The sequence below is a fragment of the Myripristis murdjan genome, chromosome 6, assembly GCF_902150065.1.
Source record: "Myripristis murdjan chromosome 6, fMyrMur1.1, whole genome shotgun sequence".
NCBI classification, from domain to species: domain Eukaryota; kingdom Metazoa; phylum Chordata; class Actinopteri; order Holocentriformes; family Holocentridae; genus Myripristis; species Myripristis murdjan.
The window spans coordinates 25,132,878-25,274,072 of record NC_043985.1 but is presented as its reverse complement, the minus strand read 5'-3'; the positions used below and the strand labels follow the sequence as shown (position 1 = coordinate 25,274,072).

The 141,195-nt window shown below is 41.9% G+C and overlaps 4 protein-coding genes across 9 annotated transcripts; 2 read left to right on the top strand and 2 right to left on the bottom strand.

Annotated features, from left to right (window-relative positions):
* Positions 1–16,957: 16,957 nt before the first annotated feature.
* fjx1 (four-jointed box kinase 1) lies at positions 16,958–19,362 on the bottom strand. The gene has a single exon (XM_030054656.1). The coding sequence runs from the start codon at positions 18,965–18,967 to the stop codon at positions 17,675–17,677; it is 1,293 nt and encodes a 430-aa protein (XP_029910516.1). The 5' UTR covers positions 18,968–19,362; the 3' UTR covers positions 16,958–17,674.
* An 18,348-nt stretch (positions 19,363–37,710) lies between these two features.
* Positions 37,711–61,399, top strand: pamr1b (peptidase domain containing associated with muscle regeneration 1b). Its single transcript, XM_030052720.1, has 14 exons — positions 37,711–37,891; positions 45,418–45,594; positions 46,856–46,981; positions 47,533–47,647; positions 51,764–51,981; positions 52,861–52,968; positions 56,035–56,205; positions 56,712–56,903; positions 57,168–58,103; positions 58,222–58,398; positions 58,687–58,753; positions 59,096–59,325; positions 59,564–59,922; positions 60,343–61,399. Exons 1-14 carry the CDS (start codon positions 37,732–37,734, stop codon positions 60,916–60,918), a joined length of 3,612 nt encoding a protein of 1,203 aa, XP_029908580.1. The 5' UTR covers positions 37,711–37,731; the 3' UTR covers positions 60,919–61,399.
* A 6,676-nt stretch (positions 61,400–68,075) lies between these two features.
* On the top strand, positions 68,076–109,119 carry slc1a2b (solute carrier family 1 member 2b). 4 transcript variants are annotated; one of them, XM_030053335.1, is made up of 12 exons: positions 68,076–68,114; positions 74,047–74,093; positions 96,889–97,028; positions 99,018–99,170; positions 99,863–100,113; positions 100,615–100,762; positions 101,030–101,156; positions 101,516–101,749; positions 101,837–102,031; positions 104,836–104,970; positions 105,802–106,066; positions 107,917–108,067. In XM_030053335.1, the coding sequence occupies exons 2-12, from the start codon at positions 74,053–74,055 to the stop codon at positions 107,986–107,988; spliced, it is 1,761 nt and encodes a 586-aa protein (XP_029909195.1). In that variant the 5' UTR covers positions 68,076–68,114; positions 74,047–74,052; the 3' UTR covers positions 107,989–108,067. The 4 variants fall into 4 exon arrangements, with proteins under 4 accessions (XP_029909195.1, XP_029909198.1, XP_029909197.1 ...); XM_030053338.1 differs by having other exon boundaries at positions 68,079–68,114; positions 105,802–105,990; positions 107,917–109,119; XM_030053337.1 differs by lacking the exons at positions 68,076–68,114; positions 74,047–74,093 and adding an exon at positions 75,277–75,495 and having other exon boundaries at positions 107,917–107,988.
* A 6,107-nt stretch (positions 109,120–115,226) lies between these two features.
* Positions 115,227–132,835, bottom strand: LOC115361326 (CD44 antigen-like). 3 transcript variants are annotated; one of them, XM_030054745.1, is made up of 8 exons: positions 132,582–132,835; positions 123,192–123,357; positions 121,555–121,694; positions 121,300–121,365; positions 119,423–119,839; positions 117,817–117,903; positions 117,507–117,585; positions 115,227–117,317 (listed from the first exon to the last, which is right to left on the bottom strand). In XM_030054745.1, the coding sequence occupies exons 1-8, from the start codon at positions 132,646–132,648 to the stop codon at positions 117,104–117,106; spliced, it is 1,236 nt and encodes a 411-aa protein (XP_029910605.1). In that variant the 5' UTR covers positions 132,649–132,835; the 3' UTR covers positions 115,227–117,103. The 3 variants fall into 3 exon arrangements, with proteins under 3 accessions (XP_029910605.1, XP_029910602.1, XP_029910604.1); XM_030054742.1 differs by having other exon boundaries at positions 117,817–117,897; positions 132,582–132,733; XM_030054744.1 differs by having other exon boundaries at positions 119,438–119,839; positions 132,582–132,733.
* Positions 132,836–141,195: the final 8,360 nt, after the last annotated feature.

Genomic DNA, 141,195 nt, shown 5'->3' with positions numbered 1-141,195 from the left:
CATGCAATGCAGTTTATTACAATAAGCACTTGTTATGTGAGAACATAGAAAACAGGTTAGTAGTATAGAGAAAAATGTTACATGCAATAGGAATTAAAAAAATGAAATTACCTAAAATTAGCCGTATTTCCGAGGTATGTGGGCTGTGTTTATACAACTCGGAAAATATTTTCCAAGGGAGCTGGCAACACAATATTCAGCTCTCAGAAATACCAGCCAGTAGTGATGAAGGGGGAGGTTCTGGCAGACAAGCAGGGCAGACAGAAAACACTTACCTAATGCATCAGCTTTAACATTGTTTTATTGGCATGAGGTCACTCGTCTGTCTAGGGCAGAGACAAATGTCTTTCCGAGCAAGAACACCAATCTGTCTCAGAGCTACACCACTTTTTGGAGTGAGCTAGCAGGTCTTTCGCTCCATCTCTCTCTCTCTCTCTCTCTGTTATCTTTTCTTATTTTACTCCGTCTCTCAGCTCCTCCTTTGCCCTCTGGATCATTCTGTTGATGCTCTTTTCGACAACTCTCTGCACCTGTCATACTATTGCTGTGAATCTTAAAACAGAATCGATATGCTGCTTTGTGAGACTGTCTGTGGACTGCTGCTGCTGTGCTAGCTATGCTGTTTGGGGTGTGTTTGGTTGTGTGTGTGTCTGCGTGTGTGTTTATATGTGTGTCTGGAGCAGGGAACGAGAAGGACAGCTGTCATGACTCATCAGAGCAAGTGAGGAGAGAGGTACAGGTGAGGGAAGAAGCCAAAAAAAGAAGAAGAATTTGTTCTAGGAGAGGAGTATTTCCCAAAATCTCATCATGAGGGTGAGATCAAGATCTCAAGAGCAGATCTCCTATGAATGCACAAGTAATCCCACAGCACATATGGGCTCAACCTTTGAGGCAAAGCACCTTTATGTTGAAACATACAAGCTATTCCTGCGCATTTGTACTAAATGAAAACAGTAACCTATAAAGAAGACATCTTAAAAGCTAACAACAGAAAAGCAGGTAGTATTTATTATTAATGCATGCATCCATTCATTTCTATTCATTTGCTTATTCCTAGTCAGTGTTGGAGCGTGTCCCAGCATGCACTGGGGCAGAATGCAGGTTCATCACAGGGTATTTCCAGATTTCAGAAATGACTAAATCTTCATATTATGCAGACTGTGTTCAACAATAGCAGCCAAATATGCGGCGTTCGCATGGTAAAAATACAGCAGGTGAGACAAACACAAAGGAAAACAAAACAGGTGTTCTGGTAGTTTACATTTGTCAGTGATCTAAATGCATCTGTTGAGTTGCTATTTTTCCGAGCGCCTGAACAGAGCACAAAAGAGTTCCTGCTGCTGTGTTTTTCTAACCTAGCCGTATAATGTTTATATCTTAGAGCTGCAGCAATCCATTTTTACATGGTAACTGCAGCTTGTATTTCATATTCAATCGAATGTACTGTGGATCATAAATAGGTCCAGAATGCATAATCACATGTATCACAACACCAACTCATTACTGTCTGCTGCCAAAGGCGGTTCTGGCAAAATCTCTCTTTCTCCTTCTCCTCTTCCTCTTATCCAGCAGCGGAGAAATACCCTGAGTGCTCCCATATGAAAACACAACACCAGAGTTAGCGAGAGGGGAGGGAGACTGAGGAAAGTGCCACTTCACATAATGGTGGTCTGGTAAAATTGAGGTTGGATTTGAAAATTCTAAGTGTGTGTTTACAAGCGTGGGTGTGCATATGTGTTTTTCTGTCCTTGTGAGAACCGGAGCTTGAGATTCAGGAGTGAGGACGTTAAAGTGGAGCCAGGATGTTTTGGCTGGTCCTCGTATCTCTAAGAGACTTTTTAGGTTTAGGATTAGGATTTGGTTGGAGGGTTTAAAGCCAAAAATAGGATTCAAGTAAATTAGGAGTTAGGGTTTAGGGAATGAATGCAAGTACGGACTGTCTTCATTAGGACAGAGGGACAAATTTGTATGGATGTGTATGGGTATGTATTATCAAATTCTGACTTTATGAGCGATATAGCACCTCATAGACGATGGAATCACATCATTCACAATCTTCTGCTCTACCTCACTAAGGCTTCTGAGTCAGAGAAACACTTTATGGCTTTCTCCTCTGCTCCCTAGAAACACAGAATCGATATTGAGCCTTGGGCCGCAGCTTTCCATCAATAAGTCATTAGATCAATCATCCCACGAGAGTCCTACCTCATGTCTGTTTTTATAAGCCCAAGATTTACCTGGACTAGATTATAAGAAGCGGATAGAAATGAAAAAATGAACAGATGGTCAGAGCAAATATAAAAGTATATGTATCTAGCTGCTATTAAATAGATGTTTATTGTGGAAAATGCACAGCAATCATGACATGACTATATGTGTAGCAAAAAAAGACCAAAATCATTCTTTTTCATGCGCAATATCCATCATATTCTTTTTTTGCCACATCTTTACATAAGACCAATGGAGCAATCTGTCTTATGTGCATGTCTAGGAAATCTTGGCCATGGCAGGCTTTCCTCACACATTCAAATAGTATCTCATGTAAGCAGACAGACATGAAGAAGGAGGGAACATGCAAACACACAGAAGCAGAGACATAACTAAACCAGTGATGCAGCATCACCACCTTGGCTTGTGTTCCCGCATCATCCCACTGCCTTGCCCTGTTTGATCCAAACACTACTCTTATCAGCTTTCGACACACACTCCATCCCCACGGTAACCGTCTTACACCACTAGTCTGAGGGCAGTGGTGTGCAACCAGTAAGGAATGATGGCAATAAAGTTATTCAGAATCAAACATCCAGCTCAGCTTATATGATGACTTTGGATTCCCAGTGCACACTGTGCTTGTCTTAGACTTTTGTGATCAGTGTCTCTAAGTAATTAGGCTTTAGACACTGGCTGCAGACTTAGGCTTGCTCCCCTGAAGCAAATTGGAATCAGGTTGGTACTTAAGTACTGCTCCACATCAAGTGTATATATACATAATATACATAGTTTTAAGGCAATGGCCAGACGTGATTCCGTATCTCCAAACACGGTGAATTGTTGCCCATTGGAGTTTCAAAAAGCTTCAAAAGCATTCATGTTTAAGGCCCAGATTTCTCTTTAATATTTCTTTTTAAACATGTACTTAGCCAGGCAGCCAATGAGGCCCAGATGTACCTCATTAACCTCTCCATTTATATCAGTGAGCTTCAGTCCAGACTGGGAGAGAAGCTTATGGGTTTTTAGGCAGGAAGATGCATTTCCTGCATCTGCAAGCCTGGAAGCGCAGTCTACAAATAGACTGTTTTTCTCATCCCTGGAATGGGGCATCATTTAACCGATAAAGACCATTGGACCATTGGCCCACAGTGAGGATTTCTGGTGCCAGGGTCAGTGGTGGCGATTTTGTTGTTGCCTCCTGTTTGTTCAGTTACTGCCAAATTTAATATGGCCTGAACCAGCGAACTCTTCTCCAGACTCATCTGTGGTTCTTCTTCTTATTTAACCATAGTTCATCCTGAAGGCTGCACTGATTTTTTAAAACACATTCTGCTTTATAAAACAGTTAATCCAACCCTGATCCTGTTAATATCTGTTGAAAATAAACTGTTACCCTCTGCCTCTTCTGTCAGAGAAAGTAGACCGTGTCACAACACAATGGGAGATTTGTCTGTGACTGTCATGTCTTGGCATAAAGCAAGACATGGAGGTGCCCATTTTCGTGCTACTGCTGTGCTTCATCTATGGAAAACAAGTCTGTGCTTGGTACAAACTCTTGCTTTGCTGCACAGCAGCAAAGCAACAACTTAGATCTTTAGATCAAGAGCATCCACAACTTTGAAACTGGGGGCAAGTTTGTGCAAAGAGAACAAATATAAAGATGTGGCTGCAAACTGATGTTCTCATTAGATATGGTTTATATTAAAGAATGGCCTATGCATGCAAACACATCTAATAGTCTCACAGTCTTCTCAGGGCGCACATTAACAGACTGCAAATGGTCACGCATGCTTGGCCACAGCTGGACTGCTATCAGCGATGACATCATTACTGAGGACACAGAGCAGATCATTGGGTCTTTGTGACAATGACATCCAGTGTATCTCCCTGTGGTCCCTCTCAGCAGGCCCCTATGTGGGTTCTGGATCACAATGCTCCTCTGTGCCCCCTGACATATGGTGTCCTGGCACTGACATGGCCCTGGGCGACTACAAGGATGAATACCGATGCCAAAAGCCTTCAAACCTTGGCCCTACCAAATCCTCGGCTGGCATCCTGATGCTTGTCTGAAATTCAGCTTAGAAAATGCTGAAAGAGAAAGAGCTCTAAGATGTGTGTATATGTGTGTGTGTGTGTGTGTGTGTGTGTGTAATGAGATAGGAAAGAAAAAAATAAAGAAATACCACTGAATACTTAAAAAAAGCTGAAATGTGCCAACAGCACTATACACACTGTAAGTGGCTGCCAAACCAATCAGTCTTTGACACTTTTGAGTATGCTGGGAATGATTTATGTGCTTCTTCCCGCTTCTCATCTGGAAATGAAATAGGAAACACAGTCCCTAAAGAAACCTGACAACTGGTGTTTGAAGCAAAGTCCTTCTCACCACAATCCTTCATCATCTTTTCATGTTGAAGCAGACCTTCCACCTCAGTCCATTTCTGTCCTCTGATAAGAGTCTAGCATTGATTGACCTCAACATAATGCCACACCTGTCTGTCAAAAGGCAGCAGCGTAAGCCTTATTTCTTTCCCAGAGAGAAGAGATGGGGGCAAGGCTGCGTTTGCCACAATCACTGAGGTAATTATAGATTTGAAGGTAAAAAAGAGATTCACACATTGTTCACTCAAACAACTCTGCCCAAGGCCAACTAAATAGAGGAGAAGCCTTTGTGTGCATTGCTCTGCTGATGTGATTGATGGGACGGTTAGAAAGAGAAAGAGAGAGGGAGTGTGTGTTTGTGAAAGAGCAAGAGAGAGAGATGAGAAAAAGAGTGAGAGAAAGGGGAGAGCAGGTGAGAGGAGGATAGGAGAAGAGAATAGGTTTAGAGAGAAGGTGGGGTAATGTGGAAGAAGGAAGAATAAAACCGTGAGTGAAAGGATGAAGATTGAATTTCGTCTTCAGCGAGAAGAACACTGCCTGCAAGCAAACAAAAGGATGAAAGGATGACCTGCCGCCGTTCTCTGACTGACGCTTGGATGCCTTCCCTCATCCTCCTCACTGTTTTGCTGCAAGTCTCCCTTCCGTCAGTGTCCGATATCAAGTCTTAGAACAATTACTGAACTGCCAGAGGGTTGACATAGCGCAGAGTCAGCAAATAAAAGTGGATGACTACCTGTCACAGGGAGGAGAGAAAAGGGTGAAGGGAAAGGTACCGGATGGCAGAGGGAGGGAAAGAGAAAGAAAGAATAAATCATTATTAAAATGGAAATTTAATGAAAGTTAAGCCGCTTATTGATTTGGCTGACACTGTGACTGGGTGTGTTTTTGTGTATGTGTGTGTGTCCACTGTCTTTTAGGGAATACAAAACTACTCACAGAAAAAGCAGATTATAAGATTAAGAGATGTGCTTGTGGGAATTAAAAAAAAAAAACAGCTAAGTAATATTATTCTGGAAATCATCCCAAATTGAACATTTGTGTGGTGTGTGTATGTGGTGTCTTATTTTGGCATGCATTTCTGCATAATATACAGCGTCCTGGGATGTGACATGGCATAAGAGGGACTGCAGGGTTACTTCACAATGGGTTCACTTAGAGCAGCGAAATTAATCACTAAATCAGTAGATAGCTCGCTGGATTGATAATCAGCTCTGGGTGGGAAATAACCTGCAGAGCATCACAATGACTTTGCTTTTATCTCCTCGGCTTACAGAGTCACCTCCCCCGCGCAAGATTGCGTAGCAAAGACACCACGCAATCCCATGGGATTAAATTGTTTTTACATGAAACACGAGTAGCATCACAGTGGTGGAATTTGTAAACCATGGCACATATGAAATCGAGGCTTTGATGTCAAATATTTCAGGGCATATTCCAACTGCCTCTTTTGCTTCTCTCCTTTGCTTCAATCTCCCTTTCCCCTTCTCTTGTTCCTGCTGTGTGTTTAGAAATAGGATCATGCAAGTTGAAAATAGGAGTACTCAACAACACTCAACATATGGCAGCAGATGTGTGGCAGTATGTGAGAGGGGGGAGGGTAGAGAGAAAGAGAGGAGCATCAAAAAAAGGGAGAGAGAGAGAGAGAAAGAGAGAAAAAGCACGAGCGAGGGAAACAATGTGCCAGAGAAAATGGGGAATCGTTGGTACAGGGAGGGAGAGAAACAGCGGGAGGGAGATAAAGGGAAACAGAGAGAGAGTGATGGAGGGAAAGAAAGAGAGAGACAGGAGAATAGAGGGAGAGAGAAAGATGATAGAGGGAGAGAGAAGGGGTGAGAAATGGAGCGGAGTTTAGAGGCTCTCTAACACTTTGCACTCCCAGCACAGCAGATGCCACATTCTGTCTGGCACAGTGATCTGTGGGCCTGCTCTATTTATACCCTCACTGTGTCACTTCAGGGCCAGCGCAAAACACACACACACACACACATGCACGTAGACATACACACACATCTAGCATCAGGCTTGTGCAGCTCTCCTGCAATGCCTGAAATGAGGCAGGTTAGAGAACCTCTCTGCAAAGTGAGCTGATCGAAAACAATGTGAGGGCATGCGAGAATATAAATACGCAGGAATCTGAGGGCAAAAATAAATAAACAAATAAATAAAGGAAACAGTTATATATAAGAATGGATATCATATGTCGACCGGAGTGGTGTGGTGAAGTGTTGAAAGTTTAGGATGACAACATTGTTTTGAGGCTAACTCTCGGTGGGAGAGTCACAGAGGATAAACACACAAATTTTGCTTTTCATTAGTGCCTGGCTGGCTTTAGTTGGCAGTCTGGACCATGTGAAAAAGCAGAATGAACAAACAGTGGTCTGATTAAGCAGGGGGAGGGATGCAGCCTTTTGGGGCGCCCCGGCTACTGAGAATAACAGCATGAGTTACATCAGCTTTCCACCTTCACAACAAGCAGAGTTGGGAAACATGCAGGGAAGCAGAGAAACAGGCGAAAAAAAGAAAATCTAAGGGAGTGTTAAGATAGAATAGGAAAGGCAGAGGGGATAAGTAAAGAAAAGACAGAGAGAATAATTGTGCATTTAAAGCTGCTGTTGCTGCAAACACATTTCAGTGTTCCCTTCCATAAAAAAAAAGAGTGGGCGTAAATGGGGAAATAAAACAACTTTTCTAGCACTATAAAGATGTGAAAATCGTATATAAATCAGCATGGGGGCTTTATTTTGAGGTGGTTATTTCTACGTGGGTGGAACAATAGGCGGATAGCAACACTGCTTTAATTTATCAGGCAGCTGTGGACGAAAAGGGGTATCTTTCTCATGCTATGTGTGTAATCTCATTTCTGAAGCCATGTTGCATTGTTAAGAGCAGGCACCCCTGCATGTTAAATGGCCTTTGTTTGTAATCAATCAGCCCAAATGTTACAGAAGCAAAGCAGGGTTCATTACGCATCCGGCTCAGAGAAATGACACCGCTCCCCACATCCATCAACTTCACACACCACGGGCTTCTGCAATATAACACGGGCTGCTTGGAAATGGAGGGTGCACACGTACATACGCTAACACACACATACATAGACAGGCAGGCATGGGCATGCGCGAAGACATGCACAAACACTCTGGCTTATAACATTCTTTAGCAAAGTCGCATAAACAAATTTAAATAGCACAAGTGGAGGTGCCATTTGAGAGAAAGTTGAATGTCTTTTGCAGGTGCAATAAAAGAGCTTGGAGGCAGTCTGCGAAGTGTCACCTTTGATGTCACGAAAAACAACTGGCTAAATCCTGTGTGTGTGTGTGTGTGTGTGTGTGTGTGTGCATGTGTGTGTGTGTGTGTCTGTCTGTCTGTATGTGTGAGAGTAAGAGCAAACTAATCTTACTGCAGTTGGCTTCCCAGCAATATGACGCAAACTGCTGTCTGTGTCTCATCATTCAGGTTAAAAAAGAAATTAAAGACAAAAGAACTGTGTGTGAGTGAGTGCGCATGTGCTGGCGCCTGTATGTGAGTGTGTGTGTGTGTGTTTGTTTGTGTGTAAACGAATGAGTGAGCGCTCCAGCTGTCAGAGGCACAGAAGGGGAGAGAGAGCGCGCATATGCGTGCGGCGGGGAGCACAGAAGAGAACAACAACAAACGCTTCCTCCTCTTTGAAGTGGCCCCTATCACCTTCCCTCCCCCTCGCCCCTCTCCCTTCCACTGTCCGTCAGCGACTCATAAATCCAGTCTCTCATCTCACCAGAATGTCTCTGAAGTTCAGGAATGCCTACGTGGGATTTGAGGCCCAGTGAGTTATGAGAACACCTGGGAAGGGTGAAAGGGGGGACATGAAGGGGTGTGTGTTTGGGGAGACTTGGGGCGGGTTTGGGGGTACCTATGAAGGGCAAGTAGTTGACAGCCAACAAGGCTGATGGATTGGCTCCCCACTCACCCACACCCACTACTTTACTAGATGGGAGCAGGAGCATATAACCTGCATGTCCAGCAATAAAGTCAGATGGGAGAGGACTGCCGAGAAGATGGAGGTCAGCGGAGAGAGGGGCGTTTTTAAAAAGGATGAGGGTTATAAAAACACAACATGGCTGAGGTCATGGCCCAGCCTGGTTCTGTCGTTCTTGCACAGCGAGCTCACATTCCTCAAGCCTGCATGCTCCAGAGTCACCCATCTGGCTGCCTCTATCCCAGCAGGATCGCTACCGTACACTCCAGATGCATTTCTCTCCATGTGTGTCTTTGTGAAAGTAGAGGTTTGTTTTGATCCATGTACTGGACGTGTTTGCTTCCTCCTCTCTCTGTCTCTCTTTTTGTCTATTTAACCTCTTTTGTATGTGTGTATGCATTTTTTTCAATGGTTCAGAGGGGAGGTATGAGGATGACATGGTTGATGCTCCGGTAACAGCACTAAGACAAGCAGAGGAGGCAATATATAAGTCAATAGAAGCATAAATAAATCACATTTATTGCTGTATTTGTCCTTGTGGGAGATGTCTGTTTCCTGTCCAAGTGTATCCCATGGCCAGTCTCCATGCCTTTCCGTTTCCTGATGGAGGGAATAAATTTTGCCATTAACACAACTGACTCCTTTAGCTGATCTCAAGGATATATTTCAAGCCCCAAGTGTCCAATAAAATCCCCTCTTTTTCCTCTTTTGAAGAATAAATGATATTGAATAAATGAGGCGGTTTAAAAATCGAAGGGGGAGAGGAAAAGTGAAAGGAGGCAAAACAAGAGAAAATGCTGGATATTTCCCAGTGGTAGAGAGTGCTAAAATACAAAGGATTGTGGAACCTTAAAAAGATTTAGTTTCACTCTCAGTGGCATTGATTTTATGGAAGATGTCTTTGTAACTAGCCTGGATGATTACCCCTCCACCCCCACCCACCTTCCTCCCCCACCCCACAATCAATCAATGCACACAGGATCTCACAATGGCAATATTTGCACAGGCCAAATAGATGTGGGGAATTAGAATGAAAGAGAGAGAGAGAGGGGCAAGGAAGGGAATTACTGGAAGAGGGTGAGACAGAAAAGAGGGAGAGACAGAGCAAAATGAAGAGCGAGAGACCTTATAAAACTGAGACTAGGACAGCAGCCGCCGCATTAAGTCTAAGCCTTCTGTTTTGGCAGATTTCAACCTTGTTGATTCCCAAAGTGATATGGCTCTCCGAATTTCCTGTAACCCCCCCTTGCCTGTCAAGTGCTCTATTTTATTGAGAGGATATTGAATCCTCTCACATTCACCACTGCAGTTCACTTGCCAAAGCACATGTGTGCTATGCAAAGTATAGACTGAAAACACAAAAGGTTTGCTGCTTGAATTGTCATTCATTGTGGAAGGAAGTGTACCGCTGCACCCTGTATTGTTTCCCCTATGGTTTAGGTAATGTGAGGGTTTCATGAAGTGTTTAAGCCAGACAGTGTGCCGCGCCCTGCAGTTGTCTCATGCTATAATTGCTGTAGCTGCTAGCGTGGGAGGCCTCAGTGTCTCAGAACTCTGGTTTGAGGTGATTCAGGTGTGAAAGGAATGTCTTAGGGAGACGGTACAATGTGAAGTGTAAATAACCTATAATAAATTATCTACTATAAAAGAAAACTAAAAATGATACCTGCATCTCAATTTTTCATAACCCTCCATTGTTAATGTTTAAGCTATCATAAATCCGGACTCACAATTCATGGAGTCTCATAACTTCTTGACAGTGTTAGACAAATGTGTCCAGCCTGTCTGGCCTAGACATACGGCACACCCCATGAAACAATAATGGTCCCATCAGCTGTGGAGGCTAATTTATTGCACTACATTTGTTGGTGGTGCTGCTATCACAAAGCCACACAGCAGAGTCGTCATAAATAGTATAGTTTTATCAAAAAAAAAAAAAAAAAAACAACTCCTGCAGCAGATTTGTGGAGGTCATACATGCAGACAAAATAATAACCCCATAGACTGTCTTTGCAAAGATGGGAAAACATTACTGAGTGACTACAGCATTTAAATTTTTGATTTCTTGAAGAATATGCATACCCAAAGGGAACTTTTTTCCTCTCCCTTTCGACTATTCAAGGTGGCAGTAAAATCAAATTAAACTGTTTTCCAGGAGAGATGAGATGCACAGCTCCTGAGATTGTCTGGCTCACAGTGTTACCAAGATTTAAAATTTTGAAGATATCATGAGGTACAACGGCCATAAAACCACAATTTCTGCATTGCCTGAACCTTTTGTGTCTTATATCTGGCAGTCTCATCTCACCTTCACCAAGGCATGTTCAGGCTTGTTCGAAAGACAATGATACTGCAGCCTCAGCCATAACCCCTTCAGTGTTTGTCTCCAGTGAGCTGATCCCTCCTCTTTCCTGTGGAAAGAAGCCAACGCCTGGACACAACCCAAAATGACTGCCCATCTCTATACCCGTCTTCATCACTGCATGCCTGAATTCCTTCCTCTCATATCTACACTCCTGTCTACCTATCTACTTAACTGATTGACTGACTGCCATCTTCTCACAGTGAGCTTTAATCATTGCAATGTAACACTATACCATTATGGAATGAGGCAAGCTGGAGCATTTGTAAGGTACAACAGCCTAGCACGGTGGCACAAAGCCCAATTTACATAGAAATGACCAAATTACAGAGCACCAGCACAGCCAATAGATGCTATCATTCAAAATGACTACTGTAAGTAACCACACACCGGCCTCCAATCGGGTGCAGCCTCCAGCCAACACTAACATTCAGAGAACTAGTGGTCAGCTATAAGGAAGGAATGTGCTGTTTCAGCAGTGTGGAAGGTATTTTGTCATCAAGTGTCACATGTCCTCTTGCCCTTCTGTGTATCGATTCTTTCTGCACTACAGGCACTGAGAGGGCGAAGCCCTCATGACACAGTCACAACACAGTGAACATAAACAAAACCTGAAACTCCACTTACACATACATCTCCCAATATGAACAACAGCTATGTATTTCCACACTTTGGAGCCCAAGCAAGATTTGATAAATGCCAAATTGGTACTGATACACACACACACACACACACACACACACACACACACACACACACACATACATATATGAGACATTAAGATCTGGGTCTCTTAGTGGTTAAGCCTTTGCAGATATCTTTCCAGATTTATAAAGGTCATCACCTCAACTTGTTAGGCAAACATAACCATAAGTCCAAGCAGCCAATTTGGACCAATCAGATCTTTGTCTGGCATGGGGAGTGAATCATAACCTCTTTTCACAACATTTGCATAGAAATATCTTAATTAAGGCCGCAGGCTTAGTCAGGTGCAGGTGGCGATGAATAAGACTCATTGAACAGCCAAATGATAGATTATCTCTCCATGAATGCGATATGTCATTTTCTCCAGCAAAAGACAGAAAAAAACAGTCATTTCCATAAGCATACTAATTCACATTTACATAGAGATGAAGCCTGATGCAAATGAGTGAAACGCCATGTACTTGAAACAAGTCCCCTGGCTGCATTGAGGCATCAACAGGCAGCAGCCAGAGGAATATCAAAACCCATCAAGCATGCCAATCAAAAGCTATGTGAGGTTTCAGTTAAAGTAGGGAAGATAAAGTGGAAATTGTTGAAGACAATAAGGCCCCAACAAGAGAGCTAATGTCATGGCTGGCTAATTTCAAAATGAGATAAATAAAACAAGTTGTTAAAGCATGTGATATAATCTCAGAGCAAGGCGCATGTTTCATTGTTTGTCTTTTACTAACTTTTCACTTACTGGGCTGGCAAGACAAACCTTGGAGGTAAAGTCTTTCATCCAAGAGACGCTGGATGAGGAGAGGGCCGTCATTTTACAGTTGCTGCAAATTAAAACAACAAATAAAGCTGACAAGCCGAGTAAATGTAGCAGTGAACATATTGTCTTTATAATGAAAAATACAGATGTTGTGTAGGTATTAAATTAAGTGACTGCTGCAACGTTCTGCAGGCTATAGTCTGACATTTCTCTTTATACCACAAATAATTGCCAGGCTTTATACTCTTGACTTCTCTAGACTCTTGTCAATGTAGACACAGAGCTATAGAGACAAAGCATAACAAATAGGATGGAATCAAGTGGTGAAATTAATTAGGATTTATTTTTCTGTACGCTATGACTGGCATGAAGCAAATCGTATTAAGGAAAAATAGATGGAAACTAAATCAAGGCTGAACAATTCTTATTTCAAAAACGGCATAATGGATTATATGCAAATCTACATCTCTATTTGTGCATATAATATAGGCAGTATTAGTGCTCTAAATCTATTTAAAAAAAAGATTATAGCTTGTAAATCTATAAATAAAGGGAAAGATGAACATATTATAAAATTTCTTTTGCTGTCTATCCAACGTAAATCTGTCAACAGAAACCACAGCGAAGACACTGACTGGTAGCCTCAAGTCATGACTGAGTGAAAAAATGAACTAGCACAATGGGAGTGGCGGGTTTTTCGCTATGGGAGAGGACAACCAGGATATAATCTCATCCATAATCTGAGAGCACTGCCGCCCTCTGAGAGTGGACAACAGCTGGAGAGATGTATTACCGTTTCTCCTGTGCATGATTTACTCTGACAGAGTGCTACAAAAAAAATAAATAATTCCACACTCAAGTCACTTGGCTGAGCATTGATGGGTAGCAGGGTTTAGGGAATCTCTTTGAGAAAGGAGACCTCTTTCATGGATTTTTACATCATCACACATTATTCACATTAACACTATCTATCTGTATCTTGCACAGACTGTTTTCCCCCTGTTTCTTTTTATCTCACACATCTCCCTCCTCCAAAATCTCACCATCTCATTCGAACAAATCTGTCTTCCTTATTTTGTCATTTCATCTCCCCCTCCCTCCTTTATTTATTTAACATTCACGCTCACTATCACACATATAAATTTAAAATCAAAGCCATATGGCGGTGATGAACAAGACTAGATGTAATGCCTTCAAGCATGTGTATTTCAAAATATTAAACTGGCAGTATGCTAAACCCAAGGGCAACGTGTGGTGCTGTGCCTATAGCCCTGCCCTGAAAAAAAAAGCAATTTCATATAGCCCCTAACCCACACCAAAAGATACGCTCTTGCTGAGAAAATATCCCATTCTAAAAACAGCACAATGGAGCTCTTACATAGTGCATTCGAGTCAAGAGAACTTTAGATTTGGTTTGCAAATTGAATTGGACAAAGACCCACAAGCTGAGATGGAAAAAAAACCAAAAAAAAAACAGAGGAGCCACTATGTGTACAAAAACAAATCTTCCTTCTCAGAGCAGACATACTGTAAATGCAGCCCTCCAGTCCCCTGTCTGTGTTACTCATTACTTTGTGCTTTGCATGAGCGGCCTCGGAAAGAATACCCAAAGGCCCTGACCTTATGCCTGCATCCCTGGTTTGGACTAACCCGGGCTTTCTGCCAGCTTTCCTGGCACAGCACAGCGTGGACCTCCAGCCCTTGCACTCCCCCAGCACCCCTGGTCCTTGTCCCAGCCCCCCAGTTGCCCTTCATGGCCTGTGCCCACTCAGCTGTGACTAAGTGACTCTCCCCCTAGTATGTGCTGCGTTTCATAATGAAATCACTCAGTCATGCGCAGGAAGTCCCCTGCACTGCGCAGCCATGAAAGAATGCCAGCTATGTCCGACCACTCACACATGGCTAGTCCCACTGAGAGAGGAACACACCAAGTCGGCTACTCCCCTGAGTAACAGCAAAAGACTTGGTTGTTACTCGTTATTAATGTCTTTGGTCTTTTATATTTTCAAATCATGCAAATTAGATGAATTTAATTAAGCATCTGCTTTGTATTATGAAAGAGCTGCAACTAAAATTTTGATCGTCTTTGTCAGTTTTCGATGATGACATTTTGTCTGTGTTGCTTTTGGATGATGACATTCAAGTCAGAGTTAATTAATGGCACTGGTGTTAAAATGTTACAGCAATGTCAATGTGCTTTTAATATGACCAAGTGATAATCTCTATTTCCAAAAAAAAAAAAAAATAAAGGAATATAATCTCTGGTGCCTTTTGAAAGAACAGGTTTCAAAAATGTGTCAGTATGTGTGGAAATCTTTGCCACTGACAACAGAGTTTATATACACAGCTGTGCCTCCTTTCACTTGCAAGACTCTGGTCTGCTTGGGAATGAGTGTGTGTGTGTGTGTGTGTGTGTGTGTGTGTGTGTGTGTGTGTGTGTGTGTGTGTGTGTGCACTGTGCATTTTTGTGTCCATGGAGATCCACCCTCAGCTCCTCTGGAATGTGTACAATGTGTACAAGAAGGGGAGACTTGGTTTGCTTACCTGGGGTCTGTGCTGAGGCCCGCTGTGTGACTCCCTGAGCCTGTGTTCCAGCGCACTAACATATATAACAAGCACATCTGGAGCGAACCCATTGGTCAACCACAAAACATGCAGCTGTGAATGGCTAGCTGACATATTGGATAATAAGATGCTGCACAGGTTCTGTCAGTGACCGATGAGAAGTTGTGGTAATAAGACTGTGTCACACAGCTGAATGCAGGAAGGTTTTGTCTGCTTTAGGGTGAACGGTGGAGGGATGACGAAAGGGATAAGTTTGTGCGGTGCGCTGACACAAGCCAGAAAGGGAAAAGTAAGAGCGAAACATGTGTGAACAGTTAAAGGGTGGTTCAGCAGCCTCTTTGATATCCACCACCAGTGTTATTAGAGCTGGCATGGTCCCCAGTAAAATAAAAACAACTGATTTCTGGTGCAATAGAATCTACAAAAAAAGGAATTAAGAAAATGAAACTTTCGTTTTCCATTTACCTAAGAAAAGAAGACAGATGCACCGCAGGGAGGGAAGCATGTGGGAGAAGGATGTGGGGAAGGGAAATGGTGCGAAGGAGGAAAGGAGGGGCGAGAGTCTGGTTTAGACATGCAGACCTCAGCTTAGCATTGTTTTTAATCCCTGGTGTCTGCAGCCTGCCATAAATCTCTCTGGGGTGTTGAGCAGCGACAGACATGCCCTAGAGCAAGACGCCCAGCTGCAAGCAAGCACCGTCCTTGCATACGCGCACACACACATACACAACCAGCCCACACCTAGCAACTAGCACATTAATGTGACCTGCTTTTCTCTATACGACAGTCAGCACACATATTGATCCCAAGTTCCCTATTACAGCTGCAGCAGGCAGTTAGTCTGGAAAAAGCCTCTAGCTCCAGCTGCTTAAAGCTCGGCTGCGTCTCTGCCACTAATCGCTACCTAACAGGGAGAAACACAGATCGATGGCACTGACACACGTACTGTAAGCAACTGGCCTCTGTTTCTGTTGACAGGCACGGTAAGAACACATTAGCACCCAAACATCTGAAAGAGAAGCTCTCATCCGCCACGCCCGCGCTCTCCACCTGCCTGCTTGGCACCATGTAGCAGTGCAAATTATACCAAAGTGCCCTGGAGTTTACCATCAACAAAAGGAGTGAAAGGAACCAGATGAGATGCATGATAGGAGAAGGGCTGGAAAGAATTAGACCTTCAAAAGTTTTATCACTCACAGCCCCTCTGATGTTCTCCTACATTTAGATCCAGCAGATCAGCCACAGCGCTGGGCTCACAGTGGAACTAATGAGGAAAAGATGCTTCCTTCCAAGTGGGTGAAATTAAATGAGCACTGCAGTGACGCGAAGTGACAGTCTAGGCAATAACACAACTGACCCTTGGGGAGCATACACTTTACACACTGCTTTTAAATTCCTTTCACAGATATAAATTGGGCCCTTTGAGAAACCATAAACAAGGCTCTCCTGTGAGAGTAAAGTTACCAGAACCTGTGGGCTTGGCTGCTCAGCAGTCCATGTACCCATGTAGTGAGGCTTCTTGCTTACCAGCCTTACAGACTGCAAATCAGCTATCCAAGGTTACCTTAGTGAAATGGCTGACAGATTTAGTGTATCTGAATATGTTGTAACCTGTCCAGTTGCTCTGAATAGAGCTACCTTGGCAGTCTGGCCTTCATTAAAATCAGACAAGAATGAAAAACCTACAGGTTTAGTAACATTTCCAAGGATGTCAAATATTGTCACTTTTCTCCTTACACTGATAATTTGGAGTGAGATTAAGGGGATTAGAGATTCCTGTTGTAGCATGTCCCTGATTGACAGAATGGCTCTTGGGTAACAGGGTGCCAGTGTGAGGCATTTCTCAAGCACAATGGAAGCTCTGTTGGACAGTACAAAATTAAAAAAAGTAAAGAAAGAAAGAAAGAAACCTGGGAACTGCAAACATACCAGGGAAATGTTTGACACACCACTGCAAGTAAGTGAAAAGATACTGAATTTAAAAAAGGGGGGAAAAAAACACATGGCTAGACAACAGTTAACTTAAATTACAATATATTTATCAAAAAAAGACAGGAAGATTTGGAATGTTACAAAGCACATTAAATTAGTGGAGCATCAAATTTCCAAAACTGGTTGGCAGACACAATATTTACAACGTACTTACAACATGTACAATGGATATGTTACACTTATGACATTAAGGCTGAATATACAATCAAAACACAATTACATGATCACAGGTGCTTGCTATGACGATTGTGCAAACCACTTTCTATAAAAAAGTGAGACAGATATGTGCCAACGTGTGAAAGAAATAGAGTATTCAAGAGTCAACAACATGTTAAGGCTTAAGAGTTTACCATTAGAATGACTGAACACAGGGCAAGAAGCCAATGCTTATATGACAGGCTGTGTTATGATGCCCAAATCATCAATATACTCTTCATATTTATTTCTAGTTAGCACATCAGTGGCATGTCAGTGACGACAGGATGAATACACTGATGTAATCACTCCTCTCTGTGAGGCATACAGTGGAAATACCCTATGACCTTCTCTGCAGTGAGCTTATAAACACAGGCCTATCAAATTGTGTATAAAGTAGGCAACGCATTTTATTCACAAGAGGTAGTTCAGCTGGATATTCAAGACAGTTTTGTGTAATGCGCATCACTTTAGCACAGGTGTGCCAATCGCATTTGCAGAGCTCACAACGCTGCAGAGAACCTGTTACAGGAATAATACTGAATGTTCACAGCTGGCCGTACTTTCCTTTGCAATGCAATATGTGTTTGTATAATCTGTCTATTCTGTCCTGGAGAACACCGGAGTGCTCGTCTGAGAGAAATCCTAATTCCGAAGACAAAGGCTCGCTTTCTCTGTAGAGCTCCAGCAGCCTTATCCTGGAGTTTCTGCGCCTGTGCAGCTCCACCACGCGCTGCGTGGTCCTTTTCCTGAACACACACACCGAGCTCAGCACTGTATTGTGGTACTTCTCCCACATATTCAGCACCCGGAACCCATGCACAAGTCCGGCCTCGTTGTCTATAAAGACGAGGTCGCCGCGGGGTGTTTTGAGGAGGTTGTTGGTGTCCCTCTCCATTACGCGCGAATCCCACTGCAGACTGAACAGATTGCTGACGAGCCTGTCGAAATTTGCAGTCAGAAAGTCCAACATGATCAGGTCGGTCCACTGCATTAGCTCCAGCAGCTCCCCCGTCGTCCTGTTCCACAGCCCCTCAAGCAGAGGATGCAGCCCGTTGCTCTCCTGTCTGAGCGGCGCAGGTGTGACCACCCCAGTGAGGTTGGAGACCCACTCAGTAAGAGACACCACGGCTCGTTCACTCCACTGTAGACTGTCTATTCTCCTTCTCACAGACGCCCATTGTTCACTGTCAACGTTCAGCTGGGCCAGTATAAGAGGCGGCAGGTTTGTGATGCCTAGCAGACTAGCAAGGTAATACGTCAAAGTTTCTCCTTGCACTTGATCCGCGTTTATCCCGTAACGCACACAAGCTTTGGTCCCGTCCGCAAAAGTAGCGAGCTGGTTGGATATCCTGCCGCATCCAGGCTCCAGCTGCACTATCCGGTGTCCCCGGGCTCTCTCTCGCCATGCCCGGGCATATTCCTCCGTGAAGCCGACAGGGAGGAGATCTTCCAGCCATTCACCCCAAAATATCCCATCCTCCACGGGGGAGCCTAACTTGACCGGGCCCTCCCGCTGTGCTGACCTCTTGTTATCCACATTCATATGGTAATCTCGACTTCCTACAGAGACAGCTTGATCTCGCTCACCAGTGAGGTTGTGAACCTCAAATCTGCCGCGCAAGTGCGGTCTTTGTGCCGCTGGGACGGCGAGTAAAGCCCGGAAAGTTTTGGCAGAGAGGTCCGTGGATACACCGGGGTGAAAAGACTCCGTCCCTGATAGCGGGACGCTCCGTTTGTGTCGCTCCAATCGGGTGTCCAGTGTACTCCAGATGTAAAAAACACAAGAGCAGGCGCTCAGAATGAGCAGCGCAAGTAAGTTTGCTGAAACAGCCCTCATGATGAAGATGATCGGTCACTCTTGCCCTTGTAGACCCAGAACGGTCTCGCAGATTTTAATATTATAAAGAACTCACCCACGTGCCTTCAATCCACAATTTATCCGGGGCGATTATGAATTGTGCGCCCCGTGTCCCGTACAACCCCAAACCCCCCCGGCTTACAGGCGGACTGCTTGGATCACAGGAGGAGGGTCCCTTAAGCAGCATGAATCTCATCTCCCCTCCCGTTCAGATGCCCTGAAATAATCCTCCTCTGTCGATAGTAGAGAGAACATTTCATATCATCGCATCGAACAGTCTTTCAGTTGCTCCCCATCATACCCGCTTCATGGGAGCTTTCTCTCTCTCGCCGTGTGCGGCTCCCAATTCCCGTCTCCCTTTCTCCCTCCACCGGCTGCTGGGTGAGTTTGATTTGTGTGTGTCGGCTCACAGAGAGACACTAGGCGGTAAAACACGTGACTCCAGCCCCGAGATGGTGGGCGGATCGTGGGAAGGAGGGTTCATAGCGGAGCGGAGCAAGTGCACCGTTCCGTGCTGTGTGTGTGTGTGTGTGTGTGTGTGTGTGTGTGTGTGTGTGTGTGTGTGTGTGTGTGTGTGTGTGTGTGAGAGAGAGAGAGAGAGAGAGAGAGAGAGAGAGAGGGGAGAGAGAGAGAGAGAGAGAGAGAGAGAGAGAGAGAACAAGGGGCATTATGATAATTGATACCTAGAGCAAAACTACTTTGGAAAATAATGTAACAATTTTAAACAAATTATATTTGGTGCGTGTGTGAGTGTGGAGCGGAATAACCGCGTCAATTAGGCTGTAGCAGCGATGATGAACCCGGTCTGCTTTCATTATTTATTTGTGAGACAGGCGTTCTTAGTCCGAGAAATTCTATTTTATGTCCCCGGTGCGTGGTATACATTATAGTGGATTACAGTGTAGTAATGTAGCCTAATTTGTATGAGGGTAGGGTCCATTAGAGGATTAAAGATATTCATAATTTCTTGACTTTTTATTTAGTCGAGGCTCTACTAGACATGTAAAATATACCTACATTCAGATATTCCAACAGTTAAATAACTTAAAGAAACTGCCTCTACTAACTGGATGGTTAGGCTGCAACATTGTCCTGACCCAGCTTTATTGACAGTTTTAATGTACCCAGTCAATCTCTGTAATGATTTAAGTTCAAAGTCCTGCACAGTTTATCCCATAGGCTACTGCATAAATTACATTTTACGGAGTTCAGAATATTTTTAATGATCTGTCAAAATATCTAAAACCTTGCCAAAACATTTTGTTATTACCCAAAAAATATATCTTGAATAAATGCATGGATGTTAGACATTTATGCCACAAATACATGCTTTACGTATTTTTGAAAACTGATTTTCCTTCAGTGTCTTTTTAATCAGTTTGTATTCATAAAGGCAAGTTCAGGGTTTGATCATTTTCCTAAAATAATGGGCAAGGGTATGTCAGTTTTTGATTGTGTCATGCTTTTGCCGGGCTTTTGTGAGACTAAATCACACACACACACACACACACACACACACACACTACAAACAAACATCTCTGCTATTAAATTACTCTTCTGCCGCATCCCCCACACTCCTTGTAATTCAAGTCATGTTTTTGCACTCTGTATCCTGAACCTTAAGTTTCCTAATCAAATTAATTGGGTCAGTTTTATAGCAACATGCTGGCATGCTAAATTCCCTGAGTCTAAACAACACAGCCCCAGACAAGAATACTCAATTACCCTCACTGAAACATCCAGACGTCCAGTAACATGTGGTGCTTTAAATGCCTGGAGCCCTCAAACTGTTAGAAATAATATCCTCTTGCTCATATTATTACATGGGATGGGAATGGAGGGACTTTGAACCGAACAAAATACAATTATTGCTGTGTATCCAATTACCATCTGATCGTATGACTGTAGAAATGGGTGAAAGATTAGTTCTTGTAAGGCATGTGACAGTGTTCTGGTGTGGTTTTATTGGTGATGTAAGCTTCACCTCCTCTCTAGAAGCTGGCTTAAGTCATCAAATAAAGATTTTGTTCAGTTTCTATCTAGCGTTTGATTCTGCAATGCAGATTAGAGGGAAAGGAAAACCCTCAAGTTGTGCTAGAATAGATTAGCATTTACAAGTGCTAGAATCTCAAGAAATGGTTCGTATGTTGATGCACATAATCTTGAGCGTCTGTTTTTGCAGTGTGGTGGGGAAAAGAGTGGGTCCTTTAGGAGGTGCGTTGTCGTTTTTTCTAATCCACTGAACAGGGCTGTGCAAAACAAATTATTTATGAATTGCACTCTGCAATTTTCTATTTTAGAGAAATTCAGATGGACCGGTTATGGAACTAAGTAGGAGTAATGAACACATAACACAAACTGGAAATACGAAATAGACTTTCAAATTGTCTAATTTTTCAGTCAATTTGCACGTTTAGTTTGTATATCAGCATGTCGGGGTTGTTTCTCTGCTTGCTGCACACTGGTTGAATTTTCACTCCGATTTTCTTGTTAGCATATAGGCTTAACTGCTACTGATTCCCTGCTTCACCTTGGACTGGTTGTTGATTCTCTGTCAATTTCAGTTTGAATTTAGCAGCAAGGCTTCGGTCTTCCAGGGTTCAGACATGGAAAATGAAGGAGGCTTTTAAGTGCTGTGTTGGAATTCTGTCTGATGGCTGGCTGTCTGCTGTTTAGGAGCGTGGAATAACTGTATTTACTGACTCTGTCTCCAGAAGCATGCACTGCGGTGTCCCTTTCCCTGAGCACAAGTGTGGGCATGTTCAGATATCAAACCTATCTGTTTCTTGCCATGTGCTATCTGCAGGTCAGCATGCATGCCTCTCAGCCCCCGCCTGCTGCATTCCTCCCTCTGCTTTCCCCCTAAAAGCCCACAGCAGTCCCAGGAGAGCCATACACACAGGGCAAGCTTCTCCCCACCAGTCATGGCTGTCTGTGGTCAGTGTTGCAGTGACACAGGAGAGCCTGGACCGTTTGTCATTCTGTCCACAACGACATGGTATCCTGACTCTGGCCGTCTGACTAGGCCACAGCTGTGAGATGATCCTGGCTTCTCTGTGTGGTGCCTGTCTGCCACTGTGAGATGGACAGAGGGAGGACCAGAGGCATCAAGCAAAGTGGACAGAGGAGGAGAAAGTGCAGCAGGCTGCTGTCACTTTCCTCCCAGTCTAAGGTTAGCTCATGCTGAGCAATAACTCATAGGTCCCTTGACACTTTGCAGCACTCTGTTTCCTGGACTGAATAATGAATGTGCAGGCCTTCCATTAATGTTGAAAGCTGCGATCATTTCATGGGGCTTGACAATTACTCATGCTCAGGGATTCAGGGACAGGGTGGGGGGAGATCCACTGGAATTAATGTGCTCTCTCCTGGTGAACTGTCTGTGTTTGATGAAGGTATATATGCATGTATGCATGTGTATATTCTCTGGATATAAGTGGTTGTATGCGTTATAGCCTACACATGCGTGGGTTCTAAAACAGAAAGTGAATAGAGCTGGGAAAAAAAGAAGACAGTGGATGGTTTGATTTAGTTTTCAAATTGTGAATATTTATGGAGACTAAACTGTCAATACCTGCCTTGAATCTAGGAACCAAGATATTGCCATCAGCTCAAGAAACCATACATGTCTCTCTCTCTCTCTACTCAAAATGATAGAATCAAGCTGTGGTATTAGTTGCAGCAGAACCAAGGATGTATCCTTAAAATAAAGTCTCTAAAAAGCAGCATAGTCAAAATAAGACGTATCCCTTAACTACTGGAGACATGGAGTCATGGAGGGTATTATGAGGCCACGCTTGGGAGGCGATGATGAGCTGTCAACACTTATCTCAAGTATTGCAAAGTTTTGGAATTGTGCATTAATTGCACAAAACAGACCTTGTTGTCATTTCTGGGTTTTGTATGAGGAATACAGTGGGGTGCTTTATATTATATTGAAAGTAAGATGTTATGTGGTTTAATTTTGAACCACAGCTCTTCTGAGATGATGAGCACTCTCCCTCCTGGTTTTATCTGGATAGAAACTCCAGGAGGCAGCAGGCAGAAACAAGCAGCCTGTGCAGAATGAAGCAGACGCTGCTGCTTGAGCGAGAGATCCGCTGCACTGCTGGGACCTGAGCATGGCACACAGCCACCAAAGTGCTGCCTTCTCCACCATTCACTGCGGCTTCATTAGCTTGCCTTTGCCAATTTCCTGAGCCCTGTTAGTCCTCGCTGATAAGCAGGCCCAAGGTTTTCAGAAATGATTGGTCAGTAGCTGTTCGCCAGTGAATGAGCTATTGTTAATGAATGCTAAATTACCCTGTCCACTATGGAGGAATAGAGAGAGAGAGAGAGAGAGAGAGAGAGAAAGACTGCGTTTTTTGATATACTGTATGCCTCATCTCCATCTGGTTTCCATGCAGCTGCAGTTGAAGGGGGACTTCTGTTAGGCAGCCCGCTCAACCAGCAAAACAGTGAGTGCTGTGCAATGGAGACCCTCTTTTAGGGGGAAATCGGGAGGAGAGGAGGGAGATGTACTGTCTAGTCACTCAGTTAAAGAATCAGTGTCCAATCTCCTAGATTACACCCCCTGACCTGCCACACCAAATCCACTTTTAAGTAAGTCAACAATTGAATTTTTTTACTTTCCCCTCTACTAACTGGCTTATTGACTCAAGTGTGCTCAGTGCCTTGTGGGAAGGCTTCTCTTTAAATTGGCTAAAGGGATAGCTTAAGAACATCTGATCATTATTAGACAAGTCAGAGGCACAAAGCCTTGCTTTATTTTTTGCGGATGAAATGCACCATGAGAAATGGTCTTGCCCCGGCTCTTTTACGGGGTCACATGGTCAGTTAAGATTAGAGATGGCGATTGAATGTTCTCTTAATGTTTCAGCTGAACGTTTACTCCGCTCGGCAGGAGCTGTAACGGCCTGAAGTTTAACAGGCGAATAGCGTGAAATGCGCGCTCGCATTATATCACTTTGGAATGATTGTATGTGTGAGGGAGGAGGGCTGTGCTTTACATAACCTCTCTCAACCCTACCCAGTACCACCCACCCCCACCACATCATACCAGGTCTTTCAAACCAACCGGCCCACCAACCGCTAATGAAATGTGTTCAGCATTTTCAGCATATGACCCCAGCCTACATGGATAGTGCTTAGCTGGGGACAGCATGTATCCAGATGTGCATATTATACCTCTCTACATGATTTATTTGAACTTAATCTCCAGATAAACGTAGCATACAAAGCTCTCTCTCTCTCTCTCTCTCTCTCTCTCTCTCTCTCTCTCTCTCTCTCTCTCTCTCTCTCTCTCGATCACTCTGTTTTGTGTTGAAAGCAGTATGCTCTCAGAAATAGTACATTGTGCTTAAATACTAGGTTCTAGTGATGCTGGATTTTTTTTTTTTTAAATATTGCTACTCCTCAGTGCACAATAAAGCTAGTAGGAAGAATATGATAGATTGTGGGAAAAAGTTATTTTTATGTCAAAAGGGAGTTCCAGGGCAGGATTAATATTACATTCATTTGTTCTATGTGGCCTAAACACAAGCTGATTAATATGTAATGAGGGAATAGGTGTAATATAGGGTGATGCATTTTAATGCAAGCAAAAAATGGTTACTAAAGATGTTCATTTATAGGTCTAAGCGATGACTTGTTATTCAGGTCCATTCTCGACTGTGTGAGGCGTCAATGTTTTCAAACTGAAAGATCTATATTTTAAATTTTCCATGTCAGACAACATAATGAAAATGTTTTTTTTTTATTGCTAGATTTAAGAGTCAAACTCTGAGCTATTTGTCAATACCAGGATTAAAACCAGTGCCCCCATGTGAAATTACACCAAATTAAGCAAGTTAAATTACAAGTATGGCTGAGTGAGGACTCTATCTTTGTATCGCACGGTGCTTTGTGTGTTTTGTTTATTTGTTAGTTTGTTATTACCCTCTGACCAACACAATCAATTATTGTAGCTGCCTGTCCCAGCTAAAAAAGTGAGCTGGACATTTGTTATATGGCAAATAAAATCTGAAAGCATCTCACAGTAGCTATGGATTGTAAAGTGAGTGGTCATTATCATTCATAGCAATTTCGTTGATAATGATAAAACCATACATGCATCACACCTAAGACATTTCTGGTCAGTACAAAACAAACAAAAAAATCATCCAGCCGCATCCAAAAACACTATTTTTATTTTGACCCTAAAATCGAAGTCGGAATGTTTTCTTTTTCCACCTCCGGGGAGAGGCCAGAATCCTGAGCACAACAATGACCCTTTGGCATTTTGACCCTCCTGCCCCCCTCTACCAACAAGGCCAGCGGTGTTGATGGGACCCTGGTGGGGCGAGGGTAAACAAATGAGCCATATGGGAAAGACGTTCTCTCAAACAGCCAGGCAACGGTTGAAAAACAGCAAAACAACAAAATCCAACTTTTTTTTTAGATTACCTGGAGCAAGTTTTGTCACAATTTGCCACACCATGTGGACGTTTGAGTTAGGGAAGTCTTGTTAACTGTAAAGAAAAAGTGCATCTAGATTCCATTCATACTTGCCTGTTTTTATAAAACCTGTTTTGTGTGCACGAAGCACTGCATCGAAATCAGGAGTAATCCCTTAACTCTTATCTCAGAATCTTTTTTTTTTTTAATTTGCCTGAACTATGCTGTACAAATCACAACATCCTCCACGTCTTTCCGTGCCTAAAATTAGCATAAACATAAAACACAGGCTTGCCCATCATTTAGCCCAGCTAGAGAGAAGACTCAACGCTTCTGGCCATTTGATATCAGCTTTATTTCACTGAAAGCCGGCTATAAAATGGAGACCTGATCGATCCTGATGGCCTTGTGAAAAGTGCTTTTCCTTGCCTTGATGTAGAGTGTATTTTAGTTTGCCGGTGCTTCACTGATGTCGGGAATCTCTAATGTGGTGCATAGAACCTCAGCACTGATAGATTTGTGTCCCCGGGGACAGGTTTGTATCACTGTTGGCTGTCAGTGCATACATTATGCCATTTAAGCAAGAATGATCACCACTATTAACAACAAAGGAGGCCCAATTGAATAATTTAAAGTAGGGGGTAGTGGTAGCAGCCCATTACTGATAGAAAAAGAGTAGAAAAATGATCAAACAGCCAGCTCCAGCCCAGTCGGAGGGATATAAATAATGTAATGAAATCAGAGTGATCAGTTATGGTGCCCTGTTCCCGTTCACTGCCTACTACTTTCATTCCTTTCCTGGAGTGTCTAGCTGTGGACAATCCTGATTACACTTTCCTGCTTACAATGGTAAATCAATACGTTCCATTACAGATGGAAATGGAAATAGTGGGATGTATTTCATAAGAAATCATGGAAAGCATTATGGTGGGGTCCCTTGATCTGTAGAGATTTGTGGGATCTAGCTGAAACCTTAGAAGAGAATGAGCGTGACATATTTCTTCTACATTAGACCTGTTTATAGCTCTGAGAAAACTACTTTGGATTCATCTCATGCTTCCCTTGAAAGTGCTTTATGGATTTATAGGCTCTGGCTCCCTCTAGAGGAAGTAAGTATTGGAAAACAGGATATACAACAGCCAGCAGGGGAAATGACTTTCCCTTGCTGGCTGTAATATGTTTTGGAACATAAAAAGCTGTGACCTTTTCCATTCCCTTGGAAATTTAGTTTTAATTCACTTATTCACAACTTGTAGAAGTTTGTTTGACATAAACTATTTTCTGGTCCTGTTTAAATAGACATGATATTGCTGAGGACTGATGGCACTCTTTAATTAATATTTATTTGACAGCTTTACTGATAAAGTCCAGCCTTTGAAATAAGTTTCCATCTTGTTCCCAGAAAAAGTTGCTCTGCTATAGCTCTGCTATGTCTCTGTTCTTGGTTTTCAATTACTGTATTTTTTTTTTTTTTTTAAATTTTTGTCTGTTTGAAGGTTTGTATTTAATGAACATTTTGAAAGATTATTCTTAAGTGATTAATTGTTACTGTGCATTTTCCACAGCAACAGATTTATACCCACAGTTATACATCACCATGAGTCAATATTGAGTCAGTATAGTTTTATCTCTTGGACAATTCACAGTTCTTGCAGGAAATATGTTTCTACATGCTGCAGGCTTGTACTCTCATGCAGTCCGGAATATCTTGACTGCTCATATTGCAGAAAGGGCCACAATATCACCCTCAAATAATACTAATGATAAGAAGGAGAACAAGAACAAGAAAACAATCCCTCCTACCCATATGGGTGGTGTATGTATCTCAATCTTCAGTCTCCCACCAGAGATCTGGGAGTTTGAGACTTCTGCACAGCATCTTAGCTCTTCCTTGAACTATGCTCTTCTGGACCGAGAGCTCAGTTGTTACTGGAATCTGCTGGAGCCATTCTCCCAGCTTGGGGGTCATTGTCCTGAGTGTTTCTGTCAACACTGGCCCCACTTTGACCTTTATGTGTCATATGTCCTCCATTCCTCTTTCACTTCCTGGTACTTCTCCAGCTTCTCATGTTCCTTCTTCATGTTGTTGTCACTGAGAACCACTACATCTATCACAACTGATGCTTTCCCGTCTTTGTCTATTACCCTTTGATTTTTTTTTTCTCTTTGTTACCCTTATTAGCAATTTATATAAAGTTTATTTTAGAGAGGAAAGGACATTTTCTGCTCCAGTTTCAATAGGCTTACCGCCATATTGCTGAGGACTGATTGCAGTCTTTAATTAATATTAGTTGACAGTTTACTGATAAAGTCCAGCCTTTGAATTAAGCTTCTATCTTGTTTCCAAAAAGCTTTTGATGACTCTGTGCTCTCAGTTTTGAATTTAATTTGTAGAATTTCTCTTTTTCTTTTTTTTTCTTTTTTTTTTTTTTTTTGGTGTCCAGTTGGTTGGCCGGTGCTTGATTATCCGTCCTCACCTGAAAGTCCCACAAGCTCTTCGCTCTCAACCACCTGAACAATGTTCCCGTACACGGGCTCCTCAACCTGGTTGTCCTGCACAGTGTTTGCTATTCCCATTTACATCTTACACCCTGTTACTCTGTGCTGAAATTTGCCATAGGCCTCTCTTTGGGAAATCTTTGGCTCTATTGACCTGGTCCTGAGAGGCTGCTCTTCAGCTGCAATGATTACAGCCTGTTGTCCTCTAGCCCAAGATTTCCCAATGTCAGTGACTTCTGTAATCTGATGGTGGTACTTTCCACAGAGGGGCTTGGATTTACATGACACATTCTATTTGCACTCTTCAGATATTCTCTTAGTAGTTCGTCCTTTGGAACTCGTGGTCAGGTGGTCCTGTGGATGCTTTTCATTCAGGATGGTGGCCTTGATGCTCATTACCACTTACGTCTTTGCATGTAATTTCTATCTTGGTTTCCAATCTTAGTCTCCAAGGAGGACACTATTTATGGCTTTGTCTTTCTGCTCTTGTAGTCGAACATCTTTAGGATCACTGCTGCTGTGGTGTACACAAGCTGGGATATTCTGCAGTGCTGCACTGAAATCTGTTAGCCGGCTGTCCAATGGCAGCGTCTTACTGAGCCTAGACAGTCTTGTTTGGAGAGTGTCAGTAGCTAGTTTGCTCATGATCATTATTCTCATGTCAACAGCTGTGCAATGTAAGGAGTCTGGAATAGGGGGTGGGTGTAGCATCACATTCCTCTGTTGGTGCACATTATACATCTGGTATTTATTGGACATCATCTTGGCATTGACACTCTCTTTCTAATGCACCAGTCTTCAGTTGTGACAACGGCTTCTTTCTTTGGCTATGTCTGAATGTCCCCTCCCATTAGGATCGCTGTTGTCGTAGCATTCGGCTCAGTGCTGGGAGGATGATAGATTTTGGGCTTGTTCAGTTGCTCTAAATGTGGACATTTGTCCAGGCTTTGAAGCAGTCACATTGTTTAGACTACAGTATATGCACTATGGTGTATTATAACTGCTGCATATGATGTAGGAGGTCAAAGGTTGGTATGAGCACTGCATGTTGTCACAGTCATCTAAGCGTAAATTTTCCCTGTAAATTAGAAGCAGCAACAGACCTTAAGTTATCTGAGGGATTTATCAGTTACTTGATATCATGGGTTGTAATAGTTCTGTCAGATGTGTTCAGTTATGAAATAGATGTTTTGATCTGAGATCAGATTATTGCTTAAGCGTATGGTCATATGATCTGAGCAGTGATCCTAGGTCAGTGATCCTATTTTTGAATCTTGAGTGATTTGGCCCAGGAATTTAAACGTTCCTGTTTTCGCTCTGGCAAGTCTGGGATGGGAGGAATAAATCTTGGACAGGGAAAAGGATTGTGTAAATTAACTTTATTTTGAAGAAATAGTGAATTCAAGTGCAGTGCCAATAATGGTGTCAACATTTCAGTTCAACGGGATTTTCTCTCTCTCTCTCTCTCTCTCTCTCTCTCTCTCTCTCTCTCTCTCTCTCTCTCTCTCTCTCTCTCCCTCCCTCCCTCCCTCCCTTTCTCTTTATCTGATCAAGGAAAACAACCCTTCAGCTCCAAAACAATTCCAAAGAAGTGTGCTGTAGGCCACCCAAGACCGTAATCTTGGAAAATAGGTCCATTGCAGTCTTATCTACCTGTTTCTAAAAGTGTGCAAAAGCATTTTAAAATCTGAGCGTGGTGGCATCCAACTGCAGCTTATATGAAAGAAATAATGAAAGAAATAAAATCTGTGAGCTTAAAAAAAAAACATTTGTATAGAATTCAAACAACTGAAACAGTCCCAGAATTCAGAGGAGGGAAAACAAAAGTGAAACAGAAATACTGTTCTGAGGGAGGAAAACTGAAAAACAAACAGGAGGCAAAATGTCTCCAAAATATCCCTCCTCTGTTGAAACTAAAATATTCATAGCGTCATGAGAACTGAGAATCTCAGGTATCACCATTACCTCCCTGTGATGTATTTTCCATAAACAGTTGAGTGAGTGAAAGCAAAGACAGCTAACAGACAAAAGTAAACCAAGGTCAAATTCTAAAGAATACTGAGAAGACTACAGCAATAAAAACTGCTTTTGCGTCATTATCCAGAAGGTAGATGAAATGTCCACCAACAAATGTTCACCACAAACAAATTGACCCAGATCATGACATCCAAGTGGTTTTGGGTGCATCAAACCACCTATTTACTAAGCATAGCCCACGCATGTTCCTTAGTTGCCTTGTGGTCAGGCCCTTTGACTCACAGGGATAAGCAACAGTTAAGGTAGTTCCACTCTGAGCCACAAGAGGCCGCTCTACTCATGTTATCTCTCTTTTCTTTGAACTTGAGCTTTTAAAACACTATTTATGACTTAAGTTGATTATTTTAGACTAACATGAGCTATTGAATACAGACTACACCCAACTGATTCAATGTTATTTGCCTTCAAATGCCTTCTTTTAGGTTTGAGGGGAGAGGGGTAAGACAGATCAAGAAAGAAACAAAGAAAGAAAGACAGAAGGCAGTGTACACTGGGCACTGATATGTTGGGTAGAAATACTTGATATTCCATGTGTCTACATGCACACAGTATTTTAGATAATAGCAGAATAACAGAATTAATATTGTTTTCAAGGTAAGCTGCTTAAATGCATTGATCTGTGTCACTCTCACATTCCCTGTGTGTGTAATCAACACAATGCTCTGAACATGTGAGCTCCGGACAGTGAAACAAACACAGGAAATAGGATGAAGTGTTTACATGTTTGTGAATTTTATCCTCACACCGGAACATCGCTGTTTCTTAAAATCAGGATAACAGCTCATAATGAGGATTTTGTTTACATGCTCCAGGTCATAAACAAACAAACAAGCCAAAAAAAAATTGCAAGTAATTGCAGCTTTTTGGACTGTAGTGACTCATTCATTACATTTGTGACTCTGAAGGCAAAACAATGGCAAGTTTCCACTCACTTACGCCCATTTCACCATAACTTGTAAATGTGCATGACCTCAATATCTGACATATCTTTTTTCCCTGTGCCATATCCCATTTAATTGCACTGAGGCATGCCACATCATCAGCCTTAATATTTGGCACAGCACAAAAGGATACCACCCCAGATCCAATGTTATTGTGATGGCTGCGGAGCAACTAACCCTCCCTCAAACCAAGCCCAAAATTTATGTGAATATAAATACACACAAACAGATCAAGTATCAGGTGGGTGTAGAGCTCTGTATCCACACCCTGCATGCTAACATCCTGCACAATGAGCGTGATCTCTCTCTTGTTTGTTTTCCATGTTCAGCCTCATTAAGAGGCTCTGTTCTGCAAAACTACGGGTTGCTCCTATGAAGTGTTCCACGCCTCACCTTAAATGGGTCTTCTGACATTGAAAACACACTGAGATCATTGGCCCCTGCCTGGAGACTCCTCAGGAGGTTATAACCAATAGAAACCAATAACAAAACACAGCCCAGAGACCAAAAACTGGTCTCCTGCAGCAGAGCTGGGGAACAGAAGGAGAGCAGAGGTGATGTGCTGTAAAAGCGTTGGGTTTCTCTTAATGGAGTTTGGGTGGCTGTTTTCCGCTTGAAATCAGTAGCTTAGCAGTTCCAATTCCGTTTTCTCACACTGACCTCACTCTCTCACCCTCCCTCTCTCGCTTTCTCTCACATCCCTTACATCTGACCAAACTGTTTCCACCATAATGGCACAGTCTTGGTGCTGCACTGGATACAGAGGAAGGGAGGGAGGGGAAATAAAGATGTGCAAGACAGAAAGTTAGTTGCCATGGTGAACCAAAACAAACTAAGTGTGAACATTTGTCTGGTACATTGCCCATGACTGTTTTCCAGAACATGACATGGGTCACCCATAAATATAAACAGTAAACAAGGATGCAGGGAAGGGAGAGTAATTCAATAAACTTTTTTTTTTTTCCCCCTGTCCAGATAGGACCATGGGACACTGCGTGCTATGTCAGAGACCCAGCGACTCCCCATTGGAACCTGTGGCCAGGAAAATGGAAAGTCTCCTCCTTCCTCCTGCATACCATACTTTTCCTCTGTGTCTCCTTCCACCTCTTTCTAAGGTTTCCATTGCAAGACTGATTTCTTTTTTCTCCCAGTATGTTATTTGTCTTCTATTCAGCAGACCTGCCATTGGAGGAATTCCCAGTGCTACTGCTACCAACTTTGCCCCCCCCTTCTCCTTTGACCGTTTGCTTGTCAAAGGCTTAATTAATGTTATTTGCTTCCTCATTACCATATTTATGCTCTGCACACCTATTGAGCCTTTCCCCTTTAGTCGATGACCTTGTTCCCCTTATTTATATAGGTACAGTTCCCTTCTTTCCAGCCTGAGGAACAGCTTTGTGGTTGGAGTGCATTGGGTTCATTTTGTGCGCTTGAAGATGCATATTGTATGTTAAACTATCTAGAAACACATGTGCAATACTTCATTGAAAGTTTCTTTTTGTCAGTAGTCAAGAAGCTCATTTGCGCCTTTTTTGTTTGTTTTCAGAGTGAGCTTTTTGGAGCCACACACACACACACACACACACAGAGACATAAGACCCAGCTTCACACCTTACAACTTGAGTTTGGTCTTCCTATGAACTTAGACAGTCTAGACTAGATATGTTATGATGAACAGATCCCTCCGAAAGCTCTGAGGAAAGCAACTATGGCAGCTGTTATGCTGACTCCAGACTGTTTTCATGATGTCATGCAGACCTACATGAGACAGATCTTGGAGCTGGTCCACTGACCCTGAAAGGGATGGTGGCTTTCTGCATACAAAGTCAGTCTCCAGTTTACATTCAGTTGGGAAATTCTTGGGTTTGTTGATGATCTGACAGATTAGGGGCTTGGTTTTGCGGGTTGAGCTTTTGTAAGGAGCTGATTTTATTCACAAATGTAGATTAATCTGTGCAAGGTCGTAGAAACAGCATGCAATATATTTGTTTGTTTTCAAAGAGCTCTTCCATTGTTCCTCTATTGGATTCTGGATTTTTTTTTTTTTTTTGGGACTTTTTTCTTACCCGCTATGAGGGTTCAGGTCAGGGGTGTCGATTTGTTTCCTGTTAGCTGTGGGTTTGTACAGCCCTTTGAGACTGTAAGTGATTAAGGGCTGTAAAAAAGCTTCTTTTATGTTATATTTTTGTTCTCTGGAAAATGAGCATTTGCAGATTTCTCATAGGCAAGAGATTGATTGAAATTATCCTTAGTCATGCAAGGGCCACCATGGAAACCTGGGACTTGAAGTTCTTTACTATTACTCAGTGTTGTGCAAGTTACTGCCAATTAGTAATCAGTCACAGTGAGTTATTTCCCTCAAAAGTAACTGAATTACTTTACCAATTACTACTTAGAAAAGTAACTAGTTACTTGGGAAAGTATCTTTGCGTTACTTTTAAATGTCTGCTTCAATTCTCTTATCAATGCACACATTGCATTGATAAGGTTGCATGTCTTCAAAAGCATACCTAGCAATCAGTCTGTTTAGTTGTGCCAGACTTACAGACTGTGCAGATTAATTCTTGGGTTAAACATCAAGCCTTGGCTGTTGGGATGGAGTGGCGCCTCCCTGGTCAGTGGAGGTGCTATAAGTGTTTTGTTTTACTAGGTGCTTCAGAAGATTAGAATTAATATTGGTCTGTGGGATGTGGGTAAAGTTCTCACACTTGCACATAGACAATAGAATCACCACTATAGGTGTGTCCTTGATCCTGAGGAGGAGAAAATAATGTCCATATTTCCAGGACAGAGAGCCCACATCGCCTGAACTGTTGGCCATTGTGTGCAGGCTAATGCTGACTGATTTATTCACTTGTACATGGTGCCGCCGTAAGGTTGGGTGACATTAAATCATGAGCCAGAAAATCCAGGGAATAGGCTTCATTTGCATGCTATCGACAAAAGTTATAGCAGCGCTCATCTCTATTCTCTTCCAGGGAACAGGCCTTAAATTCACTCGCACTACTCACAATATTCCTGATCAGAGCTTCTCAGAAGGTTCACATTAGACTCAAAATGTGACTACATGAAATAGAAACAGGCTGGACCATATAGCTTGTTCCTGTACACTCATATGGAACAGTTCACACTCCATGTTCAGTATTCATGGGTGTGAGGTTTGCCAGGTCTGTGTGTATATGTGCTTGTACATTTGGGTGTGTGTATGTGTATGTGTATGTGCGTGGTTGTGTGTGTGTGTGTGTGTTCTCAGATATGTGTTCCATATCCCTAACATCCTATCTATAGATGCCCTTGAGCGTGCTATAATAATCTTTACTATAATATGGTCCTGTGCTGTGGCAATCTCCTGCAGATGGACCTTTTGCTGTGGTATTGCCGCGTGTGTAATGGGATGTGAAATCCAAGTCTTTGTCGTCTCCAGCCAGGGCAGCCATTGCTGCATAGCTTCACTGGGTGGAGGCTCAGGAGGAAAGATTTAGAGCTTCATACAAAGTAATGTGGAAAGATTTGCCCTGATATATAGATTGGGATAAATTAAAACCAGGCTGGGCAAAGTGGGGTTGACTCTTACAAAATACAAAATAGAGTGGTATCCATGAGCCAAAATGAATTTTATAATTTCCGATTAGATTAGTGGTGCTTGAATGTAATGCACCTTACAAGCAGAGAGAATGCTTTGAAGTATCTGGCATTTGGGTTTCAGCATTAATATGATATGTAACCTGAGAGGCACTGCATCTCACTTGATCTATATGACAGGCATGCATGTATATGAGAAGTTGAAATGAGAATGCAAGGATGTGAGCTTTCTATGTAAGAGTTCATTGATTAATGCACATGTGGCCAAATTTTCTCCTTCTTTGTCATCGCACTTGTTTAATGTTTTTGTCCATCTTACCGCTCTGGCTGCCTCCTTCTTGCAACCTGCCTCTGTGTAATAAAGGAAAATTACAAGTGAGAAAAAGGTAGAGACTAAATCCTGCTGCTCTCTAGGGACAGATGATTATGCATAAACACAGGAGCTGGGCACAGAGAGTAGTTAGCTTGATGAGGGTTCGTAAAAAATGAGCTCTCTTTAGAAGTGGGATGTTCCCTGATGGGTGCAGCACATAAATGAGAGCAGACCTGGCACCCAGTTTGACAGCATCCTGCATTACCACGTTACTTAACAGCACCTTGACATGGCACTGTGCTCCTGGCAACGGCTGTAGCCAGATTTGCGAAAAAGCCAGTACAAGAATCTGTCTCACCTGTGGAGCAGACAGCCCAATTTCCATCCAGCGGATCCAGCAGTGATAGAGTGAAGCCATTAGTTGTTAAAAAAAAAAAAAAAGATTCCAGTTTGAGCACCTTGTTTACTCCGTGTCCACTGTGTAACCATAGAAATGGAATGAAAGTTATGCCATGATTAGATTCCTTGATATTAAAACCACATGGCTCCATAGCCAGACACCTTCATCTTGTCTGACCCCGTGAGGACCTGTGACCTGAAGCACAGCAGTTTAGCAGGTGGAATCAATCACACCACTGTCTTGTACTGTACTAACTTTTACAGACAATCTCTAAAGTAAGGAATCGCTTAAATCTTCTGCATTGTAGCCACTGACTTGTCAACATCACTTACCCAAAAAACAGTGCACTTCTCCCTGCCTGTGAACTAGTGTACTACAGCTCTGAAGGCAATTTGTTGCGCCCCTGCTGTACCACTTCCTTCATCTACTTGGTAATGAGATTTTATTGTGCATTTTGGATAGGGGGTTGGGGGGCCCATTCTCTTCGGCGAACAGCACCCACTGCGGCGCTAACCAAAAAGCCTCTATAATAAGCCTCAGAAAGCTTAGCTACATCTCGCAGGAGCCTGATCTGTGGGCCATGGGAACTTTTTACCTACAGGAGCGGCTCTGCTCTAAATGAAAATGATGGATAAATGGTGGTTGAGGGAATCAGCAGCCTCCTGTTTGTCATGCGCGGCAGACAAAATTACAGTGTGGCCATTTACAGTGTTATAAAGCAGGCAAAACAAAAAGACTACTGCAATAAAAAGTCAAGAGAGTTATGCATTATACACACCAAAAGTGACACTGATCGTTAGACATTAGTTGCCTCCTGGAGTGTTTATTGACCACCAGCATTCAGAGTCTTTATCGATAACTGCAAGTGGGGAAAAAAAAAAAAAAAACACGACAACAAAATCCACAACACTAAAACCATATTATTTTCTGAGTCGAGTCTCTCTAGTTTTTCTGATGTGGGTCGGAAAAGTTAACAAGTTACATCCTTACTAATGACAGGGGGTAGCCTGTTTTGGTGGCTGACTACCTAGCAACACATGCAGTAGCAGTACTAAAAGCAGATGTCACACCAAAGTGAAATAATGTAACCAAGCGGAAACAGTTTGAAATGTTTACCCAAATGTATGTACTTTGAAAGCTACATAGGGAGATGTCTATATTATATGACAACACCACTGACAGAGCCGCTGTATGTTCCTTCCTGTGGTTTGAGACGGTGTGCAGCCCCGGGCCTCTCGGAGAAGACTAAGCACATGTCCACATCAACCCCGAAAGCCCTGGGTTTGACATAATAAACCATTAAGCATCTGGACAAACAGCAGAGAGGTGGTGAAAGGCCGATAGAAAGCAGGGTGAGGCAGACAATATTTCTTTTACTCCCTCCTCCTTCTCTTTCTTGATTTTTGCTTTTTCTCACTCCCTCCGTCCCTATCATGTTCCCTCCATTCCTCCGTTTTCTTCAGTACTCTTGCCTTTTTCGGGTTTCAGTCTTTTTCATTATCTATCTCTCACACATAAATAATAACACACACTCACACACACACACACACATACACTGGAACAGTGCTAATGCGCTCCTTGGTCTAAATCCTAAATCCTGCTGTTTTTGGAACTTTCCAGGGATATTTGATTCTTTTATCTAAATCTTTTGATCTGTGTCCTCTGTTAGCTGTTGCTTGCTGTCTGGACTCCCAGTGTGCAATGAACAATAAGTGAATTAATTCCAGTACTGCATCCAGTCGAAATAAAACACTCAGGGGATCACAGGAAATTTGAACTGGTGGGGTGGGGAGTGTGTGTGCGTGTGTGTGTATGTGTGTGTGTGTGTGTGTGTGTGTCCATATTAACGACAATGTTTTCACTGGTTTGATTTTGTGACATCACAGTTGCAATCAATAGTAAACCCACTTAAACTTATTTTACCTACTTTTTTCACACATGGATTAGAAATTACCTTACTAGTTTTTTAGGCTGACATTTTTTTTTTTTTTTTTTGCATTCATAGTGTATAACCTAAACTCATAACTCAGGTGTGGAAATATTATCACCACAGTGAGGAAGGCATGTGGTCCAATACATACACTTTTATTGCTGTAAATGTTTTGAAACCAGAGTAGATAAGTTATGTGCTTCCTTACATTGTGTGTGTTTGTGTGTGTGTATGTGTGTGTGTGTGTGTGTGTGTGTAGAGCCGTGTGAGACGATAATGAGTTAAGCAAAAAAAGTTTGGAGCCTGCATTCATTCAAGAGCAGTGACGTCGCCCATCAAGCGGAGCGAGGGGAGTTTTTGGGAGACCACTCCAAGTGGAACTCCATGCGAGACTGTAACCTGAAGCCAAAGAGAAGTCAGAGAGGGAGAAAGAGTGAGAGAGACTGAGGAAGAAACAGACGGAGAGAGAGAGACAGAGAGAGAGGGAGAGAGAGAGAGAGAGAGAGAGAGAGAGAGAGATGGAAGGAGGGGGAGGGCAGGACTGAAGGGGAGAGAGAAGGTGATGTCAGCTGAGTTCAGAAAGTAAACAGAGTTCCAGACTGCAGCATGCTGTCTGCGGGACGGGGACTGCAGCTGGGGCGAGCCCATGGGGGCACCCACACACTCCCCTGTACCGGCACCCGTATCCCTGGGAAGGAGGGCTGGCTCCTCTTCGTCTCCCTTTTCATCCTCATCTCGCTGCCCCAAGGGACAGCCTGGCCCTACGGTAAGAGACTGGCAAGCCATAAGTCTCTACCCTTTACTGCTCTTCTTTTTCCTCCCTGTCTTTATCTCTATCTTTCTCACAGCCTCTCGGTCTGTGCCCTTTGTTCTCAAAAAGCTGGCATCAGCACTCTCTCAATCCCCTCTTTCTCCTCCTCTTCTTTAAGAGCAGAAAAGCATTTAGGGAGACTTGTAAAAGATGACCTATAGGGAGTGATGTAAGATAGACCTTTTTTTAAAGGGGGAGCTAAGGAAAACAGTGCAACAGAGCTTGTGCTGCACTAGAGTTTACAGCTGTTGTTTTTACATGCAAAGTGGGGATTTGCTGTGTATTGGGTCACTTTTGTGTCCAATTAAAACGGTATGTGTGATCATCATTGTTCTTCCTACTCAGTACAGTCATTCTGTGTACGTGATAAATTGGGAGATTGTTCTGAAGAACTCTATGATCATCTGTTGAAGAAAAAAAAAAACAAAACATTGCAACACACACATTCCTAGAGCCCTGATAGCAATGTAGAGCCTTGGCAGTCAGTAACTATTGTGCGAGTCTCTTTAAAGTGTTAAAGATTGTTGTGGGTGAGTTTGTCTCTGAGATCATCTCTGCCTGTTTACCCTGGGTGACCACTTGAACTGCTGCAGGAAGACATGAGTCATGTTTGAGTCAATCGTGTTGTTCATGGTAATGTGTATACCATACACACTGTCTCCAAGGCTTTTATCCAAACCTCTGCCCTGTAGCTGACTCCTCACACTCTCTGGAAGTGCATATAAATATCACGCAGGAAAAGAATCCCTTCGGTTTGCAATGCTGGCGAAGGAGAAGACACAAACACATATTTATAAGGGCCAGGGAGAGTACAACTGTGTTAAATTGCGACGATTAAGACTGTGCCCTTTGGCAAACAGCACTCTGGCAGATTTGGGTACTTTATCGTGTGGTTTGCTGAGTCAGATTTAGCGCTATTTGTTTCATAATCTTGTGTATAATCAGCTGATGACAGACGATTTTCTGTTGAGCAACACATAAGAGGGATGACAGTGATTGCTTTTTTTTTTTTTTTAAAGGGGTACTTGTGCATGTCTATGTCTGAATGTGTGTGTTTTTGGATGACATTGATTGGGTCTTTTTTTTTTTTCTTCAAAGGGAAGCAGAGGTACTTGTGCATGTGTTTATGTCTGGATGTGTGTGTTTTGGTGTCTCTACCTGAAAGAGACCCCCTTGAGGATTGTGTGATCTATGCAAAGCCGCAACATTCTTTCCTGTTTCGGCTCATCCACCCTCTGAATCCTGACATGTCCCCCGTTCATCCAACACATTTCCTTCTGTCCAGTTAGTGATTGGTCTCCTCATGCTGTGTTTAGCTAAGTTCCACAGGGAGGTGATCGGGGTTACTGGGTAGTTAGCAATAGGAAACAAAGTCCAACGTTAGGAGAAGCGTGCACAGAGCAGTAAAACATGAATAAGAAAGAAATATATATCATTAGGGACAAGAGAAGTTTGGCAGGGGTGTTTTGTTAAATCAAAAAGAAGCCCATGACTATTTGGAAAAATAATGTCTCATATTAAGGGGAAGAGTTCATTCCAATTTCAGTGGCCAAATGCTGAAAACAAATGTGCATATCTCAGGCTCCTGTTTGACCTACATTCTAGCATGTGTACATACCATTTCACCAAACTGGATAATAGAGTGATAGGGTATTTCGTTTGGTTTGTGGTTTCCTAGGGAAGGGTTATTTAAAACAATGTACAGGATGCTCACTGAGCTCTGTATGATTGGGATCATGCTGCATACAGATACGTAATGCCGACAGAGCTCCTCTGGGAGTTTCCTGTTCCACGACAGCTAAATCACTCCGGCCTCAAAATATCAGACAGCTGCTGTGGGCAGTGAGCAAAAGGAATGACACACTCGCACATACATGTGCGCGCGCACACACACACACACACACACACACACACACACACAGCAGCTATAAAGTCAACTATTTTTCCATGCTACGTCAGTGTCAAATAAGCACCATTTGCTGTGGGGAAACATTTGATTCAGTAGCAGACGTAATTCGCCATTCCATTTCTAGTACCTTTTTCCTGACACAATTTCTCAATTTCTTGCACTGTACAAAGTGTCACGATTGCTTCACCGAGATTTAAACTCAGTTTTCAACAAGAACCTGCCGTATACAGAGATGCATGTTTAACAGTGGTGACAGAGCTGCAAAGACAGAATTAATCTCTAATGCAGTATTAGGTAAGCGTATTGAGCTCATCTCAAACTCCCCATCTTCACTCTAAGCTCCTCTTAAACTCTCTGTATTGTCTGTGGATGTCTAGCTTCATTGGGTGTTGAAAATACCTTAGCTGTGGCTGTGAGCTTGATGCATAGCGAGACAGACAGATACATTCGCTCATGCTGATTAGATAATGTTTCTGAGCAGCAAGGGAGGAAGAGAATCTATAAAATAAAAGGTTTCAGTGGCAGAGACAGTGGTATGCATGGCTGTATTTCTGATAATATTTGGATAGGAAATAAGAGCTCAATAATAAAATCTGAGACCCTGAAGGCAGCTTGTATCTACAAATGCAAGCCTGGGCACAAGTCAGTGCTGATGCAAAACTGCAGATGCTGACCTTGAGGTTTTTTTTGTTTCTTTTTTCTTTTTCTTTTTTTTTTTTTTTTTTTTTTTACTCCAATGGATACAGATGATTCCGGGAATGGCCAACATTTTGTTCATTTTGGAGCTGAGATGGTCTTATGGGTAAAGTTATGATGCCCTTAGGGGTCAAACCAAGCACCTGCAGAAATATTTTGAATCTGTTTGTGAACACACTTGTATGTGTGCATGCAAGTGCATACACCATGTGCATGTATCTGTGATTAAATGCCCACATGCAAAGCATTCCTAACACAGAATAGATATATGAAGAGAGAAAAGATTCAGCAGAGAAAAACAAAATGCCAAATGAAAGGTTTGTGATCTGTCCTTTGCGGAGGTCAGTGTTTGCTGGCCGTCCTATGTGAGCAGCAGAGTAGTGCTCCAGCGGGGTGGTAAGGTCACACACAGAAACACAGAAATCACCTGATCCCTGGAGGAAAGTGGATGAAATTCCATGGCCGATTCTCCGCTCCCAGTAATAATGATATCTGTCTCTGGATCCACATCAAAGGTGTGCAGCAGAGGCAGGCAGGCTAACAACCTCACTGTGAGGCTTGTGATGAGGTGGGAGTGCCGTGAGAAATAAGGGGGTCCCCACCAGGCGACGAGGTGTCTGTAGAGATGCCTGGATTATTGCTATTTTCATTTCTATGGCTTCTTGACATTCGTGTCAAGAAGTACATTTAGGAGTACAACATCTGGAATGGAAAAAGCAGATACCAATTACATAAGACCAAAAAAGCCAAACAACCCACACAAAGATCCGCACGCTCAGCTGCAGGAGGAAAAAAATAGCATTTGTGATCTGCTGATACATGATGTGTCTATGGCTTAATGCCAGCGGGCTTCTCACACAAAGGGTAGTTACTATGGATGTGTTGGGGAAAATGGACAGACTTGACCACAAATACCAAGACATTTTTGTCAGACCATGTCAGAGGATGATCATGCTAAGCCTAACCATGGATCACAACACCAAAGCAAATGTTGAGCAGACTCTAACAAGTGTCAAAATCAGCAGAGTTTGTGATTAGTTACAGGTGAACCAGAGCACAAGATCAGATTAAGAATGCAGAAAACAAAACAGCTACTCACTGCCTTTGGTGCAATTTGCATGCCTAAGGAGCAGAAGTTAATGATGAATGATAATTGGAGTGAGATTTGCACGGCTCTGCTATTTCCCCCACACTCTCAATTAAATGTTCTCCATCTTGGTATTTGTATGGGTATTTGTGCCAACAACTAATTTCAGAGGAAATACCATTGCTAACCAAGAGTTCAAAGAGTTCAGACATACAGTACACAAACACATATGCATAAGTGCTTGCGTGCTTGCTCGCTCACTCACTGGTAGGCCTACCCTTGCACACGTGTGCTTCCACACCTGTTCAAACTTTCCTGAACAGTTAAGTTGTAAAGTCACACTCAAAATTACTATCTAGTCTGTAGTAATCTGCAGGTGTTGACCTGGATGTTTCACACATGTATGTTTATAAGGTGCTGAGCTTATCTCCGTTTTGAATACGTTCCGGCCACAAAGCACAAGCCAAACCACAGTTTCTGCAGAAATGATCTTCCTCAGTGTGGCAAATCAGTAAACAGTTATTAAGGAGAGGAGGCAGTAGTCAAGCGATTAGAAAAAAAAATGCATTCCAGCCAACACTGAGGAGAAACTTCAGAGTCACGCTGTAGAGAAAACATAACAATCTTATCAGCAGAGCTGGAGTTCAACAAACTGAATCCATTCATAGTATGTAAACACAGAAAACTGTTTGTTTCCCTATAGGAGAAGAGCATTAGATACAGAACAGAGGGATGACAAATAAAATACACCTGTGGAAACCGTGAAATAATCCTATCATAAATAGGAGCAAGGCAATAATCTTCTATAGGAATGTGCTGAGGGCGGCTTCAACCACATGAGACCGTATCTCTGCCACAGAGTAAGACACAGAATGGCAATCAATGTAATGGCATTACCAGGCCAGCTCATAAAGTCCTTTGACCCTTTTATGTTTACGTCCTATAAATCAGGTCCTGCAGTAACTCAGGCCAGCTTCCTATGCAAGCTCAGCAAGGAAGCAGTAAAGCTGTCCCATAAGAAGAGAAGATGGGGTCAGCACCTCTCAATCCCCAAGTGGCAGTCATCACACCTCTCCATCCCCAAACACTCCTCAAGAGAATTTTAAGTATTGTTTGTATCCTGCAATATTGTTTATTGCACGGTACTCCAAAAGGTTAAAAGGTTATACCAAGCCTCTGTCTTATGTAATACCCATCTTATTGTAATTATAACAATGACAGACTTATGTAGCTTATTAACAGACTTATGCATTTTAATGTAGGTGAGTGAAAGCAGATGGGAGTTTGAATGGACTCCTGGTGCACAGTCACTGAAGAAACGCAGACTACTGCAATCAATGGTTAAAAAACAGTTTAAAAAAAAAAAAGAAGAAGTTAAAAGCTTCCATACATCTTGTGCTCCAAATCCTTGTTTGTTTGTTTTTTTGTCAAATCCCAGAGCCATACTCTAGCCTTATTGGTATGCAAATACTGCTGATTATATAGAAGTATGCATTGAGAAATTCTGTTAAGGTCAGCATTCCCAGATTTGACTGGAACAAAGGATGGCAAACAAAAGATGTTTCTTGTTGTGGAATGAACAAATACTCAGTGCCATTGTTCTGACTTTCTCTCTCCCTCTCTCTCTCTCTCTCTCTCTCTTTCTCTCTCTCTCTCTCTCTCTTTCTCTCTCTCTCTCTCTCTCTCTCTCTCTCTCTCTCTCTCTGTCTGTGTCCTTTTTCTCTTAACATACAGTCCAACAGGCCATGCCCATGCCAAGCATGTTTGTGGTACTCACAATTGGTGAAAGAAAATCCACAAAAATGACAATATGAGCAGAAAATATGACCTCGTTTTTTTTTAGTCACAGAGAGGCAGACAACACAGGACAAAAGAAGAACATAAGAACATATGAAAAAAAAGTGAACAGTGATTGAAACAAGGCTGAAGGATTTTATGTCTACATGTTTTCTCACCACATAAAACCACTAGTGGGGTTCAGTGTGACACATGGACATGGTACAATGGTGATGGGTGATGATGGGTGGTTTGGTGGTTACACCCCCACCAAGCCATAGCCCAGAGGTCCATCACACATCACGGCAATGATGGACAGAAGGAGCGGGGAGGCTCTGAATATACATGTGAGGTTCAGCCATCATTCTGATCGAGCCCGGCGCTTAAATGAGCAAAGCAATAAATCAGCAAAAAAGAACAAGCTGTCATATTCCAAAACAAACAATATATTGCCAAATGACTGCAGCAGCTTTGTAAAGTATAGTGTTGCCATGATGAAAACTGTCCTCAAATAGCACCCATAAATTTGACCTAATGGCAATTGCACAGGTTACTTTGTGTGTGATCCATGTTAAAGTATGTGACATACTTCAGTCCTCTGACGTACTTCTTCAGGCGAGGAGCGGGATAGTTAAGGAGAAGGCCAGATTGTGGCTGGAGTGAAATACAATTTATGATTTCATTAATGTCAGGGGGCAGGGGGAATGTGTCATAGCATTCCAAGACATCTGTACTTCTCCTCTCCAGCTGACTGTCCACTAACAGCCTCTAAGAGATTAATCATGTATGGGTCCGGGCCTTCTTGTGTCAGCATGCCGTTATATAAATATGTAGAAGCATGCTGAGTCGCAAAAATATATAAAAGCACATGGATGTGTGCATATAGCCACGTGCATATTTAAGCCCCTCTTTTTGGCACAGAGAGGTGGACGGCACAAGACAAAATGATAGCATAGCAGGTCTACTGTGCTACCACATAAAACCACTACATGTACATGTGTAGAAATTGTTTCACAAAACATAAGCATAACACTTATGGGCTACATAAAACAATACAAACAGCAACTAAGAAACTAGGGAATAAAAGCAATTTGTATGTGTTCTTACAAGTTCGAGGGAGTATAAATGATTGGGGATGAGGGATGGATAAAGGGAGAGGGAGAGTTATCGTCATTGTTGGGGTCGGAGGAGGGTATGTGTAAAATGCTGCAATGGTATTGTGCCAAGTTTAAAGTGTAGCTTCTGTAAGTTGTCTCCCTCCACATCTGCCACAGGAGAATTTCCACTTGTCTCTGTTTCAGCTCTTAAATCCACAGTTACATAATCATGACCACTCAGACTGAAAAAAGGTCCTTGAATTGCTGCTTTCCAGGCCAATTAAACTTGGATTTTTTGTGTAAAAACTTAACTGAGGAGGGGAAGGTCAGTGTTTGCACTGACATGTATAAACCACTGTCAGATTAACAATCTGATCCTGTTTTCCATGACAATTACTTGACCATTGTGGTATGCAGCCATTACTGAGCTTATGATGTCTGATGTAGCACAGTATGAAGAAAACACATGGCTGAATGGACAGGTAGGGTAAACTACTAAGGGATATAGAGTTCCCTAAACAGAAGGTATCAACCATATGGCAGTGGAAATAACCAGACACTCACAGGGAGACTCACTTAGCACCAGTCAGACAAGGGCATGCAGCATGGATAAACACAGTCTTGTCATGAACACTTTCCACTGTTCAGGCTTTTGCTGACCATAACTCACACCAACTCACATTTTCCCACAGGCGCAACTGTTATATTTAAGATTTTTCTTTTTCTTTTTCTTTTTCTTTTTTTTTTTTTAAATCCACGCAATGCTTGACTAATCCTCCACTCTTTTGTACACACAGTTTTTCCCAGTTGAGACCAATCAAACCCACATTTTTACAGGCATGGTTAAATAAACAACATTTGCCTTTGTATTGGTTTCAGTGATCTGCTGCTCACCCCGAATTTTCATCTTGCTCAGACTACAGGTATTTGTACAATCACTGCCCCGGCCCAGAGTGGAATGTGATGTGCAGGGGCTGCTGCGAGTATGATGTCATCCGCTGTAAATGCCCGCTCCAGGGCACTCCTGTGGGCTACGCCGTGCCCTGCTGCCGCAATGCCATCAACGAGTGTGACCCCTGCATTATCCATCCAGGTAGGCCTACCACATCAATCAGTCAAATACACAATCGCTCCACGTCAGATATGGGAACAAGCAGTATTTTTAGATTGGCCCACCCCTATAATTAGCAGTCTTTGAATATGAATAGGCCCATTTGATGATGTCTTGGAAACTGCATTTCCTTGGCTGGATTTGAAAGTTATAAAGTATGAATCTGTTAATCATAGTCAGCCCATATCCATTATTTCCATCTTTGAATCTGTTCTCTCTCACATGTCTGCCATGCACGGTGCTGCCTATCATCTACACAGCTGTTTGCGGTGCAGCATGCCAAACTGTCTGATAGGGAGATTTAAAATAACCTCTTGTGTCTTAATGTCTGATCTAATATGTTATGTGTCTTGGCCAACTTCGCATTGGCTTCTCCTCTTGAATTACTCAATAAAAGAGAAAAAGATCACAGTTGGAGCTTTGATTCATGAATGAAATGTGTGTAGGATTTCTACTCACAGATGTACACATAATGTCAGTGTACATGAGGGTGTATGGGGATGTCTGCACATGTTGTCACAAGCTCACACAATCAAAATTATCCCCCATTCTCACGTTTCCTTATCATGTTATCTTCCCTGACACTACCCAATCATGGAAGCATGTCATGTTTTCTTCTTCACAGCTCTCACATGCACATGTTTTTGTTTTATAGAAAAAAAAAACAGCTGTTCATAATCAAATGGATGCCTGTACATCACGCTTTTTCTGTAAAACACACAAAAATGTGCTTGTTATAGCCCTGAGTATACCCATAAACCACCCCGTATACATCTATAGCACATTTGTTTTTTACAGCCATACCTGCAATCAGGTCATACAACGCCCCTTCACTCTTGACTGCCCTTTAAAAGCCCACAGACGGAGCGACACTGAATTGAAAATCCATCTTTCCAAAAAAGCAGTTTGGAGAGTTTTCTTCACATTTCTATTTCAGGAAGCAGCTATGTGTTTATGTGTTCTTTTTTAGTGGAAAAGGATCTTGATGAGTTTAGCAGAGCTGATGTAAAGGAAACATGGTAGGGGTCTCGGTGAAGGTGGGTGATCGGGTTCAAGCTGTTTGAGGATACTGTTGCCAGTTTGGAGAAAGAATCACGTTCCCCTCGAAAGGTTTAAATGTCCACTTCAATCCTCATTCTGTTTATTCTGTCTGTCTGACCTGTGCCTCTTCGTCTGCTTCTGTTTCTGTCTCTGTCTCTTTCCACCCCATCCCCCCACACCCACCTTGCTCTTTTTCATTCAGGCTGCAGTATATTTGAAAACTGTAAGCGCTGCAACAACGGGACATGGGGCCCCAGGGATGACTTCTTCATCAATGGCAAATATTGCGCTGAGTGTCGGCCCGGCTGGTCTGGTGGAGACTGCATGAGTGAGTAGTCTCATGCTCCCAGTTAACGGATCCTGCATGTTTTTACTATTAATAAAATATTATATCCATACAGAATGTCTTCTTTTTTCTGCTGATCTGTCTTCATGTGGGACACTTATGCCAGCTTGGAAGGCAATCAAATAGTCAAATGCCCAGGAGGCTTTCCATATCTGCAGCTGAAATAACAAATCAGTCAACATCCAGGAATGCTATAATATGTAACATTTGCATAGTGACTACAAGTGTCTCAATATCCAAATCGACTGCCGTGGGGCACAAGAAACAGACATGTTATTAAGAGCCAAAGTGTTGCATGCCTTTGTTGGCCTTGTGCCTATAGGGTTTATGTTTCCTTATGTGTGTTTAGCGTAAAGAGGCGTTTTTTTCCATGTTGACATTTTACAGTGGCTTGGGCAAACTACATGTAATTGCTTTTGGCATCAGTGTTTAAGTCAAGCGGTTGCACATAGATACTTGAAAGAGTAATCCAAAAATAATTGGCAGCTGTTTGTATTTAAATCTGGACGCTGTTCCCGTGTGTCTTTTTTCAGAGTGTGGAGGGGTGATTCGTAAACGGCAGGGTCACTTGGTGTTGGAGAGTTACCCCACCAATGCCCGGTGTGAGTGGACCATACAGGTGGACCGCCCCTTTACCATAGACTTCAGGTAAAATTATAAGACCGCTGCCTTTATTATTGTCCTGTCATTTACCTGCCCTATATCATCACTGAGCAAATGTCAAAGGTGAGAGATAACTTAATTTGTCAGTGATTAGTTTATTTTGTAATGGGTAAGTCTGCAGGTCAGTAGACTTTCTCTTCTGGTAGCTGGTACATCCACACAAAAATGCACCACATACCGTATTTCACCAATTAATCGCCAGGCCGCAAATAGCTGCCTGGTTCTTTTAAATGCCGGGGGTCTGCACCCATTTTGCGTATTAAACACCCACCCGAATAACCGCCATGGCGATTATTTGCATTATACTGAAGTAAACCCAAAATAAGGCTATTCACCTTATTTTTGCAGAAGTAAACAGTTAGCCTCACAATAACTGTGCGGCACTTCCGTTTTCTGTCAAAATAAGAGAGCTAGCTAACGTTAGAAAAAAGGGTGCGCTGTAATCTTAAATCGACCAACTAATTCTTATTTTGACAGAAAACGGAAGTGTCAGAGGGAACGACTCGCAGCGCGAGTGGCTTGCACTATGTTTGTATGGACAGATATGTTTACCTTATGCCTTACAGTACTTTTGAACTAAAAATATGTTGGACAGTAACTGTCATCACAATAATGGCCTGGTGCAGGTCAGTGTAAAAATAAATAAAGGCCTGTAGCGAATAGCCGCCTGGTTCTTTTAAACGCCTGGGGTCCAAGTTGATTTTGCGTATTAAACGCCTGGGCTATTAATTGGGGAAATACGGTAGTACATTTATTGGAAATGTCACATAAAAAAAAAAAAAAACAATATAATCATACAAGAGAGCATGCAAACACAATAAAATTATGAGCATCATTTGTATCTGAAGGGGACAAGTGTTTTTTTAATCTATTAATGTTTTTTGGCATTGATTTTCATAAAATTGGAACAAGCCTTTAAGGTACACCTGAGTCCATTCAGTGGCACACCAACTCAGTGTGAGCTTATTGATTTAGAGTGAATAAAAATGAGAGCTATTTTATGGGGAAAAATAATTGTATTGGCTTACATCTACAAAAACGTGCTTGTGTCTGCTGCAAACTGTAAAGAATACAGGAAATATTTCTACCAGTATGGCTCAAGTTGCCACAGTTTCATCTTGCATGACAGGATCAGTGCTTGGGATCTTCATTGTCCATCTGTAATAGTTATTAATGGCTGGCCCACTTAAGTCAAATTTCCACTCAGTTTGTGTGTCAGGGACTGAAGGCAAGCTAGAGTCTACACCAGTTTGGAAACCACAATTCCCTATTTTCAGGAAAGTTATTACTTTTCAGTCCTATGATAACTTTCAACTTCTATCATTTTCTCCATTACACATAAACCTTTTTTACAGTCAGCCTATTTTGCAGAGCTTTAGCAACACAGATGCTGCATACAGTTGGAGTCACCACACACTATAATGGATTATCCTGCACGAAGAAGATATTTAATGATTACAAGTTGTTTTTTTTTCTCTCCACACCGTATAAAGCTCTACTTTGAACTTCACAGTCATGACGAACTGTGATGTACGTCGACAGCCAGGTGCAAGCCATGCTGTGATGGCAAACGTCAATATGGACATGATTAATTGCCTCCAAATGTATGTAGCAGTGAATGTCACATTTTTTTTTTTTATGTCCTTTACACCATAAACGCTTCAGAGAGCCCTAAATTAAATAGAGCTGCTGTGCTCACATATGGACTAAAAGATTCTGGACTGAGCCTCTGGAGAATTTCTGGCACCACTTTCCTGACCGTATTTATTTCTTTCTCCTTTCACTCTTCTGGATAACTGCAGGGATGGCCCTTGCTATGTACGCAAATCACAGACAATATATTTACGGAACTGCAACCTACATTACTTTTGCAGGGCTTTTCGGGAGCTTCCACAGACTACATTTAGCACAATATGTGAGGGTTCTTTGAAAGAGGATAAAACTAGTAAACTTGGTCTCATGCCAAGTACTTCATAAGCCCTTCAATGATAGACCAATGAAATTAAATTTATCAGTGCTGAGGTGAGACAGGTAGAATCCTTTGTCTTTTTTTTTTTTTTTTTTTATACTTCATTCTGTAGAAGCCCAGACTTCAAATTCCCATCCTGTGGTTGTCCTTATCCAGCTGGCAGACCTCTTAAAGTCACACTCTACCACTAAACCAAACAACACATGAATTTAAGGAGTATATAAATTTATCTCAACAGTTATTATACCCACTTTAATTCTCGTTAAAACATGCCTCAAAACCACACTTCCTGAATGACCTGAGTGTATTAAAAGATGCTGAGAATGTTTTGGAAATGCTGGCACATGGCTGTGAGATTTCACACCATAACAAACAGCAGTCATACCGTTTGTTTTGGAAATAATGATATACAATCAACACCTTTTTATTAGAAAAACAAGTTTATGCACGGTGGATATTCAAATATTTTATGGGCAATTTACAGTGTTTGATAAGAAATGAAGAGATTTTTACTGGCGAGGATGATACTATTTATCAGCATGACTGATAACCTGCCAATGCAGTGCATAACTTCCGAATGCAGATGAAGAACAGATGAACTTTCCATGACGACTGGCCAAACATGGGGCATGGCCCATCAAAAAAGGCATGAAACTTCCAAGAGATTCATGCAACATGATAAAACTTGGTGGAAAGCTTGGTCATGGGGCAAAGAAGACACAATTAAACTTTCATGCCAATTGGCCAAAAAGGCCACAAAAGGCTGCATAACTCCAGCAACAGAAATACTAAAGAAATACCTAATTCAACCACACACACATAACTGTTTGATGTTTAAATTTATTAAACAAAAACAAAAAGAGAGCCATCTTTGTTGTTAAAAATGTCATAAATGTAATGTCATTTATATGATCAACTGTTCAATGGGCACAGCATGAATGTTAGTTATAAATTACCTTTTTATTATGGGATTACATATGTTTTTAAAGAAGTTTCTCAGTTGCCATGGCTGCAAAACCAAATATTGACTTTTGGCAGCTGTTGCTTGACGTGCATTAATTGTGTTCTTGTCACTGCCAAGCATCTGTTATGACAATACTACATCTCAAATATGTCATCGTGGCTCATCTAAATGTTAATATGTCACCATGGCTCATATAAAATTATTATTAACTGCAAACTGAAACAACTCTCTGTTGTATATGAATACTTGTCATATTTTTTCTGTTTTTTTTTTTTTTTTTGATTGGTCACCAAAAACAACCAAAAAAAAAAAAAAAAAAAATACAAGAATAAAGTGGATTACATGGCTATATATTTCCACTAACCTTTTTTACACTTAACAAAAACACATAAACATAAAGGTAACACTTTAATCTCCTTAATACGAGGGAAAAGGGGACACACACTCCACACCACTACTGAAAGAAGTGCGTCATTGAAAAATAGGGCAAATCACTTGTTGCAGCTGCTAACACATTCAGTAGTTTTGATTACTGCTCATTACGTGTTTTCTGGCTACAAATGAAAGTGTCTAGGAGTACGGCGATGCCAACTACTGTGGCACTGCCAGGAAACCCAACTGTGCCTTCGCAGTCCAGGAAAACTTTGGTTATACCAGAAAGACAGGAGTTACAACATTGTACAGTGGCACATTTAGTCGGTTTACTTCATTTGGTTCAGTTCCTATTCAATTTGAGTCCAGGCCCAGTGAGAATATTTTAAACTGTTTGATGTGGAAAATATAAAATCCCCGACTGTAATGGGAAGGTTCTTTGTTTTTTTTGGGATGAAATGAATTGAGGTGTGTTTGGATATGAGTGTGAAAGGCGATAGAGATGGTGATAGATGCAATTTGTAAGTGGAAAACAGGTGCAATTGGCAGTTAGGTGCATGGCAGGAACTTTGCCATTCATCACCCTTTGATTCAATTGGTTAAGGCAAGTATAGTGTTATTGATTGGGGAAACTATTCATAAGAATGCTCTATTCCCTTCTGTAGCTGCTGTCATCTGCTATTGTGCATTTAATTTGAACATCAGCTAACTTGAACACCACTAAGTTATCCTAGTGGCATTGTCCAAGGCGGTGCGCACTTGTTGGACACATTTTGTTTTTTGTTTCCATTATTAGGTTCATGATGCTGAGCCTGGAATTTGATCACTCTTGTCGCTATGACTACGTGGAAGTCCGCGATGGCGACAGCATCAACTCACGTGTTATTGGCCGCTTCTGTGGAAACAACCGACCAGCCCCAATTCAGAGCACGGGGAACACCCTGCACGTTCTCTTTGTGTCTGATGGTTACAAGAACTTTGACGGTTTCTTTGCCACTTTCCAGGAGAGCTCAGGTGAGTCAAGTGCCAGTGGCAACTGTGTGTGTGTGTGTGTGTGTGTGTGTGTGTGTGTGTTTTAAACAAACCATGAGTTACCACAAAAAACAAGAACAAAACAACTGCTGTACACATGATTTCAGTCAAGTCAACTCACGTATAGGAAATGTATTCATTAACGATGAAGCATTACAGTTGGCTTGAATTTGGTGCACTAGATCTGCTTTTATGTTAGCTTTTGAACACATTTATGTTCAGAAATCGCTGCTGCATACACATATTTTGAAGGGATAAATGCAATCCTACCCCCTAGAACATGAATACAGATGTAAACAGGCGGAGTGGGGGAGGAGGAGGGTTAAAACGATGCTGTAAAGCATGAGAAGCAGCGGCAGGGCAGCTAGACAAGCAACCTGTCGAGGTAAGCTGACATTTCTCTCAAAGGGCGTTGAATGTAGGGAGAGAGATGATGCTTGGTTAACTATGAAAAGTGCGCCAGTCAGGCGACCAATCAGCTGATGCTATCTGGGGAGAGTTTCCTGACTGAACTAGCCCTGCTCATAATATTGAAATACAGTTGCTATGCACTCACATACACACACACACACACACACACACACACACACACACACACACACACACACACACACACACACACACACACACACTTTACCAGTGGTAACAGCAGGTCCAGTAAAAATAAACAAAGACTTGCTGTGCGGAAATATCCCCACAGAATTTGCAGTGGTATATGGAAATGGCATTCATATGGTTTCAGCTTTCAGCATGAATCTTGTGGTGAACCTCATGCACTATAGAACCAGTTGTTTATGCATACAGGATGTATCGGTGTGTTGCTTAACGTAAGCTTCTGTTTTTATACTCATATCTTTACAGCATGCAGCTCCTCTCCTTGCCTGCATGATGGGACCTGTATCTTGGATACCTCTTACACCTATCACTGTGCCTGTCTGGCTGGCTATACAGGCAAGAGGTGTGAAAACGGTGAGTCTTTGTGATTTATGGCTAAAAAGCCTCTATAGTAAGACCATACTGGTACATGAGGCTGATATTTCACAAGAAACTGAAAGTGGAGAGGGGAAAGAGGTCTTCCAGTTAAGTCACTGGGCAAAAACAACAGTAGCTTTTGTGAAAACATTGCGTAAGGCAGTTTGCTGATTGTGAACCGCATAAGACATTTGAAGAAACCAAGTCTTAGAATTGACTTGGTAATGTTGCGATAGCGATCAGGTACAGCTAATGTGCAACAACAACAAACCCATCCAAAGTCAATGGTGCCTTTGACCTTTCAGCTTAAGTTTTTTGGCTGTTGTTTCCTAAAGGCAGACAGTGATTCACTGTCACAAGGGAGAGATCTGTGGTTTGGACTGGTTTCAGGCCAGCTGCCTTCCCTTTCTTTGGTCAGTCTCATCTATGGCTGTGGCCAATCAGCTGTTAAGGAAATATGTGTTAAGTATCAGCAGATGGGTTGCAAATTGCAGTGACCACCTAACAGATAAAGCTGCATGAAATTAAACAGCACGGATCCACCTATTGCACGGCTTTGGAATAAATGAGGTGAGTGGTAAAGAAGGAGAAGGAAGGAATGTGGGGGGAACTGTAGAAAAATGAGGCCACAATAGAAATATCAAGAGAGAGAGGCAAAAATATTTATTTGATTTTACTGTGTCAAGGACCCACTCTATATCACACTCAAGTTTCCCTAAAGTTGGGGAACTTGGGGGTGATATAAGGTGATATTTTCCATCACCACACTGCCAGAACCACCTCACCATGTGGGGTAACGCTCCCTCAGGGTGTGGTTAGAGTGACTTTGGCCCACAAGGGCTCTTATTTATGGGCGTCTGGATGTGGACCTGTGTTTTTTATGCCCCTTACACCTTCTTTAAGACCCCGCAAAAACAGACTTCCTAAGAGCCCCACTTGCGTTTTTTTCTGGTGGTCTCATTTTCAGGGCTAAATTTGAGTCTATAAAACTAATGGTGAAATAATCCCACTTCTATAACATGAGCCAGCTTTTCCACTGGAGTAGACGCCCATAAAATGCACAAGTTTCATTCCACACACTACGTATTCATCTGTATTCCCACAAGGAATTCTCAGCTGCTCATTTAACAGAAGACTGTTGGGATAACGTTCATGTCCCTAATGTGTGTAAATGTATAGTCTACACTTCTTCTCAGGGTCAGCTGCATCAGGTAAATTTTGGATCTCCAGTTATCATCATTAATTGCAATCATGCACTAAAACTCATTCTGCGTGAGAGAGAGAACTTGACATGTTATTGTAAGAATTCACGGTAGGAAATCATCTCTCTCTCTCTCTCTCTCTCTCTCTCTCTCTCTCTCTCACTCTTTCTCATACACACATGCTCTCTTGGCCCCTGTCTTTCTGCTTGGCTATTTCATCTTATTTAAATGTAGTTTTCAAAGAAGTGACAAGAGGAAATGGTGATTTACGTATGCGTCGTTATTCATAACATCCTCTGTTAGCATTCCTCCCTAATGCAGACCCAACTCATTATTTGGAGAGGGATTTTTTTGGAGAAAAGATGGATAGATTCTGACACGGGAGATGAGAGGACAGGAACAGCCTGTCATTTCAACACCTCACAACAATGCCCACTGAACCTCAGGGCGTTTTAACGTTTTTCCATGTTATTCAAAGAAGGTCAAGCACAGTTTATTTTTCCACGTTTGGATGTCCAAAAGCATTCTCCATCCCATAAGGGACTGGAGGCTCGAAATGCTCTAAGGCTAAAAGACAGTGATTATAGGGAGGGTTCCCTGGTTTGGAGCTGTAAAACCACAGCCAAAGCATTTCAAGGATCTGACCCAATTTAAAGTCAACAACACAGCAAACCTCCTGAGGGACAGTCTCACAGCAAGTGGTGTAATAGTGTGATCACTGTAGTAGGAATGCAGTGTGTGTGTGTGGGTGTATGTGTGTTCAACTGCAGCTTATTTTAATATAAACACAAATTAAAAAGTAAAAAAAAAGGGTAATTTTCAGTGCATGTGGGAGAAAAGCCTAGATGGCTTATTTGGAGTCCTCCCCTTATTTTAACCACTTAAAAGAAAAAGGCATCATTACTCATCATAATAAAAGACACAAAACACAACACAAGCAGTATAAGTGTCTACAAGAAACAAGCAAGCATGGAAAAGAAATTAGAGAAAATAAAAATCCAGAGAGTGTAAATACACACAGGAAACAAAATGCATCCCTGCATACGCTTAGTTCAAGCTGAAATTAGATTAGATTTTATTTTATTTTCACTGCGTTTTCAAAACTGGTAAAGAACTTCATGGTCATTTTTAGTGAATTCCATAATAATGGACCTCTCAAACCATTAGATATTGTACATAAACACTTTATACTCAATCAGTCCAAATGAAAGCAGCAAAACTGAGATGCAAGAAATAGCACATGCATGAAAATGGCTGAAGAGCAGAGTTATATTATATTTGCTGTATTTATGAAATGAATTGTGGTATTTTGCTGGTGGTTAGTATCTGAGGAATTACACACAGTATTCCACACTCTCAACTCTCTGCTACCCACTTCATAAAATGCAGTTTTATAGTAGTGGAAAACTCAAGTATGACTAAAGCTGTTTTACTGCGGGCATTCTATTTCTTCCTCATTTACGAGCCACGTGTTAATGTCTCATTGTGAACTGTTCACACTTACCATGTAGGGTGAAATTATCCATTAATGAGTCTGTAAGATAGGGTGTAATTTTAAAGCTCTGGGATGTCTCAAATGCCAGTTACAATACAGAATTACGAGATTGGAGGCTGTGAATTTCCCGGGCTACCTGTCTGACCTGCAAACATCAGACGGCATTGAGGGTCATGTATGATCTGTTTGTGTGGTCTTTTATTACCATGGAGGTGTATTGGACTGCTGCTTGAGAAATGCAGTGGATGCCTCCTAAACTCCCATGAATCTCTATTTTGATATTCCAGCTTTTTTTTTTTTTTGAAGAGAACAAACAAAATCACAAGTTTTCATACCTGAACTTTGCATGTGTGTGTTTCCACTCAGTGGTGGGATGCCGCAGGCCTCCAGTGCCCACCCATGGCTCCACCAAGGGTCTGTTTCATGACTCAGGGGCACGCATCACTTTCCACTGTGACCTTGGGTTTCAGCTGCGGGGGTTTCGCACTGCCGTCTGCCTGAAAGATGGCACTTGGAGTGCTCCAGCCCCAAAGTGTGGTAAGAGAATGATGTCAACACTATTTCTGCCAAATTATTAAAAAAATGATTTTGAGATTAGGGAAGTGTGGACATATAAAAGGGTGGATACATTCCAAAACAATGTTGTTCGCCTTTTTTTTTTTTTTTTTTTTTTTTTTTTAATTATAATGATTTAGGCTTTTTAGTCTTCTAAACATTAGCCGAGTTCAAAAAGCTTGACATTTTGGCAAACAGATGTTTGTTCAGTTTATTGTACAGTACTGGGATATGTTCAAAAGATTAAAAGGAATAAAAAGATAAAAGACTAACAAAATTGTTTTGGAGTGCGTCCACCTTTTTATATGTTTGGACTGATGCATTGGATTTGCACCAAGTTTGCTTCTTTCCTATTTAATAGGGCGTTTTAACACCATACTACTGAGAAGTTTTTCCTACAGCAGGGACACCCTTTTTTAATTTGTGAAGTGTGGAAAAGGGCACAACCTCAGCCTCTACAAGCCTGCATTGTTTTGTCTCCTCTCCAGTGCCAATGGAGAGGTTCTGTGCCCTCCCACCCAAGCCAGCACATGGGGACCACTTCTTGGTTTACGGCCCCAATGATGTCCTCATTGCTCTGCAGTACCTGTGTTACTGGCCCTATAAACTCAGTGGGAGCTCCCAGAGAGCCTGTCTCGCCAACAACACCTGGAGTGGGACTCCTCCAACCTGCACCAAAGGTCAGGCCCAGTGGCTGGAACAATGAGAATTAGAGTTTAATGGATAAGTTCAGTGCCAACAGTGTACAACATTAAGCTCATTTTGCCTTTTTTTTTTTTTTTTACAATAACATCATGCTTTGTGACACTTCAGCATAATATATTAACATACTGAGTCACAGAAAATTAGTTCATCTCCTAGACTCGTTCAGCATGACTAATCAAGTTTGAACAAACAGATTTACAATTCATTAATGATCTTTTTTTTATGTCTTTTATTCCCAGTGAATAACACACTTGATGCAGCAGAGAAGGACAAGGACAAGGCAAAAGAGACAGAAAGCGGCAAAGAAGCTGATACAGACAGTGACAAAGATATCAGCAAAAGCAAAGATAAAAGCCAAGAGAAAACAACAGGCGAAAAAGAAAGTGTGGGTGGGGAAGATATAGAGGCTGGGCACAAGAATACAACAGTAGTAGGCAGCAAAGATAAATATAATGATACTATCTGGGACAAAACTCTGGTTGAGGGTAAGGATAAAACAAGCATAGAGGAAAAAAGCACTGGGTCAGAAAAACCCACTGGAGGTAGCAAAGATAAAGTGGATAGAAAAGACACAGACAACAGCCTAAATACGGTTGAGAAGAAAGACACCGAGGTAGTAAAGCCACTCGAGGGAACAGCAGAAAAAGATGACAGGCCAGACACAAAGATAGGCAATGAGGAAACTCGAGAAATAGGAAAGACAACAGATATCACAGAAATAGTTGTGATAAAAGACAAGGGACAAGAAGAGAAAGAGCGAAAGGAGGAGCAGGTGGATAAAGAAAGAGATCCAGACAAAGTTGGCCCAAATGACACCAAGCTGAGGACAGTCACGTCCGAGCAAGAGAACACGCTGCAGATATTTGAAGTGAAAACGACAGAGAACAACACAGCTACATTTGATAACAATGACATCGAGAGGGAAAATAATACAGTGGTGTCGCCGGAGCTGCCGAAGGAAACCGTTCCCACCAGAGGAAACATCACACAGTATACCTTGTACAGAGCAGGGGGTGGGGAAGATGGGAAGCCAGTGGAAAAAACAAATATTCAAGATGTATTTGAAAGCAAACAGGGGGAAAAAGAAGAAGACAAGGTGGGAGAGGATTCTGCTGAAAAAGCAAAAGAGGAGGAAGAAACCGAAAAGGAGAAAGAAGTCAACCAAAGTATTATCGGTGAGAAACTCATATCTCCACAAAGATTTGTATATATTGTGGAAATGCATGCTTGAATGAGCAGTAGCCCACCTTTTCCATGGCCTTCACCCTCATCCACTCTCTGCTCCTCTTCCAGAGAAGAGCTGCCCCCCTCTCCCTCGCCTCTACCATGGCTATCACCAGCTGTTGCCTGGGGTGGAGCCTGAGACAGTGGAGTTTATCTGCAACCACTCCTATGCCCTCAGTGGTGATGCCCGCCGTATGTGCCAGCCAGATGGCACCTGGAGTGGCAAACAACCCCTGTGTGTGAGAGGTACTACAATCTGTTTTTGCCTTTTTAAGATCACTTAAGTGCTTTGTACAACTGTGGCTGTTGGTCAGTTGTTTGGGGGATTTGCCTGTCAAAGGTATAAATTTATGTGGGTATAAGATGTTCTGCTGATTACAACATGGATGAATATATGGCACCGCTGTCAGTTTAGTCAGCATGCCCAGCAGCCCATGGTCCAATTAGCTGTATTCAAATCACAGCAGCTGGCTCACAGCAGGTGTTAATGGGATTCTGGTGTGTGGATGTGTTTGTGTGTGTGTGTGCTTGCAGCATGTCGGGAACCCAAAGTGTCAGAGCTAGTTAGACAGAGAGTCCTGCCTCCACAGGCTCCACCCAGGTATGTTTAACAGTGCCCAAATCAGCATTATGTTACACAATGAACCTTATCGCTGACATAAAATGCCTGACATATGAAAGTGTAGCATATATCACTTTTATTATATTTTGAAGCTATAGCCGTGCATCATCAACACACTTTTACATAAGCGAGGCTTAACTATAGATCACACATGCATAAAAGTAAGCACTTTCGCTATATCACACATAAACCTAGATGGATTTAATGGCACAATACTTTAAAAGCAATAGCTTGCATGCCATCCAGTGCACTTTTCTGCAGAACTTACTCGCTCTAAGAGGTATGTATGTGGATTCTTCTCTTCTCCTCCCCCCCTCTCAGGAAGACCCCAGTGCACAAGTTTTACTCTTCTATGCTGGGCCAACAGATCCAGCCTGGCGGTCCAACTAAAGCCCCCCCAGTGCTTTCCCAGCTGCCTCAGGGCTTCCACCACCTCTACACACACATCGAGTATGAGTGTGCGTCTCCATATTACCATCACTCTGGCAGTGCTCGCCGAACATGTTTGAAGACTGGGAAATGGAGCGGGCGTCATGTCTCCTGTTCACCTGGTGAGGGCAGCAGACGACCACAAATTTCTGACCACAGGAAACATGCGCCGCACTCAGACTGCACTCACATAGACAGACGCACACATAGACATTCACAGCCAGCCAACCAGACAGATACAAATGTGTTGACTCAATCTCATGTCTTAGAATTTGTCCCTGTCCCTGCTTTTACCTCCTCCCTTTTCAACCCTTGTCTTCCCCACTCGGTCCTGTCCTCCTGTCATCTCCTGTTTGGCAGTGTGTGGGAAGCATCCGACCTTTGACCCAGAGAGGCCGGGAGAGGCTCACTGGCCTTGGCTGGCAGCCATCTACCGCCGTTCCACCAATGGAGCTGGGACCATGGTGACCAAGGCAGACAGCCAGAAACAGTCCCTGAAGAAAGGTGGTGGAGCGGGAACTGGCATCCATGATCAGGCCTCGGACTGGCAGCTGGTGTGCAGTGGGGCTCTGGTGAACCAGAGGAGTGTAGTGGTAGCTGCCCACTGTGTGACAGAGCTGGGAAAGGTGTACCCTCTGGATGCAGCTAAGATCAAGGTGGTGGTGGGGAAGAAGTACCGTGATGACCACAGAGAATCCAAAGGCCTTCAGCACCTCAGGGTAAGATATTGGTGCTCTCCCTTCTATATTTAATCTTAGTTCATTCATTGCCAATGTGTATTCCATACAAATTCCTTACTCAACACTCCATACAATTTTTCCTAACCATGATTAACACAATTTGTATTTCACAACACCCATTTTAAATAAAGTGCTAAGCAAGGTTCATCCATTTCTCCATCGCTGTTGCTTGGAGAAAAGGAAAGCCTGCATTGCAACACCTTTCGTCCTTTCACCCTGTGACTGGGTTTGCTTGATTTCTTCTCCTTTTCTCATTTCAATAACTACTTTTTTATTTCATGTTTGCTCATTGTTTAAATTCAGTGACTCATATCCATTCTTGTGCGGCATCTTTTTGTTCTCTCTCTCTCTTGCAAATCATGACTTCCCTCTTTCTGAGTCACTGTCTTTGTCCTTTAGGTGGCCTCCATTGCAGTTCACCACAACTACGACCCCTTGATTCTTGACTCAGACCTGGCCGTGATCAAGCTGCTGGACAAAGCACGGATTGGGGATCGAGTCCTGCCCCTCTGCCTCTCTGGCTCTCAGGGAAGAGAGGTGAAAACTAAGCAAGGGTTTGTTACGGGCTGGTCCCCTCTACCTGACCCAAGTTTAGGTGCTGATGAGCAGGCAAGGGTTGGGGTTGTGCAACTTGCTGACGTGGTGCCATGCGAGCAGCAGTATGCTCGAAATGGCGTGCCGGTCAGTGTTACGGACAACATGCTTTGTGCCAGCCAGAAGCCTGACTACGGTCCATCTAACATCTGTCCTTCTGACACAGGGGGTATCCTTATCCTCCCTCCCTTGGCCACAGATCAAGCCAGTAACAACCAGAACCCCTCTTTCAGCCCTGTTGAGGGTGAAAGCACAGGGCTGTGGAGACTCCTGGGACTAGTGAGCTTTGGCTATGATCAGGGAGAGTGTGATCCTGACCTCTACACAGTATACACACATGTTGCCAACTTCAAAGACTGGATAGAGAGCAACATGAAATAGAGACCTACTGTCTGACTCACCCTGTGTTCCTCCTCTGCTTCTAAAATATGTTATTTCCATCACACCTTACTGTCCTGTTTTCTTACCTCTGAAAATCTTTCAATCTTTACTCTGTTTATCCTCTCGTCTCTTTCTCTCCCCCCTCCTCCCATCTTTCTCTGCTGTACAAAAGAAGTTTTCTTACAAAAAGCAGAAGCAACACTGGACAGCACAGTACTCTAACTGAAGGTGGGTGCTAACACAATAGGTGTGTTGAACATCGATCTCTTATCAGGTGACTTCAGTGGTTCAGGTCTTTAAACCTGGGGTTACAGACTTGAAAATGACCAGAGAACTATCAAAACCCATCTTCCTTTGGGTGATGATGGTTTGCATTGTACTCATTGGTATGTATATATGATGTAATGTACTGATTTATTATCTATTCATATAAGAGATGTACATATTGTATTGAATGACAGAATGTTTTTAATTAAAGAAAACATGGGTGTGTGTAAAGGTTGGTGTGTGAAGTGTGATTTTTTTTTCATGATATTGTTTGACTGAGATAAATTAATAAATGAAGCTGAAATGAAGAAGAAATTCCTGATATTTGCTGTGTAAATAAAGCTTAGAATTGGCCTGAACTGTGGTGCAAATGCATCCGGATCAGAGCAGCACAGTTGCAATCACCATTTTGACCACCATTTCTGAGCACATTATTCACAGATCAGTTCCCTCTTCAGTGCACAAATTAAATCAACTACTTCCATTTTGAACCTCCTCCATTATTCAAAAATGGGTTTGCACAGATGAATAAGTTGCATCTTGTGCTGAACTCCACAAGGGGGCAATAAGTAAACACATTATTACTATTATTATACAGTATGCTAAGAACTCCTTCATAAGCGAAGTGCAGTTTTAAGTCCTACTCTTCACAGTAGAAGGCACACAGCTAGCCATAGGTTACTTTACAGCTGTGACTATGTCAAGGGAAAAAAAAAAAAAAAGTTTTACTTAATGATTCTGTTAACAACCTCAACAGTGTTACCAAAGCACTTTGGTTTCAACATGTAGACTTTTCAAAGTCAAAATACAGCAGTTTCACCGTTTCAATTCATGCACACCCCCAGCCCATTTGAGCACATATAAATCTTCAGCAGACTTGTTAGATAAAGCGTCTTATGAGCAGAGCCAAGCTCAAACTTTAAGCCAGTGAACCAAACCTCCAGGCCTATAAGAGCTCTATCTCCCCGTATCTGTTTATCAGCAGGCTTCTCTGTACATCTCATTATTCAGACCGAAAAAGCAGCATTTACATGACAATGAATGAATGATAATAAGATAATGAAGAATTCATTCTCCCGCAGATGACCAATTCTATTAGTCTTTACTACCATGAATTTATAGCTTCTTTAGTTATGCACCTGATTCATGTAGCTCTAATACGTATGCCCAAATAGAAAGTGAGATGAAGTAATGCAGTCTCTTCTAATATATAATATAAAATAAATGCATCATTTAGAGACAGGTGTTTTACATTAATTATGTAATTGCTGACTGTAAAAGCAGAAAGTACTTGAGACACTGAAAAAATAATGGAGGGTCCCAGTGAAATTAAATTGAAGGTCTTCTCAGTGAAGCAGGAGGAAGAGCTATCACTGATTTAAGTTGGATCTTAAAAGAAGTAAAAGAGAGATCGAGCACGACAGAGGTAGAGATCAAAGCAAAGACTAAGTCACTATAATGATGCATTATATTTGAACTGTGTGTGTGTGTGTGTGTGTGTATCTGCATGTGTGAATGCATTAACCATTTCTGTGGTTGCATATAGATTGCTCCATAACATCTTTTTTCCTCTCGTTAGAGCACAGGCGTACACAAAATAAATAAATAAATACAAATGGGTGCAGTATATGGACAAAGTATTCCATGTTGAATTCTTGAAGATCACCCATACTGCGTGGCCATTATTAATTTATCTTTCCATCACTGGCTTATTGGTGGTCATCCTTTGAAACTTCTACTAGATTATAAACCTAGCAGGGAGTTAAAGGGATGATGCATATATTCTTTCTTCGATCCCTCTCTGTTTTAATAGAGGCAAAAAGATGTTTAGCCATTTAGATTTTTTTTTTCTTACTAATAAAAATGCTGCCTTGGCGACTAAACTCCTACAGTGCGGTTTTTCCACTACATAAGAACAACATCTATGAAAGACTTTCTGTCCTTCTTCCACCTATTTACTGGACTTGAACAAGAGCTTAGTTTAATCCCAAGTTTCCCAGAGGACAGTTCTGTCCACTCTGGCTGGGAGAAGGGCTGTTCTCAGGCCCTGGTTAGCTCATAGGGCATCATCAATAGTGAAATGGGCAACACTTAACAAAAACCTGACTCGCCTGGGAACAAAGATCTAACCCTGAGTAAAGTACCTGAACAATAAAGAAAAATGCCACCATAAAAGCTTCGTGGATAACACTGGAGTGGCGGAGGGGCAAAATACTTAACACCTACACAAAATGTCTAGCCCAGCTTCCCATCCAGTTATTCTGGAAAACCCTGGAGCGCTGTGAATGTTCTCAGACCCGCATGTCTTTTGAAACAGTGTGGGGAGAAGATCCACTTGGACAAAATGAAATCTTGTTGTCCTTCCTGTCGCCACAGCAGTGTGGGACTGCTGCTCTGAGGCACTGAGGACATTTGACTGCATCCGCTGAGACTGAGAAATTTACATTTAAATTCGCAGGTGTTTTCCGGCTTTTTTACTGCCCTCTCTTAATATCTTTGTCCCATTTTCCACCCATCGTGCCACTCCTTCACACCCATTCATCTCTCAGCCCCATCTGCCCCGTGATATGATCCACTAAATACACCAAATACAACAGGGGTGTTATTCAGTCATTACCTGACATATGTAGCCCATATAAAATAGCAGGCAGTCATTCACATACTTCTTCGCACCCCTGAATACACAGCACACACGAAACAAAATCACAGCACAGTGCCGCTCTGGGCTGTGGCCTCATCCATATGCAGGCCCATCATTGTGTCGCACAGGCAGAGGTGTTGCAATGTGATTTATTGCAGCTCTGATTATTTGACTCCTACAGCAGCAGAAAGCCTGTAATGAAATCGAGTTACTGCTACTGAGCTGAAGGAGAAAGACACAGAGAGAGAGAGAGGCATGGAGGGCATGGAAGCTCTCGGATACACAGAGTAAGAAGTGAGAGGTAAGAGACACCTCACACTGCGGACCAATAACACACTGTGTTTAGCTGTCTGCTGTCACCATTTCACCACCACCATTGCAAATCTTTCAAAGATAAAAGGCTAAGCATGCTGTTCAATACGACGTTAACCCTCTCCCCCAAAGAACCTCCCCGTCTCCCTGGGGCTTTTTCTAGGGACTCCCCAGCTTTATTACCCTCTAGCTTTACAGTGACAAACTTATAGGTCCTCCAATTGCTCCTGTGAGGCCATCACCACTACCCCGAGCCCATTAGGCCTTGGGTTAATGTACCTTTCATTACTCGGTCAGGTGCACAATTCATGCAGGCTTGTATTATGGCTTCTTCCCAACGCTTCCTATTAAACATGCAAAACCATGACTAAATATAGGGGGAAAATCTTCACAAATATGAAAAATAATGTGACTTAAATATTACTTGTATGGTTTTTTTTTTTTTTTTTTTTTTTTTTTTTTTTTTTTTAACATTTTTGGCTCTTTACCAAAAACAGCCTAGTTTATTTCCTTGTATTGCTTGCTCAGTCTTCACGGCTTATCTGGTTTCCCAGTTTCTTTTTCTTTTTTTTTTTTTTTTTTAATTTGTGATATATCTGTTTTGTGATGTCTGTTATTCCATGTGTAGCACATCAAATTGTATTTGCTTATAGCTGTGATGTTTTGGCCCTATATGCCCTTAGTTCTCTACTATATACAAGCATTCATAGTTTTTTATTCAGGAACATGGTGAGAAAGTTACAGCATGCTATGCAAAACAACCAACTGGCTTATCCAGTTGTGCAGGGTGCTCAGATTTTATGCAACTCTGTTTGGCAGAATTGTTTAAATGTTGTACAGTTTGAAACAGCCTTAGCCCTTAAATATTTTACATCTGACATGCCACAAATCATAGCTTGAATGAGGTATGTGTGCTGTAGACGATGTGATGATCTGCACAGGACAGAGTTGGAATGTTCCAGGGATGAGTCTGAAAACTACAAATGTCTCAAAAAAAAAAAAAAAAAAAAAAAAAAAAAAAAAAAGGCTCACATGTGTGGAAAGAAAAGACCCAAAACAAAGCAAAACTAAAAATGTCTTCTTCTGTATACCCGATAAAATGTGTCCTTGGGTTTCTGCCACATCTATATTGTATGTATGTACAGTATGTATGTATAGGGCTTAGTAAGTGTCCTTCTGTATGTTTTAATATGAACCCCAGGAAGAGTTTTACACACACACACACACACACACACACACACACACACACACACACACACACACAGACAGACAGACAGACAGACAGACAGACAGACAGATAGATAGATAGATAATAAAATATTATAGATCAGTGGTTCAGTATTTGAAAAATTCACTGTATTTGGGAGAGCAGGGCATCCAGTGCACAGGCAAACAGTGGGGGAAAGATAAACTAAGACTACAAAAAGATTTAGCCTGGAGCCCCTCCAACACTTCACAGCTGGTCCTCCGAGCAATGGAAAAGGAAACAAAAAGCAAAACCTGAACTTCTGGTTCTGTAAAGTCCAGGGTTAAAGACAGTGCCAGGTTCACCCTTGACAATCAAAAAGGGTTGTTAGACACTCAATGCATACAGGGGGGGGAAAAAAAACCAAGAAAACCTGAGTTGAAGAGGGATCAAAGAAGGACCCCCCACTGGTACAGCTGAACATGCAATATGTGCTAGGACAAAACAGTGGAATGGATAGTGATGTGGACAATATCATAAGAAACAGATGAGACAAAAAGAAACACAATGCTGCATAAGGCCATACTTGACACAAACACCCACAGGCCCATGGCCAACACCTGTCCACAGTCCGGTAGAGACACAGCATCAGAGATGGAGTTTGAGCAGCACCTGAGTCCACTACCTGATAAATCACAGACCTGGAGGTGGGACTATGAAGCAAGAGCAGCTAGAGGAGCATACACAGCTGCACGTCCAGGCAGATATATACAGCCACTTCCACACATACAGATATCAAACAGAAAATGAGTCGACATGGATCAACCTGGAGACACCTCTACACTGGATTCTCAATGGTGCATTCATATGTTAAGACTGTCTAGGCTAAGGTATTAGGAGAAAATGTGTCTTTAAATAATATGCAGGGTTTTAGTCTGGATTTTAGGGTTTCTATAGAATTTGCTTCCTTATTTACAAGTGCCAGTTGGTTCCAGCAATACGGAGCTTGGTAGGAGAACAGATCTGCTGCTTGACTTTTATTTTGTTTTATGCCAGTGACAGCATGGTCACCAACACCTTGTGTCTGATCTGTGAACAACAGTGTGATCTATGTTTGTACTTACATTTGAAATTTCTAAACCTTTATATTACATTCTTATTGCATATTTTTGAGTCTCCATGGTTTTCAACTAAAATATCCTTCAGTGATTTGCGTTGCTGCAGGTCCCATGAATAAATTCGTCTGTTCTTTAATTTCATGTAATGTTGCATACTGACTGTTACTAGTTTTCATGCATACAAAGATATGGTGTGACTTTGCCTGCCCTCTCTCTCTTAATGGATACATGTATAGGCAATCACAGGCTTTATTACAGTTTTTTTCATTCGCTTTTTCCAGTATAATGAAACTGGGATCCACTTTGTCGTCATCTTCACCTCCAAACCACAGCAGAAGTTTTCTTTTGCAAATGTGTTCATACCTTTTCATTGGATTCACACATTTTTCAGGCTCTTTTGCACAACACTTCTCACATGTGTCATTTACATGGCCCTGACTCCATTGACTTCACTGTGGTAGTCAAAAGCAAAACATCTGCTCACAGCTGATAGAAATGACCTGCATCACTGTGAAATCACTAGTGCACCTGCATCACTACCCGTTCCACAAATCACCATTCACCAATCAGTCAGTTTGCACCTACAAAAAAGGGGCCTATAAATTGTATTCTGTATTTTTTTTCTCAACTCCTTTGAGTTTTTCTGTGTAATACTGTATGTGACTTACTGTATTTCAGTTTTTCCCATCAATACAGTATAATTTCACTTCAAAGTCTTTCTGAGTTTGGATGCAATTCTTTATTGTAAGTTCACATTTGAATGTGTAGCACACAGGAGAACCTTGTTCACACTGACAGCTGTATTTTGTATTCTGCTGTCAGCTGTGTTACAGTACAGTAAAGCTGATAGAAGAATTCTACTCATTTGGGCAGAAGTTGAGTTGTTTGAGGGAAATATTGGATTTTGCTACTTGCTTTAAAATATGTAACTATGTAAATTGTCAAAAATATGACTGCAATACACACAGGAAAAAAGTAAGGTTGAACCTGCTCAGACTAAAAAAGGTGTGTTGCATTTTGGTGTTGAGTATGAAGTGAGTGAGTGGCTGGATTATGTCGCTTGACTGCGAGTTGTATTGGGCGGTGACAAAATGTGCTTTTGCTGCATGTTGCTGCAAATGTTTTGTCATGGTAAGAGCCTTTTGCAAACAAAATGTGTTATTTTGGGAAGTGCACCTCTCATTAGGCCTATGGATTAACTGTTTTGATACCAGCATTTCTGAGTTGACAAAGGAGGTAAAGCGATTGAAAAAAACTGTAGTTTGTTCACTATAAATAGACAGTGTGAGCTTGAAATGGTGAGGTTATAGTCTCCCACTCCTCTTCAGCTGGCAGCCCTACAGCTTTTCTTAGCAGAATGTGCAACAGGTATAGCCTACAGTTCTTTACACACTTTGTATAACACATTTTTTCGACAGGCTTCGTAGAAACTCTTACACCACCCCACACCAGAACACACCACCTCCACAGCGAACAAATACCATGTGACTTTACTGTCTGTCCTGTAGAGTCACAATCCTTGTCTTGTCAAAACAATCTTTTCAGCAAGGCACTTCAAAGAAACAACTGAGTCATTCAGCTGGTCAAACGAGCAGCGATCGGGAGCTCATCCACATCCACAGCTCATCCACTGATCAGTGATCAGCCATTGGAGACGATTATTGCCAGCAGAGTAAGAGTATTTTTCTTGCTTCTTAGTTTTAGGTCATTATTTGATCAGTCATTACAATTTCAGGAGAAAGTTTAGGAAATGTAACATCTGCATATGGAGATTTACAGCATTGCAGCAGGATCATGTTGTTGTATCACATTTCTTAGCTGCTGATAGAAGAGTCTGTACACTCCCCATACTGCCTTACTGTCGAGAAGAGGTATAGCAGCCCCAGCACAGCCAAAATCCAGATCTCATGCATTGTGGTGGTTCTTTCATCCTTTGTTAGAGATCAGTCATGTTGCCTCACATTTTCATGAAAAAAACATTGATTGATATAACAGATATCACAAAAAAAAAGAAAGAAAAAAGAAAATGAACAGATATCAAGCTGGAATAGCGACACAAGTTTATTTACTTTAACATCAAATGATATTTGATGGAGATTCACCTGTAAAATGCATTAACACTGCATAAACAAAAATATACTTCAGGTCTGGAACAAACAACTGGAATAAAACACAAACAGCACAAATTTTCAACACCATCGTTGTTGCATTGCGTTGACGCTGTGACCTTTCAAACAAACTATTCAGCTATGGAGCTCAATACTCAAAATAACAAAATCCTGTTTCTTCTTATTAAATGATTAAATGATGCATTTTTGGATGCTAATTGTAAACAGCACTTATGGTTATATCTGTCTAATCCTGCAAATCTGTAAGGGTTGACATTTCTTTTAAGCCTGCATATACCAGTAGTATATTCTTCAGCCCTTAAAATGCCTGTTAGTATGCTGGAGGGCTGACGTTTTTGGCCATTTTCTGTTCAGCTCTCCCTGGTAGCTGTTTGTTTATGGGGTGGTGACCTGTTAAAGTGCTGGGGGGGAAAAAAATCCACGAATGTAAGGGAGGAGCAGAGCTGAGTGACTGTTCTGCGAGCTGGCCTCTCTTTCACAGTTACTGTTTTCTCCCACTTGATCGCCACTGCCTGACAGCTCATCATATAGCCCAGGTATTTTACTTCCCTCAGGCAGTGGCAGCACTTTGATGACTGGAGTTTCAAGCCATACCTCTGAAATCACTCCGAATTTTGCCTAAGGACTAGGAGGTGACTGTCAGGACATAGAAAAAACCAACAATGCGATCGAAAAAGATTTGCAGAAAAGTCAATCATCAGCTTGTGCGCCTACCACCCAATGGCATGCTGCTTTAACCCTTATCTGCATTCCTCTTTTGCAAACTGTCACTGATGAAAAATTTGACTTGTTGCACAATTTTTACGCACTGAAGGAAGGAGACTCTTTTCATGCCGATCTCTGTCATCTCTTTCATCAACTGAAATAATGAAAGTTTGCATAATATGCAATGTGGCCTTGAACATGACAATTTTTTATCTTGATGTGACCTGTATAACTGACTCTCACTGAGTTATCTCTACTAACTATGTACACAACCATGCTATTGGATATGGCATTTAAGGTTACATATTCAAGAACAGAGTGCTTGCTCTTCCTCACGGTCAGGCTGCAGTTGCATATCCCCTTATCTCTGAGCTAAACCTTTGGGGCTCTAGTTTCCCGGCGCAGCGCAGGGTGGCGCAGTGAGGCAAACCCCCCGCAGAGCTAGTTTCGAGCAGCGCAACGCAAGGCATGCTCAGTTTGCTAGTTTGGCAGACTGAGGTGCGCTGAGATGGGAGTGGCGGCACAGCAGGGGAAGGTGTTGACAGATTCAGCTTTGGTGCCGTGACAGTTTCGTGCTACAAGGCTTCGCCGAGGTGTGCTCATCTGAAACCACGTATACTTTCAGCGCAGGCTGAGCATAGCCGGTGTAGTGGAAGTTTGGCTGACCGGTGCGCAGTGCGCACACACCACAAAAACCTCACAGGCAGGTTTCCAGAATGTCAGGCGCATTAACAATGCAATAAATACCGACAAAAAACACTATTCAATGCTACTATCTCAATCAGCACATAAATTTATCTCCATATCGACTGTCCCGTCACATCTGATGTCAGATCAAAGGAGATTGGCACCGTTTGGCATGTGTAATGGAAACCCAACCTGATCACCTGTCAGTCAAACAATGTGTCCAGTACGGTGATGTCTTTTTTCCAGTCATGATGTCTGGCGCTGCTCATGTTAACTACCCAGTTCTTCTTCCATATATATATAAATATTCCACACAAATCGAAAATATAAAATGCATCAGTTCCTTGCCAGACACTGGGCGTTTAGAACAGCGAATGTAAAAGCTTTCATGAACTGGATTTTGTTTTAATCTCTAGTGTGTTGTTGCATCAGTAAGTGATGGAGTCGAAAGTGGCAAAACAAACATGTATTTATATGAATATGGAAAGGATTATCCTTTGAGGTAAAAACATTCATGAAAAATGGCAGCTTCACAGTTAAATTTATATTTGCTCGTAAAAATCAATAACTTTAACAGACGGTGATAGAGCTGGAAAAAGAGAGATGCGAGGCAGGTAGGTAATGGAAAGACGGGAATGAGGAAGACGAATGTAAGGATAGATGCATGGATGGATGGATGGGTGGATAGATGGATGGCAGGTATCTCTAGCAACATTCCAGCAGCCAAGACTGGCCTCATTGTCCTGAGTGTGTGCTGCTGCTGCTCTCTTCCTCCATGTCAATTGTGCAAACATTCATTACGCCATCGCGCAGCGCATTTTAAAGGCGAGGACAGGGGCTCAATTGATTGGCTTAAAGTGAATCGCCTGTGTCAAACCCACTCCACGCCTACTCTCCTCCCTTCCGCCGGTAGGAGGGAGTACCACCTGGCCACACCCAGTTGGCGCCCCCGCCTCGCCCGGTTTTAGGGCACCTTGGCCACCAGGGGCCCCCCAAAACCGCATGAAATGTCCCTTGAAATTTTTGATACAATATATCATAATGGTAATCATTCAGAAACGCACTGTTAATGTGAAAGCAACACTATGTAACATTTTTGCCTTAAAATAACAGCTTCAACATCGTTTTAATGCTACATTGATGTGATGAGCAGAGTGGTGCCTCTGCCAGGGCCACGTGGTGATGTAACACTTTAAGGCACGACGTCACCAGCAGCAACTGTGTCCAGCTAGCTGTTCTCAGGACAAAAATTATAGCAGAGTCCAAGAAATCTGAAGGAAACACTGATGGAGGAAACAAGGAAGCTAAAAAGACAGAGTGAGCGAGCAAGAGGCCAGACTGGAGTAAATGTTGGACTAGATTTTAGTCTTTGGGGAGAGCTTTGCAAAGTCAGAGGCTGCAAGACGCCGAGCTTGCATCCCTACTGTTGGACTGATCGGTGATATTAACTGGCTGTCTGTGTCTGTATGTTGTGGCAGTTGCTTTATATTTGGCTGTTTTAGCAAAGTTGTTTTTGATCATAAAGGAAAAACCAGCGAAACGACAACTTTGCCAACACAGCCAAACATGGAGAAGCATGCCATGCAAAGCCAAGCACTCTGAGTTGCTCGGTGTTCGGCTGTGTGGGCAAAGTTATCGACTTTTTAGGTTTTGTTCATAAACCAAGTCGCCCCATTTTGACACAGGACTTTAGTTGACTAGCTGTCCTTTGTCTGTTAGTACCTCTCACCAGGTGTGAACAGCATGCTGTCTCTGGTTCAGGTTACCTAAGGTAAGCATGCAAACAGTACTGTTCTGAATTGTGTGTGTGTGTGATGCTTATGCAAACTTTGACTGCTGCACAGGAATAAAAAAGCCTGAGCATGGATTTTTACTTCAAAACATAAGTCACCAGGAAAAAAACAAACAAACTTAGTATCAAGTCCAAGAACTGGAGGAGACAAAGGACTACAGCTCCACATACAAGGGCCGATGTGGCTCAAATGAAAGAATATAACCTTATGAGACCCCTGCTGTTACATATTATGTAATCACAAATCAACCAGCCTATATTTTGATGTTTGACTTTTGAAATACTTTTGCATATTTTGACCAAATTATACATGTATTAGTTTTGTCTAGTTGGATTTGTGTCAGTAATGTCCATATGTGAATAAAAACATGCCTCTAGATTTTCTCTCAGCTAAATATCAGCTTTGTGGTTAGTTTTGATTCCATGTGATGACACTGTTTGTCATTTGAGAGGATTCAGAGAAGGTCTGTAGACACAACATGCAAGAAGAAAGGAATGTCACAGCACTTCTGTGGTTTGAGAGAGTTACATCTGATATGGCGAGCTGTTTTTGCCTGTTTTCTCATGTAAAATCTGTCCTCCTCTGCAGGCGAGCAGCACCACTGAGCCTCCTGTCCCTGCTGTGGCTGTTTCAACCTCATTTTTTTTTTCTGAACCATTTGCACATCTGCAGATAGTTTTCAGGAATAATTGTCCAGCTTTATATTTTATTCTTGAACTGTTATTGTTGTCTTATTACAACTTCCTCGGTTCATTTTATGTCATTATTAAGTTATTTAATATTGTCTCTTTACATTGTTTTTTACTTAAAAAGGAAACTGTTTATCTAAGCGATTTGATTTTAATAGGTAACTATTGCTCTGCACTGTTGCACATTGCAAATTTTCTAAACCAACATAAATTAAAGCGGTTAACTTGTTTACAGTAAATGCGTTGTGTGCTAGTTTATTTTGTTACTTTTCAATAAAGCACATTCAGTATGCCACTTGCTGTATAACTTTGAATATTATAGTGCAAATGAACATAAGAGCACTCTTGTGAGTTTGCTGCCTTTTCAGATTAAAAGTTACAGATAGGTTAAAACTGGTATGATTTAAGCAACACGGGAACATCTAATAAACCTGATAATGGCTGTGTTAGATTTACAGCAGGCTTGTGAATGATCAAGCATCGACAATAGTCAGTAGTACTGGTGGCATCGCTGGGCCCCCAAATCAGATTCTGCTCAGGGTCCCGTGAAGGCTTGAGCCAGCTCTGTCTGCACATTCATGCATGACAGGAATTTAAAAAGTCTTACTTTTAAAGAGTAACTGACCCCCAAACCAAACCTCTGTGAAGTCTGACACCTCATGGTGAAAAGTGGGGTGCCTACAGGTGATGTCACCGCATGTTGCACTCTTGGGATTTACTTACTCTTTAATAACAAAATGTGTATTTTAATGTATTAGTTTCAATCTTTTGATCATAAATCAATCAATCAATCAATCAATCAATCAACCACAGTAGTTCAGGTGACTTTTTTACCCACTGTATTTTCTCTTATTTATTTTATTGTATTTTGTATTATTTGATTTCATCTGCTGCTTTTATGTCATGTGTTTTATCTTGTTTTATGTTACGTTTTTATTTGCTGTTTTATTTGCCAGTGTCTTTTTACTAACTTCTTAATGACTTGCAAACTCTATTCTATTCTATTCTATTCTATTCTATTCTATTCTATTGTGCCTGTCCTCCTGCCAGTTGAAACACTTACCAAGTTTACATGTCCACATAGCATAGCTGTTTTTTTTTTTTTTTTTTTTTTTAAGTCAAGCAGTCAGTCCAAAAGACACCACTACTTATCCCAAGTCTTCACTCAAGCCATTATGTTTGAGAGCATTCCCACTTGTGTTCCTCACATGTGTGTGTTCACAGTCTGCTTGATTTAAAAAAGCAATATCATTTTGTACAGATGAAAAACTGGAAATACAAAAACATGGCTTAAAGGTGCAAGGAGGTAACATTTGTACTGGTCCACTGGGTCAAACCTTTACTTGGTATCTGATGAAAGTCTCCCGACATGATGCGGTAACAACACTATTTAAATGAAGCCACTCAAAGGGTGTGTTACACTGTTGGGTAACTTTCAGGTGCAATGTTTTATATGAATAAAAGGAGTAAAGTGGAAATGAGTAAATCAGCAATGCTTTGTGTAGCATGCTCATTTCACATACTCTGAGTTTAAACAAACAAACAAACAAACAAACAAACAAACAAACAATTACAAATTCAAAATCTGTGTTTCCTTGTAGAGTGCAATGGAGATAGAGCAAGACCCCGAATATGTCTCCCTTTTTGGGTAAGTACTCAAACAACTTATAAGAATAAAATGTTGCAGTTTTGCCAGTAGCCAATGAGGTGGAGCCTGCCATAACGTCACGTGACTCTTGTCGTTCTTGCATGGTCAAATTCTAGCTAATTCACACCAGCCTTCACCTCACCTTCCCCCAATCGCAGCAGTTTTCACTTGTTTCATACTACATCACCAAACTTGGGAACATGGCATTTCAACATATCTTTGATTTGCAGAAATGTTAATGCCCTGCAGAAAGGTCTAAATATGTTGGCTTGAATGTTGAATGAGAAACCTTCTGATGCAGGTTTCTCATTCATGTCTTCAAGACAGGATATAGTGATTGAACATATATTGAAAATGGAATACCAATCAGATCTCATATCTCATTGAAAGGACAGATGTATCCATAGCCTTTGTTATTTTGATAACACCTGAAACTTTTGAACTATAGTTTGAAAACATCCCACAAATAAATAAATAAATTCTGATGAGGAAATACTTAGCCTCTCTCTCTCTCTCTCTCTCTCTCTCTCGAGATAGATAGATAGATAGATAGATAGATAGATAGATAGATAGATAGACAGACAGATAGATAGATAGATAGATAGATAGATAGATAGATAGATAGATAGAAGTTCATTTTAACAGAAAATGACTTTGTCCTCGAGAGTCCCGTCTGTCTCCAGGGCTGTGAATGTGTGAATAATACTTGTGACACAATGATTTCTTATCTCAAAGCTTCCCAGCTTCCCATCTGCACTCTTTTTAGAACAAATTTACAAACATAAAATAGTGCATTACTCCTTAAGAGAGCAGATAATGGGAAAGAACTTCACTCGCTCTGATATCAACTCGTGATTTGAAATCCATAACAGAGCAGACCTACGTGATTTGTGCATAATTTTGCAGCGTACGCTACACTTTTTATCATCTTTACTAGGCAATTAGATGAGCCTGGGTAGTCTCTGCTCCTTACATAAAAAGGCTAAGTTTGCGCCCATCACTGCATCTCTGCTTATGAGTAGGCTGGAGGTGGCTACAATACGGGAGTTTACTAAAAAAAAAAAAAAAATGACCAGCTTGTGTGCGTTCGTGTGTGTAGGCTGTGTGTAATTGGCATTCCCATGCAGAAGAGACAAAAAGGGAGGAAACGGGAGGAGGGGGTGGGGGAGTAAAGCGCGGAGGAGCGAGGTGAGGCAGAGCTCATTCAGTGGGATTGTTGAGCTGCGGAGCTCCTCGGATTTTACTAAGAGAAAATCCCCTCTGTTTGGTGGCTGAGGCGCTCCTGTCCTGGACCGCTGAGTGCTCTGCAGCTCGGTGTGGCTGACCCTCTCTGAAGCAGATGCGACAAGACCCAACAAGGGGACAGCACCAAAAACTTAGTTCACCGTGGTTTTCGACAAAGGTGAGATGCTGGTTTGTTGTAGATTTACATCATACGCGCACATCAAATATTGATAAGAAGAATAATACTAAGAGATAACTCACGCAATCAGAAAGATATATTTTAAAAGTCAGGCTGTTAAGCTTGGATGTAATTAGGGGTTTGGCCTCACAAGAACAGAGTACCATAATAATCAGAAATAAGTGAAATGAAATCAGTTGTTTTAATACACAAATCATCTGCAGATGCGCGGGTTCGTGTTGTAATTCTTGTAAAAACTATCAGCTTGAAGGCGCGGACCTCATGTATATATGCTTCGACCTTTTTTTTTTTTTTTTTTTGCTTTTTGTCTGTTCTTTGCCCGTAGATTGAGACACAAAAGTGACAACCTGCTGTTAAAGTCCTGGAGCGCAGACCATCAACAAGGTTGCGCTGCGCGTTGTGTTCCACGCGTGAACCAAAAAGCTGCATCTCGCTCCTCACATCTTCCTTTTAGGCTTGGCAAATTCTAAATTCAGAAACGCATGAAAAGCAAATAGCCATTGACTTAATTTGCTCTCGATAAATGACTCAAGTTCACATGTGAGCTTGGGGCTAATTAAAGTAGGTTTCTAATTAACACCAGTTGTAAGTAACAACTTTTCGGGCAATACAGGCCCTAGTCAAAGGTCTCTCTTCTTGATTTTCCTCCATCCCGTCCCAGCATTTGGATGCAGGTTATCCTAAGAGCAGCTCTGTGAAAACGGCGCCCTGAGGCTCCGCTTCCTTGAGCCAGGCGCGCAGCCCCTCCACTCTGAGCCACTGTGCTCTCAAAGGAAAGAAAGTTGCTTTGACGTGACGCTCTGCATATCGGTTAACTTTATACCAGTGCACTTCCTCTCTGAAACAAAGGTAACAAAAGGTGGATTTTAAAGTCTATGTGATTTCTTGGTAAGTTGATGGAGTATAATAAATCATGGGGAGACTCCTGAACAGGTGCGCCCGCTGGTAAACAGTCTCAGTGTGCTTCTGTGCAGATTTAAAATTGCACGGTCAACAACCACAAGCTGCACAGTTCGCCAAGACTTCTCTAGATATGTTTTTAGGTATTATGATCTGCTGACAGCTGCATATGGCACTAGTTTACAGCCTATTATGGATTATAGTAAGTTTTTGAATCTTGCTGTGGGAAAGAATAGCTGCTTTGTGAATTGCAGTGATGTTTAGGCTGCAGTTATTTGGCCATTCCTCAGAAAGGTCCATTTTGAAATTAACCTGCAAAAGCATTAAAACGCATTGTGGATTTTTCCAGAGGTTAATGAGCGCTGTTTCGTCCTCACCTGACTTAAGTGAGACATCTTGTCTTGGCCCAAAATGACAAATTGCGTTTTCAAAGGATAGAAACTGAACGCTGATTACCTTGCTATCGCCACCCACCTCTTGAGCCAATCACTGCAGCCGCTTCCCCGTTTCACGTTAACGCGTACACACACACTCAAGCACGCAACACACACACACACACACACACACACACACACTACCAGTAGCACCATCAGTGTCACCATGGTAACCAATTCTCATGGCACCCACAGTTGATTGCCTTCACATTACTCTTGGATTGTCATTTGAAAACATGTAAAGGGTGTGTTTGAGGATGCTTCTGTCAACAGCATCATGACAGCCAAAACCCGTAGAGGAGGCAGTGCTGTCAATAATTCTGACCTCCAGAGCAGAAATGAGTGTAGATGTTAGATTTTTCAGTGGACATGTTATCTTCCACTGGTTGTCTTGGTGAGGGGAACTGGCTGGGGTGTGTGTATTGTGTCCCAGGGATGGGATCTGATGAGGCCCTGGCCTTCAGTGTAATTGGTGGTAGAATCCGTAAAGGAAAGTGTCCATGCAGCTAATGCGTTTTGTCCTTTTCCCAGCGGCTGCTCTCCAGACTACTGTACTGTGGCATTTGCTGCCTTACATGTACAAATGCACAGCAAACACTGACGGCAGGCTCATGCTCAAAGGCACAATGAGTCATCTCATGTATGTGCATGTCTTGAATCTGGCTGCGGGTTGATTTTTCAGAGGTATAAGCGAGGATATTCGTATATCGTGTGAAGGGTTGCAATGCAGCCATAACAACCACATCAGTGGCATTCTGTTGAGGCACATTGTGCGCATATTTTGTTTAGAGTGCAGTAATCTCTGTAAATGGATTCTATATAAATATAGACTCTGTAGGCGAGGGACAAGATTTTGGTATCAGAAGCATTCTGGTTTCCATTTTTGTTTCTATTGTAGTTGGAGTAGGTGTCGTTTGCATATGAGTGATTTCATGAAGGTAAACAGAAAGAAAGAAGTGGAATGCATTGGTGGAAATGTCGTGAAGACCTAGAACACCTACAAAAAGTATCAGTGTTCGTGTGGAGAGATGTTCCACTCATGTAATAAAAGAAGTAGAAATAGAAACGATTTCTGGCTTGTTTCTGGCTACACTGGAAAACTCAGAAAATTGGCCCTCACCCCCACAAGCTAAATCATCCTTCAGACAATATCCAATGGGCTCTGAGATTGAAATTACAACACTGTCAGTATTATACTGAATTTAGTCTTTTATTCATATAACAAAATTCTTTAAATCATTCATCACAATGCATTCTTACTTACATTTGTCAGAAAATCACAGATAATTATTTGTAGTGTCTTCATGTTTTCCATACACTTATCCAAACTAAAGGCATTGAGTTGATTTTTTTTTTTTTTTTTACTTGATTTTCCTGTCTCACACACACACACACACACACACTCTCTCTCTCTCTCTCACACACACACACACAAACAAACACACACACACACACACACACACATACATACAGTCTTGTTACCCTGGAGTGTTGCTGATCTGGTGCTGGAAGTGGAGCGAATCAAAACCATATTTCTCAGAATCTATTATCTTAACCATCTGTGAAGACATGTTAGTTTAATTAGGGTAGACATCACTCAGGGTAGTCAGGGCAGAGAATGTGTATGTTTGGATGTATGCTTGTGTGTGTGTGTGTGTACTTATGTATGCCTGTGTGTTTAATAGGCCCTGTTACTGGGAGGGGCTCACACATGGGGGAGGGTAGCTGTTGAGATAAGCAAGCCAGGGGTAAGGAATGTGGAAACCAAGTAGCTGCTCATAACAATCAATATGCATAGTAACTGGTTTGTAATTGATTGTGCTTAAGGCTATCAGCTACTGCCTGATTCAATCAAAACTTTACCAATCTATTGTAAGATTTTTTTTTTGATTGAAAAGAGGCCAGCATTGGTTGAGACTAATTAAGAGCACTATCCAGTGGATGGATTTCTGTGGGATACTTATGGATGTTTGGGAATAGCAGACCAGATGGTAGATGAGAGCTCACCACTAAACAAACATGATGTGATGAAATGAAAAGTGCATTGATGGTGCAGAGCCAGTTTCAACATTAATTGAACAGCCGTCATTCAGCCATCCATATATATATATATATATATATATATATATATATATATATATATATATATATCATAGAATTCAGTGATATCTTGTTTTCAAGGCAGATATTAATATTTTTATGTAAAGTCTGGCGATAGAGAGGCCAATCTGGCGTATTCCAGATAGTGCTGGCTTATTTTCCTCTACCCCTTCACAGTGTTGTGCAATGCTCCATAATGTTCCTTGATACAGTTTTTTGTCTGCATAGAATAACAAAACCTTATTATAATGTGGGCAAGTGAAACACTTTAGCTTCTGCCAGACAAGCAGATATTTTCCACACTGTCAGAAGTGTGAGATAGACTGAGTGAGCTAGTGTGCGAGAGCGAGGTGCATGGAACAGACAGTAATATGTAGTTTAGAGGTATTTGGTTGACAAGAGATAAATGGTGAGATGGAGAGAGTGAGCAGACTAGATAATGGGGTAGTGTCTCTCGCCGGGCATTTTGCTGTGAATTGAGAGCTCTCCTGAGGTAAAAGGGCCATGCAAGCAGCCTTGAACGTGGAACATATGTTACCTGTCTGTGGCTGGCCTAGTCAAACCTCCCCACGCTCTGCTGCCTCAGTAGGCTGCAGGAAGAGCGAGCCACAAAAAAGATGAAGAGGGGAAGTGAGAGACGGGAGGTGGGGAACAGGCTGGGAAAAGTGGAGAACATGAAAGAAAAGGAAGAGAAAGGGACAGTCGAACTGGATAAAAGAGAGAGAAGAGGAACAAAGTCAAAGAGACACCAGAATATTGCAGGGAGAGATCCACAGAGTTGTGTGCATGTGTGTGTGTGTGTGTGTGTGTGTGTGTGTGTGTGTGTGTGTGGATATTTATGCCTCGCATGTGTAAGCGTGGGCTGTGACCATGAGTGTATCTGAGTATGGAAACACACATCCACATGCACGTGTACGCACGCACATGCACACAAACACACGCATGCATGCATGTGTATGTGGATGTGTGTCTCCATTCATAGAGCTCCTCTGTGGTCTCGCTGGCAGTCTGTGGCATCTAGTGCTTGAGTAATCCTCCTGGGAACACACTGAAGCTGCCAAAGTGCCATCCAGCTCTTCTTTTCACTCTTTACCACCCTCTTGCTCATCTATCTCTGTCTTTCTTTTTCTCGCTCTCTCAATACTTCTCTTCGCCTTCCCTTAGCCATTCCTTTCATTTCAGCTCCCTCTAATTGCCTTAATATCTTCCACTTTTATTTGTTTCTGCCCCCGCAACTTTCCTGTCTTGCATTGCCTGTCCCTTGCTTTCCAGCCTTTCTAGTTCTCGCTTTGCAAATCATCTCCTCCTCAACACTGTATTCTTGGTGTGAATCTGCCTAATGTGAGGGATTCATGCTCTCTCTCCTTTTTTTTTTTTTTTTTTTTGCTCTTATAGTCCTGTCTATAGATTCAATGTTTCAGTTCTCAGAGAGCTGGATAGAGTGAGGCCTTTCCCATGGGTTGACCAAACAAAGAGCCTGGCTCCCTTCATTTCTGTATGACTGCACAGGAACAGAAACACAGGCATTCACCAGCTTGTCTGCTGTTGGGCAGCAAAACGATAGATCTGCCCCTGGCCATGGTGAAGGCATTTCTGCTCTTTAGCTGTCAGATAGCAACGATCATTAAACTACTCATATATTCTCTGTTGTTGTGTGCGGGGAGGAAGAAAACACGGTAACCCCTTGCGTAGGTCCATGTCTGTTTATCACTTCATGGCATTTTGAAACTGAGACAACAAAGCTCCAGGGAGCTGCGTTTCAAGTGACAGCTCGTTTGTAAATGGTGCTTGTAGAAAAGATGAATGGCATTGTAAACAACTCAGAAATATCTTGTATGTGGTCTGAGTGTGGTTCTGGATGCTGTGGAAGTTTTATTTCCACTCTTGGGGAAGTAAAACCTCTTTTTTGGGTAGGAGCAAAATACACTGTAGATAAAGCCAGCTATACACAGCTCTGACATGATGAAACTTGACTGAATGCAGGTGTGTGTTACTTTATTTTCATGCTTTACATGAATGCTACATGAAGTCCAGATATAAATTGATTAATTAGAATTCCTTTACATTTGTTGTAAGGGAATGTTTCAATGTTTGAAGTGATTCTTACTCGAGGAAAGTATTTGTATGCACAGCAAGGGTTAGTGTTGCACGGTTGTGACCAGCACATGTGAGAACTTTTGGTTTGGTCCCATGTGTAGGTTAAAGGTCAAGCACCTGTGTTTACTGATGGCTCACTTACTGAAGTCCACATAGTGAAGAAATGTCCAGCACATCAATGTCGTCCAAGTTTTCACATCTGGGTCAGTTGTGACCTGCTCCAGTGTAAATTTTAATCAAATGGTTTTGCTATTTATTTTTAGTTTGTCTCCAATTCTGCAGATTCTCATTGTGTTAGTTTACACTGCCGATGCACTGTAAGCTGGACGTTAGCATTTACATACTGGGGGTGGGCGTCAGAGAGGGGCTTTGGTCTGTATTTACTGCAGTAGAGTGGAGGCCTCAGCCCACCCACCCCTTCGCCACTGCGCTGTCCTCCTCTCCTGACACCCCAAAACTACCCACCATCCCCTTGGCACCTGCTCCATTGGAATTCAGGTCAGCAGGGGGAGTCACGAAAGGGCTCTCAGAATGATTGGTGAAGGGGGGGGTTTGGGTGGGGAGGGCAGGAAGGGTGGGGGTCTCCTTTTGTTTTTTCTCTTGGCACCAAGGACCATGCCACCGAGAACAATCGCCCATTGTGCGGCAACAAAGGAATCATAATTAAACCGCATTTAGAAAATCATTATAAAACAAATGGAAGAGCTCATCTGAACAATTGTCCCAAGATGCGGGCTGACAGCTTCACACTGGTCATCAGATGGACCTAGCATTGGATTTCACCATTGCCTTGTGAACCTCACACCTTCACACATACCAACAAGCTGTACTGTATTTTTTTATGCTCAGCTGTAAATATTAGTATTTGATTCAGAGTGTACTGTAAATTTAAATCAAGTCTTAAATCAAGCCATAACATTGTATTTTAGAGTTTTTTTTACAACACTGTAAATGAGAATATCAAAGATCAGATTTTTTTTACTAATACAATCTATGCAAAACATAGTAAACCAAAAAACAATCTTCCAGTGCACACCAGGATACTAGGATTGACAAGTGTTTTATTAATAGATTACATTAAATCCGAGAAACGTGTTTTGCATGTTGCTTTTTCAGATTCGCTCTGTGCTTAATTGGCATCAGGTGCTGAGAATACAGCAGGTTCACATTCATACAGCATCTCATTTTCCAATACAAATCCACCTCAAAAAATCAATAACAATAGGCAGCAGCATTTTTAATTCGACCGTACTTAATTACATTTGAATCTACATTTCCACAAGATTAACTTCCATGAGATAATGAGACACATTTCATGTCAGAATACAAAAGACATAATCAGACTGTCTCATCTCTACTGCTACACAGGATGAGTAGATACTGCATACATAGAAAATGCATACATTGATACCATAAATATTGTTCATAGAGTACAAAATGAACTTTGTGGTAACAAGGTGCATATCAAAGAAATATTAGGAAAAAGCAGCAAAAAGAGGATACCATACAAAATACATATCCCCCAAGTTTCATTCAGGAGGAGGAGGTGAATACAGTTACAGAGTAGATATTAAATAAACCTGTCTTAATAAGGGAAGAGGGGGAAAAGTGTTGTGCCAGGAGGTGTTTATGTGGCTCAACTTTTCCCTACATATGAGGTCACCTTTAGACACAGAGAGACAATGTAGGGTAAACACAAGTTACAGAAATGGACTGAAGTCTCATTCAACCCATGTGGCTCCACAGAGTTGAGAGTACATATCCTTTTTACTTGAAATGTACAGGAGGAGTCGTCCTCATTACTTTTAATAACAGTCTTGTCGTGAGTAAAGCTTTGTAAGACCATTTCATTTTGTGGAAAATTATAGGATCAGAAAACAGGAAAAGAGAGGAAGAGGATGAACAGAAAAAGATTGGATTATACGAGGAGTTGGATCAGGAATTTTCCATTTGGTGAAAAATTCCATACAGATGTGGCTAGATATAATTTCTGCTTTTGATCCTCTCATTAACTGTGGTCTAAGCTTACGGGCAACATTAAAAAACAGATGGCCGTTGCCCACTTCACCCACTGCCTCTCCCCATCTCTCCCCACCGCCTCTTCCTTTGCCCCTTTTTACTATTTCACAAATCCTCAATTTAGTGCGTAATGGGCCTCCGAGGCAGGTTTGTGTGCTTCTTTGTTCAGCTCTGGGGGATCGGCCGGCATTAATGTTCCTCTTGAGTATGTAAATAGCCCGAGCTGTGGGAGCGCGGAGCAGAGCTGCCACTTGTCCGCTTAATCGCAGTGAGCTCCATCACTTTCAGACATTTTGGGAGCCAAAAGGAGGCATGCATGAGAACTTCAGCACCAAATACAATGCCCACACTCTGAGGAGTAACCTCAGCACCCATGTCCACCTCCCTCTCCTTCCGGAATAAACCCCTTTCCTCTCTCTCTTTACCCTCACCCCTTATACCCCACCGCTTTTTCCCTCCTTACCCCAAGACTCCCAGTGCCCCTCACCCCTCCTACTCCACGATTCCCTGACCAATCCTGCCTCTGCTTGTGTGCTGCTCCCCATCCCTCAGCCTATCCCAACCCAACCAGCCCAGCTGATAGACCATACAGCCTAGTTTTGTTTGCCTCACCCACTTGTCCAGCAGAACACACAACAATCCCCTTCATTGCCTGTTTGTCAGCCCCCTTTTCAGAACTAAAAGAGGAGAAAGAGAGGTGGGGGGAGGCGGGGGTTTACAAAAACAAAAACGAAGGAAACAATTAACTAGCCCCTCCTCCCCATGAACCCTGTGCTAGCGGTTTCCCAGCTCTAGATTCTGTGAACTAACTTGGAGGCCTTTAAAGTGGCCCATTATTCTAGTAGGGGTGGCGTGTTCCAAGAGCGGCTTGCCTCAATGGCTGATGAACACAGAGGGGGTTTTGTTAGAGCTTTTTTGGCTCACCACATTATGCACTGGTTAATTAGGAGCTGCATCTATCTATCTATCTATCTATCTATCTATCTATCTATCTATCTATCTATCTATCCATATTTATCTGGTCTGCATGGCTGTGTCCTAGCTAGAGTTAATACACTGGTCTGTCTCACTCTCACTGTCTCTCTGTCAACTGTAGATATATTATTTGACTTGAAATGTATGCATGAAGCTGTTTCTTTATTGTATCATAATTGCAATGTAATCTGCTGGTTTGCTTGTAGTTATCTAAGAAAACAGCACACAGTAGGTTCACCTTGAGATGCATCTTAAAAAAAGAAGAAAATAGCTAATTATTGGGTTACCGTCGGCGGATTTTCACTTAGAATATTTAATTCACTTAAATACGTTACACAACACAGAAATCCCGCTGTAAAGATGTGTATTGATAGCACAGGGAATCCTAGCTCTTCTTGTAGTTCGGGGATTACTGTGGACTGGCGGATTTCAGGGAATTTCTGTTTTGTGCCTTAAATCTTGACTGAAGGGTTTTACCATCCTCTAAGCAGGCTAAGATGAGCATGCTTTGGGGATTTGGTCATGAGTGGGATCAAACAGGAAAAATGGGTTGAAAATGCATTTGCCCAGAGGTTCTATAGGCAAGCTGTCATCATTTGGCTGTGGAAAGAGCCTCAGCCAGTGAGCCCATTCTCAATGGCATTCCAGTGCTGCGTGCGACTGAAGAAATATTTACATAGTTTGACAAAGTATGCAGCGAATAATGACGTGGAAAGAAAAACAATGAACTGAGGACCAGCAGTGGTTCCCCTGTGGCCCTTTTCACAGGGAACAGCAGTCAGCCATAGGCAGTGTTCAATTTTCATTTCCACACTAAGTAAGCATAATAGGAAAACACTGCTAGCTTGTATCTATGGATGTGGTTCTGAAAGAACAGTGTCAGTGGAGTGGTCCTGAAAGGAAAGCAGATTTGCAGTGTGTAGAGGCCTGCAGTCATATTGAGTCATTTGAACTGGTCAAGCAGTATATTTGCATTTGTAAAAGGGGGAGAGTAATTGCTTAAAACACACACACACACACACACACACATACATTACATGGATGGCTTTCATGCCTCATTCATCCTCATCTATTTTTTTTTTTTTTTCAATTCTCATGTTGTTTTAACTGTTGGTTGAACTTCTTTGTGCTGCACTTGGATGGCATTTGGGTTCACTTTTCTACTCCGCAGGGTTTATTAGTATCCCATTTGTTTATGTTCCTAGAAACCAGCCCAAACAGGGTTCCAGATATGTGCCTCTGCTGAGAATGTGTACTGTCAGTTGTCGCACATGCATAGCGGATGAAGCTACTCTTTCAGTTGCTTGGAAATGCTGTGTTGTGTCTGTATGTGTGGTGGTGTGTGTGAGAGAGAGTGGGTGAGTAGACGGAGGGGGAGAGAGAGAGAGGGAGAGAGAGAGAGAGAGAGAGAGAGAGAGAGAGAGAGAGAGAGAGAGAGAGAGAGAGAGAGAGAGAGAGAGAGAGAGAGAGAGAGAGGCTGACAGTACAGTCACACTTCCCTGCTTTCCTGATATCTTTCCCCATTGTATTCTGGTCATTCTTGATGTGCTTTCCACAGCATGGACACGCTGACAGCCAGGCAGCATTATGATTACATAGAATATTCAATGAACGCCATAAGGATTTTCATCAAAAAAAGTGTCTTCTCCACCAGAGAAATGATCCTATCTTTTAGGGGAAAAACTGTTAATGATAACATAACCAAAGGTCATATCTACATATGTTTCAACTTACATATTCTGTTTAATGAGTATAGCATGATATCCAGCCAGTGGATACCATATGGCACTTCTCCAGGCATCACAAGAGTAACGCCAGCCAAGGCGATATGAAGTCAGTTGTGTGCTGAGGAATTTCTGCTTTGTGTAGAGGGAGCAGGCAGTGTGATTTGTGGCAAAGGCTGCTGACAGAAAATAGTACAGATTTAAAGATTATTTTAAGATTATTTTTTCTCCCGTCTACTGTCTATTCACACCATACACCATATGGCTACGGTATGAATCATGAAATGACAACAGGACATGTTTTGGCATGATATTAATTAATTTACATGGAAGTGTTAGCTCATGATAATTGGAAACTATGATGAATAGATATTCATTTAATTTTTTTGGCCTTTAGAGGTAAGAATAATCACAGAAGTACAATATGTAGATAGATAGATAACTAGATAGATAGATATAGACACCTTTGCTCACTAGGGTGATTTCATCAAAAACTCTGCAACCTCAACACATTCCAGTGCAGACTATTTGACAGTTTCAGTTACTTTGGTTAGACTTGTCTTTGGCAACTGTAGCAGTGGAACTTATATTTATATTGCATCAGACAAGATTTGACACTTCTAATGTGAGCCGCTGAAAAAACATGGAGAGGAACTCAACCTCAAGCTTTGGTGAGCTGTTAACTACTAGAAGTATGTGTGTTTGTGCGTGTGTGTGCGTGTGTGTGTGTGTGTGTGTGTGTGTGTGTGTGTGTGTGTGTGTGTGTGTGAGAGAGAGAGAGAGAGAGAGAGAGAGAGAGAGAGAGGGAGAGGGAGAGGGAGAGAGAGAGCAAGAGCGTGCATGTGTGTGTGTGCTTGTGTATGTATCTCGGTGTGTGTGGTCATCCTGCCTGGCTGGCTGATGTAATGAGCTCTGTGTGTGTGTGTGTATGTGTAGGAATGCCCTTTTTGTCAACATTGTGGGGTGGTGTGAGGAGAGTGGAACATTGCTGTTGCTGCAGGCTGTGCTGAGTCCCTGCAGACTCTAGTGTTTAATTAGTGAGAGATCCATCCATCCTCCTTAGTCCTCTTATTGGCAAATCCTGAGTGAGACTGTAACCCCCTTCACCCTGCCACAGACACCACGGGACTGGACCAACAGAGATTTATGACCACAGACAAAAGTGCAATATTTTGTTGTTGCGTGTCTGCGCGTCTCGGCTGGTTGATGTGAAAGAGAGGGGGAAAGAGAGAGTGAACCAAGCGACTGTATTTTCTACATAAATTTACATTTGAGAGAGTGGCAGGTGAGTCTAGTGATGTATGAAACATAATTTGTTTACTAAGGGCAGTAATCGCATTTCACGGGGCAAGCTGCCTAACACAGATGTCATCCCTTCATGTATCCAACAGATATAACCTGATAACACCCGACCCCTCTGCACTTCACTCTCCACTTCAAATGATTGCTTTAATCTGACCTTGTTGTTCACACTTCCATCCACCTTCACCTTATTTTCTCGATTATTTCCCATTCCTTTGTCTCACTCCCTACCTCCATCAACCACACCTTCCCGCTTTTCCCCCTCCCCCGTTTTCCCTTCACCCATCCCCCATACTTTGTTACGCATCCATCTCTTTATGGCGTTCTCCTTGTTTAACCCCTCCCACCCCGTGCACTGTCTACTATACGCCTCTCTCCCTCTGTCAGCCCCCTATGTGCAGTGTAGCGGGTGTAGTGGTGGTTGTAGTAGGGGGTGGGGTGGTCCTGCCTTGCTGGCTGATTTAATGAGCTCCTGTGGGGATCAGACTGTAGCCATCAAAAGCTGCGTGCCGCTATATTGCCAGCTCTGTTAAACAGATGCGCCTTTGCTAATGATAGTAGCGTTCAGCCAGCATGAGGAGCTGCTATAGGATTCAATTCAAGTCAGACCATTTTATTCGGCCCCAAAAGGCAATTGCAATTGCAGAGGGAGACAGATGAGAGATAAGGGTCTCTGCAATAGGATTGTGGCCCCTCTCTCGCTTGAGGAAGCCGAGAAGGAGGTGTGGCAAGAAAATCTGTGATGACTGCAGATGATCTTCTTTTCTCGGCTGACCTTTCGTCTGTGGTGCTTTCATCCACAGAGGCAAAAGGAGGGGGGTGGGGTCGGGGTTGGGGTTGTGCGGAATGGACAGAAACCAAATCCCTCTGGCCGCCTTTGGTAGCTTTGTAGGACCCCACATAAAACACAGCAGGATGGTAGAATCTTATTATAAAAGAGTGTAAGGGAGAGAAGCGTGAGAGATACAGAGGGAGGGAAACAACATAGGATGTGAATGCCAGAGGGTTTGGGGGTGGCTCTCTGTGAACACAGAAAGCGGAGAAAAGAGGAGACATGGAGGTGGAGGTGGGAAAGAGAAAGAGATGTGGGGATGGGTGTTTGAGTGTCCCACTGTGGCTCCATTGGGGAAGAGGGTTGCGGTTGGCTCAGATGCCATCTAACTAAGTTTCTCCTCTAATATTATCCAGATGAATGGGAATCACCCAGCTCAACCACTCCACAGCATAATGGGCTGTTAACACATAATTACAGTGGACTTGGTCACATCTGAGAGACCTATGCAGACTACAACACTAGCCTCAGGATTCCCAGAGGCTCTCTCTAATCACTGCCTCATTATGGACACAAAGAGTTGTGCCAAACAAAGGGAAACCTCAGAGGATGCTGAGGGACAGGCATGTATGGTTCAATCATGCATTGCCAGGATGCTGATGCACTCGTATTGTAACACAGAAAAAAAGGAAACTGTCCTCGAAAAAAATGCAGTGGTTACAGTATCTCAATGCCCTGCATGACAAAGACGTGCCCCACAAAATTCAGTTGCTCTCTAATTTGAACTTTGATGCGTGAAGCTTTTTGCAAATTACTGTACATACTGTACAGTATCATATGAGGAGCTGCTGAATACCGCATGAGATTCATTAGCATTGTTAGAGGGAAATCCACAGAGGCAGAATGAGACAGAAATGTACCAGATAATAAGCAGAATTTGCTTACAGAGGTTAGTTCTACAGAGTTTTACTTAGTAGACCTTTCTCTTGTCAGAAACGGTTGCTAATATGTAGAGCAGCATTTGTATGCGTGTGTCTGTGCGTGTCTGGGTGTGTGCGCGCATGTGTGTGTGTGTGTGTGTGAGAGAGAGAGCGAGAGAGAGAGTGAGAGTAAGAGAGAGCGTGTGAGAATTTTGTCACTGTTAGGTGGAAAACTTTTAATCTCCAAAATGTTGGCTCTTCAGGAACCATTTAGCTTCACTGATTATGCAATGGAATTTTTGAAATGATTTCATAAACCTCAGATTTTTAGTAGTGGCAGCAGTGGTGTTTATAAAGCATTTGGAGTGGTGGTAGCTTTCACAGTGGGATGCCATATTCTCATTCTCGCAGCACCTTAAACATCAGGAAGGTCATGTTGACCGTGTGTGAAGGCTGTGTCACTGACCGTGGTACTGAACGCCTGCCCTGCTACCCCATATCTGTTTGGCAGGCATGACCTCCCAAAGTGCCCATACAGTATACTTTCATCAGGACGGCATACTGTATGGGAATTCTATTACAAACTATTGCATGCTAAGAATAACAAGTTAAGAACTGATTACAGCTTTAATTAGGTAGGCAAATGGGAAAAAAATGGAAAATAGACCATACACTGTTAGAAATACCTTCTTTATCATTCATCTTTTCAAGGAGCTATATTGTAGGTGCAAAAGGTTCATATTGGCAAAAGCAAGCTTCATGGTGTATTTTGTAGGAATTAAAATAATACTTTCCTGTAAAATAAATGTTTTTACATAGTAGGTGTTCATGGCTCTACCCGAAGTAAGACATTCTAGTTTACTTAGCATGTAAACTGAAACTGGACTGTAGAAGGAAGCATTGTTTATTTCAATGGTATTATGAGGTTCTTATAATACACTTTAGACCTGGTTATTTCCTTTTCCATTTCATTAAAACATCTACCATGTGTTCTAATTTGCTCTATTAAAAAAAGCTGAAATTTGCCAGGACACCTGAAGGTTCACTTAATTGTTCACTTGAGCTGTTTTGAATCATGCGCTTTCTGTTTGTTTGGATATGATTTCAATTTACCATTGGCAACAACAACAAAAATGTTTAAACACAAGGTCCCACAGCCAGAATGTCAGAATGTCAAAAACTGAAAAAATGAATGGTTTAGATTCTACCAACAAAAAAAAGGTGGAATGAAGATGTGTATTATCTCAGGAATTTGGTCTCTTTCCCTCCACAAACGTTTAGAGGCAAATTAACATTTGTGAATTCTCTGTCAGTGATTAATTATTTATGTAATTTGTCAAGCAATTTGTATTGCATTAGTATGATGGTCTGGAATTGACTTGGGTGAATATCAACAAAAAAATGTGCAGTTCCCTGGCTAGTGGCCAGCTTTTGGTGCAATTGTGTTCTCATTCCAGTATTTACTTGGAGGCGGTCCAGGACCACCTCTTTTGGGCTGATCAGGGAGTGACTATGCACACCTGAGTTTGACTGGATTGCTCTGAGCTCCTCACATGAACCAAGCAGAAGGCATAGAGACTCAGGCTCAGTTGGGTTCAGCTGCACTGAACAAGGCAGGTGTGACTGTGCCAGCGGAGAGGGATCAACAAGCTTGGACCAAGTGTGTTGTGTGCTACGGGTGAGCAGACAGGACGTGAGATGACAGCTTAAGCTAGTTGAGGTGCATGAGTATACAGGCACCAGACACACGTACTAAATCATTTATTTGCAGATATGATCAACTTTGCCTCAGTAAACAGTAACTCATTATATACTCATTAGACTGTGGGACATATTTTAAAGTTTAATGCAGAAAGATTTTTTTCTCACCATATTTTAGGTGATGTGAACTTCAGTATCTAAGAGAATATGTGAGAAAGGGAACATTTCTTAAGTTTTAAAGTATAGATTTGCCATGATTTTCACCAAAGTGGTATGCCAGGCTTTGAGCTAAACAAAGTTTTGAATCTTTTTTTTTTTAAATAACTGGAGAACAGCGGGTTACAATACTGACATAATAAAACAGATTCACATGACAGACCACGTACCTATCTATCACTGAGTGCATTCATCCCGACAACCATCAAGGGATACATAATTGAGAGGCAAAGAGTGACAAAGCTTCCTTTTCTTTACATGGTGGAATTTATCTCCCACTTTCTATGCACGGCACAACCTGAAGTGTTTGCCGAGAGCTTCATTTGGGGGGCTTTTTCACAGCTCCTAGGCACCCAGTATGTGTGAGCCCATCTCTTCCCACTGCATCGCAAGTGGCTGTGAGGCCCGGAGGGGCTAGAGATATCCGGAGCCTGGCCAGGCTCCAGTTGTCTTTACCTCACACTGCATTGTGATGCTCTAATCATGAGAACGGGCATTGGGCCCCTCAAGAGACCAGTGGGAAACTTGTACACCCATTTACTTTCTCATCGCATGTATCCCCACAAACTGGATGAGACAAGTGTAAGTGGACAACTGGTCTAAAACAGAAACTTGTTAATTATTATGTAAGCACAGCCACACTGTTATGTATGCCAATAGTGCGTGGTAGAGTTAGGCATGAAATATGACTGTAGCTCATTAATTCTGCAGCACTGATGCTAAAGCAAGTGTTTGGGAAAGTGTTAGTTAAACTGCTCTTTTAAAGCTTTAAACCTGTCCTGTTAAGTCTTTGAATGTGTTTGAAAGCTCTATTACTCTTTGGTCTTTGAAGTGAAATTTTCTTTGTTTGAAGTGAAAATCTAAGGTGTCTACCATCCTGGTAATCTATCAAGCTGTACCCCATCTCTGTGTGTAAGCATGCATGTGTGTGTGTTTGTGTGTGTGTGTGTGTGTTTTTGTGTGTATAAGTGTTTGTGTTTGACTGAGTAAGTGAGTGTGTGTGGCAGTGAGCTTCCTCTTTCCCCTTCTTCTCCTTCTCTCTAAGCCGCATAGTGTTGCTAGGACAACCCCTCTAGGTCCTTGCTGCATCGCGGCTGCTCTCAATGCCAGCACTCAGGGAACCTCCTCGCTCCGGGAAGGCAGCATAAAATCGGGATAATCGCTGTCGATTATGGGACACAATGGGCTGCAGCTTCTGAAAGATTCATTCATCCCGGAAAAAGAGACTGTGGAGGGGAAAGAGAAAGAGGCGCCTTGGTCCCTCCGCTGCTCTCCCACGGTGGGCACAGGCATGACATCAGTGGCCTGAAAGGACTGGCATTCTGGACATGCCCGCTGCCCCTCCACCACCATGCCCATATACACCCCTCCCTCCTCCCTCTTTAACCCCCCTCCCTCCTTTTCTCGCCACTGCCAGTTTGGATGCAGTGCTTGGCCTGGTGGGTTGGGGCCACCGCCACTGTTTGCGTGTGAAACAAAGCCCCTCAGAGGGAAGAGAGAGGAAGCGGAGAGCTTCACATGGTCCTCGCCAAGAGCAGGGATGGCTGCCTCAACCCTCCCTTTGCAGGCCCCTCTTTGGCTTAGAGGTGGTGGTGTGACCCCAGTACCCCCCTCTCCCCTAGTGTCCCCCTTACTCCCCTATGTAACCCCTTCTTCTCTGTCCCGGTCTCTCTCTCATCCCGAAAATTGTCCCTTTCCCCTCAGAGAATCCTTTGAATGAGTATGACATGTCAAGGGATTTAGGATGAGTGATTTCTCATGACACAACCTCTGCTGACAGAGTTGGCATTCCTCTGGCTTTTGTTGTGCAGTTGGTCATTTGTTTGAAGAGGAAATAGCTTTCCAACACATTTCCCTAATTAGAATAATGTGATACTGCTCAATACATTGTGAAGTCCCATGCTGCTGGGAGGCTGGAGAAAAATCAGCGTGACACCATCCTCACATGAATCACATTGACCAGTGTGATTCATGTGAGGATGGTTTGGGCTTTGGAGTTTTCCTTTTCACTGAGTATGGGAGATAAATCTATATGATGGAGCATTTGTGACTTGGTTATTGAGTGTTACAAAACATTTAAGGGGCAGCATCGCATCGTCCCTGTAGATTCTTCAGTCAGATGTTATTGGTTATATTGTTGAATCTGATGGATTCATGGTGCTGTGCTGTGCATTAAGACAGTTGGTGTTTGTCTTTGCCAGCTTCTTCCAATGCTACTCTCAGCAGTGTGTTTGATCCGTTGTGAACTAACCATTTACAGAGATATAAGCTCACCTGATAATGCTTCCACTGTTTTTTTTCTGATGCTCTTGAACCAGTGTGATTATAATACATTGCACCGCTGCTGCAGAGAATAATGAACATAACCTTTCAATTGCTGTCCATCAGGATGACCTCAAAGCGTAGCATTATTGGCGTTAAATCTTCCATCCATCACTCCTATGTCCTTTATTCCCTTCTCAGGAAAGGGGGCTACATACAGCAGCACTACTGTGCCATTAGTGGGCATCATCACGATCATCTCCAGTGGCTTGGCCTGTCTCTCACTGTCCCATGTAGGCGGGATGAGTCTAGGATCGTGCTCTCTAGGGGGATTACAGTGTCCAGGGAATGGAGAGACCCTGGGGGATTTGACTCTTAAGCTCAGATATTGACTCCTCCCTCCACTTTGTGTGTGCATGTGTTTGTATGTGTGTGCGTGTATGTGCTTGAGTGTGTATGTGTTTGTGAATGGGAGTGTGTGTGTGTGTGTGTGTGTGTGTGTGCGTGTGTCTGGGTGTGGGTGGGTAGGTGGTGGGTGTTTGGGGGGGGTGCAGACACCAGGATGGGGCAATTCAGGTTGCCGTGGCTGTGACTTGGTGTGTCGTCTGGGCTGTGTTGACTCGCTCCTCTCTGGATACTTTGGAAGAGCTACTGGACAACTGAGAGCCGCTAGCTGTCTGCAGAGCTCCGGTGTCTCCAGCCACAGGCTGCACCCTGGGACTTTCTCTATCGGCATCTCTGACAACAACTTTTGATGGAACAGTTGTGATCCATTTCTTTTGCTGATTCATTCTTAAATACCAAAGGCTGGAGATCTGATCTTGGTCAATGTATATAGCACTTACCTCAACTCCACCAGAAATGAAGTAAGTACTATGCACTCCATTTGGAGCTCTGTGGTTAATCTACTTCTCTTTTTCATTCTATCTTTTGTAGTTCATTTTTTAGACTAATGCACTAATGAACTAATGCATTGTTTTGTCTGACTGATTGAGTCCACTCTTCCTCATAGCTTTTTTATGCGTTTCTCAGTCCTCAAAGTGGAAGACTTGCAGCATTTTGGATGTGATGTGATTCCAAAGGAAAAACTCATTCAGTGCTACTAGTGAGCAGGGAATTATTGCAACAGAGAATTGTAGCATCCCTGAGGATACTGTATGTCACCTGACGTGACACTGGGTCTTGTTTTATTAAGACCTTCATCAATTCTTCATGCCTCTATGCTTCTGTAATGCAATTAAATGACTAAGCTCTGAGCTAAGATTAACCGCGTTATAAGATGATCCCATTAGAGACTGAGGAGAAGAGACCCCTAGATTTCTGTAGTTGTGTGTGTGTGCGTCTGTGCACGTGTGTGCGTGTACGTGTGTGGGTATGTGTGTTTGTGTGTGTTTGAGCATGCTAGTCAGAGATAATGAGAAATATAGCAAGGATTCAAACCAGTGTAATCGAATTTGCAACATAAAAACAAATGTATTTGTATTGTTATTTTAATTTACTGTAAAATAACTGCCTGCTGGAGCTAATTACTTTTACCATCTATCATTAGATCTATGCACACACTCACCTATTTCTGACATGGTGAGAGCAGAACTAATGAGAGTGTCTTGACAGAATAATTTCCGGCCTCGATGACACCAACGTCTGCTTCCTTTCTCTCAGTGCTAAAAATAATGTAAGGGAGAGAAAAGGGGAAAATTCAATTAACGACATTCATCAGTCTTATGGAATGGGATTACATGGTAATGCTCATTTTCCCCACATTTCATCTCTGGAGCTTTTCTACTCCATCCACTCTTTTTTCCTTTTCTGAAATATGGAACATGCCTTGGTAGAGTGTAACGATGACTAATGTTTGCCTGCTGTTTGCACGTATTTTCTTTATTTCACACTTCACTTTGAAAATAATAAGATGAGATAGGACTGGTCCATCTGTGTGCCTGGAAGCTGGCCAGGTGGTCTTCCTATAGCCAAGCTTCCAACAGAGCAATGCACAAAGCGGTTGGAGGTGCGAGTGTGTACGTGTGTGTATGTGCATGTGTGGACGTGTTCATGTGTGTGCGCAATTATCAGTGACGATTTACACAACAACAGCAACACCAACCAAATTCCTTTAGTCGGCAGGAAGTTTTTCCAAATGTGGCCTTTTGATCTCAGCCCCCCCGCCCTGCTGTTGACTGGTTTTCAGTTTTGAAAAAGCTTGTCAGCCAATATGATTAATATCTATGAAGTCCTCTCAGTTTATAGTCACGCTTTGGGGGCAGGGTATGAGGACAAAACAATTAACTACACCCTTTGAGACTACCAATTGTGACTTTGATACCGCTAACCCCAGGGGTGAGGTGAAAGGTCAGACTCAGTCACACATTGTTTCCTCTCCGCTGTTCTTTGTCCTCCATCACTGCAGACGTTTTGAATAGCCTCAATGGCGATGGATCGCAACATAAAGGCATTGGTATCTCCCTATATTCATGGTATCAAGAAAATGTCAAATTACAAAAGACAATTTGATGGATTATTTCCACAGCATGGTGCGTAGAGCCTCTGAATTTCTCTCTCCTCTCTCTCTTTCTTTCCCTCTCTGTATGATGTAATCCCATACCTGCCTGACTGCCATGTGACAGGCACAGCTGTCTCTCTTCTCACCAACAAACTCATTCACACCTAGAACTAGGAGCTAGAGAAAAGTCCTCCGCGCTGTCTGTAATGGGCAATCACTTTCTGTTAAATTAATTAGCCTACTTTACAAATCTTCCTCTCGCTACAAAAATACTTGAGCTTTCACTGTTGAAAGCAACGAGCGAGCTAGAGAGAGAGAGAGAGAGAGAGAGAGAGAGAGAGAGAGAGATATTAACATTAGCGCGCATGACTCCAAACGGTTGACGTGTTCTTCTTGTGTTATTCCTGAATCAATTAAAAGCCCACCTTTGCACGTTTGGCCTTCCTCTCCCCATCTGTTCCTCATATTCATCGGTGTCTCAAAGGGCCATCCACATAGACACTCTCCAGGGGATGTTTGTTTCTGTTTGTTTACAGTGCGAGGCAAAAAGAAAAACCTTCCTCATCCTATGTTTGCAGGGATTATTTGTGTTTATGCGGTTGACGGTCACGAAACATGTAGATTATATTTTGAATCTTAAACGCATGCTCAGTTTCAGTGGCTTTGAAAACAGGTTGAGTCAAATTACTTCACTATCTGTACTCTATTTATTACACAGAGCAGTGCTGGTTAGGAGTGCTGGTTTATTATATAATATGTAATCCTTTGTATTACTTGGTGTTTGGTAACTTATTCTGACTGTGCAGCTTTTGTCAGTTATATTACATAATGTCAATATCTAAAGTCTTTAAAATTGTAATCTAAGTACATTTATCCAAAAAAAAAGGGGGCACCATTTCTAGCTTTCACGCAGGTCTTTCAAAAACTATTTTCCTATAAGAGAAATATAGAAACAGCTCTTAATAATCCAATTTGAGATACTGTGTGTCTCAAGTGTAATTCTAAGGGAGCTGTGTTTTACAAACAACAGCTCTCAGGCTCCAAACAATAATCTTCCATCTGTTGGACGCTACAATAACCGTGGACAGTGTTGATGTGACATTGTGCTTGGCAACCCACTTTGTTGCTGAACACTTTCATTTGGCACTCTTTTTTTATAGTATATTATGATAATAGATTAACAGATGCACTATGATGCACATCCAGATGCTCTGATTTGTGTGTTACAGAGGTGTATTTTGTAGTGCAGTCAACATAATGTGTTTCCCTTGCTCTCACACTCCTTATACACAACATGATCACGTGATGTACCTGAGTCATGAGGTGTTAATGCGTAAGGAGCAAGATTGTATGTTTTTTTTCCAGAGTTCAGCAAAATGTTTGAAATTTAGTGATTTTAGCAATAGTAACTCTATTCTCATTTTTTCCCTCTCTTCTCTTTCTGTCACAGTGCCAACAGCATGCCTAAGCAAGTTGAGGTGAGGATGCACGAGAGTCACCTGGAGCCCATTGAGGCCAGGCCCCAGTCCAAATGTGCCCAAATCTGCTCCAAGATGTTCAAGAACCTGCTGCTCACGCTCACCGTCCTCGGTCAGTAAGCTCATCAGCTGTGGGTTTATTGAATTTGTTTTTCACACACCAGTTTTCTTTCTTTCTTTATTTCTTTCTGTGTTCCTTTCTTTCTTTTTCTTAGATAGACAGCTTCATACCCAAAGGAGGCAATCATTGCCACTCCATAACTGTCAATACACAACAACATGCACTAAAAATGAATCTTTCCTTCCTTTCTTACTTCCATCCACACTTTCTTCCTTCAATTGTTCATTCCCTCCCTCTCATTTTTCCTTCCTGGCTTCCTTCCTTCCTGTCTTCCAAAGCATCTAATAAAAAACAGGACATGCTAAACATACTCACCACCACTGAGCTCAGTGCACTGTTATGCAGCTTTGCTAATAACATGGGGAGAAGGTGCCATCTGTGCAGGCCCAGTGTACCAGAAACCAAGATAACTGGGTGTCCTGACCTTCCCCAGCTCCATGCCACCTGTTGGTTTCAAAAATAATCTACAGCACTGGACACCCAAATAGTCTCTGGTGGTGCATGAGAAATAATAACAATTATGGGAGTGATTCACGGCGCCACCGGGGAAGTTTTAATGAAAAGACGAAAGGGCACAAAAGCAGTGATGCCGCTTCCCGGTCATTGCAAATTACTCTAAATTCAGCCTGATGTAGGTTTTTAACTAATGCACAATGTCAGTTGCAAATTGCTGTGTGTCAGTGTTTATATTTCTGCTACCTTCCCTTCTTACTATTTTATTCCCATGCATGAGCACTGAGCATATCTATGTACATGTGTGCATGAATGTGTGCTTGTGTAATCGTGTGTACATCTTACACCACTTGGCAGGGCTTTCCCAAAGCGAGCGAGCCAACATGATCATTGATCATCTGTCAGTTGGCAGATAAGAGCCTGAATGGGGGGCTTGCACTCGGGCCAAAGAGAAGGCACAGGAAATCAAGTGCCATCCAAAACCATTGAGTCTGCAGAATCCACAGGATGCTGCTAGTCTAGTGGGTAAACTGAGGCACAGAGGACAGCTTACAAATTTAAAGAAGCTGGAGGGGATTTGATTACAGTGTGTGTTATTAAACAGCCTCTCGGGCTCTGTGATCTTTGGCAGTGGTGTGGTAGCAGAGGAAGTGCAACCCTGCGAGGGTGCCGGAGTTTTTGGGTTTGGGCCTTGCCTTGTCTGGCCCGAGAGGACAGACACAGAGGCCAACCGACAGGCCTGGTGGGCAGGGCTGCAGGGGGGTTAGAGCACACAGAGGTCATCTGTACTTTTGGGCAGAAACAGTGTGGCAGGAAAAGAAGCGGTAGCTAAAAGAGACAAACAACTGAGGTCAGCAAGGGACTTTGTGAGGGAGAGGCTGATCTTTCAAATGAACGGCAGCCACAAGTTAGGGGTAGCAAATAGAATATGCAAGGAAGCAGACATGACAGTGTTTTGACCTGAACTGCCTCTTATTACATCCCGCTAGACAGAAATTTGTCTCATTTTCTTGCCCTTGCACAAAGTGAAGATTTCCTAGAAAACGTGATGGGTCTGCAGGGATTACAGATGCTGCACCAGGGAATGTGAGAACTACTGACATACTGCCTACTCCCTAATGCTTCAAAGAGATCTGATCTTAATCCTTCATGAGCCTCTCTCTCACACTTGGGTTTCAGTTTTATCTTTCCCACCCACTGTCTTCCCTAAGCATGCAGTAGACAGCCTCTTGCACAGCTCCAAACATCTGAACTGTTAAGGGTTGAGAATCAGTTATTAAGGCTTGTTTAGTAGAGGAGAGAGGGCAGTGCTGTTATTTAGTTGTTGACTCATAAATCCTAGTGTTGGTACCTCAGCATAGCCCAAAAGGAGTCAGCTCTCTGTTTTTCCAATTTGCAATGTTTAACATTTTTTATTCAAATGTTATACTTCCCAACACCCTCTGATTTCACTGCCATCCCCAACTCTCATCTCTGTGTTATCCATGTTCACAGTCTCACTTTCTCCCACTCTTTCTGTTTCCTCAGGTGTGATCTTGGGAGCTGTATCGGGGATGCTGCTTCGTGTCGCCTCCCCGATCCACCCAGACATTGTTATGGTGATTGCTTTCCCTGGAGACATCCTGATGAGGATGCTGAAGATGTTGATCTTGCCACTTATCATCTCCAGTTTAATCACAGGTAATGTGTGACTCCGTAATCATTTGTGACAAATTCATTGTAGTATTACGAGCAGACAGAATAACAAATGAAATGTTGCCAGTATGTTTGAAGATGGCATAAATACATCATATAAAGAACGTAATGTTATTCCTGTTCACATAAGTGAGAGTATGTCTGGCTGTGTGGGACCTATAGTAACTTGCCTCAAACTTAGACAAATCCAGCTGATATTCAAAGGGGGATAGTGAATACGATGTTCAGTCTAGAGCTTCAAGATGGTCAGCATAATGTTTTTCCTTCCTCCATCACATCGTCACATCTATAATTTGCATTTGATCTTGACCAGTCACCCTTTTTGCTGCAATAAAATATACACAAAAGATGACGCTTATCACCTGTTGTATTGCAGCACGTTGAAGGAATAGACTTTTACCTGCTATGACATAGTGCTAAAATTAAGTGAAAAGAGATGAGTAGATAATGCTGATATGAAAGACTATCTGAATCCTAATTCTGGAATCACATTTGACAGCATCATTCATTCAATGTAGCATTTGCCACACATCATGCACATGATCAAACACCATTATGCAGCGCTCTAATGGGCCTTTGCCTTCAGCCTTCATGCCCGAGACTATAAAGTCAATATTTCCATCCAATGAGACCAGGTAATTACCAGGCAAACACAACCTTGCTTGTTTTGGCTGCAGGTCTGGCCGGTTTGGATGCCAAATCTAGTGGTCGCCTGGGCACCAGAGCTATGGTCTACTACATGTCCACCACTATTATTGCTGCTATCCTGGGAGTCATCCTGGTGTTAGTCATCCACCCTGGCAACCCCAAACTGAAGGAGAATCTGGGCGAGGGCGAGAAAAATGATGATGTCTCCAGCTTGGATGCCTTCTTTGATCTGATTAGGAACCTGTTCCCAGAGAACCTGGTGCAGGCTTGTTTTCAGCAGGTACTGGATCACAACTCAGGGTTGAACTGAGAGAATGGTGCACACAATGAACTGTAACTAAAATGCAAGCACTACATTTTCTATTTTTTTTTTTCATCCTGTGCAGATTTTCTGTTGGTCTACCATGATAATAAAAGAATTAAGAGCCTTGTTTCCAAAAATAGCACCCATCTAGATAAACTTTCACTGCTAGTCATGACATAAATCACCTGATGCGGAGTATTATATTTAGTGTAATATCAAGTTAGGGAAAAAGATTAGGTTAATGTAAAAAGTGGGAATGGGTAGCAAGGAAGCCCTCCATGGCAAGGGTGTCTGTATAGTGATCTTAAGAGAAGAATTCAAATACTCTGAAAGTACAGTGCCTATTTGAGGGACTGCATGGAAACAGACCCCTGTAGAAACCATTTTAATTTGGCAAACACAAGTTAAGAGGAGATATCGTTTTTGGTTTAGTATCAGTTCAGCTGATCACTAATATCATTTTTTGGTATACTGCAGATCCAGACTGTCACAAAGAAGGTGGAGGTGGTTGTTGAAGAGAATATCAATGCCACCACAATGGAGGGGTTGGTGGCTAATGTGACCAAGGAGCCTCAGTTTGTCATCAAGAAGTCCTTGCAGTTCAAGAGTGGCATGAATGTCCTGGGTATACCACATCTCATTCAGCTCAAAAACATTATGATAATATAGATATGATTAAAGTTATGAAAATCAAAGTCTTTTCATTGTTAATATATATAGAATGTTACAGTGGTGCACTTCTAGGCCAATCTAATGTTTTCTCCATGACTGTAAATGATACTGTTTCTCACCTCATTATCACATATATCACATTTTCCCCATATTCCACTCATCTTACCTGTCTACATTTACATTCAAAGTTTTGATGCAGAATCTGATTCTCTGTTTTCAGGTCTGATTGGTTTCTTTATTGCATTTGGCATCTGCATGGGCAAGATGGGAGAAAGGGCCAAACTCATGATTGAGTTCTTCAACATCCTCAATGAGATTGTGATGAAACTCGTCATCATGATCATGTGGTCAGTAACACTGAAGGAGATCTCTGTAGATTGTGATTCCTTAAAAAAAAAACAAAAAAAAACTCCCTTTATTTTGCTTAAATTTGATTTAAACAGTTTCATATTATGACTTTAAACAGATGGTTGCTTATTTATTTATAACATCAACTTATTGCTCGAGTCATTATAACATGATGAATTAAAGAGATGTATTGCCTTGTCTCCAATAATGAATGGGCAATTTTATATATATAAGTGCAACATAACAACATTTTAAACTGGCATTGACTAAGAACACAACAACACAAGCACAATTCATCATTAAAGCTTTTGATGTTAAGTGGAAATATAAATTAACAAAAGCCTTGTCTTTGTGTCAGGTACTCTCCCTTCGGTATTGCTTGTCTGATTTGTGGTAAGATCATCTCCATCAAGGACCTGGAGGTCGTAGCCAGGCAACTGGGCATGTACATGGTGACTGTGATTATTGGCCTTATCATCCACGGAGCAATCTTCCTGCCCAGTATCTACTTTGTCATCGTCAGGAAAAACCCCTTTACCTTTTTCCTGGGCATCTTCCAGGCCTGGATCACTGCCCTGGGGACAGCCTCCAGGTCAGTGTTTTTTTTTCCTTCTTTGTAATGACACAAAGCACATGATCATCCATTTAATGCCAACCAACATGCTGTTTCTCCCCTCAGTGCTGGTACACTGCCTGTCACCTTCCGCTGCCTGGAGGAGAACCTCGGCATTGACAAGAGAGTCACTCGTTTCGTGCTCCCAGTCGGTGCCACCATCAACATGGATGGAACCGCTCTGTATGAGGCCGTTGCTGCAATCTTCATCGCCCAAATGAACGGCATTTACCTCGACGCTGGTCAGATTGTCACTGTCAGGTCAGAAAACACTCTCAGTGGTTTGCCTTTGTACTTCCAGTTTCATGTCAATACAGATATCCGTCATTGATATCTTTAGTGGCAAACAGATCTTAGTCCTTAAGGAAAAACATAAAAATGAAGAATTAATGGTTAAAGTTTCTTGAAAAGTGAAATGATGTGACATTTTCAAACTGAAGTAGTAGTAATTAGAAATAGAAATAGTGGCTACTACTGTCCTTTACGTTGTCACAAATTTTGTATTGCCAATGGCGGAGTTTCTTTACCTATTACTACACACTGACAAGATATGCAAAAAGCTTAGTAAATCTGGTCCTAAATGGTTAAAAGACTATCGAAAGTCTTTGTGTCATGTTGAATGCTGCATATTTACTTTCACCTTAGCTTAAAACCAAACAAATGAAAATTTGTCTCACTGATGAGGCCGTTTGAACAATATTAGAGAAATCTGTCAACAGCTGAGGACATGGCGTAAAGTAAATCTTACAAATTAAGACAGGATGTGATCAGAGGTTTAGAGCACATGGAGAGGTTAATGTTACCAGACAGGCTGAAGTTATGAGTTTGAGCTGATTGCCTTTTTGGTGTGACCATTGATGGTGTGTAAAATACCTACATCAAGAAGATAGAGAGAGAAGAAGAAATTTGTATGGTAGGAAAAGACAAGTTTTGTTACTTGCATTTATGGAAAAGGGGATTCTTTAAAGCATAACACAGAAATCCAAATGCACTAAAGGCAGGCTTCAGTGTAAGTAAAAATATTCTGAAGACACAGCGGTAAAATGTGTAGGGCTTGCTCTTCCAAGTCCGTGTAAAGGTTCAGTTTATAATAGTCCTATAGGATAATAAGAATATCAGCTGGGGTTGTTCACTGTGCACACACTGCAGCAATTTCTGCATTCAGAAATGTAGGAGCAGGCCAAGGCTGGTTTTTTTTCTGTGCTACCACTCAAGTGTTGTATCCTCCTACACCCATGACACCTGGTCGTCTTGCAGTCCTCTGCAGAGATTTGCTGGCCATGGAAATGCAGCATGAGTTAGTAAATGTTAACCAAGTTAGTAAATGTTAACCAGTAGCACTAAAAAGTGGCTTGTAAATATGCTGTTAGTGAAAATGTTGTCCAACTTCACTACAAACATTTCCTACATGTTTTCTAGTTAATTAATTTGTTATTATGCACAGTTCTAGCCTTTGCTGTGGCTAACGCCTCTGCACAGCTTGTGGAGAGCGCATTATGCCAAGGTCTGTTAAAAAAAAAAAAAAAAAAACTTGCATTTTTTTTTTCTGCCTTGCTTGTTGGCAAAAAAAAAGAGAGAAAAAAAGAAATCACAAAAAATATAACTTGAGACTTTTTTTTACTGAGTGATAGGTTGTTCTGGTAAATTCAGCATGAAATTCTGCCAAACAGCTTGCATTTTACTAAAATCGCAACTTTTTTATCGGGTTCACACCTCCCATTTCAGCTGCCTGTTTTGGTGGGAGAAGACTGTGGAAATAGCCAGCATTTCCTTTCCAAAAACTGAAACTGCATCAGAATAAATGCAGTGATTGGGCAGTATGTATGCTGAATCGAAGAGTGGTGATTAAAATAAATCAAATTTCTTTAGTCATGCTTCATGAGGGATGTTATTTTGCCAGTAAATGCAACTAATCGTGACCCCTCTAGATTTTTGAATGACGATTGGCATGAATCTCTATGGACTCATTACTTGCATCATTATTCACTTCACAGGTCGCTAATCATTACTGCTTTCATAAAAAATGTGATCAGATTTAACAAAGTAATAACCACATTGATTTATCTTACTTCTCTGACATATTATTGCTGGCTCATTTACTGTGCTTTTTTGTGCTGGGCAAGTTTCTGGTAGAACTTACTGTTCTTGCTTGTTGGAGGGAAGGGTTGGGGATTAGGGCTTTGCACCCTCCAAGATATTTCCTTTTGTTGTTGTAGTCACACTGCTGAACAACAGAGGTCAGCATGGAGGGGGATTTTACACACAGACGCTTTAAATGGACTCTCAAATTAGTGACACTTAATAATTAGTAGCAAGTACAAGAGCATTGCACAGGCATTTGGCAAAGAATAAAAAGGCTTGCATTGAACAAAGCAGCAATCTAAGGCAAGTAGAAGGTGAAGCAATCAGTTCACCAAAAGGAAGCAATGAGATGTGCCAAAGCAATTTCTGTAGCCAAGCGGGGATAAGAGAAGATCTGGGAATGCGCACAGAGGGAGAACCATAGTTGGAAATAACTTTTGAATATTGAGACATCTCGGATTTAGACCTTAGTTTTAGATCCTGCTGCAGTCACGCCAATACATGAACCAAAGGTTGAGAGAATGATAGCCCATGCTCTCTGGGTTCACACAGAAAATGCCATTCTTTGTATCCGGACAGATTATTTCACACCAGCCACTTGCAGTCTCTTTCTGGAGTATCTGTAATTAGAGGTGCCAAATGCTCCTCTGTTAATGGAGATATTATTGGCCTTTGGTGTGACATTTCCGTGGCATATCTATCCATGAACCCTTGAATTAAACACCTAGGATTATGCGTTCTCCTCTACTTAACTCCCGTCTAAATTTCACTCGATGTGTATTGAAGGACCTACTCTGACTCTCTTCAGTCGCCGCCCTTTACACAAGCACCATGCAGAGGTAATATCTTCATCTGTGACTGTTGGGTGTAGTAATTTTCATGATATGGTAAAAATGAGCAAGGGTATCAACAGTGTGGCATGTTTTAAAAGGGAATGATGTGGAGAATATTAATGAGCGCTGCTCTGCTCTGTTTTTATCCAGTCTGACAGCCACCCTGGCCAGTGTTGGAGCCGCCAGTATTCCCAGTGCTGGCCTGGTGACTATGCTTTTGATCCTGACTGCTGTCGGCCTGCCAACCCAAGACATCAGTCTGCTGGTTGCCGTTGACTGGCTTCTGTGAGTTTGACCTCAAATATTGTATAATGCAAACAAAAACCTGAAACTGCAGCGATGAAATTATTCTACCATAATATTGCTCCTGTGTCTAATATATGGAGATACATTTCACTGTGCCAGAGGAGATGCTGTCATATACAGTGTGTTATGTGTAGTCATATACTGCTGATATGGTGTGGCACATATACACTGCACTTATATATGTGCATATTTGAGCACATCTAAAGATCATATATGTGCACCCATACCTGTTCAATGTATGTCGACTGCAGGGATGACCCAAAAAAACAGGGAGGATGCATGTATTTTTAATTTATGTTAGAAATTTACATCCACATATCTCAAATTCAAATGTGTTTCATATGTGGGTATTTAAATGTTCACAATGCACAAGTGTCAACTGGAGTCAGAACCTTTAGACTCAAAGGAGAAGGAATGCACATCGATGTTATAGGTGCTAATAAATGTATTAAATTAACACCAACCAACTTTGTTCTTTACAATACTCGGAAGAAGACAGCAATGTCGAAATGTTGGTGTTAATTTAATAAATGTATTTTTGCGTCGTGGCAATGCGTGTGCGACTGCCAGCCTTTAGATTTTGTGTTTATTCCACAGTTTTTGTCTGTTGTCCAAAGGATCCTCACTTCAATTGACACTTGTCAGTTTTGCGTGGTGAAATATATGTACATATATTACATTTCCATATGGCTTTTGTTTCTTTCGTCTCTTTGATGTTTTTGGTGTTTTAAATCCCATCATTGCCAAAAGTAGGCAACATTTTCCTATCATTGAGTAACTCTCGATTTCATTCCCCTTTCCTCCAAACAGGGACCGATTCAGGACCTCAGTGAACGTGGTGGGTGACTCCTACGGTGCAGGCATCGTGTACCACATGTCCAAGGCAGAGCTGGAAGAGCTGGATGCACACACGACTAAAACGGACGACATCGAAATGATGACGAAGACCCAGTCTTTTTATGACGACATGAAGAACCACCACGAAAACAATTCCAACCAGTGCGTCTTAACCGCTACCGCTACCACTACCGCTACCACTACTGCTAACAATTCAGTCGTAGTAGATGAATGCAAGGTACAATTAATGCTTACAGACATAGAGACTTGCATATAACCCTGTTTGTGTTGCATGCTCATTCTGCACTTTTGCTTTAATCTGTTTGTTTTATTTATTGCATCTTTGTGTATGATATTGTAAATACATCCGTAGTTATTTTGCAGCAAAAATGAACCAAAAGAACAACTCATGCATGTGTATATAGTTCATTCTTCTGGAATAGCAGCTTTTGTGGTAGAGTGATACCTTAACATTTCTGAAAACAGTAGAAGTTGATGCCCTGGCTCTACATTCGGTCCAATCCATATCCTGTAACCTTTTGGGAATTGGCTCTAACACAAAGCAAGAGCCACCTAATCCTGACCTGAACCCGAGGGAATCATTTGGCAAGCCTCCTCTATCCGTGTTTTGCCACTAAATCCATTTCTTCAACCCCCTTGTCAATTGTTCTCGTGTTTTCCCTCATGCTGCAGAGAATTGCTCTTAGTAATTTTGGGGCTTAATTTATAATTTCAACAGATTTGATTTGAAAATGCTGCTGCTGTATTGTTTATAATACAGACAGAGGAAGTGTTACAGCCTCCTAATAGGAGTGCGGATATTCCCTGTGTTCAGCGAGCATGCTGTCACTGAGTCATTCCCAGTTGGATAGTTTTGCATTTTGACACCGTCTATTTCTGCCCGTTGTAAGAAGCGTGTTGTAAAATTGAAAGGTGCAAAGCAGCTCCCATAATGTAAAAATATTATGCACTTTGTATCCTTTCTTCGAACAGATTCCTGGCTTTTAGAATACTATATGGGAGTTGGGAGTTCAGAGTGCTCCTTCTCTGAAGCACACAACCCGGCTGAAAAGGTCTACTGATGAGCCTATTCATTTATTAAAGGATGAAATGTGTTGCCTAGCAACGCTGGCAACCTGTCACACCAGCAATCTGTCCACAGCAAAAAGCTATCCTCTCATATCGGACTCCGTCTATTAATGGTCATTTGTAGATAAATGTGGCACAAAGGCTTGCTATTTCCAGTATCCATCGCTTATATTATTTTATTTTCTGTTACATGTTGACTGTAAATAACACCGACTGTGTTTCTAACACCTTTTTCAAAGATGCAAACAACTGTAGACTGCCTTGCAGATTAACTTTTGTATGCACTAATACATAAAGATTTTTTTGTAGTGCTTGTACCTTGTTTTCTATTTATCTGTCCTGATTTTTTTGTTTAATTTATATGTCTGTATTTTGTCACTGCCTTTTATGCTCGTCATGAATGTTTTTTTGGTCTGTTCCCAGGTCAGTAAACAAAAGTCTCCTCCATTCTTAGGACCACCACAAATATGATGATCAGTGGTCGTCCAGGAATCCCAGTATTCCTCCATAATTTGTCCATGTAGCAATAAGAGGCTGTATTCTATTACCAAAGTACCTCAAATCACAGTAAAGTACCTTCTTAAGGCTGTTATGGCTTCCATAAAGTGGTTACCAAAACATGGATTGTCTGAAAAGCAGGTACTTCATAAAAGACAAGAAAAAACAAGAAAAAACAGGATGAAACTTGCTTCCATGTTGCCACAAGTGTTGATATAGCAACCAATAAAGCATGGTCAGCCATGCTTTATGGGAATTACAGGCTTGACTGGAACACTTATCGGACCAATCAGATTGTGCGGCTGAAACAGTTGTATAATGTGATGTAAATGGAAGCGCTGCACACTGAATCGAACCATGCAGTATTATTTGGTTCCTTCGGCGATGAAGCATGCCATTAAGACTGTGATTGAACTATACTGTGTGTTGTTTTTTTTTTTTTTTTTTTTTTAACCTGTGCCTTGGACCCACTGTTTAGCTCTCCCTGCTAACTGCTTGCAGGTAACCTCGGCCACTAACGGCTCTGCTGCGGAGTGCACGCTTGTTGAGGAGGAACCATGGAAACATGAATAATGGCAGCACAGAGATCCCCTGCTCCTGGGCTCCACAAGCTTTCCTATCTGGTGAAATAAGAGTGAACGAAAAAAAAAAAGTCACAAGAACAGAACTACTAATTGTTTCATATGTAGTTTATTTTTTTTCCCTTTTTTTCTTTCCTTTTTTATTTTGTAATAATTACTCCCTTTAAAGTTTTTTCTAACTGTCTACCTGACTGATAAGTAATACTAATGTGCTCAATGATAATAATTATAACAAGGGTGTATTTTAGCTGTTAGAGCACAGTTTACGTGCGGTATAGCAAACACTTGCACAACATACTTCAAGGCTTGGGGAGGGAAGGAAAAGAAAACAAAAAAGTTCCAGAAGTTATTCCTAGTAATATATGCATCCTAGCTCTGCATTTTTAAGATGGGGGACTTGGGATTGTTATGTGGCTGAATAATAAGGGAGCACCAGTCACAACTGGACCGGATTAAGAGTTTGACACAGGCAGGTCATCAGTCTAATGCCAGGAGATGAGTGGGAGTCGCAGCGTTAGTTGTGATAGACAGAGTTGTTATCCTGAGCTGTGTTGCATTGCATGCCGATCAACACCGTGACAATGTGCATGATCGGCTATTGCATTTCAACTCAGTCTCTTTTATCTCAGATGATCACCTTTGATTCTTAACTGGCAGAGCCTTTGAAGTGCATCCGGCTTCATTTGTAGCCCAATATCACCCACTATCCCTGAGGTCCAACAAACTGATGAAAGGGTAGGAGGCAGAGACAGAACAATAACGAACAGGAAAACCAAGCTGAGCCTGATACTCTACAAGCACAGGTACTATGGGATTATAAAGCACAAATGATACTATGGAGCCCTTTCTTACCTTTTTTCTTTTTGTGTCTACTATTAGGAAAAAAGGACTTCCTTCCTTTTGTGTGTATGTGTGTGTGTGAGTGTGTGTGTGTGTGTGAGAGAGAGAGAGAGAGAGAGAGAGAGCTGGGGTTAAGAACATGACCAAGTCACTTATAGGGACCAAACAGGCAGAAAATCAATCAGCTCTCAGAGGCCTTTGAACTGCCTCCGTGACGTCACTGGTAACGACTTTTTGGTTTTCTTGCACCATGACCATTTTTATAACCCACTGGCACAGTCGTCGATGAGCCTCAGACCTAAAGCTAAGAAAATCACTTAGCTTCAGCCCTAAATATGAAAAATTCATCATCAAATTCATTTGAATATTTACCAGGGTAAACCGTACCCGATAGTTTCCCTTTTTCCAAAAAGAGTTTTGTGATGCCAATGAAATGAAAATGAATTACATTCATGTGAGAATGATCACTATGAAAATTTTGAAAGAATTTTTAATATTCAGAAGAAATTATAGCACAATTAAAGCTTAAATTAAAGCACAAATAAAGTTGACAAAAAAAATAGCACAAATAAGGCTGAGATGCCTGTGAGCTTAATTTTGAATCAATGGCGTAGAAAAGTCAAGCACATCATTGTCCCCTGCTCATGCTGATCTCCCCTCCAAGTGAGGAATCTATTAGGAACCCAATGAGGGACAACAGGAGAAACTCAGGCTTGTTAACTCATTTGCAGGGAAAACAGGAACCCTAAAAAAAATGTTTACTTGCTCAAGAGAGCTCTCCACTTCCTCAAATGGCCTGTTCGCAGTTGTCTCCGTATTGCACACTTTTTGAAACTTTGAACACAGTGACTGTTCGCTCCAGAGGTCTTCTTTTCTGTTTTTTTTTTTTTTTATTTTTTTATTTTTTTATTATTTTATTCTCAAGACAACAATTTTATATTGTGCCAATATTTTGGGGGATGAAGTTTCCCTAGCCACTCGTCAAGTGTTTTATTAGGATTGGTTGGAATGCACAAATTTCACACTTTACACACCAGTGGTTGGATTATTCTAAACCTGTATGCTATCTAAAAAGCACAGAAACATGGGTATTATTAAATATTGAGAAAGAGAGCGAGAGAGAGACAGAGAGAGAGCACAGATTTAGCCATCAAAATATGCCGAAAGAGCTGGAAGAAAAACGGAGCGCAGTGTTTGACTGTCAGATGGATTCTTGGCTTGCACAAACAGAGACGGATCTTTCGTACAACACTTTTGGGTGAGGCTTGCCAGCTCCTTATTTAGCCAGCCCTAAAACAGTAAACAAGCATATCTTTTAGCCACCAGAGCTCAAGACTGTTTCTACAAACCCTATATGCTGCAGCTGCGTGTCCATACTGGGCGGAGGACGTTTTAGCTTACACAGAACAGAACAATGGGCACCTAATAACACACATTACGTCAGACGCTTGCCAACTATCAGGTAATAAAAAGTATATATATATAGATATATATATATTCCTCTCAGAACCAAATGGCTTAAAAAGAACTGCAAACACATAAACATAGCTGGACTACTGGCTGCTAATCTTTTTGAGCCTGTGTGTGTGAGAGAGATGCTCGGTGCAGGTGAGATTTCCTTTACATAGGTGTGCATTTGATTTTTTTTTTTCTCTCTCTTTGTTTTCATCAGTATTGTGTCCTTCTCTCCTTGTCTTGTTCTTTTCACTGTGTTTTCACTGACAACCTTGCCTTGAAGATGTTAACCTCGAACTGCGCCGCGGGTTTGACCATCGAGACAAACGCCAATTAAAGTTAACGCTAGACAGCTTAACAAAGACGTAGTGCAGCACTCTTCTGTCCTTTAGTTCCCGAAACTTTTCTTTCTTTTTTTTTTTCCAACACATTGCTTTTTCTAACAAAGTGTGCCCGTCTACACCATTAAGGCACACTGGCGTTCTGCTGTACACACACTGCATGGACTGAAGTTACACACACACACACACACACACACACACACAAACCAAGCACTCACACAAACACAAACTCCAACACGCATATGCACCGATTTTTTTTTTCTTTTTTCCAAACACACATAGACACACACACACACACACACACACATGCATGCACACAAACACTCTTAAACCTGGAAGGTCACTATGTTCATTAACGTAATCAGTGAGCTGCAGAGCGTAGCACTGACACCCCAGCAGGCCTTTTTACGCCTGACCTTTTGACCTTGTGATCTTCAGGAAAAAACCTCTCCAGTATAAGGAGACAATGCAGACTATATATAGTGTCACCAATGGGGATTGAGTGTTGGACCACTATTATGTTCAAACTCACGGTTTTAGAAGCATGAAAATAAAATGATGATTATTTTTTGCACCACTATCTTAAAAGCATGATATTTGAAGTGCCTCCTTGCACTTTGTGTATATATTGTAGGTAACAGATGTTTTTGTTTGTTTGTTTTCTTTGTGTTTTATTTTCTTTTGAGGGGTGGGGGGCGTTGAAATGGTATGTAGGAATATAGTTTTATTGCTGTGGCATTTTTTTTAATGTAATCCTCTAGAAAAAAAATATCATCTATGTCCTGAATAAAATTAGATTAGATAAAATGTATAGAGAGAAACTGTGTAATAAATTGCTTGAGTTTTTTTTTTTAATTTTCTAATAGATGTTAACTAGTTGTCTCACTTACCTGTCACACATCAATATATAAATATCTTTTTTTTTTGTATCTAATGTAAGCGTTTTGAATGTTTGTTCCATGAAGATATAAGCCGTGTGCATTCATTTTCATTGTACATAAATAAATATATAATTGTTCTGTTCAGTGGCAATGCAGAATTTTCCAGAAATGACAGTGATCCTAAAGCGAATGCTGTTTGCATCGGGAGAAAGAGAGAAGACGAAAGAGCGAGGGGAAGTTTCTGGTACGCCAAAAGGAGCCAATACAGTATAGGATAATGATTTATTTTTGGTGAAGTGGAGGGAACTGTGATGAGACTTGCAGGAAAGAACAGGGCAGAGGGGGAAAAAAGAGAGGAAAAGGTCAAATTTTAGAATGATGTTTCCAGCACACAGCCTATTTAGTCGATTTAATGACAATGGAAAGAACAAAACAATATCCGACGTATTCAAATGCCTGGAGTAGCTAATGCCTGTTACAATATAGAGCAACATTCCTCAGGTGACTCATCCGTTTCATGTCGTCTCTTCAACGGAGAGGTCTCACTCTTAGTCTCAGGCATCTTTCTTTATCTGGTGCATGCGCATTTGAAGTGTTCAAGCTGCAAGACATGGATATTTAGACCAAACAGTCACCTGATCGCTTTTAGGTCCTATCTTAACCGTTTTAACCTGACGTCTCTCCAGATTCTGACATGTGCCTCCATGCGTCGCTCCATCCAGCATCATGTCACGGGACGCTCACACAGATCCCACTTTTACCCCCACTTGTCTTTCATTTATTCCTAGAAAAATTCAGTATATGCACGCACAAAAACACCTAAAACATGTTGAGCTAGTGGTACTGTAGGAATGGAAATTGATTTGGCACGGTATTTCTATGAGGAACCAGTATATCTTTGAGCCTGTTTCCTACCGAAATGTCTGTCTTTGAAGAAACCCCCTCCCTAAATAGACCTGATAACCTACATCTCACTCCTGCCTTGTGCAACCTTCTCTCTTGATCTGACTTTTCTAGACCTTCCCTCTTTGTAAAGCTGTTGGTGTAATTTTGATGTAAAGGCAGAGAGTATGTGTTGGGGAGAAAAAAAATGACAAAAATATACATGAATTCCCTTCTTTCCTCAGTCTATGGTATACATAAAAAATTCTGTTCATACATATCAATAAGTGTTGTACCTTTGGTGTACATATACAAATATGATAACTAATAAATGTTGATTCATAACTAAATATTGTGTCTTCTTTTGGGCTTTTGTCATGAACTTTCTATTTCACTCAGGTATTCATACAAGTCTATTTATATTGGCCTTCGACAGAAATATGTCTTGAAGGAATACACACATGCACGCACACACACACACACACACACACACACACACACACACACACACACACACACACAATGAGTTTTCAAATACCTCTTTCCCTTTTTCTGCTCACCAGTTAGTGCAATTATGGCTCCCATTCATAGCCATTAGTCAGAAAAGAAATGCAAACTATAGTAGAGATACTGTAAAGATAATGTAGATAATGTTCACAAATGTATTACTGACAAGAAAGTCACTAAACACAGATGCACACGATATCCTAAATAAGATCTAAAGTGTGATTTTAGTTATATATTATTGAAGTTTGTAGTTTGTACTGGACCACATTATATTGAGAGGTGTTTCCAGTTTTTTGTCCTCCCTACTTCTATACAATGAGGGGGACAGAATAGTGGAAACACCTCTCCATAAAATGCAGTCCAGTACAACAGCAGGACTAACTGTGAGCTCAATGCCAAATATAGAATTGAATGAACACCTCTATTACTGTGACAAAAAGAAAACCTGGGCATTACAGGCATCAGAAAAGTAAACTTTATGGCAGAACAGTTGGATTCGATTGTGCAGGTGGGCCTAATAAAGTGGCCACTGAGTGTATGTAGGTGACTTGTAATTAAAATCAGTGTGAGATTTTGACCATTTTCCAACTCTGCTGATTTTTTCTCCCTGTGAAACAAACCTTGGATTGTCTCACTCTGGTATATCGTGCTTCTCACTTAGCTCTCTCACTTTTTGTCCTTGTTTTTTTTTTTTTTTTTTTTTTCTCACCTCTTACTCATTCTAAGTCTATTTTAAGTCTCCAGTGAGTCATTAGCGATGTCTCAGAAATCTATCAGCAATCTGTGCATGTAGCCACAAACAAATGAGATATTATGTTAGTTTTTTTTTCCTTGAGCACGAATGTCACTCATTCTAAATTAATACAATATTGAGATGTGCTATATTTCTCCAGTGATTAAAAAAAGGTGATGTTCAACAGCAGATGTTTCCTTCACAATGAGATATCACACTGTCTGCTATGAAAGCCAACTTTAAACTCTGCAAGAGGATTAAATTTTAATGGGAAGAGCATATAATAATAATAATAAAAATAAATGTAATGAAAAGTAAGAATAAGAATAAAGTGGGACATGACACAATGAGGAATTAGTGATGGCACATGTCAAATGAATATGAACCCATATGAATTATGGCAGTGGAAATGCAAAAGCATTGAGTAGAGTTAATACAAAGGGGAAAACATTAATATATAATTTATTTCCTGAACAATAAATAAATATAAAATCTTCTGTCTCAAAATGCACAAATGATAGCATTATTTATTTCTTGACCGCTGCTGATTTTGTGTGAATATTCCTGTGGCAAAAATGCATGACTCATTTTAATTAGATGACATTTTTCTTGGTTGAGTGAGTTACTTAATTTTACTTTGTTTATTTATTTGCGCGGTTGAACAAGTCACTACTAATTTAAAGAGGCATTTGTTAAACACCATTTTAGTTATGCTGAAAATAAGACATCTATTTTGAAAAAAAAACAAAAAACAAGAATGTTCAAATACTATGGTTTTATGAAACTACTGGCTCTATAAAAGTAAATGTAAGCAAAACTGTCAAAAGCTGACATAAAGATTAAAAATAATTTGGTCTGTGACATGATGAGGGGTCTTTTTTCATCCTGTTTCAAGATACTAAAACCAACAGTGCTGCTTATTTTAGGAAAATTAATGTGGACGACTTTATTGTTATGATATGAATTCTGGTGTGAAGAAAGTTTGAAGCCTCTGAAATTTAATTTGCATCTCATAGTGGAATGAATGGAAACTAATGGCTGGATAAAAGGTACGGAAAATTTAAAACCTGACTGCTTGCTGAGGGAAAAGTTAAGCAGAAACATGAAGTATATGCATTTCCTAGATATTTGAAACTTGCAAAATCACCGGTATGATCCTGAAATCTACACACATTTACATCACATGCATGATTTTGCTTGATGACTAAGACAGTGATTAATTTCAAGATTCTCCATAGAAGCACATGACATAGAAAATAAATATAAACAAAATCCATGCATGCACCACAGTCATTTGTGATGGGATCTTACTCATTGACTCAGTTTGTTCATATGCATGCTAAATGACCACATTTTCTATTTATTTTTAAATGATTTAGAGTGAAGAGAGTTTGCCTAAGCTGTGATTTTTGTCTATTTGGTATTGGGTAGTGTTCTGTGTGTGTTCTTGCATTGTGACCCTGGATTCATGGTAACCTTACATCCTCTTGTGCAATAGCAGCGTATCAATCTTTTGTCCCACACTCCTCTCTCTTTTCCTCTGTTTGTCTTCACAGACACTCAGCGAATGACCAACACAATCTCCCAATATCTCTTCTATACACATTTATTTCATTCATGACTTTACAAATCTTTTCAGCAACATCTGTTGTTAATTTGTCATTACACTCGCCTATTCTAATACATTGCTACTTGTCCTCAAAATGAAACATATGAGAGCAAAAGCAGGAAAGATGGTAGAAGGCAAAAATAAGGATAAATCAGCTGGCAATCACTGTATATAACTTGGCTTTGCACTGGAAAACCTGTAAAGTGAAATTTTTAGATAAATCAGCTGTCACAGGGAATATTGATGTGGTTCATGGATATTTCAACAATGAGAAGGTCAGTAGAAAATCTGTAGCATGTTGTAGCCTTCATATGTGAATGTATAGGATGACATTCATCACGCCCCCACTGAAGCACACAGAGAAAATGGTTGCAGCCTCTTTTGTGCAAAGAAACCTCTCACATACCTATGTGTTCAATACACAAAGGCCCCTATTGTCATGTGTGCCGTGATAATGAGCAGTTGAGGGTAAAGTGCTGCCACTCTCTTGTCAGGATTGAGCTTAATTGTCACATTCAAATAATCACTAATATGCTTTTAGAGGCTTTCCATAGTCATTCTGCTTCTCCTCAGGATGACGTCATTGAAGTCATGACTGACAGGACGATCCTGTCTGTCATACATTGCAACGTTTTGACATACTATATCATCATATTCCCAACTCTATAACCATATTTGGACAAACCATGTTAATTAATGTCATATAATGATGCTTAAATTCCACAGTTTTGTATGCTATACACCAAGTTGATTTATACAGTATCCACTCCACTTTGACTATTGCAAAATCCATTCACAATTCACCTTACCGGTGCTGTATCTAATTAAATAACTCTCAAATATGACACATTCTTTTACTCAGAGCAGGCACAAATATAGCCCCTCCTCACCCCAAAAAAGCTATTGCTAAGGCATTTTCAAAACATATACTTTATATACAGAGACCGAGAAAAAAGGGAATCAAAGCTGCATTAAATTAAGATAGTGACATCTCGAGTTTTCTTGGAAATGGAAAACCAAACTTCAGTCCACAGGCAATGAATGAAATATACACAAGGTTACAACAGTAAGCAAACAAAATAAAACATAACAAAAAGCACAGGAAAACACAGAAAACACCAAGGTTTTTTTTTTTCCTCCCATATGCAGTATTTGAAATAAAACAGCCCATGAATATTCGGTCGTCTTATTAATATTTGATTTTGAGATTGTCCCCCCATTTGTTTAATCTCTCAGTCTGCTATGACCCAGAATTCAGGGTTCCAGAAATTTCCAAAATAAATCAGTTGGAATCAATGTGTCCTTTACCCCTGCGGCCCCTCTGGCTCAGAGCACCAAGACCTGCCCATCTCCCCCCTCCCTTTATGCCTTCATCCACCCTCTTCTTCATCAGAGCAAACAACCATACAAACATTAAAAAATTACACAAAGCACATTCACACACCCTGCCACACCTACATGCATGACTCTCCTTCATGCATGGCTCTCTGAAGGGCCAATCAATCCCAGCTAACCTGGCGAGTATATACACAACAAATTCCTGCACATGTTGGTTTGAAAGACCCGATCCCACCGACAGTCAGTCAGCGGCTCCACACCTTGCACAGTACCTGGGTACGTGGCGAGACAAATCTCCATCCTAATCTACATAAAACACACATTAGCACTCTCTTCGAAAGCATCAGCCTATACTCTGTTGCCTTTTCAGTGTCCATTTAACACCATAGCCACCGAATCAATTTTTGCAACCCATTGTTTCTAAGCCCCAACCCCCACCCGTCCACTCTCCCAAACAACCCCTCACTCTGTCTCTCCTATCCTCACCTCCCCTGCCATCCCCGCCCTTACACACTCCTGTTTCATGCCAGCTGTTCTTTATCTGGCGACTCCTCTAGTGTGATGACGGTGAACTCCTCTGTGTTGCCGTTCTCCTGGATCTTCTCCTTGTTCATGAGGGTCACCATTTCCTGCTCCCTCTCTTGTGCACGGGAGCTTGCGACTGACGATGCTGCGCCGTTGCCCTCTGCGCCGTCTTTGGACGTGATCATCAGGGTCTGTTGTTTACCACACCAGCTGTAAGAGCACATTTTGACATGTTTAGTTTATTGCAGTTTGAGCCGTGAATGTTGGAAAACTGAATACTGTCTGCTGTACGTGGAGAGATTAGTGTTAGGGGCTGAAATTTGAAAGACTGCTGTCCAGACAATATGACATAACAGCTCTGTCAGTTTAAGATAAGAAGAATGACAAGTGAGGACACACCTGTTTCTTTTGGCAATGGCTGCACACACAAGAAGAATGGCAACAATAGCCACAATCACTGCAATGACGATCCACCAGCCTGTAGAGACACAACAAGCAATGAATAAACACATCTAAAGCAAAGTTGGTAATAAACTTGAGGAAACTGTCAATAAATGAACGATAGAAAGGGACATTTTGATTTTTGTGAGCAGTACTGAATTGTAATATTAAGTGTCTTGTGCATTTTTTCACCACATAACTGTATGATTGCTATTATAATCATTATATTAGAGTATTGGAGGTTTATGGGAAACAATGGTTTGCTCACTTGGTGAGCCGCTGCCATCCTGTCCTGTAGGTGGAGTTCTGTTCCCAGGGGCATCCCTCCCCTTGTCAGTCTGCTCTAAGGCTGGATCTGAATAGGACAAAAAGGTAAGGGCACTGTTATTAACTGTTATTAACTAACATTAACTCTTATTGACCACACAAACAAAAGCTACCCACAGTGAGGAAAACAAGCATGCATTCAACTTAAAACTACACAAAATACACAGTTGTAAGAGTTCAAGAGTCAATGGCTCTATTGTAGAGTTTATCACTACTGAAAGATCAGGCTATGGCACTGATCTTCATCTTATCCTTCATTTCAGCTCAAAACAGGAGAGGTGACATTTTCATGAAGAAACTACTTAATTGTCATTATTAAAAAAAAAAAAAAAAAAACTCTGCAGAATGAAGATACTGCAGGCTGAGGCCTAAATGCTTATGTGCACATGGTGCATGTAAAATAGTTATACCCGGTATTGTTAATCAGTCTGAAGATCAAACTAAATTTGTCTTATTGATTTAATTAGTGTTTACATCAACAGTAAACTGAATATGTTAGTGAGACATGTATTCTGTGCTGCTCAGCAGGTAATTGGGTTCTCGCAATCACTGCTTGAGAGCAGGACAAAATAGTCAAGAGAGATGACAACTGACCCTGCCCAACCAAGCAACCCTCTGGTCAGAAGCTGTAATCTCAGCAGAATGAGAAGGTCCTTTACAATGATGACTATCATTGACAATAATGACCTTTTAGGAGCAACACTTTGCTCCTTAGAGATTCCCCCCCATTTAACCAGCCCTCCTTAGACTCGCTCCCTGAGAGCAACCCCTGCCGTCTCTGAGCTCCTCCTCTGCCACGACAGAGCTGACTGGAACCTGTTGCTGTACTCAGCATTTCAGCCTCTGTTGTTAACATGTCACGGAGGAAAGGCGAGCCTGACTGATTTCAGTTGTGAAGGAGTTCAAAAACAAAAGGCATTCAGGCCTCTTTTGATCACATCTTTTCCACAGCTCAACCAAACACCAGGGGGCGTGCTGTGTTCTTAAAGTCTCTTCAGGCTTCCCAAAACTTGTTGCATGTGAATGGCAGGGTATGATGCTGTATTTTATTTTTATTTTTATTTTTTTTTAAAGAATCCTTCCCTGTGGCAAACATGGAAATTAACTCAACTGGTTCTGCACCTCTTTCTAATTTATTCATTTCTTTTTGCTGAGACACTGTGTCTAAAATTGAGTGTCTGTGGTGCACAAAGAGCATCATGCATACTGACTTGTGAATACAGACTAAGCTGCTCCTTCTTTCTTACACACACACACACACACACACACACACACACACACACACACACACACACACATTCACACATTATAGCAACAAAATATGTAATGATTTTACACTGCTCTGTTGTGACCAAACATTACCAGTACAAAAGACAAAATATTGAAAGTGAACATGCTTCATGACCTTTTAAAAAGCAAATTTTGTGAGCTGTAATCACATACTCAACTTTACACATACATGTTTTGACTTGTTTTAAATATAGCATTTGATATTGCTACCAGTTTGTTTTTTACACTCAACATGTTAGATGGCAAATTGTCCATACCATCTCCTGTAGCACCTGAATCCAGGTCCACCTTTGGCTGGGAAACGGGGGTCTGCATTGTTTGATCTGTCTCTCTTGCAGGGGTCACCGTAGAGGCTTTCTCTTCCTCAGAGGGGGTTGGCCGCATCCCAGATCCGGTGGGTTCATCAAAGCCTTTGACCAACACTTCAGGGCTGGCAGAGGACTCCCCATCCCTGGTCTCATTGCCACCATAATGCTCACCTCCTCCAACAGGACTCTCTGTGGCTTTCACCTCACCGTTAGCCTCAGCCTCCGTGCTCACTCCCTCTCCTGTAGAGGATTCCGTGACACTAACCATGTCATCGCCCGCGCCACCAGATGAATCCGTAGGTTGGGGTGTATACGCTTCCTCAGTGGCCTCCGCTTCCACAACAGTTGGGGCTGTTGTCTGGTCGTCTATCGATGACCGAGGGGTTGATTGGACAGTAGAAAAGGGTCATGCATGACAGATTTTAACTGCAGGGACACTACATGTTGGGTGACAGATTGGAGAAATTAATAGCTCTTGTTTGTGTCTATCTGGACATGGGTGAATCAGAGAAATCTCACGCCTATCTCCTGACATGCGTTATATAATGATGACATCAGCAACTATTCACCAATGTGGGGATATCTGCTTACATATCACTCCATGGGTTGCGTAAAATTATTTCTGCAAAATACTTTTTCCTTTGATTCAAAGAAAATTTGGGAAGTTTTTTTCCCCAATTATTCACATTACACAGCCATCGTTACAATGAAAATACATGCTGAATTTACACAAATGATATTTCAATGATGCATTTGCATGCTTTGGTATTCAATACAGTTAAAATACATTTGCTCGATAACCGTCATATGGTATTCAGGGTGGTATGCAGTGAATAGATCATTGAAGCATTGTTGAAGAAAGTCTTGTGGGGAAATGCCGTAAAGACAAAAAAAGATATACAAAAATATATGTACAAATGTAAACGTACACCGCAAAATGAGTCACATCCTGATAAATATTATCACACCTCTGTAAAGCTGCTTGAGATGCTACTTGAGGAAAGGCACCTTTCTTTTTGTGAGCACATGATCTGCTTGGGTCTTCCTCTTTTAAAAAGGGCGAAGCTGCTTTGGTAATGTTTCACTTCATAAAAGTTTCTTTGGGCGTATTTGTGCTTGTGCACTTTTTGTGTTTGTATTCCCGGTGTGTAACACTTGTAATGTGTTACACCCATTTAAAAACAGCACGTATTGAAAAGATTGCCATTATGTCCTCACAACGTGCTATTGTGTAATTGCAATACTTCTCCATAGAATAATACACAGGTAAATATAATGGAATGAGGACAATGTTTTGCCTCTATATGATCTTGTCTTTGCATTTCCCTCACAAATGGAGAGGAGTAACCTAAGGGTGAGGAATCTGATCCTTCATCAGCATTAAAGGCAGCCGTGAAATGTAACTGTGAGTAGGGTTGACTGTACAGAAATGACATCACTCCAACCAGGTAACTAGACCAAGGTGTTGTCTCAGAGGTTCTCACTTTGTCTGTGCCTGAAACTGTTAAATGATTCCACAGAGGATACGTGCACCATATTGTGCACTCCTATTGACGACTCAGAAATGAGTCCATTATCTGTTCAGTGTCATAACTCATAGACTCAACGTGTCTTTGAATATTGATAGAAATACTATTATCAGCTGTAAATGCTAGAGGAGGTGCGGCAGGTTAGAGGAAACATGGCGCTTGATGCAGCAGCAGGATTTTGGATAATTATCAGGTTTTAAGTTGAAGCGAGCATTTTAACTCTGGAGATGATGAGAAATGGCAGTAAACACACTGTGTGATGATGGGAATGAGTGTGAATGGACATGCTGTACTAACCTGGTGCATCTGAGTTTATGTGTGAATCTGCCACGATGCGTTCTGAACAGTTCTCACCAGATCCAGCTGGTACATGAAGAAATAGGAAGTAGAAGCGATCAAAATGGAGAAGCAAATCATTTATACAGTTGTGTCACACGTTATGAATTTGCATAACACATAATGATGCTCTCCTTCCACACACAAATGACAATTATTAACGGTACAATCACATTGTCAAAACAATAGCAATGTATACCAGGTAGATATAGTCACCTTTTTCATCATAACATAAGGCATCATAGGATGTGTCAGGTGAAGTAACGTAGACAAAGAGACCCGTCAGGTTCTGTGCACAGTTTTCATGATGCACCTGTCTGAGGAGAGCAGTGGTCTGGTCGTTGATCCAGCCAATTCTGTACAGACATAGAAATAGCATTTTTAGAGGGCACATTTGAAAAGCATTAGTAGATGGAATAATTTATCGTAGTGATACTAAATAAAAAGAATAAAACACTCATATTAAGTCACATGTCTATCCTCATGGCCAACCAAAAGAGGAGAGGAACACAGCTGGGGAGTATTTCACCGTATTCCTTTTTCTAATTTTAGACATTTTGACCTAGTGCAATATTATGACCACCAGAATTTAAAGCTGAACTTTAAAGGGCGATTCTAATGAGTTTCAGGATTTCAGAATATACTCTGGGCTGACTTACTTTGAATTCATTTGCATTCACTGTCTTCTGTTACAGTAAAAATGAAGAGGGCCCCAACATCTGTGATGTCACATGAAATTGGGCAAAAAGGATAATGTTCTTGTAAAGTCCTGGTGCAGCCACTTTGAAATGTAAAGCTTTCATTATCCTGAGGAGCAGTGCTCAGGAGTTACTCTGACTCTGCCTAAGCTCTTTTCCAGAGCTTTCCTTTCCATAGCCTAGCCCCACTAACACCCTGCCAATGTACTGTAAAACAACTTTGACCAGTTACTGCATGGTTTCAGTGCAGTTCTGTTACTTAACAAAGTAAAGACTGGAAATGGAATCATGAAAGACTTTTCTCCATACTGGCTATGGTCTCCATCCTCAAAGTTTTGTTTAAAAATCATATTGCAACACAAAATGTGGCCTTAGTGCTTTTAAAGTTGACATGGCTAATTTGCGCATGATTTGTGCCAGATTTTAATCTGTTTGGTAAAAGTACCAAGGTATCCTTTTTTTGTTGTGTTTCTAAGGAAAAAGATCCTGAAATATTGCCCAATACTTCCTCCATAAAGATGCTTTGCCATTGTTGACATAGCCAACGGCAGTGTTGCCAGATGTATGATAATCAACACCAAAAAGAGGCCAAACAAACGATAATTTTGCCATTTCACAGAAATAAGGCATAAATTAACTGTTTCTCCTGGTTGCTAATTCATGATCAGTTTTTCATCGCTAACACAAGTAGTGTCAGAGAAATCCGATCATAGATCTGTTAGGGAAACACATCTTGCGGTAGTTATTTATCCTTGTTGCTGCATGATGTGTGTAATCCACGGGACCGATGATCAGTATCCCAAATGAAAAAAAATACTCCTCCCATTTGACTATTGTAATCTCTAGAGTATGTAAGCCGACGGTGTCAAACAAGATTGGCTCTCACAATAAACATGTTTTTTTTATTAAGCTGATTGGTACATGCATGAATTAACCATGCATGCATGGTGCTAAGTCTTTCATGATTAGAAAATGGTCTTCACTTTGGTAAATAATGCAACCACTGTATATAAAACACTGAAATGCCCAGAGTCAGCTCTGCCTCATGTTTTAAAAGAAAGTGCTGTGCACAGATGTAAATATAAAAACATAAACACTGGGGAATGTTAGCCATAGGAATAACTGAGAGGTTTCAGTGAAGGTTTGTAATTTCACCTGCAGGTTTCCATGCTGCTGTTATAGGCCGCCTGAACTTGCTCTGGACTTGCCAGGGTGCTCTTCAGGTTTTCACACAACTTCTGGGCCATTTCAAAGGTCAGGGAGTAGCGGCTCTCCCCTTCAACCAGGAACACCCCTGCATAGCTGCAGCTCCGAGACCTCACTGTAAGGAGGACAGCAACAGAACATAGCTTCAGTGTCTCGCAGTCCACCAGAGGAAACCGTGTTTGTCATGTTTTGTGTCACCTTGGTTTGAAAAGTTCACGGTTGTATGAAGGAGCAGCCACATGTCGTAAAATGAACGGGGCAACAAAGTCCACATAAGGATGTAGGTGGGGTGGGTTAGATGGGTTAGTTTGCTCATGTTAGTTGGCTAACTAATGTGTCCTAATCTCAGCCAGAACTTTTTCTTAACCTTAACCAAGTTCGTGACATGCTTTACCTTGATAATGGGCTGGTATAGTTCAAACAAACAAACAAATAAATCTGTGGATCTTGATTGTTGCTACAATGTACTATTTTGGTTGAGGTGGGAAGTTATTCCATTTTGTTTTCCAAAAAAAAAAATAAATAAAAAAATAAAATCTCAACAGAAGTGTTTGAGACATCATCAAAGTGTAGGAGCTGTTATGATGTCACAGACTTTTTGGGCATATGTTTTTAAAAATCTGTATTTCAGTTGTAATCAGATTTACAAGCAGCATATACAAACACTGTATATTCTTGTTTTAGACCCACATTTGGGCTCTAAAATAATATCATAAGGTATGCATACAGATGGTATGGATGTTATGGGTGTATGGATGTTTTATTATTTGGTCTTCATATCCTCAACACACAAAGCAATCACACTCAACCACGCACCACTTCCTGTGGAAGAAACAACCGGCCAGCTGGAGATTCATTCATTCATGAGCTTTAAAACGGAGCTATTCATTCATATTTGATTTCTAGAATTTGCGCAGCATCCGCCGTACTTTGGGCACGTTTCTGTTCTCTTTTCCTGAGAAAGGAAAACATGATTCTGCCTTTCTGAGAAAACTGATTTCCCCAGAGACACTGTAAACGCTTTCACACCATACAGTGCGTAATGAATAAAGCCTTGATATACAGATGTGTAATGTGTTTTATGGCTGTATTCCTGTGTGAGTCACAAGTGTGTTTGGATGAGCATTATGAGACGGGCAGGATACTCAGCTCCTTGGTTTGGCCCTGAGGCCTTGTCAAGGGTTTGATTCACACCACTTTGTTCCGGCCAAAGTGTGAAAACACATGTACATGTCACACCGAAAGACATTGGGAACCCTCCACGTCAAAGACGCAAACAAGTACAAAGGAGTTCAATAAAAAAAAACAAAAAACAAACAAACAAAAAAAAAAAATGTGAAAGTGGTATTTAATGATGGGGAAAATCATTAAAGGGATGCTTCATCCATAATGCATGATATTTGTATCAAGAACTCACCCTGTGCTGCCTTCATGCTGCATGAACACGCATGAGAGGATTTTGTGGAGGATGCAGAGATGGCTAGAGGTTTGGGAACGTAGGTTTGCCGTGAAAGCTTGTGAGCAAAACTTTCTTGAAGGGATTGAATGCAGCATACAGTGAGTGATTGACAGAAAATTATCAGTTATGGGTGAAGCAGGCCTGTCCCTTATATCTCTATGTGGAAGAACCACAAGAGGCGCAAGAGCTTATGAACTGATTTATGAGCAGACTACAGCTGGAATCACTGTTGGGTAGTATTGATCAGCAACACAAAGTAGCAAAATGGATATTTGTTTATTTAAAAAAAAGTTATGGCGCATCACTTAAAAAGGAAAATAAGTAAGGGCTTTTATGTCCATGGCACACTGTATGCCTACTGTACAGTGAAACCTGTTCACTGCTGCGCACGTTGGTGATGCGCAGCCCATTTGCTTGTTTACTAGTGCAAAAGAGAACCAACAGGGAAATCTCTCTCTCTCTGAAATGAAAACAAAAATGCAAATTAGGCCCAGCGTTTGGAATAGCAAATGAACAGGCGGCAGCACACAAACACATGCGGAGCGCCCAGTACCCGCATGTGCAGCACAAAGCGCACACAGGGCTCAGTGAAACACACACACACAAACACGCAGTGCCAAACAAGTGTGCTTGTAAACACAGAAACACACGCACACACACTCATACCAGATACACCAGCATTATCACAACAACAATGTTAATAAATAATCAAGGAATATTGTTCAGAACTTAGGAATGAAGATTTCCTTGAATCGGTCAGGCGAGTGTTTGCACCAGCATTGAAAGTGAATGAGGAGGAGTCCCATGATATTCTGTTAACAGGGACAGACACAGTCCTCTGAGACTCAACATGCACAAGTGACTTTGTCTCCATAGTGACCTTTCCATGGTTTCCCCCGCCCACACCGAGACAAAAGCACAGTCTCATGACAATTTCGGCGAAAGTGCGCTTTAAAGCTGTATCAAAGCGATTATAACACATCTGTCGGTCGGGGTTTGTGACTTTATAGGAAATACTTTAGCACAAGGCATATAAGGTGTCATCGACGTGTGCACTCTCTCCGCTGTGGAAATGTGATCGCTGTTCTGGCTATTTCTGCGGAGGCTTAGCTGATAATTCGGACTATATTGAAAGTTGATGAAAAGTAGGCAACATTTTGTGTGTCGTGGGTTAATGCTTTCCATTTTCACCTCTACAGTTGATGCAGCCGTCTAACCCTTCAAAATGAAGATTATTGAAGTGTGCACCTTTTCTCACCCCAGATATGATAGACCGATTTACTGAATCATACCATTTAGGAAGCCCAACCCTATCTATGTTATCTGTGCGACTTGTTTACGCAGAGTTTCCATGATGGTGACCGCCTGTGTTGTGAAATACGCCTCCCAATTGCACCACACCTGACCTGTACAAGATCAGATCTGCGCCTGCGTCTCTCTCCCTGCATGTGTTCCTGTTTCTTCTGTGAACTGAAACATGCACATCTTCTCAGCAGAGTTGATGTGAAAAATACACTGTGATGGAACATCTGACAAAAAAAACGCACAGTTTCTACAAAATCAGATTGTGTTCCTAGTGTGCAATCACTAACATTTTATAGTGATATTGTGATTTCTCTGCACGCATTTACAAGAGACACTTTACTGAATGCAGATGTGCATGGGCATACCGTAAAGGTGGAAATAAGCAGAATACATAATACATAAGACACAAAATGCACCTAAGCTGGAAGAAAATCAACATAATACATCAAAACCAAGAAATGGTGAACCGCAAGAAATCAGACTGGATCTCTGATACCACAAGTTACACTCCACTGCGCACATCCTTCTTTTAAGACACAGAACCATCTGTGTAAGCCTGTGTAACATGTTCCCTCCTGATTGCTTAACTATGCCTCCATGGACAGTAGTCATACTGTACATACATACTGTGTATAACTCACAATTTGTTGGAATTACTTTTAGTGTACTGTTAGCAACCAAATGTTGACTAGGGCTGGGCATTAACTCATACACAACTAGTACAAAAAACACAAAAAACGTGTGTAATTCAAAAGCATGTTGCTCCCAATTACAGATGCTTGTCAAGGCCAGAATTTTTTATTTATTTATTTTTTTACCCAAACATCTAGCATCAACCACTTGTAAATTGGAGTTTCTTTCTTAGTGACCATGCTCATCACAATAGTCATGTGCATTTCAGTGTACAAATGAGGCTTCAGAGAGACCAGATATCAGAAAAAGTGCGTGCCTTATCTACTGTTTCTGACTGTTAGAGAACAACAGGAAGTTCATCTCTCTGCTGTCAGCGGCAGTTGGGCAACAACGGCTGTTGCCAATATTTGGGTTATTCTGTTAGAAGCTGTTGTTGCAGCCCCACCTCCTCCTTTCTCTCTTTCCCTTTCTCTCTCTCTCTCTCTTACAGACATTGCACACACTCACACTCATGCACACGCACACACACACACACACACACACATCCACCCATCTGACAAACATTCAGACACATGCTGCCACATGTCACAGTGTCCCTGAAAGTAGAAAAAGAAAATACTCTTGGCCTTGCAAAGCTGCCCGGAGCGATCAAAGGCAGCTTGGCCTGATGGTGAGCTGAAAGGAGGTGGCACACATGAATCAGAGGTGTTCCTATTAGTATGCAGAGGGGATGGTCATGGGTGTCTTTATAAAGTCCAGAGGCCTACTATGCCAAGGCAGTGACTCTACCAAAGGCTCCATTGTCACGTAATAGAGTTGAAAGAACCTAGGAGACTGGAGGGTCTCGATGTACAGACCTTGAGAGAAAGGAGGCTCTAACACAGCGTCCTGCCAAAACCCCCAGCTGCTCAGATAGTAAGAGAGAGGCCTGCCTCTACTCTCACTTTCTATCCCTCTCTCTCTCTCTCTCTCTCTCTCTCTCTCTCTCTCTCTCTCTCTCTCTCTCTCTCCTCTTTTCTCTATTTGTTTTGTCTGTGCCAGCTATAATGAACAAATTACCCCCCGCAAGCAGATGCACACACATACACACACCCACCCACACACATCAACACATGTACACAAAGATACACAGAGACAGACACACACATAAACAAGTGCACGCACACACACACAAACACACACACACACACACACATAAACAAGTGCACTCACACACACACTCTTTGGCACTGACCTAACAAATGCTTAAGACAAGGAATTATAAAGGTTTCATGATGCGCCCCCCCAAGTTCACTTTCATTAAGCTGCATTTTGACTTTGATTCTGCTATGAAAAGACAGGTTGGTTTTTATTAAGTATTTAAATGGTTAGTTGTCATACTTAACTGACAAGCATGTTCAAAGTAGTGAGATTAAAACATAACGTTAAATTAATCACCCATACATTTTGGTATCAGTTTCTATTGAATTAAATCTTGTGAAATTGAAACTCCTTTTTTGAGGACCCCCTGCAAGCCCCTCAGGGACCCCTGGGGGTGCCCCAACCCCAGTTTAAAAACCAGACTGGTTGTAACAACCTGTGTAGACAGTGCTGCATGTTAAAAGACTGCCGGTGCGCCTGGTATCTCAATGTAAACAATGATAACATTGACAACTTTCCCCAATTTGACACCTTTCCTGACCTCTTATCTACCTCTTCCAGGTCTCTAACTGAAAAGACAGAAGCTCATAAGTATAGGAAGTGTTCGCCCTGCACCTTTCCCAAAAGCATTACAACAGCAAAAATCCCATGTTTGAAGAACTTCTACTGTATATGCCCCTGTGCTGTGACTGTAACATCCTGTAAGCCATAGTCTGGATGAGAAGACAGTGACCTTGTTGTCATCAATCTCACAGTGATTCATTATCTTGCGTTATCTCCCTTCTCCTCCATAGAAGTTGCTCTGTCAGCAGGCATGCCCATGTCTCGCCCTTCACTGGTCACAACAGGCCATTGGGACAGGTGAAACATGAGATCCAGCGCACATATGTTTCTGCACACAAACACACACACACACACACAAAACCACCCGAAGGTCACCTGAAGGAATCTCTTTATCCCATTTGCTCTCCAGCATCCCCTTTTTACTCACTCTCTTTCTCTCTACTTCCATCTCTGATTATTATACTCTTTTGAAAACAGCCTTGGTTTCTTTTAGAAGGTGAAGGAGGGGTGAATTTTATTACATACCTCTTTTCAGTGAATGCTAGCTCTAAAATTGCTCATCTAAATTGAAAGACGGTTTCAGTGGCCAGGCCCCGTGCCGATGATCCATGATAAGAAAGACGGCTTGACCTCTAACACTCTCTTCAAACTAACATCTTTACAGCTTTGGATAGACATAGTTTCAACACTACACTGCAGAAGTTTGCTTTAATGTGCCATTGGCCAGCGGTACATATAATCTGTGCTACAGTTTATGCTTTTTAGGAGACATTTTGTGTTCTAACCTTCAGATTACAAAAAGAAACTGGCTATACTGACATTTGAGTTAGAAAATTAAATGGTTTGGCAAGTCTTGCTACTTTCAGCCTCCTTTGGCTACTGGATGTTTTTTTTTTTTTTTTTCTGTGGTTCTTTTTTGGTCTTAATGTTTTATTCTTTAATGCTCCGGTGTTATTGCACATGTTATGATATGTGCTTTCAGATCTATTGGCACAGCTACTTCGATCTGTCCTTTTAAAGAAATTGACACATCGTCATCTCAATACCTTTGAGCAAGCACAAAATTAAAATATACAAGAGATGTAAACTTGTTATGGGTGAGGACGTAGTCAGTTTGGAGAACTCCGAGTTTGCCTGGTGCAGGAGGATCTGTATACATTAGAGAGCTCTTTCTGAGCAGCTTTCCCAGAGCCACAAAGGCTTTAGTGTACACGAGGAGGACAAGCAGGCGAGGGGCGGGAGAACAGGGCAGCAGCCAGGCACCCTGAATCTCGCAAAAAAGGTTTTAAAATGTAATTAATAGGTTTAACAGCATACGCGGTGGCAGACCCGAAATATGAGCACATCTTCTCCATTTGAGTTCAGTTGAAATGCAGATCGGCACCCAAGGGAGACGGTGTCCAAAAGTTCTCAGGTGGTAGGTAAAGTGAGGAAAATGAGATGAGGGGCAGAGGGATTACGCAATATGGTGGTGCAGGACCATGAGGCTTCAGGGTGGCTGGTCTGTAAAGGAGGGTACAGTGGTAGAGGAGGCAAACACGTGTCTGAGAGTCTCAGGTGGCAGGAGGTGGTATACGCGGAGTCCATATAGGCACAAGCTCTCTTTGTCAGGCTCTATTTGCAGCCCGCAGGGCCCCTCACCACCCCTCACCTTGAAACATGACACAGGCAGGTGAGGGAGGGGTAATTCCACCAAGGAGGCAAATAAGGCCACATTTGCAAGAGGTTTGGTGGTCATACTGAGTGAATGTGTGTGTGTGTGTGTGTGTGTGTGTGTGTGTGTGTGTATTCAGCTTTGCCAGTTCATACAGGTACCCGGCCCAAGGACTCTGGTCAGTCTGGTCCTCTCTAAAGTGGAGAATGTATGCCTGCTATCCACACTTCAATGATGGGAAACCCAAAAGCAAGAAGAAGGCTCTTCATGGAGGATTTCCGTTTTGGATGGGCCAAAGTAATTTTGACTGGTCCAGAAGTTAATACTGTTTGCTTTCCTTTGATGATTTCCAACTGGTGTTTCTCACTAAAACAGAAATGACTGATATCGTGCTGCGGAAAGCGCCTGGCACATCTGGTTGCTGATGACAGTTTTAGCTGTGGATTGTGCCGACCAGTGATCCCAAAACTCTCCATCCAGCTTGCTGAATATTGATGAGTTCCAAAAATGTGAGGAGGAAAAAAAATACTTTCCAATAGCATTTTTTTTTTCTGTTGATATTGAAGCAACACCAAAAACAGTTGAGATGGAAATAACTTTATTATGATTTACCAACTGCAAACGTGAGTTTGAGCTGCGGCTTCTAAAGATATTATAGATCCACTTACAGTTTATTATTAGTGATCTGCGAGGAGGCACACAACCTGCAGGGGCCAGTTCCATAAACGATGCATATGCACAAGCCATATCTTCAAGCAAGAAAGGGGACAACATTGTCCACCCATCAGGACACCCCATAGTAGCATCAAACCCAGCCAAAGTTGAATAATATTTCTCACCGATCAGGCATGCAAACTGCATTTATGTTCCCGGAATTACAGATGATGTGTCCTACAGGCTGAAAGAGACAAGAATTTCAAATGTGAATGCTCTCCTGTTGTTCGTCTTTAACAGTGAGAGTTGGGAAGATTATTTTCAAAACCCGTGTGTCCATGGATGGACAATCACTTCCCTACAATTGTAATCGGTTGCATCAGCTGCTGGACGGTTCAGATTCAGTGGCATAGAATTTCTTACTCAACCATTTTAGGTCATTGCCTGCAGAAGTCGTAACAGAACATGAATTTAAACGGGTGGTGTTAATTCAGCCACCCTTTTGAAAATATATATAAATATATCTGTCATTTGATTGTTAGAGGGCTTTCCCAGCTGCTGTAAGAGATAAGCGTTTCCATTTTTGGAGTCAAATTATTGTGTTCCGATAACATATAACCTATCACGGCGCAATCTGGACAGTAAATAGCCATACATCCAAAGTCATGCAGGAGGCATAGTGGTAAAAATCCTCCGTAAATCCCATCTTGGTTGACATGGAAGTCTGGCCTGGCCACAACTCCACGAGTCCCACTCTTAATGATGTCCTTCAGGCGAAACAGCCACAGACTTCAGTTTCAAAGACAACGGCTGAACCTGGACGAGCAGTAAAAACCCCAGGACTCCACTTGGCAGACAACCAATTACTCCCAACAATCAGACGTACAAACACACACACACACACACACACACACACACAACACCAAACTGCACTGGGAGCCCTGAGGTGAAACCAGGGGGCAAACACGTGTTGTAGCACACAGGGGAAAGTGGATACACCCCCTCCTCACAAATACAGTGGATATAGAAGCCGGTTAGTCTTGTGTTTGCTTTTAAACACCGGTCCAATTTATAGCTTAATGCTGATCATTTCTTGGCACAATGCCAGGAAGTCATTGTTAACACCCACCTCCCCAACCTCAACCCCCCACCCCCCCACCCCACCCCCCAGATACACACACACACACACCCTACGGCAACAAGCCATACTAACCCAGACCTGTTTGATTCAGTACCAACTTCTCCTCCACAGAGATATAGCCCACCGCTCTGAGCACCGAACACAATCAAAATTTGACACAGAAACCACAAGGGAGGACGAGACTAAGACGGGGGGCGACGAGATGGAAAAGGTACAGCAACTGATGAATACCCTTTGTGTAAGAGAATAAAGCATTAAGAGCGGAGGCACAGATTCCAGATGTAGCTGCAGAGCAAAAAGCACAGTCCCCCTATATCTGTCTGTAACTCAAAGGCACAAGGATGAGTCCTGAAAGCTACACTGATCATCCACAACCCTGATAAATAAGGTTGAGTTCCCAGCGCATGTGAGTGTGTGTGTGGGAAACAGAGTGAGCCTGAGCGCCTGTCTCCTTTGTGTCTATCAGGAGTCTCAGACTGCCAGACATAAGCCTGTCTGTGCTGGTGTAACACACGCTCTCTTGCCGGCATCCGCTCATCCATTCTACAAGCAGCAGCAGAGCACAGCCTCTCTCACTGTCTTCTCTTTACACAAACCCACACACGCTCACTCAAATTCTCACCAAGGCTTAACTCTAAGGTTCAAAAGAGGAGGGAGGGAAGAAAGAACAATACTGTCTGGTGATAAAATCTGGCAACAAAGGAGTGTTTGCCAGCCTGAAACCAGAATGAATACAGAAAAATCCTCAAACAAAGAGCCGTCCGCTGGGCAAAGGCGCAGTCCGCTCACCTTGAGGTTGTTCCGACCTGGAGGAGGCCAATAATCCAAAGGTGACCCCCAAGAGCAGAGTCCACATCCTGGGCAAAGCGTCTGGCGATGGCTGGGTGAGTAGCTGGAAGAGGAGGTGTGTGACGGCTCTCCTGTGGTCCTGTCTTCTCTCTGCCAGGAGTGACGGATGGTGTGTGTGTGTGTGTGTGTATGTGTGTGTGTTTGTATATGTATGTGTATGTGTGTGTGTGTGAGTAAGATACAGTGTGTGAGTGAGAGAGCAATAATAAAAAAAAAAAAAAAAAGGAGACGGGAGTTGCTATGAGTGTCTGGTAAGCTCTTTGAGCTGACTCAGACTTTGCCCAACTTTTCTATTCTCTGCCTTCAGAAAAGACACAGAGGCTAGTGGCACACATGCAGAAGGGGAAGAGGGTGGTTCATGTGAGCACACACCCTTCTGCCTCTCCCACACTTGCCCCCTCCCACCTTCCCTCCCACCCCACCTCACGCAGCCTCTCACTTTCCCTGCTCCTCTCTCTCTCCCCCCTTTCCCGTGTCTGACTGCCTCCACAGTTTGTAATGGATAAGGTGATCTTTCCCTCTGTCTGGCGGACTATCCTTGTATCTCTCCTTCCCCTCCCTTGCCTCTCCTTTCTCTCTCTCTCTCTCTTTCTCTGTCTCTCTCTCTCTCTCTCTCTCTCTCTCTCTCTCTCTCTCTCTCCCCCCTCTTCTCTTTTCATGTTCTTGACAGCAACAGTTTCTGAGAGCGCATCTGGTCTTTTGTTCAGTCCTCACTCCATTTTCAATTCATTTGATTTTCTTGTCTCCGCTCGCTCTCTCTCTCTCTCTCTCTCTCTCTCTCTCTCTCTCTTTTTTTCTCTCACTGTATGTCTCAGTGTGATACTATGCCACCAATTGAAAGAGGTCATTTCCATTTCACAGAAACACACTTTGCCTTCAAGGTTCAACCCTAAAATCCAATCCAACAAAATCTGAGATTTGCTTTCGCGCATGGGCAACATACACTCATGAAAATGAATGAGGACAGAAAAGCCAGTAACACTATGACTCAGTCACACCTCTCCACCCCTGAAAGTCATGTTTACTGTTTTGTGCGCATGGAAATCACAATGGTGGTGATGTTTCAGCCACCAAATATAGCATTATGTTTTTGTTGGCATCTGTAATATGTGACACGACCACAGATTTACATTTGCACCATGAAAAATCTGCCCCCTCTCTCTACATTAAGCGGAAGATCTCACAAAAGCAGCTGAAGAGATACAGCCACCGCATATTTCTGGAATCCCACAGACAGCATATCTTATGGTGTGTGCATGTGATAAATACGTGTGATAAAAAACCATGACTGCTGGTCTGTACTTCTCTGGCTACCCAAACATCCATAAAGAATGCTCTAATGGCTCGGCATGAAAACAACACTCTGGTCAGCAGCTCTGCGGTCATGGGAAAAGTGCTCAAGGACACACATAGGAAACAAACCGATGACATCTTGCCCTCCACTTGAATACAATCATAACCTCATTATAGCTCATACGCAGCCTTTTTCAGCTATTTTCTATTTGGATGCCACAAGAAATGGAAGGAGACACCGTTGGGAGTAATGGGCGCTCTAAACATAGTTGTGCAACTGAATGGAGAGCCAGCGGGGTGCCTAATGTTACTTTGAGTCTGTGAAGAAATTGACAGAAAAAATAGAGTGAGTGGGCAGTGTTATGGCTTATCTGTATCATGCAGGGGGCAAAAGTCACACAGCTCCGATAATAGCGGCAATTTTTGCCTCTCTTTTGGAGGAGATACGCTTTAGAACATCCATATTCATTAGAAATCTCCAGAGACAGTCTTGAATCAGTGAAAATCCACAGAAAACATGGCAAAATGAGACTATCAACAAACAATAAGCCGGTTAATTGGCTGTGAAATTTGTGTTATTCTCTAATTCTTAAATGCATATCCTGCTTGAAACCCCTCAAGGCGTCACATCATAGCCCCAGCCATAATCACTGCATAATATTAAATACAAATAAACAAGCAGGGACAGGATGAACGTGTACTCGTACACACAATGCTGAAGACATGGAGAACAATATATTCCCAGAGGAACTCTAAGAGAACCCCCTTTGACTTCCCTCTTCTCAAACTCTGTCTGCAAAACTCAAGGTCAAGTGCTACACAAGTGGTTTGGAAAGCTTAATAGATAGAGGGTCTGTTTGAACTGAAACAAAAGGCAGGGGGCGGAATAAATGTGAAATCAAGAATGGCTGCGATTTAAATTTAGATTTGAATCAGAGATTACATGACAGACGCCGTGAATCAGATGTAAAGTCGGGCTCTTATGTCATTTAGAAAGGTCTTGCCCCTGAGAAAGTCAGTGTGAGATAAAGAAGTAACCATGGAGAAATAAAACACCCCCCCCCCCCCCCCCCCCCCCCCCCCAAAAAAAAAAAAAAAAATCTTGCCTTGCTTCATTTGCTAGCTGATGCATGCTCATGACTTCCTGTTTTAGTCATTGCCATGGCGACATTTGTTTGTTTTTCCTCCAAGGTGATAGGAAAAAACTCTGAGACGTTCACACTGAAGCACCATAAAAAGGTTTGTAAAATGATTTGCACAATAATAATAAAAAATTACCAATACACAGGAAGACTGATATAGAATATGCCTATCATGTTGATGTGATAATAAAAAAAAAAAAAAAAAAAATGAAGTGATTTATTGGGGCATACAATTCAGTAAAGTGAAAACAAAATAACACAATAAGGAGATACACAGCTACATCAAGAGTGACAGATAATGAAAGCAGGGGGGAGAGAGAGAGAGCGAGAGAGAGAGAGAGAGAGAGAGAGAGAGAGAGAGGGAGTATGTCTGAAGACAAACGATTATCCAGAGTTCAGTTTCCCTGGCAGAACAAAGACTGCCCTAGTTTCTCTCTCTGGAGAAACAACGTTGACACAAAATGCAAAGACGATCCCTTCCTTTATTAAATAGTTGGGTCAGTGTGTAATATTTTCAGTGACTGATAAGTGTCTTTTTAAACACTAAAACACACAAATGGTAACATCAAGGCCACACCGCATTAAAAAGGCTCACTCAGTCAACGTGTCGGCACAATGGAGTGCACATACCACTCAATCACTGCCATTCTATACGAGTAAAATAAACTTGTTTACCTTAGGTGAACTCAAGGATGCATGCTTAAGCTTGTGTGAATGTGACCTCTGAATTAGTGGGTCGTATTTCTCCAAAAGGGGTCAGCTTGACTTCTTTTAGGTGAGGGATGAGGGATCAAATTTCCATTCTTAAGATTTAAAGAAGAAACCTTTTTTGTTTTGTTTTGTTTTTGTTTTGTCTTCTCTTTTTGTTTCAACTGACATGAAGAGAGGCAATGTTCCCTTTGACAAGCTGTCAGAAGAAAGTAAAAGGCAAAAACAAGATGTGAAGGGAAAAGTGTAAGACAAGAGAAAGAAAAGTCTGTGTGGCCAGACGAAGCCTGAACGTTGGTTTGCAGAATAGCAGTCAACCGAGGCTCCAAAGTGATTTTCTGGCTATCGGTGCCTCATGACGTCAGAGCTGCACAGAGGAACACCAGAGGTGAACAGCTGTATACTGGGTATGACTGAACCCCAAATTACACATTAGACTGCTGAGTCAGTCGATACGCATCCAGTAAAAATTTCCACGACTCAAACTCGGTGAGGACACACACATTACACTCTCATCAGACGTCCTTGTGGTTGGGAATCCTTGTGGTAATGGCCTGGCCGTCTAATGGCACTTCCTCAGCATTCCTGTCAGGCAACGTGCCTTTTTCCCTCTGACCAGCACAGGAACTGGAATGCGACTACACACCATTGCAAGATGTCCATATACGTACAGAGCAGCGAGAAAGACTAAATCCACCAATCGCTGTCAAAATATCCAGTGACGCCTAAGAGATGTTAGCACAGATGTTTAATCAGAAAACATAGTGCAGGGCAGAATCTTGCTGCAAAATGCACTGATGGAAACTCCATTATGCTGTTAACTGTATGAGAGCAGTTAGGTCAGAAAATACAAAATCCATGTGTATTGTCAACTAGTGCTAAACACAGCATGATGTTGTGATTTAATCCCTTGATTTTTAAATGTCTCAAGTAGCTACAAAGTTAGAAAAAATACAAATTGCATTTTTTCCCATACTGTAAGACAATGGCCTTATTATATATTCTGTATCTTCCAGTTGCAACGCTACACTGACACTACATCATGCAAATTATTCAAACCCAAGATGCCACTGGTTTATGGCTGCGTCATTACATCTAATAGACAATACGGTGGTTGTATTTGCAGCATTTTGTTCGCATTTCCCTTTAATTAGGCAGGCCGTATCTGAGATCTTTGGAGCTTCTGGAAACATTTCTGTGGGTTTGGCCAGCTTGGCTGTGCAGCATGCATTTGTAATGATGAACCCACTGAGGGCGCTAGCAAAGTTGAGGGGGTTAAGTAGAAGGTGTGAACTCTTTGAATTTACCAGAACAACACTGCGAGTGCAAAAACCAGTGCAACTTCCTGTTGTGTTGCCATGGTTTCTACAACAACAGACAGAAAACAGCTGAGCACATTCACATGGTCTGCTATGGGGGCTGTGAGGTGATAGTGATGTTATTAACAGTGCTGCTTGTTGTGCATTTATGACTGATAGTTGAGCCCTGCCTCACCCTACTCTCACTTGATGCAGCAGCGTCTCAAGCTGAATGAGTTATGCTGGCATCATGGGAGCATGACTGGACTGCTTCAAAAGGCCGGGCTTTGTGCAACAACAACAAAGAGAGGGGCTCGCTTGTGTTTGGGTGCTGGGACGGCAGAGCGGGCGTGTTTGGACAGTGAGTGTCACAGACTACTGTATAGTCAACTGGAATGTCCTGTGTCATCCCCCATCTGAGTCGTACTCGCAGACAGCATAGTGATGATAAGCCCCAGTAATTTCACAGGTGAGGTGTTTGCAGATGCCTCTCGGTTCCTGGCACCCTGACAAATTTACATGCGCTTCTTTCCGGTAGAACTGAAACAAGGGGAAACAATTCATCCTTGTATGTCGAGTGGCTGAGGCTTTGAGAGGAAACGACAAAAATACAGTAAGACTCAAAAAAACAAAAGAAAACAAAATGAAAAAAAAGAAAAGAGGGGAAAAAGTAAGTGATTAGACAGCAGGCTTTGCAAACAAACTCAGTGCATCGCTTTTAAAAGAGACAATTCAATAGAGAGGCGCTGGTAGTGAGGGAAAATGGGGAGACCAGAGGAAATCCTGTCAACAATGGTTGAACAAACTTGAGCGTGAGACATTGTGGGTGAGAGCAAGCCTGGTGATCACTCACAAAGCCGGTTCACACAGGGGAATATGTGTGAGATCAGAAAGACAGACAGAGGGAAGAGGTCTCTGCGCTAAAACAGCTCCTTAGTGAACGATAGAACCATACACCATAAACTTTCTTTTGTCAAAAATGTCTCAGCAAAACGATTCATCGATCCATGTTTTAGCCTCCAAAAATCAGCGCCCTCCGAGAGAAATCCACATCAAAAAACACATAAATCCAGCAGGGCCTTGGTTTGTAAGCCCTGGGCCTGTTAACACATGAATGTATGGTGCTGAGCTTTGATACAGCCCAGGAGGAGATGGACTCGAAGGGGTTGGGTGGTGGTTTAGGAAAAAGGGTGGGGTGCAGACCGCTCTCTCCCTCTTTCTCTCTCTCTGTCTCTCTCCTTGTTGCCTCTTTCCTCCCATGTGAGGGAAATGTTGATTTTGAATTCATTTTTCTCACTCCAGTCCACTCCAGTGCCTGAGGAGGTTGACATTATCCACATCCCGACAGAGGGGTGCTGCCTGCCCCTCACTGGGTGCACAGTCGAAACTCCCGAGAAACAGAATTCGGTCTCTCAGATCTCCCGCTGTATAAGACAAACAAGGCCGCAGCCGACAATTTGGCCAACATATTAATCAGATGATGTATCTGAAGGACGCTCAGAGATCAGTACAGCAGAAATGCACACTTGCCTACTCCGGTCTCCATGGCAACTACCTCCATCACACTGCACCATGCTGTGTGTCCATGAAGCTGACCTACACGCCTGCCCAAGCCCCCACACTATCTTCAAGACCTTGCACTCACTTCATCAAAACCGCCACAGGAACAAATCTGATTTCTTCTCTCTGGCAGCACGCTTATCCAGCTGTTACACATAACAAGATTGCTGGGCATAGATTGGCAGGCGGCAGTCAGAGGAGTAAATGTCAGCCTGTGACAGGAAAGCCAAAGAAATGTCAGAATCTGTTTTGCTGCATTTGCAGAGCTGATATTTAGAGGGGCATTGTTCAATTCCTCTGTTAAACAGCTGTCAGTGTGATTGCAAGCTGTGATATAGAAAGGTTTTTACTGTGCGAATAAAGAAACATGACGGTTTTCACGAGCATGACCAAAAATTGTGGTGCATAGCTGATAGTGGAAAGAAAATCCTATGTATGTGGCAAATTTCATCATATAACATATATACATTATTTGAAAATAACAGTTAATAACATGGTTAGTTACAAGATAGTTAATTATTATTAAGTATCTATTGCCACATTGCTCCCATTCTCCTCTATCCAAGCCCAGCGCCATTTATTTTTAACGCCCTTATCAACATGTTTTGCTGTCTTCCCCGGGCTTCATGAACCTGCGGTCCATCCTGTTGGTTGCAGTGCGTCACTGTAGGTTAATGAGTTTCACTTTTGACGGCACATGGAGCGCCTGATTGTCAACGGCCAAGTCCCACCCCCGCCCTACTTCTGATTGGCTAGTAGGCCTATTGTCAGTGTCGTTGAGAATGAAAGCTGCACTTCTATTGGATCGAGAGAAATGTCTGTTAGATAAATCTGGGTGAACCCCTGTTTTTTTGTTGTTTTCGTAGTCATGCCGGTAGGCCGGAGATCCAGCACGCCGCCGAAATGCTATCAGCCCTGATAAAGTCTTTTTCTGCAGGATGTTGTCCTGAGACAAGGTTGAGGTGACTTGACCCCAAATGCAGACTCGAGGCAGGCACGCGTGGAGGTGTGTGGAGGTTTTACTGAGAGACAGGCTAGGATGGTGAAGGAGGCTGACAAAATATTCCATTTTTTGAGGCTGCTAGCAGAGTTTTCGGTGCAGGACCACACCTCAACCACACCTCTTCCAGCATTCCTATAAATACCCACCTAACCCTCTCCTACTACTTCGCTCTTGAATTTTGTGTCTGGCCCTATTTCTCCTCTCTTCTCGCTGCTCTCTCGTCTCCTCCTTCCTTTGTGCATATCCAAACACCTGTTTATATCCAAGGCTTTCACTGTATAATAAAAGTAGGTGTGTTTCTCCTAGAAATATGGGCATTTCTTTTGTGAATGCATCTCTACTCCCGCCTTGCAAACTGTTGTTTTGTTTACAACGCACAGAGCTAGCCGTAAACAGGGAAGAGTCCATGTGTCGCAAACTGAGGTAAAATACTGAATTAAGGCGCATATTCCTCTTGCTCTGCATGAACAAAAAATGCTCTGAAAATTCAGTTAATATCAACACATGCCACGTCTTAATCAGAAAATGCTACATTCGGAATAAGGCCTAATTCGAATTGTCCAAGTGGAATATGCTGTTTACATGACCAGTACCAATTTAAGAATATTGAATTTATTGCTTTCTTGTCGGTCAGTTTCCAGGGTTTCATTGTCTTTAGCCACACATCTGGCATCTTATCTATGGGTTCTCAGAGGGCGTATCCCCACACACACACACACACACACACACAGACACACACACATCCACACTATATCCTGTTTTGCCATTTGAGTGAAGCCTTTGATGGAGTTTTTCACATCCGCTTCTGTTTCGCATGTGGTTATGTCAATTTGTGCATTTGGTTACAGAGTATCTCCTCACAGCAGCTGCTAGAACTCCTGTTCGAAGATAAATACCTACCCAATGCAGAGGTCGGATTAAATGACACACCGGGCAATAAAGCAGACTGGATTCAATTTTCAATAAATAAGAGATTAACCAGAGATAAAGAATCGCATTAGTTTGGCTGAGGCTGATATAGCAGGACGTGGAGTGATAGAATTTGGCTTCCCACATAACAAGTCCGGCTAAAAGTTACCACACTGAGTGACTCACTTATTGTACCGTTCACAGAAAATAACATGAGCTAAAAAACGGAACAGGCATGAGTGACAGAAAAAAAAAAAAATAATAATATTTACGGTGGCGTTTTATGTTTTTAATGCAACACAAACATCGAGAGGCTGCAATTCAAGATGAGTGACATGAACCTTTCCCTCTACATTGTTCAGTTGTAGTTGTGATTCAAGCTTGAATGTTAAGGGGCACAGTATTTGTCCTTCTCTCTGTCTCTTTTTTTGGAGTGTGCCTCCCATCACCGTGGTAACGAGGAGGCAGCGGAAGGTATATGTGTGTAAATAGGAAGCAGACGAGTGTGCATACTGTTGAAAACAGCTGTGCTGTGCCAATTGCCTGAATTGTATGCCCCCCTGCCCCAAATCCCCTGCCTCTCTCTCTCCTTGCCCTTCCTCAACAGATCTCTATCTGCTACCATGCAACCTCTCCAAGCT

What these genes read in the sequence shown, in the direction of transcription:
- LOC115361326 (XM_030054745.1), bottom strand. Translation starts at nt 132,648, where the DNA reads ATGTGGACTCTGCTCTTGGGGGTCACCTTTGGATTATTGGCCTCCTCC. An exon ending in TTCAGGTGCTACAGGAGATG is followed by an intron (nt 117,904 to 119,422) that starts GTATGGACAATT and finishes TGTCCTATTCAG; the next exon opens with ATCCAGCCTTAGAGCAGACT. An exon ending in GCCATTGCCAAAAGAAACAG is followed by an intron (nt 117,318 to 117,506) that starts GTGTGTCCTCAC and finishes GTGCTCTTACAG; the next exon opens with CTGGTGTGGTAAACAACAGA.
- pamr1b (XM_030052720.1), top strand. Translation starts at nt 37,732, where the DNA reads ATGCTGTCTGCGGGACGGGGACTGCAGCTGGGGCGAGCCCATGGGGGC. An exon ending in GTCTGGTGGAGACTGCATGA is followed by an intron (nt 46,982 to 47,532) that starts GTGAGTAGTCTC and finishes GTCTTTTTTCAG; the next exon opens with AGTGTGGAGGGGTGATTCGT. An exon ending in AGGCAAGAGGTGTGAAAACG is followed by an intron (nt 52,969 to 56,034) that starts GTGAGTCTTTGT and finishes GTTTCCACTCAG; the next exon opens with TGGTGGGATGCCGCAGGCCT.
- slc1a2b (XM_030053335.1), top strand. Translation starts at nt 74,053, where the DNA reads ATGGAGATAGAGCAAGACCCCGAATATGTCTCCCTTTTTGG. An exon ending in GCTCACGCTCACCGTCCTCG is followed by an intron (nt 97,029 to 99,017) that starts GTCAGTAAGCTC and finishes CTGTTTCCTCAG; the next exon opens with GTGTGATCTTGGGAGCTGTA. An exon ending in CATCTCCAGTTTAATCACAG is followed by an intron (nt 99,171 to 99,862) that starts GTAATGTGTGAC and finishes TTTTGGCTGCAG; the next exon opens with GTCTGGCCGGTTTGGATGCC.
- fjx1 (XM_030054656.1), bottom strand. Translation starts at nt 18,967, where the DNA reads ATGAGGGCTGTTTCAGCAAACTTACTTGCGCTGCTCATTCTGAGCGCC.